Source organism: Xiphias gladius, chromosome 7, assembly GCF_016859285.1.
Source record: "Xiphias gladius isolate SHS-SW01 ecotype Sanya breed wild chromosome 7, ASM1685928v1, whole genome shotgun sequence".
In the NCBI taxonomy this organism is placed as follows: Eukaryota; Metazoa; Chordata; class Actinopteri; order Istiophoriformes; family Xiphiidae; genus Xiphias; species Xiphias gladius.
The window spans coordinates 18,833,913-18,943,567 of NC_053406.1; the positions used below are offsets into that span (position 1 = coordinate 18,833,913).

The window sequence follows — 109,655 nt, forward strand, 5'->3', positions numbered from 1 at the left end:
TTCTCTATAAAGTGGCCGTGCCAGTGTCCTTTTGATGGGTTTTATAAACAGTCCGCTTTTCCCTTTTTTTTTTTCATTAAACACGGATTGTTGAATTCTCGGGGTACGTGTGCGCCCTTCCATATCATACACCTCTTCAACAATGTTCAGCCACTGCCTCAGTTCCCCTTCTGTCAGGTTACCTGGATACAGCACAACACGCGTCTCAAGTATTCCATAACCAAAACATGACCACGATAGTTTCCCTTCGACACGGCACTAATATCCCCGCATCTTCCACACAGTCCGCGGCACGACTCTTGAGTTACATGTGTAAATGTAGATGTACAGTCATGGTACAAAATAGACAAGAAGTTACAGAGCAAAGAAAAAATGACTTGTCTGTGTGATCAGCTTGTAATTTAACAAATTAATTGCTTTTTTTTTTCTGTCCAAGGAAGATTTTCCTTCTCAGGATCGACAACCTAATGTTCAAGGACTGCGAAGCCTTCACAGACATATTTGTGACTTTGTGCTGCGTAATTAAACTTGCCTTGACACTCCAATTCTGACGATCGCCATTGTTTATTAATAATCGCACTGAGAAGCAATATCGACACCTCGACTCAGTCATTACTTTCTCAGTTTCATCATCACCGTCATCATCGTCTCTGCTGCTGCTGCTGCTTCTGCTGACGATGGAGAGCGGTAACTGTGCGTGCTAGCGGTGGCCCTGGGTCCTCACCACTCCAGATCGTTGCAGTCCTACTATTTAGCATCCACTTTCTGATTCTGTGGGTGATTTATTAAGCAACCGTTGTTTCCCACCCACTCCTCCACAATCTGGCCCTGCTGGAGCCTCTGGTGCCCGGCCCGGTCTTCCTTTTGAGGAGTTGTGGAGTTGTGGACACGCACAGCTCCCAGGGGGGGACACGAGCTCTATTTCACTGAGCCCCCCTCCTCCAACACACACACCAGACCGGTTCCTCTGCGCTGTTGCTTCCTCTCCCCGCACTTCTTTGTCTCCATGTCAGGCTTTGAGAGCCCGACATGACGGAGAGTGACTTCTGGACGGTCAAACGCCTGCTCTCCTTTGTCCCTCTTGAATAGGACTGGAAATTGGGCAAGAGAAGAGTCCAGATGTCTGCAGCAAGGCATGACACAAAGAGGGGCCCACACCGGCTTCAATCTTACCTTCGTTGGAAGTGTGGACATTATTAAGGGCCACAAAGGCTGAACCGGCATAAAATAGAGGCATCTCTACGGGAGAGTGGCTGGAGCCTCGGAGGTGTCAGATGGGACTGGTGCTCGTACTTTCAACTAAAAACCTCAGAGAACATTAGTAGATTTACTCCAAAACCTCTTAATGGGGCTCTGCTTCGATGCACGTAGAGTCATGTCTAGGTTGTCAGTCAGTCATCTTCTAGTACTGTGCCTTCTGTGCTTAGAGAGGCCTAGTCTTTAGATTAGTTGGGTAAAAACCATTTTAAAAGGCGTAGTTTGACATTAGCCAGGTTTCCATCCAAATGTAGAAACTGAAACGAATTTCCAAAACGTGGGTTTCCATCAACTACTATTATGCAAATGTCAGGGGTTCATTGAGATAAGTATTATCTCATTATCAAGCATTATCGGTTCAGGTGTTAATGCTCCAGTCGGGTGCTATTAAACCATTGAAGAAGAAGAGGGTGCAGCAAGTGTGCAGTCTAACCTCAACCAGTGGAAACCCATATAGAAAACGTGATGGAAATACGACATTTACGTTTGTTTCATGTACTAATTTGAGGAACAGTTACAGTCTCCTCAGCGCTCCACACAGATCTGATGTTTTTTGTCGGCCACTGTTTTTGGTCTCCGTGAAGAGGAAGACATTTATATTGAGTCGCATGTTTCACGTACGAAGTGATTTGTTCACCGAGTCTGTTTCGACTTCAATTCGTTGCATTTTGCTAATACTTCTTGGCTGGGAGCAGTGACCCCCTGAAGTCTGAGAGTGGTATCGATATTCCCTTCTAACTCTCGGAAAGACACAAATGCGCATATTTCCCAAAATGTCAAACTATTCCTTGTATTTGCAAATCTAATGAACAACAAATCATGAAAAAAAATTGCGGCTCTCAACAAATATTGCAACTGAATTATTTTATCCTTTAACAGGATTTAAGGTGACACTTGGTCTTTTTTCCTACTTGCTGTAGGTAGGTTAGTGTGTGTGTGTGTGTGCGTGTGTGTGTGTGTGTGTGTGTGTGTGTGTGTGTAAGCGTGTGTGACGACAGTACAGGGAGGTACAGATGGTGGGATGTGGCAGTCTGTCTGGCTGCGGTGAAGAATGTGAGATTCAGCTGTTAGCCTCTCACCCCCCTGGCTCTGACCTTATGTGTCTCTGATCACCGTCTGGCTCCATCTCATTATGACAAACTCCATATTGCTACATTCTCACATTATAGCTGCAACAATTACTAAACAAAACACTCCCAAGTGTTTCCAAAAAAAAAAAAAAAAAAAGGGGGACTCGTGGCACTGATAAAAGCTGAGATTCCTCACGGGTCCTGTCTGCCGTCACTAATTCAGCTCCTGTTGTCTCTCTTCATATGGTCGCGGGTCTTGGCTGTTGAGCTGCTACGATACCTTGTCAGCAGATTTCATTAGTCACATGAGCGGGGCTTTTGTTTCCCCTGTGGTGACTGTGTGCACGTGTGTTATAAGCAAGTGCAAAGGACCTTCAGATAGCCAGGAGGACTCAGGCAGAGTTTATTTATAGGCCGCGTGTAAAGGCAGCGCAGGGCCAACAGCAGCAAGTCATTTACATCCAATGCGCCAGAATGCACAGGTAAGCAGCTACTGCCGCTGCAACATTTGGCTTAAAGGCTCAGCTTTTTGTTTTTGGTTTTGTTTTATGTTTTGGGACCTTTGCCAGCAGGGGGAGCAATACATGGCAACGCGGCTCCTCTTCTGTCATGCTCTTAAATGGCGGTGTCACATTGTCTTAAGAGTTGTTTATATTGAGCTGTACGCAGAGCTGGAAGAGCCCCGGAGGAGCCCTGAGTCCTGCTGCATCTGATAAACCGATGTAATGAGCCTGTATGAGGCTGCACACAGTACTATACACTGTGATAAATATTACAGTTCCTCTCTACTCATTTGACATGTACTTTTCTCCCAAACGATGGTTCATGGTTCAAGTCTAAGTCATATTGAGTCAAAATTATGACATAAAAAGTCAAAGGTTTGTGCTCCGAGACAGTTTCCACTGTGGAAGAAAAGGGATTTCCTAAGTGCTGCTTTTGTTTGAATGTTTCCTTCTGCAATATTCACATCGCCACGATTCAGGAAATGGCATGACATGTGTATTGCACTCTACAGTTGTAAAGTATGGAGGCCAAATTCTGCCAGGAAAAGAAAAAAAAACTAATGAAAAGTTAGTCATGATAACAAATAAAATCGCTCAATGAACGTAAAAAATTATGAGCTAGTAAGCAGTAAATATAAGATATTATGGGATATATAGTCCAAATTTTAATAAAGTCCAAATCATAATAAGTCAAAATTATGAGATAAAAAGAAGTTATTTTAACTTACTAAGTCAAAATTATGAGAAAGTAAGTCAAAATTTAAATTTTTTTTTCTTTTCTTCTGCCAGAAAAAGATTAATCTTAATTTTGACTGTTCATCTCATAATTATGTCAAGATTAAAAAACCTGCTCATGGTAAGTCAAAATGATGAGATCCTTATTTCCCTTTTTTTTTTTTGCCTTTTTAGCAGAAATGGGGTTCCACAGTTAAGTTTAGTAATGTCATATAAAACCTTTTTTAAATGCTTGTCTTTTATGAAGCAGTAACTAAAGGAAGTGATATCGAACACAATAAATCATCATTTTCTACATGTACCCATGCATATTTACCTCTTTAAATTACTAAATTCATCATCAACCGTTCCTTTTCGCCAAGACTTGGTGATCTGTCAACATTCCACTGCGGTATGTGGCTTTGTGATTTATATAATGATAATGTATGTATTTTCAAGCAGCTGTGTTTGCTCTTTTAAGAGCGTATGGAACTTCATTTGGCGAGTTGCGCGTGTTGTCTGGGGAAAATTTGCATTTTTATGGGACAGCAATTAAAACGTAACTTGTTTAGTGGGACTGTGACACGCAGGGTTTCGATGAGATGAGCTCCACTGAACAACGACATCCAGTAATTCTGATATCTGCTGAAGCGAAGAAGAAAAAAAAAAAATGACTTCTCAGTTTTCACATCTTTAGCCACTGACTGCTCGGCACAATTAGATCTCCCATGTAATTGCCACTCATGCTTGAGAGCCCATTTATCCATTCTACAACATAACGTCACAGGCCCCAAGTCGTGCCTCTCCTCCATGTTTCTGTGATGAAAATATCAAACATGTTCGGCGGCCACAGCCAAAACAGAGGTGAAACAGAGCTGAGGTTGTGCGTGTGCAAAGGGACGTTCTGTGTTCTTTTAGTACTTTGATTGTGTGCAGTCTTATCTGTGCAGCACGTAGCGTACCTTATCCATCGAGGTAGGAGTATTGAAAAGAGTGGATAACAGAGGGAAGAAGGGGATCATTTCAGATTGAACACTGGTCAGAGCAACAGCTGATTCCATCAGAGGCCCAGGGGAGCCCTCTGCTGGCCTGAAGCCATAACTACACATCTTTCCTGGAAGACATCAACACCGTAAAGGTCAGCAGAAGTGCCAGCACAGATACAGGTTTTGAATTGAGTTTTTAGCTTGTAGGTTGGCCACCGTGCTCGCACCAGACGTCGAATGTCTTATCCACGAAACGCATCCAACAGTAGGAAATACACATTGTCTCTGAAGCACAACAGGTTCGGGAAAAAACCGTAACAAAATACAACATCTACAAAATCTAATAAAACCTAATAAAGTCCTAGCAAAAAATCAACCCATAGGTATTCAGCTTCAAACCTCATTGACCTGCCAGCAGGAGACAAACAAGACAAAGGAAACCAGCACAACAAAACATCAGATTTTGTAAAAAGTACAATATTTCCCTCAGAAATGTAGTGGAGTCGAAGGACAAAGTGGCATGGAAAGAAAATACTCAGGTAAAGTACAAGTGCCTCAAATTTGTTCTTAAGTATTTTGCGTAAATGTATTTAGTTGCCTTCCACCACCACCACCGAGGACACAGACATTTAAAACGACTAACTCCCTAATGGCTGCATTGAGAAAAAAGCAGACAAGTTAATTGATAATGAAAGTGGTGGTTAGTTGCAGCCCCATGTATCTCTCCACTCACTATTAATCAGTCTAATGATAAAACACTGAAATAGCAGCTCAAGTAAATCTCCACTGTGTTTCCGCCAAAGAACAAATGACCATTTGGACTTTATGGCTCTGTCGTCCTGTCGCTGGCGCAACATCTGTGCTTCATCATTGTTTAGTATTATCCAGGATTATATCAACGTAAACAGCAAAAATCTTTTTGTACATATGCACCAATTTTTTTTTTTTTTCATTATCTCTCTCAGCTTGTTGTCACCCTCTTTTGAAAGAAAATTCATCGTGAGAGTGCGAGTCAGAGCACCCTCTCCAGGTTTCTCTTATTAATGGAAAAAAAAAAAAAAAAAAGCAAGTCTCATTTGAGGTATACAATGACATCGGCGAGGCTCAGCTGCGATTTCTCCTGTATTCTGATCATCTTTTCACGCTCCTTATTGTTGTCTGTAAATCCTACTCCCGTTCATCTGTCCGCAGGAGAAAACATTTTGCTGCCACACAGACTCAGTTTTTCAGATGGTACATCTTCAGAAAACAGCTGTGTTTTGTTTCAGGCTCTCTGTTGTGCCGAGCTACAAATTAGTCGTCGTGTACAGTACGATTCGGGAGGGGGGCCATAAAACAGATGCAATGCTTGCGTGAAGCAAATTGGCAATTAAGATTAAACCAGGATCGCGACTGTTTTAATGCTTTGGAGAGAAACAGAACGAGGATGGGGCAGATTCACAGCATGATCTTGCTGAGTCACATTAGAGCAGCCTGTGAAGACTGATGCGTACTTCTGACTAAAAAGGGAATTTCATAATGTAAAAATGCAGATTCAAACTACCAGGCAGTGGCTGAGAATAGGTGTTATTGTGAGGCACAAGCAGAGTCGTATTATCTCTTCCTGAAAAAAGAAATCTTTGATGCATGTCTCGGGGCTCAGACAAGGTCATCTTCCTATCCCTCATGCTCGTCCAAATCTAATCTCCTCTCTAATGATGGTAAATACTGAGAGATGACAGAGGGTTTGTATCGCCAAACATGTGGCAGACATCCAGCCTAACACACACAAACAGCCTCTGAGATTACTCACCGGCCCAACTGTCACAGCGCTCTGCTGTTCAATATGACCGTGTCAGTGTGACTCCTACATTTTTAATGGAAATGTACGGAAGGCAGCAGTCAGTGTCCAGAGGAAAGTAATAGCTCCGGTTTCACAGTGGGAATTCTTCAAACTCCCGTCACCTTTAAACTCAGCACATTCTTCGCGAGAAAAAGGAGGCTTTTATAACAGAGAGAAGAATTCATTTAAAAAGAATTAAATAACAAGACATGCAGGTAAAATTTCAGGTCTCTGAAGTAACTGTTGTCCATGTTTGCTGAGATTTGGTGGATGTTAATGTCATTCATCTAAATTTCAACCTTTGAAATCATTCACATCCTTCAGAAAAAAATAAAAAGCACCCTTACTTACGCTTTTTCCTATGAAATGGCAGCGTGGTGCGGTGAGTTTTGTCAGAAAGGCACTTATCAGTGAAAACCAGCTTCTCTAAACTTAAACTCGGCTAAAACTGATTCACAGAAATGTAAAAAAAAAATAAAATAAAATAACTGTACATGCTCTGAAAATGTTACAGTATTCGGTAATACAACCACACATTAGTGCATGAAGAATATGGCACAGCCTAACAGAGCAGGTCAACAACATTGCAGATGGTGAAAGAGAAAAGATGATAAATTCTAGTGACCTTGTTGATCTCTTAACTTTTCATCCGGCACCATCGTCGGGTCAACATTACAGTTTGCCCAGTACTTTGATCTATGACTAAATACTTGCAGCACGGTGGTTATTTGGCAGATGTAGTTACTAGTTACTTTTGAGTTTAAGATTTTACATAAATGATAACATAAATTATGGTGAATTATAAAATAGAGCACATTGCTATTAAACAAGTGCCTTCCTGGCTTGAGACTCCTTACAAACTCCTTACAGTATAGTATCTAGTATCGGTTTTTCCTCGTAACATTTCAGATGCAGTGTTGCAGCGTTGCAGTGTTAACATGTTTATCCTTAGGTCAACTAACACAAGTATTAACACCTTGTGTTAAGGTCGTAAGGGCTTGTTGGGGCTTGGTACCCATCCCGGAGTGTGCGAAGGGTGATGATAGCATGTTCATTGTACCTCATCAATCTCTAGTTGTGATAGTTGTATGCGGATGTTGGAACACTGAACCCGCACGCGGACCTTGTTGATCCGGATGACGTCCGAGCCGGTATGACTCTCGAATTTGCAGCTGGTAGGATCTGCTGGTTGGGTCCGCACTGATTATGTGTTACCCCGCCCTGGCCGGGATTGGAACCCCCAACCTGTTGCGCCAAAGTCAGCTATCCAGCTGTGTTTACATATACACATATAAATACATATACATACACATATACCTACATATATATACATATAGGTATATAAATACATATACATATATATATATAGATATATACACATATAAATACATATATATACACATATATACATACATACACATATACATATACATACATACATATACATATACCTACATATATACATATAGGTATATATATAGATATATATACATACATATACATACACATATATATATATATACATATACATACATATATATATATATACATACATATATATATATACATATACATACATATATATATACATATACATATACATACATATATGTATATATATATACACATACATACATGATACATGACATACGTGATTACTTTTACTATCGATACTTTTACATTTTGCTCTGAGCACTTCTGCACTTTTACTTAACTTAGGTTTTGAATGCAGGACTTTTACTTGCAATGGCGTTTTTCTATATCGTGGTATTGACACTTCCTTAACCACTGTTAACCTGCACAATATAACAACAAAGTTCTTCTTTATAATAGAAGTTTGCTGACCTTTTACGTCTTCAGTGTTTTGTAGAAAAATTGGAATCACCATTATCATTTAAAGCTTTGTTGGTTTCAAGGCTCTATGGCTACATCATGGATTTGTAAAGAAGCAGCCACCAGAGCTGCCAAAAATATATAATATATAATAATATATATATAATAATGTCAAATAACGAGCTTTTTAGTGGAGATAAGGGATCTAGTCACCTGAGTATGTAATAAAAATTTGATGTTTCAACCACGACACAAGGCCTGTCCAGTTTAAAGTAATATCAACAGCTCCATCCTCAACCATCATAGTTTTCCATAGATGTGTAGGTTGGAAAAATGTTGATTGTGACATTGTAAGATCCTCTGTGTGAGTAAGACTATGATTACTTAGTGTTACTTTGCATTTTAAACATAAGTATCCCCTGGAATAAAGTTTTTTTTTTAACTGGTCCAGCAGGGACAAATCAGTGCTATCAGCTATCAGTGCCTTATAACACAACTTTTCCATGGAAATAAAAGATCAAAACAGCTCAGTATGTAATAACCATTTGAATTAAGAGCATTAAACAACGCCTATCCAGTTTAAATGAACATAATCAATTCCACTCTCTGCTTACTGATTTTACATTAAGGTTTAGGTTGGTAAAAATGTACACAGACTGACATTTTGTGACATTAAGATCCACGGGTTTGATTCCCTCGCCGTGGCCTTTTCAAAGAGGACAGCGCATACTCTCACCATGTTCTCCTGGGTGTTTCCTCCCTCCGTCCAGAGACACAGAGGTCAGGAGCTGAGACTAAAAGCCTGCCAGCAGGTACAAGCATGAGTGTGAATGATTGTCTGCCAGTCTGTATTTGCCCTGTGAGGGACTGCTGACCTGTCCACAGTTTTTCTCCTGCAGCCAACCAACTGCTGCACCCCCACCAACTCCTAAAAGTAAATAAGTAAATTTTAAAAAAAAGAAAAAGAAAAAAAAGCAGGTAGAGGTGATGAGTCAAGGGACAAAGACTGCTCCAATGCTTCAGGGTTACACCACTGGGTGGCACAAAAGAATACACAAATCTGAACTCTGAGCTTTGCAGAAATACCAGCATCCATCGTTCTTCTCTTCGGACACTGTAAAATACACAGTGTGGATGAGTAACTAAGTACATTTACTCACTATTTTCTGCTACTTTATACTTGTACTTCACTACATGTCAGAGGAAGAAATGCTTTTTACTCCACTACGTTTATTTGACAGCTTTAGTTGCCAGTTACTTCCCGATCAAGATCTCAGAAGGTTTTCTCTCATTTTCTACCTCTTTAATCATCTAACGACCCCTAAATTAGGAACCACTGGACTAAAACAGTAGTTGTTAAAAACAGCTCCACTTGCTTGAGTAACTACAACGGCAAAAAAAGTTACTTACACACTGCTGCATCAGTATCAATAATCAGTAATGTCATGTATAATATCAGTAATACATCAGTCACAAGCGCCTTTTTTTTATTTTTTTTGCAGAAAGGAGCATTTTTACATGAATGAATTGGTAACAACGTGCAACAAGGGGAAATGGTCTCCACAAAGAAGTCCTGTCGTGCTATCTAGGAGTAGACTGTCAAGGCTAAGCTCATCTTCCACCATCTGGCCGCAAGATAACCGCATCTCCGTCAACTTTAACAATGGATGTATTCAGGAGGACAGCGGGGAGTGCTTTTCCTCGTACAGATAGCTGCTGAATCCGACACAAATCAGAGCGACAGTGGAGAAATCTAGGCTACCACCGAAACACTTTTCCAACTAAATGCCAGTGAAGATTAGATTCTGGCATTTCAGTGTTTTTTTTGTGCAGCAATTTATCATGTGTGCACTGCCTGAAAGCACAGGTAGTCTTTAATGTTTTTGATGGAATCATTTCTGAAATCTACCTGACCTACAGAAAACGTAGCTTGTTGAAGGGGGACGGCGTTGGAAAGGCCCCAACATGCAAGCCGTGCAGTTTCATATCGGTGCTGCTTTCACGCTGAAGCGATCAATTATTCAAACATACGTAGCAGTGACATCAAATTTCTCATGTTCAAGCGTCCGAGATTTACACATTTTCACACACAAATATGGGCATAAAAGCTACATTTTGATAGGAAACATTTTAGATTACACAAATTTGCATTCCCAGGGGGGTAGAAATACCACTTACACCGTAAGTACTTTTTTACTTACCCAGTACATATTAAATAATTACAGGGTACAGACTGGCATAATAATCCAGGCCCATAATTTAGATCAGGTCAATCTCCACACGTTCACTTCAGCAACATATCTTTTAGTTTTATTAATATCTGTAAAAACTTCTTCAAAAAACAAAATCAACCAAGTATCTTCAGTTTCAAAAGTTAGTCATTGGCACCTCCATATTTGAAGCTACAGGAATAAACATTCATATTATTTTTATGCACTTTTGGAGTGTTTGCTTTGCGCCTGGCATTTCCTCAGAGCTCTGACTGGTCCGATCATTGTGAGGCTCGGAGTAACTGGAGGTACTTACAACTGAAAGAGAGGAGCACACAGGTCATTATTTTCAATGTAAATTTCCATGTATATACATTTCCTGCTTTCCTACATAGCATGATGACACGTTGAGGCCGTAAATTTGAAAACCGCAACTCACTTTATTGGGACCACCCAGCTAAAACTAATGCAGTCTAATACAACAGCCCAACAATAAATCTTACCATCATGAAGGTTACAATATTCAGTTCGTGTTGAAAACTGTTTTAGAGAGGTGTATCGCATTATACAGAGAGGTGTGTCTGATTCCCCTCTTTGATATAAATTGGATGGACAAAATAATAGATACACCTGTCAGTGTAACTCAATAAAATTCAACAGCACTACAAATTGTATCCTCCAAAACGATCATAAAGTTGGTTCAATACCTCTCTGAAACAGTTTCAACAAAACCCAAAACCTTATAACCCTTAAAAAAGGGGGGCTTGTTGAGGGCTGTTGTATTAGACTGTGTTAGTTTTAGATGGGTGTACCGAATAAACTGGCAACTGAGTAAATAATAAGTTATTATTCTGCAAACACATACACACATGCAAAGAAAACAAAAAAAAAACAAAGAACTAAATAAAACTCCCCTTGCCAATGATTAACTCTAAGCTTTCATTACGTCTTGTCTTCTTCCCTTGCACTTACACATTTGTGTTTATTGATGCAGCGTTACCAAAAATGCGTAGTTTGCCCTCACAAATGGGCTGGTGAATTGATTCGAGGGCGGTATGATTCATAAAAGGTTTCCTGACTCATTAGACTGAATAAAACTGAGTCCTGTTTTCCCTCCTGTCTGGATAAAACCAACACTTACACAGCATTTTCAGTAAAAAAAACTTTACCAGGCCTAACCTTAAAAATCAGACGACAACAGAAGAAGACGGGTGACAGCACGTTCCACAATATGAGAACAACATAAATAAGTCAGGAGTGTAACTGCCTGTCAGACACTAACGCTAGTGAGGCAGAAAAAAACAAAAAAACAACAACAAAACAACACACACAGAGACTTAAATATCTGTCTTCATGTGTCTGAATGATGTTTGGTGGCTTCATGCGTGTTTAATTGTGAACCTCGGTGCACAGAGAGGTGCAGGAGATGCTTGCAGAAAACGTGAAGCTTAATATCATGTAATAAATCCATTATATTGCATTAAAAATAAAACACATTGCCCCACCTACATCAATATTTCATCCGACGACCCATTTATTGTGAGCTGAGCCAGGACCTCAGACTTACATTACAATGTAAAAATCCCACAGCAGCTCCTGTTCTCTTGTATAAGTGGCTGCACTGTTTTCCTGAGACTTTTACCTGCGACACTTGTTTCTGCTCTGAATTAGACTATGTAATACATCAGGTAACTCATGGTAATTGAGTTGGCATTACATTTATTTGGATCTGAGTATATTTGACTGTTGTCACTGGAGAGTTTTTGACCATTTTAATGTTTCAAGCTGAAATAGTGTGTAATATTTGCCTGTAAAATTCTCAGATGAAAGCCACCATTGAGTCTGAGTGTTAGTCTTATGCTCTGATTTATTTGTTTGTGCTTACAAAAAAAAATTACTTGGTTGACTTCAGAGTAACAGAGTGAGCAGGCTATTAATTATTTATTATTTTTTTTACAGAAATTTTTCAAGCAAACATGGTGTGAGGCCTTTAAGGGACCCAAAAAAGTAAAAAATAAATGTGACGTCCTCTGTTTATTCTTTGTTGTAAAGTAATAACTTATTTAAAGCTGCTCAAGTCAATATTTTAATTTTAACAATGGGTCAAATGACTTTGTTTATGTGAAAAGGGTCACTTGTAGTGACAAACCCATGAAGCATTATCACCCAACTCCGCAGTTTCTAGCATCTTTCAGCTCTTTAAAAAGAATTTTTTTTAATGCTTTTGTGGGCCAGGACTTTACTGTTTTTGTTCATTCCCGCCACAGCAGGCAGCTGTTTTCATGGTGGAACATGGTGGAGCATGTAGCAGCTGAAGAGACAAGCGTTTCCCTCAGGAGTTGGTGGAGACCAAAGCTGAGCTAAATGGAGAGTGAATATTGAACTTATATTCATCAGGTGGCTGGAGACACAACTCCAAACGAATGATGTTAGCGACTAAACATGTATCTTAAGTCATGTTTGTAGTTGTTTATTGTAGGTTTATAGAACTCCTTATTTTAGTTGAACAATAAGCGTATTACCCGATTCCCACATCTACTGGCAGGCTAAAATAATACACCTTATGGGCTACAAGAGCAATTGGGCTCAACGGTTGGAGTGGGGCTGCTTTAGCAAACAAATCCAAACAAATGGTGTTGTGTGTTTTTGACTTACTGTGAGTGGTTTCCAGTTTATTCTTCTTTGGGGATGGCATGTATGTAGAACATTTTCTGTTTTTACCCTGACTAGATATGGCGCTTTGCAAATATGGTAATTATCATGCCACATGTTAGTTTGCTGCTTTATTGTCTTTGTTTTTGCACATTGATATTTACTTTTACATACTAGATGCTCAAGTTAAACTGTTTTTAGGATGGCTAAAGCATCCAAATGCTTTGTCTAGCTCACCCTTCATCATTCATTTTCATTAATTGAGTGTTACTAATTAAATCCTGCGTCATCCGTGCACGTTTACCCATGTATGGTTAAAGCCACCACTGATGTTGTCTCTGTCGGTTTCTGAGGTTAATTCACCCTGTACTTAGCTTTGTGGTGAGAGGCTCCGTGTCTGCTGGATGTGTGAATTGTGAAATGTGTGAAATGTGGGAAACTGTAACCGCACAATGAGTAAATGCTCCCACAAAAAAAAAAGGTGATTTATTGAAGTACAATCACAACATTTCAGCTTTACATTGTAATTTGATACAATATGTTAATATAAAAACTTAAAACCTAAAATATTCTCAGCTGACAGCACGTAAGCAGACAAGCTTTTTGCACAGAACTACCTTATGCAAAGCAAAAGCAAACAGGACAATAGTCAACACAGTTCAAAAATGCAAAAACAGATAGACAGAGAGACTGATAGATACCTTTACTCAAGCACCGTTATTAAGTAGAAATATACTTGTACTTGAGTATTTCCTTTTAATGCCACTTAATGCTTCTACCCAACTACATTTCAGAGGGAAATATGGTACTTTTTACTTTGCTATGATTATCTGACAGCTTTAGGTACCACTGTACTTTACAGATTAAGATATTCGTATAGAAAACATATGAAGAGTTTATAAATGTGACGCTTTGCTATGAGTTAAACTACAGTATATAAAAGTAGAGGTGAAACCATTAGTCGATTAGATTAGTTCGAGTCATTTTTTCATGCAAAACTGCCAAACATTTCATGGCTACAGTGTCTCAGTATTTTTTTAGCACTTAGAAAAAAGAAAAGAAAAAAGGTGATTTATTGAAGTACAATCACAACATTTCAGCTTTACGTTGTAATTTGATACAATATGTTAATATAAAAACTTAAAACCTAAAATATTCTCAGCTGACAGCACATAAGCAGACAAGCTTTTTGCACAGAACTACCTTATGCAAAGCAAAAGCAAACAGGACAATAGTCAACACAGTTCAAAAATGCAAAAACAGATAGACAGAGAGACTGATAGATACCTTTACTCAAGCACCGTTATTAAGTAGAAATATACTTGTACTTTGCTTGAGTATTTCCTTTTAATGCCACTTAATGCTTCTACCCAACTACATTTCAGAGGGAAATATGGTACTTTTTACTTCGCTATGATTATCTGACAGCTTTAGGTACCACTGTACTTTACAGATTAAGATATTCGTATAGAAAACATATGAAGAGTTTATAAATGTGAAGCTTTGCTATGAGTTAAACTACAGTATATAAAAGTAGAGGTGAAACCATTAGTCGATTAGATTAGTTCGAGTCATTTTTTCATGCAAAACTGCCAAACATTTCATGGCTACAGTGTCTCCGTATTTTTTTAGCACTTAAAAAAAAGAATTACTATAAGCACTGTGAAGGGACCACCTCGGGTTCTAGGATGAAATACAGAGCCCAAATAAACTACAACAGTAAGATTCTGCTCACAGATGACTGTAAGCAGCATAATGATAATAATGATCTGATAATGATTTTTTTTATGCACTGAGTACTCTAAGTACTAGAGTACTCATAATTTCCCTGAGTATACTTACATAATTTCACTCAAGTAACACTTTCAGCGCAGTACTTTTACTCTTAATGGAGTATTAGTAGGATCTGAATACTTCCTCCGCCACCGGCCTTCGAACAGCTACGGGCCGCGATTGCAGGACTCTCAAAAGAGAACCCGTTAACCTGCTTGACGAAGCGACAGACGCCCAGTTCACTGACGAGCCGCAGTAGGGCTTCCGCAGCCAGGGGGCGTCACCGAGCGGCTCCGGCAGGTGTACAAACTCGCGCAGTTTCACTGCGTGACGGGGACGCGAGGGAGCCACACGCGGTCTGCGCGCGGCGGGAGTAAAAGCCGAGCGGACTCAAGGGGAGAGATGAAAGGAAAAGAAAACCCTTAAAGCTTTTCTTTTTTTCTTTTTTACACCTGCCTCCGGTGTGCGGAGTGAAGGCGAGCGGAGCGATGTCAGCCGCGGTTCGCACGCGGGATGGGAAGACGAGAGGAAGCTTTACTCGCGGACGGCGCCTCCCTGGTTTCCGTACCTGAAGACAATTAAGCAGCAGGTTGCGAGGCGAAGCGAGGCGAGGCGAAGCGCTCGGTGTCCGGTGTGAAGAAGCTCCCGTCGGCTGCGGGCGGGCGGGCGGGGGGGGGATCCGGTGGATGTCTCGCCATGGAGTTAAAGACAAGACTCCGGGCTGTGCTGATGTTACTGTGGATTTTTCCAGGTAAGCTAATTACTTCGCCCGTTGAGCCGCGAGCTGCCGCAGGTGGCAGCCCCACGAGCGAAAAACCGGCGGCAGCCTGTCGGCGTCGTAGAAAGTGAGACGCGTGTATTTCAGCCGACGTGCGTGAGGACAAGACGTCACGGTTTCCTCCTGAAAGTTAAGGCATTGCTCCGAAAAACAGCTTTTCCCGTCGTCGAACTTCACTTTTAGAGCCAATCTCGACCCCACAGAGTCCCCCCCCCCCCCACGCAGCGCAGTGGGGTTTTCGGGGCCTAACCGTGATGAGTTCGGTCGGCAAAGTCCAAAGACAACACCGCGAGGGGAGCAATGCACGGTCCTGCACCTGTATAAACCCCCCCCACACACACGGGCTGCGTCAACGCCAGATTCTGATCCACTTTTGCTTCAAATCCTGAGCGAGTGTAAACGCATTCGAACGCCTCACTCAAGATTCAGATTCAGATTCATGCCCAGAAGATATATTGGCAGTTATAAGCTATTAGTTTGCTCAGGATGTGTCTTGAACAATCTGGGGGAGGATAAAAGCCCCATCCCTCCTCCTATTTTTTTTTTTTTTTTTCCCCCAATCCTCTAACAAAATTTTAAATTCAGAGACAGGAACAAGCACGCTGACAATTCATGAAATATGTAATTTTTATTGCTGTGAATTCCACAGAGGCTGCCGCTACTCGTGTTTTTACCAGTGGTCCCCTTTTAAGCACACAGCAGACTACTCTTCATCTTAAGAGGGCATAATGTTGTTGCATGGTTGAGAGCTCTGCATTGAATTTTAAGGAAGTCAGATGTTTTTTGTTTGTGTTTTTTGGGGTTTTTTTTTTTTTTTTTTTTGTTGCTTTGATGGTTATTGTCCCTTGTGAGGTTAAAAATAACATAAAAGCAAGAGCCTACCTGAAAGAGCAGGATGTCATTTTAAAGATCCTGGACAAGAAATCCCACCTGTCACATTTAGGATTACGGTAGCTTAAGTAACACAATGGTCATGGAGTTTGAAAGTCCTGGATCCAGTATTGGGCATTTTACTGGGCTGGCTTGTATACATTTAGTTAGCAATGAATGCAGTGATAATGGGATTAAATTTCAAATAAATTGCCAGAATAACTCATGAATTATGCCACAAATATTCACACAAGCACTTGGAAACCTCAGCTCACTTTATTAGGAACACCCAGCTAAAACTGGGTGTTGTTATAAAATATATATATATATAAATAATTATACCTCTCTGTATATTACAATGTCAGTGTTTTTTCCATAGCTTGTAGCTGAACAGTAATTGGATATAAAAAGAGTTGTTTTTTTTTTTTTGTGATATTTTTTTTTTATTATAAGTTTGGACTGTAAATATTTTATTTGGAGCCAAAACTGAGAGCTGTTTTCCAGATGGATGCTATTACTTTACATAATAACAAACAAAAGCAAAAAAAAAAAAAAAAAATTGACATTATGTCTTAAATGCACTCAGTTTTCCTCTTTTTAAAAAAACACATATTCTGCATAATTCCGGCTCTACCCCAAAAAGCCCCTTAGTCTCTTCTGACTTGGCCGATCTTGTTGCTGTCAACTCTGCTGCCGCATCATTTCTTACCAGATGTTGGCTTTCCTCCAGTGTGGAAGTCGGAGATTGTTAGAGCTCGTGTCTTTTATGTCAGGATTTGTTTGTTTCAAACTCAGGTTTTACTGAGGAGCAGCTTTGGAAAAGACAAAAAAAAGGGGGACATTGTATCCATCCACAACTTACTTTTGGATGCGGATGCTGTTTCTTCAACACCTGACTTAAAATCTGTGTTTTGTTTTATGGAGTTCTGCAGGGAAACTGCTGTGACGTTACATTGCATCTGCCTTCCTTTGAGTCGGTGCAAAACGCTAAATGGAATGAAACAAATGAATGAACCCAGTTTGCGGCTCACTGACAGCCGCTTCCTGATCTGATGATGAAATGGATTTCCTAATTTGCATGATGGATTTCTTTTTATGTTCCTGACAGCAGCTAAGCAGCCTGTCAAAAGCCAATCCTGCCTGTGAGAAACTTCAGAATTAGTGATTCAATAAAAACCGCAGCACTAAACTGTAGTGCCCGTCTGTCCAATGTGACTTCAAATGAGCCAAGGAGACTCAGCTTGTATTAATGAAACAAAGCAGCTCATTGGCTTTACACGAGAAGACCCATACTGTTGCTAATTGGCTACTAAACGTTATAATAAATCTCTTAATACCCAGCTGCCTCCAGGATCCTTTCATTTCTGCTGCTCTGAGACGGGTGTTGGAACATTTTTAAAAGTTTTATTTTCGCTAACAGAAATGAATCACATTGTAGTTAGACGGTACCATTAAGTATGTCCATGCTGTGACACATTACCGCCGCCCATCAGATCGCTCAAATGGGTCTGAGGACAGTGACAAGGTGACTTGGCACCCAGTAGTCTAAATGTAGTTAGGTTAGCGAGCCAACCCCACCCCCCCCTCATGTAAATATGCCTTTCTCTAAGGCCCGGCTATTAAAATATTGTCATCAATATTAAATATTGTCCTCAGCTGATTGTGTTCAGTAATGACTGGTTCATAATGAGACGGGAGCTGCTTGGCTGCGGTGCAAACTGATGTTTGCGAGCCAGCTATATCCCTTTTCACAGAATAACTCCCAGAGCTTGGGGTAATTCTGATTATGTATCGCATGATTAACTAAACAAGAAATTAAGCGTTCTTGGTCCAGCGATGGAACAAACAGCGTTCCCGGTGGGCTGCTGCATGAGAATTAACTATCTGTGCAAAGCCGGAGCACGGCAACACAGAGTCTCAGATCTCGGCGGTATCTGGAAGTCAAAGTCAAAGTACTTTTAGATACCAAAGTATTTGTGTAACAGTGGGGTTTATAAAATAGCAGAATGCCTATTGTGTTTTTTCTTTCTGGCATTTTTCCTTTGTTATGACAGCGATAGTGAGGAGAGACAGGAAAGGCAGGGGGGGGGGGCAATAGGGGAAGACGTTCACCAAAGGGCCCGGGCTGGATTTGAACCCGTTCGGCTGCAGTGAGGACTCAGACTTAACACGTGGCACATGCTTACTCAGGTGAACTACCAGTGCGCCCCAGAGGGGCTCACTGTTAAAGCGAGGCTTGGACACAAACCATCTTGGCTATCTCGCTGTCAATCAACACACCAGTAATCCTACTCATTGGAAGGAAAATGAGCTGTTGCACATCAGTTTGGTTGTTTGCCGTTGTCCTTGAGGGGGAAGAGGCTGTAAAGATTTCACCGAATAGTTGCCTTGGTTATGGAGTCATGGGTACTGAGGAACGCGCTGAAATTGGTGCCAGATCCTGATTGGTCAGAAGTCAGTGTTAATGATAAGTTTCAGGGACATTTGCTTCTGCTACTTCGTTTGAACGTCATTCATTTGTTTAACATTAAGCGATTTTTTTTTTTTTTTTTTTTTGTTTGTATTCTGTTGAATTGACTTTTTTTCCCTGCGTCGAACCTTTTGATAATCACGATGACCTCAGTCGGTGTTGCACTACTACGTCGTCATCGCGTTTACGTTCTGTGGGCTATAGTTACACCGAACAAATTAAAATGCACGGGGGGTTTAAAGAAAAAACAAACCCCCATAGCTAACGCTATGTGAATACTTACATGTGAGAGTGGAAAGGCTGGCAGTCTAATGGGACACAAAGCCGTACTGTACCTCTCTCCACCAGCTCTGCAGCCAGTCTACGACCCCTGGCTCCAGTTGGGCCGGTTAAAAATGACTTCACTGGTTAATCGTTCATCAAAAAAGGTTATTTTTCTGTTGTTTGACTAATCGATTAAGTGACTAATCATTTTTGCTACATATTATTAACCAGGATCGCTTAGAAAAAGTGATTCAGTTTTCTTTCTTCCCGCTGCCTCATAACCTAAAAAAACTTTAAAAGCAAATGTGTTAGTCATCATTCTTCCTCATCACCAGAACAGTCTGCCGCTGAGAAAACGTCCTGATGATATACATCTTCTGAGTCACTTCATTGAGCTGAATTTATCTTCTCTGGCTCCAGCTGGTAAATTGCCACCAGTTTCACGTACGGTTGCATTTGTTAGCCTGACACATACCTTGGTGTGGGTGTTCCTAATTGACCACAGGTCCCCTTCTGTGTTGCATGAAAGCTCTGAGGACCCCCGTAGAGGGTACAGCCACTGATTGGAGGCAGAAAGAGCCAAAGCTACCCAAAGGATTCTCCCATGTAAAACTAGGTCGAATTAATTGGCTCACGCTCGCCACACAATAAAGAGAACAGTGATGCACAGATTTTGATGTTCCAACACACAACAGCTGCTGCGTGTCCACCTCATACTGACACCGACGCGTCGAAACATCGAGTTCGCTGTTTTGATTTTTCCAGTGACAGTTACAGTAGTGGAGGTTGACAGGTGTTGATTTGAGCTCGGCATGCCGGCTCACTGAGCGATTGTGACTTTGAAGCAGGTGATCAAAACAGCCTGAATGTGCTGATCTAGCGTTGATGGATGGCGAAGTACGTTAACAGTGACACACCAGAGATTTTTACATTCTAGTTACATAAACTCTTTAAGATTTTACTGTGAATTTAGCTGCAATTGAGCGGACAGTTTTTCTCATCCTCCTGCATTTTCCATCGCCATGATAGTAACCAAATAGGTCATCAGGCTGTCTGCAGGTCTTGAAAAGTCTTAAAAGGAACTGAATTCTGTTCCCTTTAATTCAAAAACTTAAGTATCTTTTATAAAGGCCTTGAATATTTATTTTTTCTTCCCCGCCGTAGACAGTAACATTAGCTATAACTTTTGGCTGTGAGGAGACAGCTGCTGGGAATTGCCGATTTTTAAAACCTAAAGTTTTTTTTATATTTTAATGAGTTAATCTATCCATCAATTTTCTTCCAATTATCTGGGTCCTGGCATGGATGGATTATGAGGTACTGGGCCCCTGGGCAGAGGGTTGTAAAAGGACCTAAGGGTGTGATCACTTTTTGCACCTTTTTGGTCATTTTGAGTCTCTTTGGGGTCGTTTTGCCTGCCTTTGTAGTCTGAGCCCTGGGATTTTCAAATAAGAAATATTAACAGTAACTTCATATAGAGGCTCTGGCCCCGGGGCCGGAGGGACAGGAATCCACACATGGCTCCAGGGCACATTGATTATATTACGAGGAATTGACAAAAAAAATGTGATGTAAATGTCCATAAACTAATGTACTTAAAAAATAATTGTAGGTCTTATTGTTTGTTTTCCGTCATTCTTCAACACATCACTTGACAGTGAAAAAGGTATTGAATTGCACTCTATGTGATTTTTAAAAAAGTCTTAGATGCAGTTTGGTGAACACTGCAGAAACCTTGTTTTTATATGTTGCATGCTACCATTGCACTTGCAAATTCTTCCAGTGGTTTGTTAAAGTTTAAAAATTTTGTGTTTGCTTTTGCTGTTTTATAAAGGGAATATCATGAAATTGTAGCCACGCTCATTTTAGCTGATGCACATTAAACGAACAGTCCATGTTTCCCCTGCATCAGAAGGAAAAAAAAAAATATGGCACACAATGTTAACCATTATGCGCACAAACTAATCAGCTTTTTGCTTGCTGGATGGCTTACTTTGATGATAGGTACACTGAGTGCATTAGTGATTTGCTATCCACAGCACACTTTTAACAGTCTAATAACAGTCGTCATTATGCTGCTCAGTGAGGAATGATTCGGATCCATTTTAGCCATAACTTAAACTCTGACTGAAGAAAATGTTTATATACTGTATAGAAGAAGAAGGCATCGTGTGTAAACATCACCAGCTCGCTTCTCCAACAATGGTTATAAAAGCTCTTTGGTTTATTCATGTTTTATGTCTAAACTGAAAGGCAGCAGTGCTCTACAAGAGGGTAGGGGAGTAAGCGATTTAGTCAGAAACCCAGTCCCAAACCGATGGCGTGTGATATGTTTATCAATACGAGAAGAGTGAGTTTAATAGTCTGGGAAACAAGTCATTGGGCTTTTATTTGAAATTAGTTGGCCGAAAGCGATGCACCGTATACCATTCAGTCACCCTCTGTATGCAGACGCCTGCCGTAGCATAAACAAAACAGTGTGTGCATCCGCTTTAAGGGTATATCTAGGTATTCAGGCTTACAAACTACAAATTTATGGGAAAAGGTAAGCTTATCGCATGAACATCTGGAACTTTTCTCGTTTTTGAATTTTAATGCGTCCATGCACAGCAGTGATAACTCCTGTAGCTTGGAGAGCACTGCAGCCTTTGAGTGGCCAGGCAAGACTCTGACATACTGATCTTGAGAATGAGAGAAGGAAAAAAAAAACAAGCGCCTGTCTCCTAATGACGTGCTGGCAGTGGTTGTTTAACTACACTAAAGGAAAATGACACCACACACTAAAAGATGCTCAAAATACGGCTGAATCGAGAAAATTGAGGGTAAAATCTGGAGACTGTCTGGTTTTTGGGGACTGGAGGTGAAAGACCACAGTTGCTTTTTCACGATTCTCACGAGAGCTTCTGATGCAGCGTGAAAAAGAAGAGTCAATCCGCCCAGCGCAGCTAAATCCCCAAATAAAACATGATGGTCACAAAATGAGCAACTTAAGGTTTTGCCCCAGTTCCCACCCTAAACCCTACTCCCCAGTTTGGGTGAGCGGCCCTCTCAGAAAAAACAGCGAGGAGGCGTCATGTTATGCTGTCTTAGTGGGGAAACATCACTACAGGATGCCAGTCACGACCTGTGCATGTCATCAGAGGCCAGTGGCAGAACTGAAATCATGTAGAAAGTTATTTAAAATTAGGTTTCTATACTTACCTGTATTGTACTGTTCCAGCCCCCATATCGTGCACTTGAATTATTTAAATTACTTGAAGAAAGGACTGCTCTCACTCTTATATATGCTACGGTGTTTTCTCTTCTTTGCCCCTCAGCTACTTAAAATTCGCCACCGCTGCTTTAAGAAACCTGTAAAATCACATTAATCTGGCCATGTTCCTTACTAACAGCGTGTTTATAAGAGGCACGGTATCATTAGTTTACACTGCATCTGTAGTAACCGATCTAGAGAGATTTTCAAATCACACATGACAAGGACAGTGATACTGTAAATATGACCAAAAGAAAATTAGGCCTGACAAGCCAAAGCTCATCTACCTGGCGGGCATATTTACGTTTGTAGCAAAACCCTAGAGGATGAATTTTCCTAACGTGATCCGATATTAATAATTTTATGCAGCAGGTACAGATAACAGATGCCAAACGGTGGTTGCTGATACTGTGTAACATTTAAAACAGCTGAAATTAGCTTCTCTTGTCAAATACAACCACTGACGTGGCAGGTTGCAAAAAAGACAGAAGCCTGTATCGTATGCCAAATGAGGAAAGCAGGCAGTTACAGACACAGTAAGGTACAGTATATGGTAGATACCCAAGTTGAAAGGACAAACAGTTTACTGTATGGTCTGCTCACTTTTATTTTAGATTCAGATTTTACTTAGATTTTATTTTAGATTTCCCACGGCGTCGATCATATATACTGTACTACACTGTACCCGTATAAACAGTCAGGTAAACTAAATCTCTGTAACTTTGACACCGTTCTTCCAAAAGATATTCCATCATTTAATGTTTTGATGATGATTGTGGTGTGAAGCACTGACTTAACACGTTGGTTCAGAATCTCAGTTCAGTTCACTTGGGTTCAGATCTGCTGACATATGTCACAGGGTGTGTGTGTTAGGATGTTAAAGGCTAGGGCTGGATTGCTCAGCACTGATCTCCCAATTCAGTTTCAATTCACAAAGTCCAGGATTGAATCATTTCAACTCTGTTCGATTCTTGATGATTCCATTACATCAGATAAATACTAATGGTGCTTCCCAGAATTTGTCCTGGGAACTTCCTTGCGTGAAGTGCGCATTATCGGCTAAACTGTGCACTGAAGATTTTTCTTTGGCAACAACTAAAACATGACACATCTTTTTATATATAAGAAAAAACCTGAACCACATTCAAAGGGCATCATCATTATGCCTATCTAAAAAATAAATCATATCCCATACAGTTTCGCATGGACTGTCACGATACACATGTCCACTTTAAGGATAGCACGGACAAGACAGAAACTGAGCGTGTGCTCACTCATTCATCTGCACTGTTTGTGTAGACAAGACATCATCCTGATATCTGCAGAGAGTCGGCTACCCATCCTGAGTTACAACAGTCCCGTAAACTGATGCAGGTCCACATAGGCTGGAATTATTCATGTCATAGTACAATGTACATGTTGAGAGAGAAAAGGTGCAAATGCAAAGATCGATCTTGGGATTTTAAGAAATCAATATTGGATCATTAAAATAAAAATCATGATGAATAGGAAATTCGATTATCCATCCCTATGAAAGGCCTTGTTTTTTATCATTCGTATCATTCATTACACTTGTGTGGAAATATCTGCATTTGTCTTGTTTATTTTTCCTTTAATTTGTCAGCCTAATATATGCAGTATCTTTTTAGTTTGTTTTTTTTTTTTTTTCAATATATATACTGCATATATTAGGCTGACTAATTTAATATGACATAACACATAGAAATTTTAAAGACACAGCACAGATGATTTTGCTGTTGGAAATTAAACACAGTAAATCTCCTGCTGATTTCTTTTTTTTAAGAGCATTTTATATCCAACAAGACTGAAAATAAAAGTTATTGTGTTTTTAATTTAAAGATGTGTCGTCACAGAGATGGCTCCTCTTAGCATGAATCATTTTATAATGGCTGATGCACGCTTAGCTGCAACCACATCTCCCCCAATAACCGTCAGCATGTCACCTCATTAACTCCCACTGCTCACTAAGATGTATTGGACTACCGCAAAGGCTTTGGTTAAATGCAGTCCTGTATATTCTGTTTGGTCAGTTAATTAAATCCATCTGTAAACCTACCTACAGGTTGTGAGTCAAATACAGGTTGTAGTATAATTACTTAACTTAAATATTCAGTGTAGTGATTCATAATGAATCCCAGGCTGATTGAGCGAGTGGTGGTGCAGCCTGACAGGTGTAACCCCCCCCCCCATCACCTCTCCATCCATGTTCCATCTTCACGAGACTAATGATGTGGCCAGTGGTGACCACTCCGGTTTGACCACTTGAGAGATGAGTCTAGCAGGACTCTTTGGTCCACCTTAGTCTCCCCCTTCTGCCAGTCAGATGGTCACTTTGCTCGGTACCTTCTGAGCGTCTGAATCGTAGACGTTCTGCAAAGGAAAAAGCATCCAAATGAGGTGTGTTGGGTTTGCTGTGGCTGCTGGTTTCCCTGCTTATTGTAGCCCATAAATGATGCATCTCTGAGGAGTGCGTCATTTAAAACCCAGGCGTAGGCGAGGGTCGCGATGATCTCGACCAGGTGCACCCTGAGAAAATGGCACACACTAATGAGGTACATTTCCTCTTTCAGCAAGCCCTTTGGTCTGGGTAGAAACCAGTGTGTGAACCTCAGAGACCAGGCATACAGACACACACATACGTATGTATATATGTTGAGGTTTGAGACAACGCAATGCTGGTGTTCATGGTTGGAGAGCCTGTTATCCTGCTGAAATGAATTTTCAGGCAATTTCTGCAGTTCATCACAAATACTCAGTTCCTCTTACTGAAAAGCAGAGTCAAAACTGTAATTGCAAGATGTTGCTCTAAGACCAAGGCCCTTTTTTTTTTTTGAAAGCAAAAAAACCTGTTTCATCAACGTTTTAAAATGCTTGCTTTTTTCCAGAGTAAAATTGATTTTCAGGGGTAAAAGCCTTAAACTGCTCATCTGTAAAGAAAGAAAAACACCTTTATACTTTTGACTTTGTAGTGCAGGTAGGAAATGGGCTGTCTGGTGGCAGCAGATGAGTTCTGCACTAAGATTACAGCCCTGTTTGGTGGTTCTAGTAAAGCAAAAGTTGATGAGATTTTTTTACTGTGGTGTCATAGGGCTTGATGGGTTTTTCTGTGCAGCTGTATTGGTGATAGGTTAGTTTTTAAATGGTAGACGATAGGTCTGTGAAACTGTCTATTTATTTTTTTTCTAAATGTGCTACAGGACAGAAATGGAGCGTTTGGAAGCAGGATGACTTCTGTCTGTGCAGAGATAACAGATTGGTATTCATTGAGGAGTAAGAGGCCTGCTTGCTCCTTTCTCCTGTTGCTCGACTGCCTTGGCAGATGGAGGGGAGGGTTGTCGTGGCCAGATTACTGCTGTCATCTGGTTTGAAGTGTAACCTGGCCTCACAGGCTTCAGGCATGGTTATGTGAGACTAAAGAAGGTCCTTCAGGTCAATCCTGCAGTGGCGAGGCAACGCGGCCGCACAGGCTGCAGTTATTTCTCCTCACAGATTAAAACTGCATTACACTGTGACTCTGTAAAGTTACTCCGTCTCATGTAATGCACTCTTCAAGGAAAGCTAGCCTTTTTATTTTTCTTTACTGGAAACTGTCGTTAATATTTACTTATAGTGGAATTATAAGGTTTTATCTGCAATCAGCATGGTTTTTAGATATGTTAAAGGTTTACACATTTTATATAGCAGATCTCATATACAGTATAGTTCTCCTTTTATTGGTCAAACTAACAGGCATCCTAAAGGCACTCTAAATATATATTATCAGATCCTATCATGTTTTTATCCATGCTAGTGGCTTGGCTCCACAGGCAGTGTTGGTTGCTCCACTGCTGTGGTCCCGACGGAAATATATATCACCACTGGATGAATCCTAGTAACTTTGGTGATCCCCTCACTTTCTTTAGAGCCATCATCTAGAGTTGTTATGAGCATGTCAGCATTCTGACATTAACATTTACATCATCTTACAAGCAGGCCAGTGCCTAAGTATAGCCTCACAGAACTGATAGCATGGATGTAGACTCTTAGTCTTGTTTACGTTTGCTTTTTGTCCATTGTTGTAGTAGCCACAGCAACTTCAGTTACTGATAGTAAAATCAGTTCTTGGTAACAAACAGTAAATGAGCTGTGTAATTAACATTAGAAAGCTAGCTGTCTAGCATGGTAGCTAATGGTTCAGACAAGATGAAAGAAATATTTTTTGGCCACTTGGGGGCAGTTGAATTTGATAGCAAAAGAGCTGTAAAGCTTATTTACACATCCAGTAGTTATGGAGCAACATTATCATTCACCTTGCTAATATAAATCCAATATTTGCTCTCCTTTTTAGCTCTGTTTTTGGTCTCTACCAACTCCTGAAGGAAATATCTGGCTACTGGGCTTGTTTTTTTTATTTTTATTTTTTTCGATGGACATCTGCTTCTGTGGCTGAAAAAACGCTATGAGAGCAGTGAGAGTGAACCAAAACTGATTAATTAGCTGAAAGACACGATAAGCCTCTGCAGATTCAGGTGGTAATTCTCTGAATACGAGCGATAACTGTCTCACTACAAGTGACCCCTTTCGCGTTGTTTTCACATCACAACATTTCATATTGTTTTCACTTTGTGGTATGATAGATTGTTTTGTAAAATATCGATTTTTTTTTTTTCTTCAGCTCCTTTAACTGCAGTCACAATGCAATGAGGTGACACGGTAAAGAGGTGGAATTTTTATTCTGAGCACCATTTGGTTCTTTGCAGGTAGAACCTTATAGAACCAAGTCAGAGAACTGACTTTGGAGATAAAACCATTTTCCTGTTTTAAATTTTAGGGCCATTAATGCTTACAACAAACGAAAAAAACCCTAAACAAAATAATTAGTCAAAGAAATATTGCCAACTAGTTTTTGGCAAAAAAGTCAGATTATAATTCTTAGGTCATGATTTTCTGTGTTTTACCTCATCTTCTCACCATATGTGTTACAACAAATCCTCCTGAAATGGCCTTTGTTGTTTCCATCAATCCCCTTGCTTAGTTTTCCAGCCCTCAAGTGTTTATTGCAGCTGTAACATCAATTTAGTTTGTGGATCAAATTTTCATTCTGTTTGGTCCCTCTGGTGGTAGTGAGGCAATTGCCATTAGAATTAATACCTCGGGGCGCTGACGTTCAAAATAGAAACAACCTACCCAGCAGAATACGAGGCCAAACAGTATTTTATAATCTCAGTGATCTGTCAAACCCGGGAATAATTGGCTCTTTTGAACGACTGAGAATTCAGCCAGGCAGAGTAACGACCTTACCCTCACTTGAATTGACACTCCTGTCTGTAAGCTTCTCCAGATGTCATTAGTATGAGCAGGGAGGTTTGATAAGAGAAATTTCTCCCCAGTATCATCGCTAATGTTAGCCTTTCTGCAGAGACTGTATGCCTGTCCAGGTGAGATTCATATTACAGGACAACGTTAGTATTTTTGTTTTCCTCTGCACACCAGCAAGTTCAAGGGGAAAATTCTTGTATCTTAATTCTCCATTTAGTGAGGAACAGAACGATATTAAAGACTGTTTCTGTCATCACCTTTTCTACACAGAAAATATGATCAAAACACACAAATGGCACGGAGGCTGCCGTGCAAGAGTTAGATCAAATAAAAAAAGATTTGCTTTTTGCATCAAACTGTGTTTTTCTACATGGAAGTTTAGAGTTGATGTTTAAGTTCATGGAAATGGTAGCACGTAAGGTTCCCCTAATTAGCATTTGGAAGCAGTGTATAAACATTTAATAGCTGGCTTTTAATAAACTGTGATAGGGCTGCAGCTAATGATTCATTTTTGTGATCAATTGATCTATAATGAACACTATAATGTAGCTGTAAGCAGATGTAAGTGTTAATGTATTTGTTTACAACTACAGCTCCTGTTGTATTGTAATAATATAAATAAGAATATAATTATATAATATAAAATATGTCTTCATAGGTGAAGACTTAAAATGTGCTTGTGGCTTTTTCACAACTACATTATAATATGCTATAAACCATTTATTAAATGTTTATATCTGCGTATAAATGCTCAATAAGAGGACTTGAAGTAAACTGTTACCACTATTTACCCTGCAGCTGTTACTCGTGTTGTCACTGACACTGAAATATTACTTTGCCAGGACTTTTCTTCCATTTAGGGCCAGTGTTGGTGGTTTTCCCGGAATGCCTAGGTCAAGATTGAACCCATTCGAATGGGATTAGTTCTTCCTGGGTAGGAATAGTATTTTAATTATCACTTCAGCCATTTTCAAAAATTCACAACTTGCCCGGAGCAGCCATATCAGAGATTTTTCCGTCTTGACCACACAGTATTAATTTTCTGCCTCAACTATCTCCTGTTTTTCGGTTGATTAGTGTTCTGCTTGTTCTGTAGCTGCTGTGGGGACACACTGTGTTTCGGCTCATTTACAAAAAAAAATTATAATTGTGGATCAGTTTTTGATCACTTACATCAACTAGACAGCCAGAACACAGTACATTTACACTACAACACAGTTTTTTTTCTTAAGGCTTCATGACATACAGTAACTTGTAAATCAGAGCGTTTATCCAAATATAATGCATGACATTACAAAATATCACACGTTCATCATAGGAACTAGAGCTGCCACGATTAGTCAGTTAATCAAATGGTTGATCAACAGAAAATTAATCAGCAGCTATTTTGATAATTTAATAATCATTTATGTCATTTTCCAAGGAAAATTGCAAAACTTTTGCTGGTTTCGAGGCTCTCAAACGTGAGAATTGATTGTTTTTTCTTCGTGTTGTATTAATCTAAATTTTATATTTTGGACAGTTGGTTGGAGAAAACGAGGTATTTGAGGACATCCAGGATGTCGTGACCGGTGTTTTTCACCAATTTCTGATGTTCTGCTGACCAGATTATTAATCATTTCATTGTGATTGATCATTAGTAGCAGCTGTTATATGTACAGCTCCGATTTATGACCGAGGTACTTACTCACCTCATTACTGTTGGTTTCAATGAGAGGTTTCGTAGCAGCTAATGTTCACATGTTTACTGAAAAGGGCTGTTTTGTATCTGTTGGACATAGTTATTCAAGTATGCGTCTTCTCTAACCTTTGATTTATGGTTGAATCTTATCCATTAAGTACTGGATATCAGATACAGACTTGTAAAATCTAATGTTTTGAGCTTTATTAACAATCACATTTCGGTGATAAACACACTACATTCAATGCATATGAACATAGCTTTGATAATAAGGAATAACAATACAATAATTTATGAAACTCCTCAAAAGTGCTGTGAAATTCCTGTAAGAAAGTATTTCATATCAAACATTTTGATATCAGCCAAGTAGGTTCAAGAACTTTTCTCTAACCTACTGGGTTTTTCAAGTTGTCTATATGTGGAGGAAAAAAAAAGTTTAAGCTGAAACATTATAAATAACTAAGGACTGGTTTAGTATCCATTAGGATACAGCAGACATGGATTATATTGAATATAAACCTGTCAAGATGTTTTAACAAACACATGTCCATTTTAACTCCACTCTACTTTCTCTGGCACAGTGTGTGCATGAAATTCTGACAAAATCATTTGAAACTGTATGAACAGACAATTTGCTTACACAGTAACTGGGTGGCAAAGCTTTTTGAATCATCAGTTTTATGGCCACTCTTAAAATAGTCATGCGAGTGTTGAAAATAGCTTTTTTTTTTTTAAGATGATACAATAAATATTGTATCTTTCAATAATATATATTTCAACTCAACTGAAATTATATTAGCCTAACATTTATCAAAAAACATGACCCGCTTTGTTGAGCCCTCTCCTTTATCCCTGTCTGCAAAGTGGCAGCAGTCAGTTGTACATTAAGTTACATATTAGTTTCCATAAAATTAGGTTATTTTTTAATTCTTTATTAATTTTTTTTTTCGAGGAGGGGAATTTTTCTCAATTCTGTTTCGAACAAATAGTTTGGTTGGTCCTCTAAATTGATCTGGCGAAAACAGCTGCTTCTAAGAAACCTGCTCAGACCTGATAAGCACAGCAGCCATGGCACCTTTACCGGCAAAGTACAGACATCAAATACGCTTCATTTCAGGTATCAGGTCCTCCACTAAATCAGAATTTATCTTGAAACGGTTGGGACATAGGAGAAAGGGTGAGCCCTGAAAATCTGCACCTCGCTGTGTACAGTAGCTACAGTATGACGTTCTCTAGAATGTTATATTCATCCTGTCGCTGCTCCAGATTTCAGATGTGTTGGCCTGCACACGAGATAGTTAGAGTACTTTCCTTTTCCTAACATGTCACTCCTCTTAGCACACATGTCTATTTTCAACATTTTTGGGAGAAAATAATATTGTCTGTTAAACCTAAGCTACCTCGAAACATCTCCCACTACATTCAGAGAAAAATTAGATCAATTAAATCCAATTCTTTCTCGACAAACTAAAATTTCATACCTTGTACATTGTGGGTGAGAGTAGTCTGTTTTTGGGACAGCTCAGTGAGGTTCACAAAGAAAATATGTGTAAAACAGCCTTTTGCGAAGTTGAATTGCTTGTTGAGGAGGTCTCTTAGTGGCAGAAAAAGTGACTATAAAAAACCAACAGGCTCAACTCACAGTACAATGAGCCGGGAGGTTTACTGATTAATATTGCCAAGTTAGGTCCTGAGCATGTACTCTGTCTTTGCTGAAAGCCTTCAGTCATCCAGGATAAAATCTCCACGAAATAAAGTGAGATACTAGGGGGAGGGACTCACCCTGATGACTGCAACGTGTACCTGCAAACAGAATGTGTCTTAAAGTGTGTAGAGATGTAACTTTACAAGACATGAGCCCCCCCCCCCCAAGAAAAAGAAAAAGCAATGTCCAAAATACTTCTGAGATCTGTGTAGTGCTGTTGAAACAATAAATCTAGAGTTGAAGCGATTAGTTGAGTAATCTATTATTCGATTAGCAGAAAAATAATCTGCAATATTTGAATGTTTTATCAATCGTCAGTCATTTCCAAAGCAAAAATGTGAGATGTGTGGATTTTCTTGTTTTATTTATCTCATGTCATAGTAAACTGAATATTTTCCACTAAACCTTACTTTATTCCAACAAAGGTAAGAGGGCAGCATGCTGTATATAGACTCTGGTTAAGGTGAAGTGATTACACCTGAGGGGGCGTTGACTTTCCAGGCAGGAGCGCTTGTGTTATTCCTCTTCTGTCGGAGGTATTGTCAGGTGACCCCCCCCCCCAGTGGGGACTTCTGCACATCGACAGTGTTGACGTCAGCTGACAGTCAGTAAATTCATCTACATGAAATAATTTGCCAACAATTTGGGTAATCTGTTCATTTCTTTGGTCATTTATCCGGCAAGAGTAAAGGGTGTGCAGCCCCATGCCAGCAGCTCTTTGAGGCTGATCTTTGGCAGAGTGGTGCTTTGAGCTAGATGCTAACGTCAACGTGCTAACACGCTCACGGTTACAATGTTAACAAGCTGATGTTTAGCAGGTATGATGTTTATCATGTCAATAGCTTTGTTTAGTGTGTTAGCATTGTAACTTTTGCTAGTTATCACTAAACACAAAGTGCACCTGAGGCTGATGGGAATGTCTTTAGTTCTACTTGGTCATAAACCAGTAGCCTCACTGGAGATGAGCCACGCCTGCACAGACTCGATAGCCATCGATCGCCGCCCACTGCATCCTGGATAGTTTTCTGTCTGACTTGATCGCACCTTGCTCCGATGTCACGCAAACGCAGGCAACGACAAACCTCACAAGATCGAGGTGCCGGCGGTTTTTCGAGCCAGGCGCCGCAGTCGCGCTCCACCCACTGCAAACCTCAGGGCAAGATGAGAAACACCTGGCTCTCACCTGATCTAAGAGCTGATTGGTTTAGATGTTGGATCGAACACATGAAGTTGAACAGAAATGAAGTATTTAACTATTATAATTTTTCTCCCGATGATGGTTCTAAAGGAAGAGTCTGGGGCAAGTGATTACAATTCATCCTGAGGGGGACAGGAATGTCTGTGAAGAATTTCTTGACTATCCATCCCATAGTTGTTAAGCTATTTCAGTCTGGACCAAAGTGTTGGACCAACCAACTGACTGACCAACATTGCCGTCTCAAGAGCCGTGCCGCTAGCTTGGCTTAAAATGAGAAAAATTCATTGGTTCCAGCTTCTCAAACAGGACATTTTGCTGCTTTCCTTCGTTTTATGTCTGTGAAAGTGCAAACTGAGTATCTTTTGGATTTTGAACTGTTGACTAAGCAACTTGAAGACATGACGTTGGGACTGTCAGAAATGAGAATTTTTTTTATATTTAGCAAATTTAGCAACTGTGTAATTTTTACTCTTTTGTGACATTTTATAGATTAAAGAATTATTTGATTCAACAGATAACTGATGATAATCGATACTGATATTAATCATTAGTTACAGCCCTACTGTAAAGGCTATAAGGTAAAGCAGTATTTTGTTACATCTGATCAGGACTGTTTGAACCTTTCTGTTCTTGTATTTAGTTTTTTAAACCTTTGTTCTTGATTTGGTTTGTTTGTTTATTGCACTGTTTTTTTTTTGTTTTGTTTGTTTGTTTGTTTGTTTTTTATTTATTTTTTTATTATTTTTGGGGAATTTCTATGCCTTTTGATAGATATTGAAAGTGGAGATAGGAAACACGGCCGGGGGACTCACTGCTCAGGGCATTTGCGTCCATGTGTTATGCGCTCTAACCTTAACCATTGTAATGTTACAGTGTGAAATATGTTTGATTTTTTTCTACACCACAGCTGTGAAAATAATCTTAAAACCTGGTATTTTTGTAAATACAGATGACTTGATTGTTGCTATTCTAACTGTTTATTAAAAACAAGCCCGCAGACTAAGGAAGATAAAAGTGTAACATTTTTTCAGCTTCTGTTTTTAGCTCTTTGGCTTTGAGCAATTACAGAGGTGTCACCTTCAGATTTCTTTTCTCCATCATTTAGAGTCACAAAATTGACTGAAAACAAAGCAGAGATTAACAGCTGCTTTTAAGAGCTTGTAAGAATAAAAGTTAATAGTCAGTTGCTGCAAATAAACTTTATCACAGAGATGTTCACTGCACTTTATATCCTTAAAAATACCAGTGCTCCGTTTTAATACTGTAATGAGTCATATGCAGTTTGTGAGTAATCCGTGATTCTGACTAAAGCATTCCCTGGATTTGTAGCATTTAAGGCTTTATTTTATTATTCATCTGTTCTCCTCCTCACTGAAACTAATTACCCGAAAGAACAAAAAAGTATTGACAGAGATCCAGCAGGAGTTTTCAGTAAATCCTGAAGTGGAGATGACCATCATGCATTTAGATCTTTTAATCAGCTCACTTGTGTGTCCTTACTGACTTGGAATGAGAAAATTAGTGTAATTGCTGCAGTCACAGAAATAGAGTTGCAAAATTAAAGCACATGCAACTTTCCCTGCCATACCAGAAGACACTTTTATTTTTTTAATTACTATTTTAGTCTTAGTTTTCTTCATACAGTCACTTTTCACTCCCAAAGTGTGGCAGGATTTTTTTAATTGCGCAGTTGAAGCACTCTTTTCCAGTGTGATCTCAGTCTCAGTCCATTTTCTGAACCTTTCATCCAGTGGAAGCTGTATGCCAGACTGTGTACTGCAAACTCACCGGCTCACTCACTAAAATAACTCACTTAATAATTCCTCTTTTTGTCCGTCAGCAGATCCTGTGTTTGTTGTTTTTTCACGTGGACCAATTATTTGCAGTTTGCAGTGTCCCCTTTATAATACTGCAGATTAGTAAGGAGGTGAAGGTGAAAAATCATCGACATCATGCATCTATTTTTACAGCCATGCACAAGCTTGCATGACACAACTAATACTAAACTCTCTTTAGTGTTAGTTGTGTTACTGTTCTGTATCTAACCTGATATAATAAACATAGTTACATTTTTTTGTTTTGCAACCCTACAGTACAGTATGAGTATAAAAGTGTTTAGGGTTTAACTGATTATTTTCATTATTAATTAATCTGTCAGTTGTTTTTCTGATTAATCGATTAATCATTCTGTCTATAAAATGCCAGACGATAGTAAAACATGGCTGTTATAATTTCCAGACCAAAGGTGACATCTTAGGATGTCTTGTTTTGTCTGACCAACGGGATTCAGTTTACGGTCATGTATGACAAAGACAAAAAGCATCACATCCTCTCACTCGAGAAGCTAGAATCAGCAAAAAAATGGCTAAAATGATTATTCAATTATCACAATAGATGTCAGCAGCAAAATAGATGAGGGGACAGCAACAGTTTACCAACGCTTAGACCTAAATAGTTTAGGCAGAGGCTTCAAAACCAAGGTTAGGAAGGTTTCTGTTTGTTTTTTGTTTTTTAACCAGGTTATTGTTTCATGACACAAAGCCTAAGAATGACATCTGCTTCATGTCTCACATCTAAATTGGCCCCAAAGTGTTTGTGGTCAGGAAAACATAATCATGTCTAGAATTAATGTGTTGTTGGCTGTTTTTTAAATTTTGAATCATAGATGATACTGAGTTGGATAAATTCCACCTTTTTCGACGACTCGATAAACTACAAATTTACTTAAACCCTACGATAACGACGATTACCTTAAAAAGTAGAAATTGCGCAAGAGCAGTAAAATATGAAATGGAGCAGTTGTAATAAGTAAAGTGAATGAATTACTGCTTTTTATAGACGAAACTATGCTCAGACAGTTTTAAACAGTCAGTTTTTTTTGTTGAACATTTATTACTCATGATACTATGATGCAGTATTATAGTGGAAAATACTGTGATATTATACAGTATGGATTTTTCTTTTTCTTTTGAAGAAGATTCTGTGTATTGCATAGTCTCAGTGAAATGGTTATTGAAAAACTTTATTCACCAGCCTCACCTCCATACACAGCCTCTCCATGCTCACTACCAGGTTTGTCTTTCTACCATAATGCGATTGTCTCCCGAGTCAAAGCACAGTGGTCATGTTGTGATGTCGTCTTGTGTGCGACTTGTCTATCCCGTCTCTCTCCCCACTAAAGCCAACTTGGGCCGATAATAAGATTAGAGCGTAGAGAGGCAGCTTAGCGACCTGGCCTGAGAAACGGCGATCGCTTCACTGTGAGGCTGCTGCAGATGGACGTGACTGGGGAAAGGGGTCTCGGAGCAGAGAGTGGGCGAGAGGCTGCAGAGGTTAAAGGGCAACGGGCGGCATTCAGTCTATAAAATCACTGTGTGCCTGGCTTTAATTGCCAGAGCAGAGGACACTCGGAGCGCCTACATTCACATCCAGAAACACCCCACAGCACGCACACACACGTAACATGGAAAGATGCACAAAAATAAAATCGACAGCTTTATCTTATTTGCTCTGTTTACCATCTGTAATCACCTCCTCCCCCGCAAACACAACTTCAGCCTCCATCAGTGGCCCCATCCGAACTAATCAATGCTCTGTTGAACTGTGGCAGAATTAAAAGCTTAACCCCTTTGCTGCCAACTGTCTACAAAGATCTTAACAGAACCGGAGATTTACAGAAAGAACTCTATTGTGGAGCATAAGCCGCACATAACGACATGAAATTTATGCGATCACTGAGCTGCCAAAGTTTAACCTCTGAATCTGTTATGTAATAGGTTTTTGTTTTGATTTTGAAAAGCTGCTCTGATACAAAAGTTTTTTTTTTTTTTTCTCAACGTGTATTCAGAGGCGTAGTAGTGGGGGGGAATAGTGGAAGTTACTACCAAAGGTCCCACATAGGAGGGGGCCTGGAATTAAAAGTTTGTTTTTATATGCAATTTTGAAATTTTACTTCATTAGCATTATAAATAAACTAGTACTGTTGGGTTAGATAACTAGTTGATTTGATTGACTATTTATTGTTTCTAAAAAAAAAATATTAGAGCCTCTCAGGGGGCTTTCGCATCAGGGACCCGGGCCCGGAAACAAGTACACTTGACCCCAACACTGTGAACCCTGAACACTGTGTTACCATACCCAGGCACGGATGTGAAAGATGGCTGGCGAGGGAGTGCATAGGGGGTGCAATCGTACCCCGCCACGGCACAAACCAGATAACACACTCAGACTGTTTGATTTAATTTGTGTGATCAGAGTAGATTGAATTCTGGCCTTGTATAATATTTGTATAGTGTAATTCTTAATGTTATTTTGACATTTGTGTGCTACAGCAAACCAGAGAAGGACACTTGCAAAGTAGAGGCTAATACATTTACTTTTCACATCTGTTTCATGTAAGATTGTTTTTAGAGGGTAGCATTCAGATGCCTGTAATACTGATGTTGTTTTTTTTTTTTTTCAAACAAATCAAAAACAATGTGCAATTGGTCATCTTGTTCCCTTTTATTAATACCTGCATCTACTCGTATTATCCTGGGACAGTTTTTGATGTGAACACTGAGCCGTTAATTCCTCCATCCATCTTTAAAACTCCGGTGACAGTTCAAAGTACGATTCATTAATCCAAATACAGTGCTGACACAACAAATGAGTGTGTCAGTATATGAATATATGAATGAGTATACCTCTCCAATGTTGAATGTTGTCAAAACACAGGCAGCTGTACGTGACCTGCGCCTAAATAAAATACACTGTAAATCTCTCAAAAACGTGATAAAAATCAGAAACTGATCAACGAATGAGTAGGGAAGATAACATCTGAGCACAGGAGCGTCTCAGTGGTCCGGTGATTAAGACAAATACCATGTAACTGTAATGTCACTGGTTCAATTCCAGCTGGGGACCGTTGTTCAACACACCCCTCTCTTCTCCCTCATTAACCCCCCCCCCATCAATTCATCTTTGAATATTGTGGGCATATTTTATTCACTGTACATGAACAAAACTTTATATGTCATGTCGAGACAAGCTGAGAAAACCAGTGTGTACAGTGCTAATGTGGCGCTTTGCCACAGTATCTCATGTATGTCTGTAAACCATAAAACATTTTATTGAAAGTTTTGGAAAGTTTATAAAAAGTTTCACCGATTTGCAGGCATATGTAGACTTCGTATGAAAAAGGCACAAAAACAAGTTGTTATAAAATCACTTTACATGTAAGTAGACTACGATTATAGTATGATTTCTTACACGTTTCTGTGGTGTTTGTGTGTATAAATAGTGAAAAAATATTTTTTACAACCATGAACTGTTCTATAGTAATATTTTGAGTGATTATCACCCAGGACTTGTACATTTTAAAGGCGCCTGTGTTATTTTTCTTGTATTTCGGGTTCCTTGCAGCTTTATACTTCGTTGAATTGACGAAAATGATAAACTAGACCCACAGCTTAGAAGAAGGATACTAAGGATGCCACATGCTCATTTCATCCATTTCACCCATTTCCTTGTGACCCACATCTCAGAGTAAATACCAATTGGCGAGTCTGATGTCATTAAGGCACCAGCTTTTAATCTATCAATTTATTGTAGAAGACAAAAGTAAAGTAGCTCAGGAGGATTACACAAACACCAGAACTGTCTTTGACCATTACAGAGACACCACACGGCCAGTCTCAAAGGAGCAACTGTTCTCCATCTAATCCCAACGCTGAAGGGAGCACTTTGACAAAAGCACATTTTATAATGCATTCACAAGCGGACCATCAAGAGGTCTTAAAAGCCTCTCTCGCATAATCTGTCATGTCAGGGTTCGGGAGCCATGGAATCCTTTTACACTCTGATTTAATCCATGTTGATTATAGTCCTCTCACCTCTCTTATACTACCAGTGCTCTTAATTGTGTAGGATGCAAGCGCACATCGACTTACTCGCTCTGTCGTGCACCATCTCTTTTTCTCATTGATTTGTGTGTATATTGTGAACCATTTTATTTAATTTTCCTTGAAATAGAAAGTGCAAGATTAGGGGTACAATTGCTGAATTACATGATCCATCATGGTGCAACAGTTTCTCTCTGTTATGTGTTTATTAATCTATTTGTTATTTACAACGAGTGGTAAAATAAAGCCTTTCTCAGCTTTTTCAACTTAATCACTCGGTCCTTCCTTCCCTCACTCACCGCTAATCATTCTGTGAGAGCAATCTGCTCTTCAGTTTACTGTGAATTTAAAGGAAAAGTTCAGGTTTTTTTAATTTTATTTTTTTTAATTTTATTTTTTTTATAATTTTGGTTTTGATAACATTTTACCTGCAGTCTTAGTTTCCAAGACCTGTGAACATGGTGACATCAACAACAGAGTCCGACAGTCATCAGAAAAATTCGCTACCATGCTTCAACTAGGGCTTCAAATAATGATTATTTTCATTATCAATTAGTCTGAGTATTTTCTCAATCGATTCATCGTTTGGTCAGCAAAATGTCAGAAAGCAGTGAAACGTTCAAATTCCTAAAGCCCATGGTGACATCTTCAAACTGCTAGTTTTGTCTGGCCCACAGTCCAAAACCAAAAGAAATAAAGACATTCACAGAAGACAAAGAAAACCAGTTAAGTTAATCAACTTATTGTTTCATTTATGGAGTCAATAAAAATGCTGATTTATATGACTTTATAGGCTATTGTGGGGAAATTACTGCACAAATTTATCATAGCCAAACCTGACGTGATCCGTCTCAGCTGCAAGTTTCTTTATTGCTGAAGTAAACAAGGTCATAAGTATGTGAGGTAAGTCGTCATCAACCTAAACTATACCTATAAGGTAATACCTATTAAGGGAGAATTCTCAAAAAAGGAAGGGGAGATAAAAGGCCTGAACGTGTGTGCCGTAACATCCAAATGGCTAGGCTGGATAATCCTGATCTAAAGCACTTATTTTGAAGTGAAACCAAAACCAATTACAATTTGTGGCCTACTCTGTGGTCCGAACAGTACAGTACATCAAAACTTTGTTTTAGCGTGATATAAGTATAATACGAAGTGGGGGTTTGTTTACAACTCGTTTGACAGCTTGTGATCCTCGTCCTGTTGGACATTTTAGTGATGTACTTTTAATTTAACATTTAGTTTTAACTGTACTTTTACTGGTGCTTTACTGACGCTGCTGCATCTCCAGATCATAACTGAGAGGAATGATGGCCGAAGTATGAAAATAAGGTTGTGTAAAAAATTGGAATTCATTCTTTAATTGAATGTAGCTCAGATTTTGATATGTGTATTTCATAGAATGTATGTTTACTTTTAGATAAATCCAGAAGTCAGTCTGGCAATTAAAGTGCATTTACAAAGCAGTAAAATTACTATACTGTACCTCTGCTTTTACTTATAGGGAAATATGCTGAAATAGTAACAAAAGGCAGCTTTTGGCAGTATACTGAGTTTGATGACCGCACTTCGACCACACCCCGCAAGTTTAAGCCCCCATGGCGGCAAACGTCCATCAACCCGACACTGAATCTTTACCAGCTGCAGGGCTGCTCTCCTGCTACGGACCCCGCACGTAGACCTTGCTGTGAAAAGAAAATTTCACTACAGGGATCAATAAATTGTCACATTACCACAGTAATGCACAGCAGGGAAGCAAAGCAAGAGCGAAATTAACCTTACAAATCACCGCGCCACAATAATCATGCCTGTGATTTACGAACGTGTCAAACGGACGACTGCAAGCCACTTCACTCAGCAGTAAAATGTCACACGCCAACAGTGCTGGCTGTAACCGCTGCAGAGGCACAGAGCTGCACTGGACGGTAATAACTGCCACTTGAATCTGCAGGGCTGATGGACTAAGCAGCTGGTTTTATACAGGTGCAGTGTAATAGTATCTCCTGTGTTGCGGTTCAACCAAACCATAATGAATTGCACGTTTTTATGTGCGTTTAAACAAGTTAACCATCTAGCACATGTTATGCTTTATGGATACAGACTTGACAGGAGCAGGTCATGCAGTTTTAATGTTATTAACAGAAAAACACTGAAAGGACAAATTTATTTGTAATACCCACATTTGCTCAGTTACTGAGGTGTACCATACAAGCCAAAATGGCAGCTCTTCAACAGAGGGAAGACACGCCAGCCTAAATATTTTACAATAAGACAGACCTGTTCTAACCTGGTTGGACATTAATCTCTTAATGTCCCTTGTTTTCATTATGTAACAATACAGCTGCAATTTCAGCTAAAGTTTGTTGTCCATCACCTTTTTTTTTTTTTGATAAACTCTTCAGACAAGCTCAGGACTCTCAAGATGAACTTCGCTTACCGTTATAGAAAGAAAACTACAAAACGTGACGACTGTGGATTATTCGGAGGAATTGGGAACTTTTCTATAAAAGGACACGTTGCTGTCAAGGAAGAAGTCTCATAGCAAACCAACAGCACTGTGTGAAGTGGTGGTGCTGATGAAGAAGACTGTCGGAGTTAAAAACAAACAAAAAAACGCAAGGTCGTCCGACAAAAAAGTTGAACCTGGCTCATCTTTTGCTGCAACACAGCGAGACATCATCTGGAAAGGTGCTGCACTGCGTGTGTAAAGGCACATTTCCTGGTAATTACTTCATAATGTGAACGCACATTTCTGACGTTTAGCATAGTCACATCAAGAGATCAAATGGTTGTCAACCTGGTAACTTTCCAGAGTAGTAAAATCCTGTACCATAAGTATCAGACAGTATTAGCATTAGACCCATAGCTATACTATGTGCTGAACATACTGTACAGTAGTGGTACTATAATATACTATAATGCACTGTACATTAGTGCAAGCTTGGTGGCTGTATATAAAGGGCCTCACAATCCTTGAAAGATCGATCTGATATATAAATATGTGATAGATTGGATAGATTATAAAACACTGTGTGCCGTTCAGGCATCTGATAAGTTTTCTCTGTTGGATCGTCAATCGCACCAGCGCAGTCCTTTGCATTTTTTTTTAATTGCAGAGCTTGTTTCGGACTAAGCACCTGCTAAGAGGGAAATCATCTTTCTGTGGTTTGGATGTACTGACCTTTTAATGTGTCGTCGCACTAAATAGGCTACTGTAGGAGAGCGGAGCAGCAGTCAGGGCTCAGTTGGGAGACATGGCAGGCCAAGTTATTTCCCATGGTCTCTATAGGCTCTAAGCTGTCACTCTGACCTTTGGTCAGACCCCTTAGCTGTGACATAGGTGGACATGACATGTGGGTGCGTGGATGATAAGGTCAGCTGGGGTTGTCTGCGTGTAAACACACTGTTTTGATATAACGTACAGTGGAGATGAGGGCCAGCGGGGCCCTGATCAACACTAATGACCATCTGAGCCCGACTCTTCTGCATGTCTGTCTCTCTGAACATTTTATATACTCACTTTAACCGAGAGAAATTAACTGCAGCATTTCTAACTTTACAAGAGGTAGTGTGTTTTACAAGGCTAGCGTCTCCCTAAAGATGTCTTATGTCGAAAAGACTTCTCACACTAAATGTTACTTTTTTTTTTTTTTCAGTCTTTACCCATACCTGTTTCTGCCCTATGAGGATAAGTGCAGTGAATTATGCCTTCCGTGTCCTATATACATGTCAAAATGGGCATGCTATTATTAGGATTGTTTTGAAATATTGATTTAGCCTATGTAATAGCTTGTGCGCCAGGTGATGTTAATTATTAATCACCTCATTTCTGTGCTTATGGTAAAGATGGAGATTGAGATGTAAGGTGAGGTGAGCATGTGCTTCACTGTTTAAATTTGACCTCCCATATTATATTAAATTATTCAATTAAATTAAATTCCGTTCCATTTTCCATTCATATTCTGTCTGTCATATAACATATTTTTAAGTTTTACCAGATCGGAAAGCTAATTATTTCTGAAGCTTTTCAGTTTGATGTTTTGGGTGATTTTTCTTTAGAAAGATTAATTTTCTTTGTTTAAACTGTTTGGGATTTGTAAATGAAACTGAATAAAAAGTACAGTGAGTTTAAAAATATACATAAACAAAGGTCTTAGTCACAGGTCTTTGTCTTGGTCAAAGATCAAAGTCCACAAACTCAGCATCAAAAGTACTGTATTGTGGAATATCTCTTCAAACAGACTCTTAAATCACGTGACACATTCATTTTTGGTTCGCAGGATATCAGATTAATAGAGTTAAAGTTGCACTAATCTTTATTTTCATATTAAAGATGGATCAAATGACTGTGTGTAATGTAAAACGTGTTGTTTGTAGTGACAGATATTTAGCAGCTTAAGAGCCAGATGTTTCACTCAGGAGTTGGTGAAGACCAAAAACGGAGCTAAGAGAGATTGAATATTGAACTTAATTCATCAGGGGGACAGAAACATCACTCCAAATGGAAGAGAGTGTTGCTTTTAAGTTCTGGATGTCTAAATAGGCAACAATTTGCTAACAAGTTCGCTGTACAAAGTTTTTAAGATGATATTATGTCAGTGTTGTTCATGCTTGTTTCTGCTGCCCTCAAGTGGCCAAAAATCAGTTATTGCAGGTTTAAGTTTTTTAAATATTTTGGGTATGTTTTGTTAAAGTAGTAAAATAGCACTTGTAGTCTTGTTTTAAAAGTGATTTTTTTTCCACAAAATAAATGGTTCAATCCATGAAAACCTCAAAATCAGTTCTATGGATTGGATTTCACTTTACAAAATCTATACGTGGGCTTTGGGAATAGCTCTGGCTGTGGAGACTGAGGATTCTCGCAGTGCTTTGATTTTACACAGGGACACATGGACCAAGATTTAACCTTCTGAGTGCCTGGTGACCTCCTCTTTTCCTGTTAATGGCATGGTCTTCTGAGCCTAAAATCAAAAGTTTGACCACTTTGGAAATATGCTCATTCGCTTTCTGTGGCGAGTTAGATGAGAAGATTGATACCACACATGACTGTATGGTAAATATGAAGCTACAGCCAGGAGATGGTTAGCTTAACTAAGCATTAAGACCGGAGAGAGGGGCAAACGGCTAGTTTGGCTCTTTGCAAAGGTAACAAAATCTGCCAACCAGCACCTTTTAAAGCTCATTAATTAAAAGGTTATATCTCATTAGGACAATTTCTTGGCTCTGAGCAGTTGGCAGGCAACCGGCAGAGACTCCAGGAAGTTACTGTGCTTGATGAAGAAATAATTCATGTATAAGCCATTGTAAAACAGCAATTTGACGTTTTAACACTTTGGTTTTCCTTTGGACTAAAGTTAGACCAATAAAACGGCCAGGCTGATATGACATTTCGGTATTGGTGTACTGTACATTTTAACCAGTAAGTACCAAGAAATTGCCATACTTATATCCAAAATTATTTTTGAGGTCTTTTGGAAACAGTGTCTATGTTCTGATCATCATACGTTAGAATTTACTGTTACTATTGGCTGGTAAATTGTTTTCAGACTCTTAAAACTAACATATATTGTTTTTGGCATTGGGCTGAAAAGTCCATTGTCGGTTGGGCAATGATTTTGACCTGTTTCCAGGCTTTTGGCTAAACTAGGCTGTCTAATGGCTGTATCCTTACATTTAACATACAGGCAATAAACATGTTTCCGAAAGCTATTCCTTTTTAAGAACAGACAGTAAGGGGACATTTTAGAAAGGGAACAGTTTCACTCTCCAAATGTTCAAACATCTGTCCAAATTCTCACCCTACACCTCTCATGATGAACTTGGGAGACATTTGAGTATCTGATGTATACAGATTATAAACCTCATCCTGTAATTCCCTTTGATGAGAGCTCAGTTGAAGTCTGAAATCAGATCACTCAACTTAATTACGGTCTCACTGCATGAAACCCTCCCTATTCCCCACAGGCAGTGAAGTGGTGGGGCGGAGGGGATGGGGGTTCAGCCGCCGCGTTCGATCCTGGACTAGTGCGGCATTGGCCCTATCAATCCTCACTCTGTCACTTTGTCAGCACAGCTTGCCTGGTGCATGGTAACACATGACAGATATGGGAGATAAAACAGCCAACCCTCGCGCCGCCGCCACACTAATGGTTTATAAATATCTTCTTCAAAGACCCGAGATGGTGTGAGGGGTGGCAGGGCGGTTATGGGCTCTGTTGTGGTGTAACATTGCAGACCCATTTAAGCTCCCAGCTTGCCTTCATTCCCTGCCACTAGGACCCAAGAGCTGGCTGGGGGTGGGGGGGGTCTGGGGTTAGGAAGGGCACTGTGGGACTTGTGATGGACAGCTGGGATGAAAAAGGCCACTGGCATCCACTACTCCGAGTCTGACTGAACAACATACCACAAACACAAGAAAACATCAACTACTGTGCAGACCGTGTCTTGGGTTTTAAATATTCATGCGGCTCATACATTTATACTCACACACAAACAGATGTAAACCTTTTCCCCAACTTGCATAATTCACCAAAGTTGGTCTAGAATAGGAGTCTTTGTTTTCATATGTAAACACCTATATCCCCTGTGTGTGGTATTTGCATGTGATCAAAGCCACAGCCCCTTGCTCCCTCCTTCCCCGGCTGATTATAGAAACCGTTTTTTTCTCTGTTTCCCATTTGTCTGTCCCGTGTTGTGCTCAGCTCTGACGGCATTGTGTTTAAGTGTGTTGGATGACAGAGCTGTAAGAAGTGAAGAAAGGCGTTCAGCATAAACATACAAGCTGCATGCCTCTGTGGCCGTAAATGCATAATCATGCATGTAAATACATGTTGTAAGGAGAGTCGGAAGACAAACGGCAAGTGAAAACGTTAAAAAGGTCGTTGAACTGTAGCGAGGTCTTAGACAGGAGGGAACGCACGCGTGACACACATACACACAACTACGCAATGAATAAACATGAAGTCTCCTTTTGTTTTTCAGTGGTGTGAGTGTTCTGAAAAGATGATTATCAGAGGTTGTGATGGCAGTAATTGTGCTTCTGATGATTTAATGTTCCCAAATTAAAGGTTATAAATAGTTTCAGCAGTGAGAAATTACAAGATAGCTTCTTAATAAAAACTGATTGGGCCTCACAAAATACCATGCGACTCAGGGAGTTTGTGTCACCCGAGCTTCATCCTTTCACCTTTGCGTGGGTAGCAGGGACAATGGCTTGGTGAATGATGTAGCTGCACAAAGGAAATGAAGAGTCAGTGGGATTTTTTGTTGTTTCTTTGCATAGTGTTTTTTTGTTTAATTCTTACGCGTGAGGCCACACCGGTCTTGGCTATTGCAGAACAAGTGTAACAACTGCTATGATCATTATTTTTATATTAACAATGGATCACGTCACCAGTTGTGGTCAATATGAGAGGGGTTGCTCTTAGTGAGGAACCCATAAGACAACTGAAGTTCCCCTCAGCTTTAGAGTGTTTTTTATAGCGAACTTCATCTCATTGTTTCGGTTTTACGGCCCGCATCTGCACTGTTTTGGTTCACCTTTGACGATCAGTGTCATCTCCAGATGTAGCAGGTAGCTGCTTTGTCCTGCACCATATGACAGACAAAGTTAGGAACGGTTTGGAGAATTTGGCCATGAAAGAGCCAAACACACAGGAGTGTGTGGTTGGACTTACGTTAACCACGTGGCCAGAACAGTAACTGGTTCCACTTCCGATTTAAGCTGCCGCTTTTCTGCCATGAGTGGGCTGGTACATCAGCAATGAACTCAAGGTGATACTGTCAGAACAAACAATATTTAGGTATGTATTAAGTTGTGTTGCGTGTAAGTGTGAATAGTTTTATGCATGTGCGGTGAAAATGAGCGAGTTTACAGTGAGAACCAGAGGGCAGTTGTGGGAGTTTGGAGCCGTGTGTGCGAGGAGAATCAATTTAAACACAATCAAAAGTTAAGAGGGATTAAAGCTACTGTGATGAGATAGCACACTCAAAATGGTTTAAAATAGCTGCAGAGATTACACTAATGTAATCCAATTTAAAGGAGCCTTCCCCAAATATTTATTATTAAAGCACCATCTGTTTGAAGCCTGTAGGGTCAGTCCAATGTGCAGTTTTACACCAACAAGGCTATTTTGTTGTCCTACATTCCTCCCTGTGCTGTCTGTCAAAAAACCAGAGAATACCCCCATTTTGCTGGCTCAGTTATTACCTTTGTTCATGTTTGTCTTTGTTGGACATCAGCAAATTTGGAAAATCAGTTAGCAGTCAGTTTTTCACTCGATAAATTGCTTACTAAAAGTAAGGTTCAAGGTGAACCACATTTCGTAATCCGCCAGATTAATGGAAAATATTAATGAGGAAAAGAAATCAGATGCTTAAATAATTTATTACATTGTCTGTTCTTGCATGGCTAGACGTTTATTGGGTCATTTGAAGACTTTGTTATCACTGCTCTGACACAGATCCCAGCTCAGCATAGACAAAACATGTTGTAGAGCTCAGGCAAGCACGGTTTCATCCGCAGTGCTTGTCTGAGCGGAAAACTGATCTCCTCTTCAATTAATGATGTAGCATATGGTTGGATGATACCACTATATATTCTGTGAGATTATTGGAATTTGTCTGCTGCCAGAGTTTTTTTTTTTTTTCCATGTTCTTTATATTGAGATATCTTGAACTTGCAATTATATTATTTCTCAATTAAGTTTCTAGAAATTTAAATATATCATGATAAATATCTGTAAAACAACATATAGTTACATATACCATTAAAGAAAGACCGACAGAATATTTCCCACTCCTCATGTAGCACCAGTTGTAAGATAAGGTTTTACCATATTAAACAGTGATTCTACTCCTATTAGATTTGGCCATGCTGGCGGCATGGTGGTGTTGGTCGGTTGGTCCACCGCCTTGGTTCAGACTGAATTATCTCAGAAAAACCATGAGATGGATTGCTGCCAAACTGTATACAAACATTCATGGTCCCCAGAGGATGAATCCTACTGACTGTGTTGATCCCATGATTTTTCCTTTACTGCCAACATGAGGTTGCGTTTTTTTTGCTGCTGGTGAAATGTCTTGACAGCTATTGGATGTGTTGCTACGAAATTGTGATGAATCTGATTTAATATCTACTTTTTTGATCTGACTTTTCATCTAGTGCCATCATTAGGTAAAAATTTCAGTTTGTCCAGTACTTTTGGTTTATGACTAGATACCTGCAAAGCTAATGACGTTCTCGTCAGCCTCAGCTGTACTTTGTACTTAAGCACTAATTAGCAAACGTTAGCATGCTACCATGCTAAACTAAGATGATGAACATGGTAAACATTATATATATGCTGCATTCACATATGTGGGGGAAGGTAGTGATGGGAAAGATTCCTATGTTTACATTTACTTGTGAGCTTTCACGTCATCGGTAAACTCAAGATGGCAGCTGTCAGTCTTCTTGTGCAGTTGCTTCTCATTACTGGAGATTCCAGCTTTCTTAATCAATAAACACTAAAAAAACAAAGATAGAAAGACAAAAACGTTAGTTACATTACTTCAAAGAACGTCATACTACCTAGCAAGCAAATTGAGTCTCAGTTTCACTTTAGCAAATCTAAAACCTTTTTAAAATGAAAAAAAAAAGACCTAAAAGTCTGTCAGCAAAAATTCTGCAAATATTTTTTATCGAATTTATTCATCACGCAATGATGTTTTTCAAATGTGAGTTACTGTTGCTTTTCTTTGTTTTTATATTGTTGCAAATTAATTTATTTTGGCTATTTTATAAAAGTTTAAAAAACCTTTGGCTCTAGAAAAGTGTGTGATTTTTCACTATGTTCAAATTTTTTATTTTATAGAATAAATGACCTGTAAATTAAATTACAGTCAACAGATTCATCTGCATTCACAAGGAAAATAAGCAACAGTTGCAGCTCCAATTTGCTTACAAGTGGCCTCTGCCTTTCACAGATGCAGCATGTAGATTTGGAGATATACCTGTATTATGAGAGGTATTATAAATATGAAGCATTTTCTGTAACTTCAGAGTTGTGGACAGAAAGTGTTTGACCTTTGACAGCACAGCATTTTAAAAGGTAATATAAAATTACTCTCGCTCTCCCTTGTTAAGGCCTTTAACCTTTGTTGCTTTCACTTGCTTCAGATTAACAGTTCATTTTTTTTTAGGCTGCAGTCCCGCCCCCGTTGTATTGATATGGGAAAAAGGGAGGGAGAGGTGTAAATGGAGAGCCTCAGCTAAAGATTTAGCTCAAAAGAGGGACTCACTTGAGAGAAATGGGTGGAAGCAGAGATTACTCGGGGAGATAGAGCAGGGCTGGTTAAAGAGGATCAGTTTATCTTCACAAAGGCCTACACGGCTTGCCGAGGGCTTCGAGAGAGGGACTGACTTTTTTATTTATTTATTTTTTAAATCCTTCACTTGATCACAACAACACACAGCAGAATTAGGTTGGGATGCCTTGTTAGACATGCAAATTACATGTATTTCACGAATAAATGAGACACCTATTTGTGTATTTTTAAACCCACCTGCTCACCCTGGTTTTCAAAAACTGTGTGGCTTCAGTTTACACTCATTTATTCATTTGCTGACTTTAATATTTAGAGATTTATCTGTTCTGGTCATATGATTTCCACTGTGGTTTTATCTCATAATCAGATGAGCTATTTTTTTATTTTATTTTATTTTTTTTTTGAATGTGCTGCCCCCTATGGATGGTTCAAGATACTACAGCAGGTGCACATTTGATCTCTTAATCATGCCCCAGCGCAGACATTCACCACACGGTTGACTTTTCTTTGATTATTCTGTGCAGGTGTGCGAGTTCAGCGTCCCTGCCATCTTAAATGCTGTTGCGGCTGAGACACTGCCAATATCTCGTAGCCAGGATGCCCTGCAGGAAAACAAAAGACATTGTTTATTCTAAAGAGACGAATCCAATTAGCAGATATAAAGCGTGGCCAGGCTGAGCGATAGCCTTTGGCAAAATATAATTAGGACAGGGTTTAGTGAGACTACATAGTATCATATCTGTATCCCCTTTATTGGCAGCATTTCCAGATTTTTTTTTTTTTTTTTTTTTCCCCTCCTGTGAAGGATTTAAGTTGACTTCATACCCATACCCACATCTTGAACTGTCTCTATCTGTCTGTGTTTGTAGCCATACAAACACACATCCCAGATGGAGATGGCCACGGATTAGTGCAGATTTTCCTACATTTAATAAACAATTGAATGACACAGTTCTGAGGTTAAACCTGCTCAAAGAAGCACACGAATAGTCTGGAGTGAGGAGACGACTGGGCATTATCCGACTTCATCATTGAATATCTGTATATCATTCAGAATTACTGTCTGCATCCGACACTGCATGCTCCCTACAGCTGGCGCTCATTCACATCAAGAATCGGCATAGTCTCATCAACCTACAGAAAACCTGATCCTTTCTGATTGTTTGGTCTCTGGTACACAATCTATATTAATGAAAATGCAACGCCTTCGTAGAACTTTATAGCATTACACGAGGCAAGAGATTCCAGGCATTCATTGTCCATGAAGACACAATCGAATCCCAGAAAAGACTTTTTTTTTTTTTTGCTGCATAATTGTTTATAGCACATACACATCGGTTTATTGGACGACGAGACAGCAAAGACTAGTATAGCTGGTGGAAAGGAAATCAGATTTGTGAGGGGAAAAACAATTCCTCTGTAGTCTGGGCTGCTGTACATTATGAATCAAAAACGGGCAGATAGGATGACAGCGGGAGGAGTGACGATGACGACGATGATGATGATGATGATAAAGATGTTAATCTCATGCATGCATTTCCAATAGGTGGCTTTCCTGCTCAGCACCACTGACAGGAGCAAAGGATGGATATGGAGACATGCTTCATGATTAGATGGAGGAAGATTTTTGCATTTATGTCTCACAGTATACATCAGGGTTACGCCATCTTTTCGCGTGTTGATAAAAAGCACTGTCATGGACTCGGCTGCAGGTAGATGTACCGTCAGTAGGTTTTTAGCTTTAGCAGCATGGCTCCATGGATGGTAATCTCGGTCTGTCACTTTTCTCTCAGCACCATCATTGTGTAAAAGTTTTAATTAGTCCAATGCTTTTTATGACTAAATGCCTCCAAACCTACTAACATTACCACCATCCTCAGGCCTAATTTGCATTGACTGCTAAATAGCAAATAGAAGCATGCTAACATGCTAAACTAATATTAAACATTAAACTTATTAAAAAAACAAGTAGGTCAACATTGTAATTGTGAGCATGCTAGCATGCTACTGACCAAAAATGTGTTTTCTGTTTCAGTGTGACCTCCATAGAGGTTACAGTTCAGCTTTGTTCAAATTAGCTACGGTACTCTGCTGTGTTTGTAAAGGGAGAAGCCATGCTATGCTAGTCTTAACTTAACAAATTTAACTAATCTTAACATCCCACCCTTTAGGACAGTTTTGTTGGAGAGAAGAAAAATTTGACTGTACTTTAATGAAAAGTCAAGTTTATCATTCAGTATCTATAATTTTGTGAAAACATCATAATTAAAAGTTGCAATTTTCTATTTAGATTTGTGCCACCAAAATGCTCCTAAGCACATCTTTTTCTGACACGCTGGGTGCCTCATGTCAAACTCCCAACATGTGGAATCCACAAACAGGCTCAGCAGAGATTGCATGACAGGAATGATTAAATGTAAAGCAAAGTGATCTGCTAATCGTAATTTAGAGAATATACGTGCTGTTGCAGCGATAATGATGGCAGTGACAGCAGCGTTGGTGGTAGAAGTGACCATGTGTTACATCATATCCATGTACAGCTGAGCTCTATTGCTCACGTGAGGTGAAAGGATTGAGCCTGGGATTGTTTAGGGATTAGTCAACAGGACTTACCAGATTCAGAGATTCAGAAATTAAGGGACCGGAGCGCCACAGCGGCGGGGTCACATTGTTCCAGGGAGGATAAGAAAGCACCGAGTCACTGCAGCAAAACTACAAGTCGAAAACAAGTTCTATCTTTTTTCCCCTTCTGCTTTCTGCCTCTTTCTCACACACACAATCTCCTTTTCTCAATCTCCCTCTCACACACACACACACATTTTTCCTCCTCTTCATCTGTACACCCCACTGCCCAGCCCCACCACCACCACCGCCACCACTGCCACCATTCGCCTAATTCTCCTGCCTCTACGTGCTTTCAGTCTGGAAAAGAAGGAAGGCGTGCCTGGCTAAACAGATTTGGAGATTTCAGCAGCCTGTCTGTGGATCATAACACTCCTCTCTGTGTATTCATCTCTATCTAGCTACCCTGTCTGGCCATTTGAGTATATGAGGGACACTTTTCAGTTTCAGTGTTTTCTGCAGTCAAAGGATTTAGTTGCAAAACTACTGTTTTTTTTTTTTTTGTTTGTTTTTTTTGTTTTTTTCCTTTGCCTGAATATATATATAATATATATATATATTTTTTTTTTTAACCAATCTTCAAACTGGAGACACAGGCGGACAACGACTGCTGGGATCAGTTGTTCCAGCTTCAGCTCTCTGGTTCGGGTGACTGGGCGCCCTGTGAGTTGGACATCCTCCTCTTTTATTTAAAAAAAAAAAAAAAAAAAAACTTCATATTTTCCCTTTCTTTGTCATTGGTTCTTATGACCATGCTTCCTTCACATCATCATTGTCTAGTCATTGCTCCTTCTCTTTGGCAACTTTTAATCTTAATCTTTAATCTTTCCTTAACAGCTTTGTATCTGTTTGGTTTACACACATTTTTGAGCTTCAGTGTCTTTTATTAGTAAGTCAACAGTAGAGCGATGACAGGAAACGAGGGGAGAGAGACGAGAAGACCAGGGAGCCCCAGTTGCTCTGTATTTTCTTGAGACATGTGACCAAGACTCTTGTCTTCATGTCATAGAAAACAAACAAAGTCCTTGAACTGAGTGATTGAAATTGATGTCATTCAGATAATCCTTGCAATTTATTTGCTTTGAACTAAATTGTTTTGAGATTTTTTCTTTGCCTTTGAAATTCTTAAGATTAGCTTTTTTTTTTCTTCTTTTTTTCTGGGATACAACAAAAAAATGAGATACGCTTGCTGTATGTCGTGGGCTTTGCTCTCATTTGCCATTAAATCCACCTTATTTTACATGCAGGCCAGTATAGTGTAATGGAAAAGGAATATAGGAACACTGAACGGTAACCCTCAGTATTAAGTCACCATAAAGAGTTCTTAGATACAGTACTGCACGTGGAAGTTAATCAGATCTGTACATCATTGCTGTCCAGTGAAAACCATGTATTTCCCAGTTTGGTGATTTTTAATTTTTCATATAAATAGGATTTACATGTTCCTTCATGAGTTAAGAAAACTTCTGCTATGCACTTTATAATGTGATCATTAATTTAACTCAAATGCAGCAGAGATTTTTATCGTTATATATATTGTATGTTATATATGTTATTCAACTTTGCATTAATTAGTACAGTTTCTAGTCTGCTTGTAATTATTGAGTTTTCTCCTGCTCCCATATGATGTGATAGCTTTTTTTTGTTTATTTGTTTGTTTGAGTTAGCTTCAATAGCTGAATGTGAAGAAGACAAAAGGGACACAGCATACACTTCAAGATGTCAGGGGGAAGTCTGCGCCTGTTTGAGATTGAATGGTCATTGGTGATTATCAAGGAGTAAACAGATCAGATGAGCTGATATCACATTTATGAAACGCAACTTGATGACAGACTCCTTTTGGAAATGTTTTCTGAGTTATGGTTTTTCCCCACTTCATAATATTCCCACATCAACCTGTTTCTCACTTTTCATGCTACTACATTCTGAGCAGCTCTTTTCATATTGTGCATCGGACCATTCCCAGCAACAAAGACGTTTACAGCCAATACGGTCAGCTTACTTTTAAAAGATTCTTCATGTGTAGACTTAGACAATATTTCATATGACTTGATTTCATGCTGTCATACAGAACATAAAAATAAAACACTTCAAAAATGCACAAAACAAATAAAAGACAAGAAGTTAAAAACAGAATAAAAAACGAGCTGAATCAATCAAAGTAATTAAGTCATTCTTCTGCTTTCCTCTGTTCTAGGTCACTGTAACTAATTATCTTTGGTTTTTATAATGTTGATCAGACAAAAGAAAATGGATTTAGGAAAGTGTAAACGGTGTTTTGTTTTTTTTTTTTTTGTTTTTTTTTAAACTATTTTAATCAAGAAAATAATTGGCTGATTAATCAATGAAAAAAAATAAATAGATGAAGCCCTATAAAGCACACAGATTCAATCCAACATGGGACCTGGACATGCAAAGACAAAAAAAAAAAATCTAAAATGAAATTAAATAAAACAAACTAGAAATATCATATAACACAAGCAACTATTTTTATGGATAAATTTATATATCACGGGATAAAAAACAATAAAAGTTAACTGGCTTACCCCAAATCATGATAACAGTGAAAAATGCTGTGCCTCTGCTACATTACAGATGTGATTAACCATTTCCGTACCGGTCTATGTTGTTGTTCCAGGTGACACCCAGAGGGTGGAGATCCCCAGAGGAGAGATGGAGGTGGTGAAAGGCCAGATGGTGATGTTGCACGCCTGGTACAGCCCCAACTCAGACATTTACAAAAACTCTGTCATTTGGCATTTCGTGGGAAACAAGTCCAAGCAGGTGAGAAGGTCAAAACATAAATCTGCAATGATCTGCCGTATAGTTGACCATGCTCCGACCTCTAGTGCAGCGGAGAAAGGAGATCCTCTTTAAAGGGATTAAAAAACAGTACAGTGTTATTGCTGATCCTCATGCTACTGTAGTGGAAGTGTTAAATCTACAAATCCAAATATTAGGGTTCAAACAATGAGTAGGCAATTCTTATCACAGTTAATTAATATTCTACGTTGTTTTCTAGCAAAATTGCCAAAACTCTCTGGTTCTAGCTTTTGCTGCATTTCTTTGTTCTATATCATTTTAGTTTGAAATATATTTTAGTTTAAACAGTTTTTTTTTTTTTTTTTTTTTTTTTTCAGTTGACATGTGAATGAGTGAAGACATTAACATGGACTTCAGGAAACTGAACAACATTTTCTGCCATTTTATAGATCGATTACTTGGGAAAATAAACAGAAAAAACAATAATGACAGTAATTGTTAGATGCAGATACAAAATATAGAAAACAAATGAATATTCATTTTCGGGAAATCTTATTGGAGAACCAGCTCAGTCTAGACCTGTCTCACCTCTGAGGAAAAGAGCCCTTTTTTGTATTGCATGACAGTTATATCCTGAGAAACCCATCTAGTGATGTGTAAAGTGAAAAAAGATTATCTGTAAAGATTAGGATTTTTGCCAACACCACTGCTGATGTCTAATACACAGCAGAAGGAAGGATGGATAAATGTTATTAATGAAAGGATGCCACTAATGACATTTCATCTCTACTTTTTACTCCACCTCCATGTAGCACGAACTGCTGGTGAAACTGTACATAAATGCTCATACTGTGTGTGTGTGTGTGTGTGTGTGTGTGTTTGTGTCACAGTGTGAAGGGTCTTTGCATGATTAATATAATCTAAACAGTTTCAGTGTCTGATGCCTGTGAGCTTAGCTCAAACGGAAAATCAGCCTAAAATTCAACATCCACCATCTGTCCATGTCAGGATTATCTTAATGAAAGATGTTGATTTTTGTTATATTAGTAATCTGCATATTTTAATATGCCTGCAGCAAATAAAACTTAAAAACTATTTATTTGAATGAAATAATGCCTTCATTTCAAAATGTGTCGTATTTGATAAAAAGGACTTAATTATTACTGATTAACAGTACAATTTGTTTCTATGAATGTATTTTCTATGTGCAGGTGATAAACTTTAGCTCAGGTGAAGTTGGGCACGGCCAGAACGAGTTCACCAAAAGAGTGGGCTTCAGTGTGGCCATGCCCTCGGCCAACCTCTCCATCTACATCAACAACACCCAGGAGTCTGACTCTGGACGCTACGTCTGCAATGTCATCATCCCCGGAGATACTGGCATTTCCGGAGAGATACGCCTTAATGTCAAAGGTAAAGGTGACGGAGGTATTTCAAAGGTCAGATTTAATCAGAAACAGTCTGCAGTGCAGCTCACACATTTCCTTGGATTTGGAAATCTAGGCAGAGTAAAGTCGAACCAGTCTGCACAAAATCATATATTTATGTGAGTAAGCACCGGACAAATAAAACTCATCTGCTGTTTAGGGATTCGCTGGGCTCCGAGGTCATTATGTCATCCTCCAGCAGCAGATGGAACGGGAGGGGGGGTGGTCTGAAATTTTTTTTTTTTCTCCAATATAGCTATTGCTCTGAGAAATCTCCATGTCGCTGGCAGTGGATTAAAACTAACGTACAAGTTCAAAATCAGGTCATTGATCGTGTATTCTTATCTTACATGTATTTTAACTTCATGACACTTATTCTGTCTGTCTCTCTCCCCAGTCCCTCCCTCTCCCCCAGTATGCACCATGACAGGAAACCCAGTGGTGAAGGGCAACGTCACTCTGAGCTGCAAGTCCAGTCATGGAAAACCCGTCCCTCAGTACAAATGGACCAAGGCTGCACCCATGTCTGAGGTCTTCTTCTCGCCAATGCAGAGTAGGTATTTCCTGAGCACATAACGAGGATGTAACTCTTATACTTAAATGGTCAGTTCATCCAAATGACCCAAAAAAAAACAAATTTTCTCATTGCTGTAGCTTGATTCATATCCATCCATGTAGCTGATTTTTGATTAATTTGCCCAGGCTTTGAGATTCCTGTTGTCATCAGCACTGAAAAAATGTAATTTAACACATTTTCTCACTATTACATCTGTTACTACAGCATGTTCTGTGGATTACCCAGAGTAATAGGGGCACTGTTTCTTTTACCGATGACGGGAGACATGATTCACATTACTTTCCCAGAAACAGGTATCATACTGTACACAAAACCAAGGATGCAATTTTCACTGGAGATGAGGGAAACATATCCCACCCACCAAGTTTTACAGTTTCAGTTTGATTTTCTTGCCAAAAATCTCTCAGAATAGTGTACTCTTACTGTCCAGGTGTCAAAATCCAGATGAGAGAAGTGAGGAGTTGATTAAAAAAAAATGTTGATTGGCAATGAAGCACTGAACACTGGCTCATCATGCCACATTCAGGCATTACGTGATATTATTTTATCATTGTGAGAATAAAGAGAGGTCATTTTCAGCTAGCCTAACTGTCTGGTGAAAGGCAGACATGTATCAAGCAGAAGCAAAAGTAGTAGAGAAATGATCTTTAAAGCCTGTTTACGTGCAGGTCTAAATGTCAGGCACTTTGCTGCTGACCCTCACACCTTACATGCAGATGGAGCCGAGTTCATGTCCTCAGGTCACCTACGTGATCATAAGTCCCAGATGCAGCATACAGGCTTTACTTTGCTGATAGCTGTTCCAAATGCACCTCAGAGGAAGATCCTCGATCATGCCATAACATGTAGGGTGAAATCCTCTTTACAGATTGAGAGAGACAGCGTACTTCTCTCACAGCACTGCCAATGTAATAGAGAAGAATATGCGTTATTTGCAAGCTGTGCATGTGACTCTATTGTTGCATTATTTTGTAGATGTTTGTTTCCAGATGATGCTGCGGAGAAAACACCATCTGTTTCTGAACAATAGGATTTAGGCTGATTGATTGAGTATTGACTTAACTGCTTTGATCTCTGGCCTTCATCTCTTTTATAGCAGAAAAATCCTCAAACTCATAAAATGAAAACTACTCCCTCTGATTGTGCATTGACCCAGGGTTTGGAAGTGCAGTATGAACACTCACGCCTGCATCACATGTGTATCCGCACCCTCTTAAATGCCACCGACACTCAGGTTCAAGCCCTTTGCTCATCTTTTTATCTGCGCTGATGTATTCGCTCTCTATGACACTTGAACTTTACTTTGCCATTGCTGCTTATCTCTTTCAGCAATCTCTCTCTTTCTTTTTTCTCTCCCTGCTGATCCTCTCTCAGCACTCCTCATTTCCTGTTGACCTTGATGCCTAATCTAACAAGCCCCATGTCATTACTTGATCAGCCCCTCTAAGAGGCATAAGTTGGATTTGGGACTGAGTGCAGCGCATCTCACTCTTCCACCCCCTCCACATCAGACTATACCGCTCCTTCCCTGCCTCTCATTCATTCTCCCTCTTTCTCTGCCATCTTTCCTTCCGCACAAAAAAAAAAAAAAAAAAAAACCCAAAAAAAACAAAACAGAATGGAGAGCCTGCGCCCAGCCCATGCTTGTGCTTGGGTTCATGGGTAAGGGTTTTCACTCATACATTTTTCATTTGTGTCCCCAGCTCCATCCACCTTCACCTGCAAACCGTGAACTCCTGAGGAGTCACGGTTTCCGGGGTCGACATGTCACTCCTCGAATCAAAACCATAACCTGTAGAGAAGCTTTAAAGGCAAAAAAAAAAATCAACCCGATGTACAAGTATGATTTATAGGATTATGCTTCAGAAATTATTAAAGTCTACTGTAAATTTAGAATAGATGTCAAGACAGGTGATAATCCCATTCAACCTTAAAGGTTCACATTCTCCGTGCACATTCATAGATTTAATCATCAAAAAAAAAAAAAAAGCATGTTAAACTCTCGAGGAATAGCAGAATAAGCAGGATTTTCAGACCTGCATGTGTTAATCTTCTGTGATAAAGGGTTGAATTTGTCCTTTAAATCTTTATAGTAAGTGTGTTGTGTTAGATTTAGCTGTCATCCTACTGTGTTCATTCATCTTTTCACTGTGTGCTATATTTAGACTCACACTAAGGCTGGTGAGTCTTTTTGAACCAAAAGGCATACTTACTATTTATTTATTTTCCATAGGGCTGAAATGATTAGTTGATCAGTCATACGTTTTTTACAGGTTTGAATTGGAATTTGAATATCTTAATGTTTTGGCCTGTTGATTGGACAATCAACAGCATGTAAATGGAGGCGATGAATGAATTGACACGTGAATGTGTGTACTCTTTTACATACATTTTTTAAAACTGCCATGTGACGTGGCAAACTGTACCATGACCTTCATGTAGAGAATCTGCTCATTTCCCTTAATCACGTGTCGAGTGTCAGGGCTGTAACAAATGCTGCTCATTGACCTTGCAGTGACGCCGTCGCAATATGAATAATGCTCCTGTCTTGATATGAAGCAGCACTTGAGAGTAACGTCAGATCCCCTCCACCTCTGGCGCCGCTGGAATCTGATCACTGTGCGGGCTTGAACTCGTTCCAGCCTCAGAGTCAGTCGATGTTCTGTTAATCTGTCGCGACCGGGTCTGGTTCCTCGCAGCTAGTTTTCAAGCCCGGGGGTTAAATAATCAGACAGGGACAGGTGCGTGTCACACTCATCTGCGTTTGTTTTGATATCTCAGGCAGGATTTTTGTATCGGGTCAAAAAGGTTGACGATAAAATATTCCAGCTCTGATCTGTTAATATATACCAGCTATTCTATCTTATTGTGTTTTCACACGTACTCCCACCGAGTGAAAACCTGTCAACAGCAGGTTACAACAGACAATTTCTGACTTTTTCAAAGAGTTACACTTGCTTTAGTTTTATAACTAAAACAGATTTACTGTGGTTTCATTGTTGACTGGTTTGTGCGTTAACCTCGCTCCTGGTGACGCCGCAGCAGATGGTGCAGACAAAACACAAAGCTCGGTCCACCCTTCACTCACCTAAACTTTGGGATGAAGGCAGCTGTTTGGATACAAAGATTGTTAAGGATTTTCTGGTCTCCTGCATTAATAGGTTGCTTGCTGGCGTAATGTGAACCTTGACTTTTCTTCAGGGATGATTTTTGGATGAGCCCCTAGGTTGCATTACTTTTCAGTCTTTTGGGAATTGACTCGGTGCAGAGCGCGTCAGGCGCGCATGAGTGAGAATCAGACACCAACCCGTCTGAACGACACTTTCACGTGGGCGATTCCACATAACGGACGCACACCCAACCTCATTTGCCTTCCGTCCCCACGAAAGCAAAAACACGTCAGATGAAGACACGCTGCAATGGGACGTCTAAGATTGGATTTGAGAGGATTTGTTGTGATAATTCCCACATAAAGCTTGTTTATTTTTTTTACAGCCTATGTTTGCAACAACACAACATTTTAAAGCCAGATGTACCAAGAGCAGATTGTGTTGAATGGAAATACCCAGTCGTGAAAGCAAACCACACTTACTGCTGTGTCATGAAAATATTAAACCGAAATTTGCTGACTAACGTCTTTATGTTACAAGACTGCAGAATCATCCGCAGAGTTACTTGCTGCGGGATGGCACCCATGCCAAACTACATACAGAAGGCATGGGAAATGGGCCAATAGCGGATTAAATTCTGGATTAAGGATGAGAATCAGTAACTAATGATACAAAACTGCCTTGATATGTTGCACACACTATTGGTATCATGATACAGAATGTGTCATGATACCTGTGTAAAGAGGAAATCATGCCTCTAAAATTACAAACAAGAATTATCAGGAATTATTGTACTTATTTGCTGCTTTTTTGAAATTCTGCCACTTTTTTTTTTTTTACAAAATGCATAAGCTTTTTTTTAAAAATTACAGCAACAAAGAGAAATAATACAAATTCAAGTGTAAAAAAGGCCAAAAACTGGCTCAACTGCAGCAGAAGTGAAGAGTGAAATAATGAAATAAGGATCTGTGAGATATTTGTTTAAAAAAAAAAAAAAATCTAAATTTCTGTACAGTCCATTGCAATATTATCTTATGTGCAGTAAATTTGTGTTAGTTAATAGTTCCCTAACGTGTACTTTTGTGGTTTAATAATTTACTGTCAACCTGTATAGTTTCCTTTTGGCTAGTTTTACTAAGCCCTCTTGCACAGTTCACATAAATATGTGATTGCGAAGTGTGCTTAACTGTGTGGTTGTTTTTGCAGATGAGAGACACGGCACCCTCAGGCTGAGCAACCTCACTAAAAGCATGTCAGGGAAGTACGTGTGCCGAGCCAGCAACACTGCCGGCTCCGACAGCTGCTCCATTAACCTGGAGGTTATCACTTGTGCGTACAAAGTAAAAACTCTATTTTTACTCCACCAAACACGAGTGTATTCAGCAGTGTATGTTTTAAATAGCACAGCTGCGCCTCTCGTTGAGCGTGAACGCTGACCGCGATCTGTTTTCCAGCTTCCAATGCAGGCGTGATTGCGGCAGCTACGCTGGGATCAGTAGTGGGATTCATGGCCATGGTGCTGTTCCTCATGCTCATACTGAGGAGGAGACGGGACACTGAGGAGGAGATAGCCAATGAGATCAAGTGAGAGTTTCACTACACACTCAGTGGTCACCACATTAGATATCACTGTACAACTTAATGCAATTCAGAACAACAGCTCTGTCATAAGTCCTACTGCTGTGGAATTCTTGCTGAAAATCAGCTCACTAGTCTGGTGAAACACAATAACTCTTGGTTCCCAGAGTGTTTATTGCAATCAAGTTAACACATACATGTGGATCTCGGTGTGTAGAAACAGAGTGAGATGCAATTCAAAGAGAGCACACAGTTTTTAAAACTTCGAGCCACGCCTGAGTCACCCACGAGCCCTGTCCTTGGGTGAGGAGACCGCAGTATACCTGATTTTTGGTCAGCGGCTCTCCTCGCTGGCGATGCTGGTGAGTGTCTGTAAAACAGGATATGGCCTTTTCCATATGTGGACTTGTTTTTTTTCAGCGGAGTCACTATTTAATGTAGCTATTATCTCCATGTTACTTTACGCCTCAGGCATGGGTGTTTACAGCAGGTCACTCATGAAGATAGCACTCTCATAGAACCATCAGGCGTAAGGCCTTTAATAATGCATTTTACCCTTCAAGTAGGTCAGCATTGTTTATGCTAACCCTTAAATCACGATATAATTGTTTAAGGATAAAACGTCAATTCCTTCTTAGCATGATGTTATAAACGGACACCGATCAGCCACAACGTTAAAACCAGTTACCAGTTTTAATGTTGTGAAGTCACACAGTAAATATGAAAATTTCCCTCACGCTGCCTTCATGAAGTTGATCATTTTCAGTCTTCGATGACACTGTCAGAAATGTGTAAATTCAATGATCAATTTATACTGAGGTCACAGTTGGAGTCGGTGTTTTGCTGAACTTCATTGTATTTAGAGGTGTTTCTAATTTTCTTCCTACATGAGTTGGAGCAGAATATTAAACAAGTGTCAATATAATGCAGTCCAATATAGTTTAAAACATTAAAATGAGGATTACATGGTAATGCTTCAGTAATATTATTTCCATAATATAGGTTTATTATTATATTACAGTCTGAAAGGGGACACTTTTTTCTAAGTAGTACTTTTACTTTTGATAAAGTACATTTTGCTCACAAGACTTCAACGTGCCAGACTTTTACTTGTAAGTATTTTTACATTGTGGTATTACTACTTGTTTAAAGTATCTGAATATTTTGTTCACTCTTGCGTGTTTGTAATAAACTACTGCATAGGATGATATTGGTCATTCAAAAATCTATAATGCACAAGTGCTTTATTGTTAAGTTCAAAGTCGGTGAAAAACTCTGAAGCTGAATGTGTGTCAAAGGTGTTGCCCAATCCAAGGGCAAAATGTGCATTTTCACTTAATGGAAGCAAGAAACAATTCCACTCAGTTCTTTTTTGTGTCATTTTTCATTTTAGTCAGTTTAATAAATGATGACTTCTTGCTTCCTCTGCTGCCTCTCACTCTCCTTTGTCTCTCTGCAACAGGGAGGATGCTCAGGCACCGAAGCGAGTGTCGTGGGCAAAGAGTAACACCGGCTCCGACATCGTGTCCAAGAATGGCACACTGTCCTCCATAGCCACCAGTCCTCGACCGCAGGACCCCCATCAGCCCAACTTCCACTACCCATACTCCCCCACCTCAGCTTCAGACACGGGCTCGGTGATCAACGCCTACCAGCTGCGACCTGGAGAAGCCAACACCTTACAGGGACTTCCTGGTTACAACATCGGAGGCACTCCTTCACGTAAACACAAGCGGCCTCCCAGTGCGAACGGGGCGCCTCCGCAGGTTCTCAGGAGCCCTGTAGTCGTCATCCCTAGCAGGACTAAGGGGGCTCAGCCTCAGGTGCCGCCGCCACTGACCGTGTCCCCACAAATCGGCTCCTCCTCCACTCTGACGCGCATGGGAGCTGTTGCTGTCATGGTGCCTGCTCAAAGCCAAGCCGGCTCGCTGGTGTAGCCAGCAGCAGCATATCTGATGGGAAATAAAAGGACAGCGTTTGAGGACCAAGAGAAAGTATGCCTTGAAACGGAACGCACTTTCTCCACGAAGACCTGAACGGTCGTGTAGTGACACAAGTGTCTCGCAGGTGGTTTGTGCTTCATTGGCAAAAACTCTCCCTTCAGTTTGTTAATAAAAGTGAGTGCAGTGTTGCTCATTCCAGTTTCTTTTCGTATGCTATGTTTCCGGCTCATTAAAGACAAAGATATTTTCATTAACACCCTTAGAAAGAGATCTTCAAAATGGTATCCAATAGCATTAACATGCCAATTATTGCAAGAGAGTTTTGTTAATTTAATGGAGTCTGTGGATATTGTGAACCATAACGAACCATTGCGTGTGCTTAGAATTTTGCAGTTCTTGCAAAATATATAATGTTTTTGGTTACATTTGTATAATGTATGAATAAACTAAATATGGACAAATTTTTATAATTTAATTTCTATTTCACTGTACCTGGCTATGTAAGGGTCACTTTCAGTCACTTTTCTCAGGCCAACTGCACTAGTTCGAAACAAGAACCCAGCAAAACCACAATTCAGGTACTACAAAGTGTTCTCTTTCAAATCTCTTGCTTTCTTTGACCCACATTTACTTGTCTTCACTTGAGGGTTGTTTATTTAACCTACTGTAACAATGTCAGTACGGTTTCATAGACATTGATGTCTACTGAGAGAACATCCGGTTTGAGTTTATTGCCTGTTTTGGTAGATGGAATGTGACCAAGCTAGTGAGTATAACATTGTTGAAGTTGAAGGATTCTGACTATTTTGTTCAACGGTGCTTAGTATAACTTGATATAATTACGGTTAACATACGAGGCCATTAGTTGAGACGAGTGGTTGAGAATATTCGACCAGTCCTCCTGCTGATGCTCGTTTGTTTTTCTTGTAATTATACTTAACTCTGGAAATAATGTTGCAGTGATTTATTGATGTTGACAGGCGACATGTAGCAGTTCTGATTGTTGACGTTTTTTCAATAAAGTGTTCTGGAGTGTTTTGATTGTAGCGTAGCTAAATTGTAATCACCTCACTTATAAACACATTCGTAACACAACTCATACAAAATGAAAATTTAAATAATTCCTGGTTATGTGTGATTCAGGATGCCAATGTAAAGGCCGATTCCTTTAATGAAAGTTGAGGTCATTTTATTTGGAGTGATCTGCAAATTGCAAAGTAACATTTTAATACACAACCCATATAATAGTATCTGTAGTAATACACATACAGCATGTTTTTCTGAAGGCATTTTACACTACAGTACACATCATGGGGTAAAATACAGTAACACTACAGTAACCATGGACAAGATTTAAAAAGCCACTTGAACAGAGATATTGAGACTGTATGTGATGCAGTAGATATGTAATATAAAACCATATAATTTTATTAGCACTTAAGTTGGTGTAAAATTGTTTAACAATTGGAAAAAAATAATCACAACTTCTGTTTTCACTCCACAAATTGAGTGAAACTTCTGAATATATGTAATAGAATATCAAGACTAAACCTCTATATTCACACTAGCAGCTCAACAGGAAACACATTTTTTGGATGGAAAACAAAATAAGATAATACCAAAATGACCACTGCTGGAGTTGGTGCCAGAGTAAATGCTAATGCTGTTACTAAAATCAAGAGTTTTTCTCCCTCATGTTCAGTGGCCGTGAAATGACATCTCTGACTCACTTCTCGGGCTCAGCTTAACACTGTCAGACGTTGACAATGTTCACCGGCTGCATTCTGCACTTGAATAAAATATGCTTTGTCTACTTGAGTTGTACCTTGAACTGTGTGCTAATGCGAGCATGCTGGTGTAAAATGCTAATTTTTTAAATCATTTCTACATGCTATATTAGTGTTCATCTTAAAGTATAGCTGGAAATTCAATCATTACTTTTAAAAGAAGTGTCAGCCATGTAGAAATTTTGACCTGTAGGTGGCGCTGCATGTAAAGTCATTTGGATTCATCCTCTGTGAACCATTAATCTACCAATATTATATTCGAATAAAACCTATGCTGTTTTTACCCCAAATTCTCCGATGAGTTTTGCCAACTTTGGAAAAACTACGATGCAGAGAGCAATTCGGGAAACCAGTCACACAGTACCAAACCAGAGATGAAGACCATAATAATATGGTCACTACTGAAGTCACTTCAAGATCCAGGCGAGGAGTTTTATCAAGACTCTGTCAGTAGGTTTCGGGAAATGATCATCCTCATCACCTCGTTTGTTCCTTGAGGGGAAACAAAAAATAAAAAGTCACACAAACTGTAGTCGTTACAAAATCATAGTCTGACAGCTTTTTAAAATGTACGAAAATCAAATTCTGAAAGTCAGAACAAAAACAGATGCTCATTCTTATAAATGCTCACCCTCTAGGATCTGATGTACTCGGATGTCACGGACAAACTGCTGCACTGCGTAGTCTTTGAGGTAACCGTACCCACCGTGCATCTGAAGAGCCTGGTTGCAGATCTGTTCAGAGAGCATGGATACAAAAAAAAAAAAATCAGACAGTTTTCTTCAGTGTCATTTGCTACTACTATTATCACTCAGTACTACTCACATTAAAGCACTCATCTGTTGCAAAGAGCTTGGCCATGGAGCAGAGGGAAACAGCATCGGGCCGGTTCTCCTGCAGCGCTGTCGCAGCCTCACGCACCAGAAGGCGAGACGCAACCAACTTGGTGGCCATTTCTGCCAGTTTGAACTGGAGAAACTACACACATAACACAGACAGAGGGAAAGATGACTTATGGATAACTTTTTTTTTTTTTTTTTTTAAATCACTGGCCGGGCCGGCGGCTTAAATACTTTGAGTTTTGATTTCTGTGGGTCTGTGTGTGAAGAGACCGTAAAAACGTGAGCGTCTTACCTGGTTGTTGGAAAGTGTCTCTCCAAACTGTTTGCGTACCAACAGGTGATCCCTCGCTAGCTGTACGCAGGCATGTGCCGCCCCGAGAGAACAGGAAGCTGTCGGCAGAGTATTTTTTAGGAAAACTGCTGACTGAGAGGCTGCTTATGGTTGACGATGTAAAAAGGGACAGCATGTAACTTTTTCTGAACACCGACAACAGGTGGAATATGGAATAATGGTAAATGTTTTAACGGTAGTAAAGTATAACAGCAGCACCACTAGAGAAGAGTCATACAGTCAGCAAACTGACTCTAATGTCAGTTACACAGCAGCACTACATATCTGAAGTTTTACAACGTTAGCTTTAAGCTGCTGGCTTTACCAGACTGAGTGAGTCGGAGTGTATTGAGCCCAGGACGGTTCCGTTTTACTTAAAGTTTTCATTTAGAACGGGAAGAATATTTTATTACCTCTTTAAAAAAAAGGTACATAGTCATAGTCTTACTTTAATGTCCTGTAGTCTTCAGGTTTTGACCACCTTAAGCCTCTATTTTTTTATGAATATGCACATATTTTATGCACAACAGGTTCATTGACAGCTGCTTAGGAGACTGACTTGCTACCTTTTTTTAAAACTTAACTTAGTTAAATTACATATATATATTAGACTGACATATATGGGTATCACAAACTGCTGTGCAATAGAGGGGTGACCTCTTGGACAGCGGTTTCCTCCTCACCGATGTTAATCCTGCCCCCGTTCAGGCCTTTCATGGCGATGCTGAAGCCTTGCCCCTCCGCACCAAGCCGGTTGGCCACTGGAACCGCACAGTCCTCAAATATCACCGCCCTGGTCGGCTGAGAGTTCCAGCCCACCTGAGCAAGAGATTGGATAACAGCTGGAGTGACTACGACTTAATTCTGCCACCTAGTGGTTTCCTGTAAACACTTCAAGATAGTAAAATAAGATTAAAGTGTGTAGACACAAAGCAAAAACTGTGCATTCCCTTCAAAATGGTGTCAGCTCAACACCAGTGAGCTCTACCTTCTTTTCTTTTTTGCCAAAACTGAGGCCTGGGGCTCCCTTCTCCACCACCAAACAGGAAATGCCTTTAGGCCCTTTGCCCCCTGTTCTGCACATCACAACGTAGACGTCAGTGTCTCCTCCTCCACTGATGAAGGCCTGGAAAGTCGCCAAAGAGACGAGACACGTTTCAGGGCTCACCGTTTTCCTTCTGAAGCGACAAGTTATGGTCAAACGGGCACCAAGCCACGCCTGAGCGTAAACATGGTTGAAGGTAGTACCTTAGAGCCATTCAAGATGTAGTGGTCACCCGTCCGCTGTGCAGAGGTCAGAAGTGAAGCCGCATCACTGCCGCTGCCTAAAGTCAAAGATCAGTCCTTTAATGACGTACACATTTAGACGACCACCTCTGGATACTAGTACACTGACTAAATACGACTTCTGGGGATATTTTTTCGAGCGGATTTTTCCTAGAAGTGTTTATAAACTGACCCGGTTCAGTGAGACAATAGGAAGCAAACTTTTCCATCGAACAGAGGTCAGGACAGAACTTCTCCCTCTGCTCATTATTGCCAAAGGTGTCGATCATCCAGGCACACATGCTGCAAAGGAAGGAGCATACCGCAAACCGTCAGGCAAAGAAAATATACGTCATAGCTATCACTACAGTGCCCATAACAGTGGTCATAAGGCCATTAATTTAACTACTTTCACAACTTGATAGCTTGAGGAAAATCATGTTTCAGTATAAATGAATTGACAAACACATTACTGTTTTTTTCTAAGTTGTTTGGACTTATTGGAGATGTAACTATATGTACTCTTACACCTGCACAAAATGGTGCTGTAACAAATCCTTTCGGTCACAAAACTGGCAAATTTGTTATTTGGGCCGTTTCATGAATTTCATGAAGATATCTGAACCACACCACCAGCCTCATCTGGTGGTGTGCATCTAAGAATGCCATCCTTTTGACCTAAAAACTACAAAACAATTCATCTTTTCATCGAATTTTAATTGCAGGTATTTGTCTTTATCGCCCGATGAGGGATTCGTACTTGTGGATACTGATGTAGGCTGTGGTGCTGACACATCCTGTGGATAAAGCCTCGAAGATGACCGATGTGTCCAGCCGAGAAAGACCCGATCCTCCAACATCTGGCTGAACATAGATCCCTCCAAACCCCAACTGGGCCGCTTTCCGCATTGTCTCTACTGGAAAGATTTCCTTGAAAAGAAAATGAAAAATTAACCGATACTGCATTTGTGAGGTAGATCTTAATATTTGATATATGATGACACTATATCAATTGATAGGAATTTTTCTTTAACATAAAAACACAACATAAACAATCTAACAATCTTGATATGGATTCTTTAAATCTGTTCTTTTAAAGATCTGTAAGCGGATACAGATACATCTGCAATAAGCTCATATTGGCCAATATATATCGGCCTGGCCAATTTATCAGTGTAGCTCTAACAATTATACCAATAACTGATGATGATGATGATGACGTGACTTAGATGACTTAGGCATAAGCTAAGCCTGACCAAAAAAAAAAAAAAAAATTGCTATCAGACACAGGCAAAGACATGCAGCTCAGGAAGGGATGATGTAGGTCCACAGGAGCGCCTTCCCCCATGCCAATAAATTCAAAATGACGGTAATAATAGTTCAGTTTTAGGTTGGGTGATTTTAGTCATCTCCACAGGGACACTGGATCTTCTACAGCTGCTTACTCATGCTCACTTTGTTACAAAGAACGCTTGCATTTATAGAATCATAACGTAGCCAAAGAACAGTCTCTCTAACCAGGTGATTAATTAACAAAACACAACTGTTTATGAAGCCCTGAGTCTGTTGCCTGAACAGTTTCTCAGTAACACAAAACACTCGCAGCAAAATACCTTTTGGTCCCACTCTGCCATGTGCGGAGCCATTTCATTGGCCGCAAAGTCAAAGGCCACTTTCTGGAACTCCTTCTGTTCCTCTGCGAGTCCATGAGCAGCTGTCGACAGAGAGCAGAGACCGCAAAAAGGACATAGAGAGGCAGTAATGTTCAATCGGCACGGTGGCCCGGAATGTAGTCTCAAGAATTCATACATAAAGGTATGGCAAATGTAATTGCAATGGTCAGGCTGCTTTTGAATGTCTTTGGATGGCAGTAGTCTCAAGGTTGCAGGTGCAGGCCAGTGTGACTGGTACATCATGCCTTTGAAATGATTTTGGGTGCCGCACGACACACTCTTCTACTACTACTACTACTACTACTACTACTACTACTACTACTAAAATCACAGCTTTCTTTCTTTCAGCTTCTTGCTTGTGAGCGAGGAAATCAGCCACAGTTGCTGCCGCCAGTGAGCAGCTTCCCAGACACAGTTTGTAGTAGTCAACGACAGCACTTGAAGGACTACTGAAGATTACTTCAGGCTTCGTACCTGTTACCATTATCATCCTGACGGGTCGAGATTACTGTCAACTTTCTGGAAACCACTGCATCTCTCTCTAACCCTCCGCTTGTCTGATGTCCCTCAAGCACATGAGCATTTAAACTTATGTGCCAGTCTCTCGCTCTCTGTTTCTTCTCCCTGACCTCTCTTTTCAGCCAGCCTCGCTGTGCCTTTTTCCCTCCTCTTAAGGGTTGTTTTGTTTGTTTGTTGTTGTTGTTTTTTTGGGTGAGCCTAATCAAGGGTCTACGGATAGAGAAATGGAGAATAAAGCCCCCTTGAGGCAAATGTGTGTTATTGGTCTGTCTAAATTGACTTGACTAGGAAAGTAGGAAACAGCGAAGAAAGCCTCCGGACTCAGAAAAAAACCCAAAAACAAAACAAAGCAAAACAATAAAGTATTAAAAGATGACATCCAGGTTTGGTAAGAGCCCTTCGCTCATCAGCACAACCTGAGGAGACTGCCCCTCTGAGGAGAGGGGCGGTGTTAAGGAGGGGTGTGTCTCCGCCTCATGACGGGAGGACCAAAACTAACCAATGACGGCTGTGTACATTTAATCTTAAAGAACTGACTGTGAATACTTCACTAATTCTCGTGTTATTAACGCTCAAAACATTGGGTTCGGATGCTGGAAAGCTGAGTTACATTCGTGCGTTACGTTCACCCGGTGCCGTCCAGGTTTTCTTTCGCATAAACACACAGCTGTCATGTGGACTAACTAGCAGTTCGCGTTTTCCGGGACTTACGGTCGATGCATGAAGCTATCCCTCGTCTCTGTGAGCTTCTGTTCAGTGTTAAACGGTGGTTCCTGCAGATGCCGGAGCCCAGCCTGGCGACTCTTGCTAGGGGTCCGACAGCCGCCATGTTTACCTCCACACTGCTGAGTTATGTCACCGAGCCGGCTCCGCCCCCGCTGCTGCTGCTGCTGCCGGGAAATGCAGTTTTATCGACGGGGAGGCTTAACGTGCCGGTTATGGTAAAATTAAGGGAAATTAATTGTCAGTGACAATACTGAGCGACAATTTCTTCTCGTTTTTTGCATTACTCGTTGTTCTGAACGGATGTTAGCCATCCAAACTGAAGCCTTAACGCAGTTTAAAACACACTTTAAGATGTATGACACCTTTAAATGGCGATTTTATTGTGTTTTCTCCATCCACAGACAACAATAGGGCAGATGTTTTAAAACCCCCCACATTTGATTAACAAGTAGACACCAGTAACTGTTTAAAACGAAATTTCAGGTTTGTGAAGCCTTTATTCCACTTTTACCCCCCCCCACACACACACAAAAAAAAACAAACGACAATTGTTTGACAAGTGTAAATTGGGGGGGTCTAGACCTGGGACTTGCTCTTCAAATGTGGCTTAACTAATACAGGCTAACATGCTGTTATCAGGCTAACATAATCCTGTTAACTCCCATCCAGCTAACGTGCTTCTTTGAAGGCAGTTTGGCTGTATTTGCTGAACCTCTGTGGAAGTCATCTTGTGCTCACGCTTTAAATAAGAGACAAAAAACGGGTAGAGTTGAAACCACGATCAGGGACATAAGTTTGATTTTCTGCATCTTCCCGCATTTTACTGTCGCTATTTGGTTCTACATCGCGATCCACCGTCTGCTGTGTACGTTAAACTTTACTAAAATCTCTCTCTCTCTCTTTTTTTTTTTAAATAAAGCACGTTTAATTACATGGACAGTTATCAAGCCAACTTCAGCATGATGCCGTGATGCAGACGAGATTCAACCAAACTGAAATGCGCTTTTACGTTCAACGCCCTGAAAAAAAAACGAGAATAGCTTCACCGACGGGAAGTAGCTGGTGAATAAATCAAGTGCACCGTCAACTTCGTCGAGATCACGTGTCGTGAGTTTTTTTGGGGGGTTTATTTTTTCTCGGCGGGTTTTTATGGCTGACTGCTCACCTAAAACCCCGCTTGACTAAAGGTACGATTTTATCAGTCTTTTTAGAGGTTATCTGTGGCTATTTTACGATGTGTGTTACCGTCAAACCTTGTGGGGAACGTCCAGTTTACGCTATGCGCCGCTCTGGTTTGTGTACAGCCGTTAAAGCTCGAGCTAACCTCCGCCAGGTCCGATGGTACTCGAAAAGGGCTGGATGCAGGTGTGCAAACCCAGGAAGGAAGAAAAAAAAAACCTAGCAGAGTAACATTTATTTCTCATGTCATGTATTTCAGCTTCCAAGGTAATTACACAAAGTTATCGAAACACGGTTAAATGTTAGCATTCCTATGGAAGCCAAGGCATTCACGTCAAATGGTGTTTGACCCGTCACAGTTTGACCCAGCCTTGTATCTGCCTAGGCCAAGCCGCTGTGGCTTGACGGGCAGGTTCATCTTAATGCCAGGGCCCACCTGGCAGTCCAGTTACCCGGTTACCCGGTTATCCCTGCAGTCCTAGCCGTAGTTACCAGTTAGACCAGCGGCACCAGTTATAACTGTTTATGTCTTCGAAACCCTGCAGAGCTCGTGCATGTCCACGGTGTCATTGTAAGGGTAATACTCCGGAGTTTAGTTTTTGCATTTTTTCCTTATTCCGGGTCTTATCACGGTTGAGACACACACAAACAAAAGACTTGTTCTCGCTCTATTTTTATTTTATATTTTTCGTTTTTACAATTTCATATTTCAAATACAGAAAGACAGTCATAACACGGGCTACAGGACAGACATTCACATTATCTCTCCTTCAACATGTCCATAATGCGTGTACCAAATTTTTAGGTTGATGGGAAAGAAGTGACTTCAGAGCGCAGTGGGTGAGCATCACTAGCAGGTTGCCAAAGTGCGCACACTGAAAGTTTACCCAGATGTTATATTGCCCATGAAAAAATGGTGCACTTTCACTATAGGCTAATTTCATTGAACTGCCCAAACTCCATTGGTCAAAGGGAGGTGCTGCTTAGTTTGTTTTGCTCCTGGGAGTGTACAGATGTAAGCAGAACTAAACCTTATATCCGTCTGGACCAGCTGTGTTAGTTTAACCACACAAAAAGGAAACTATGGAATTAAACAAGCTATATTGAACACAAATCGAACATTCAGGGGTTAAAGCGTTCTTGAATCCCGTCCTCACCCAAGCAAAGAGCAGGCACCTTGACTTAAATCTGCATTGTATCTGCTCAGGTTAAGCTAGGGTGGCTGGCTCATCTGGCTTGTTAGGCGGCTGGAAGCCTGACAGCCAGGTCTTGCTCACCTGTCCAACCACTATCACCGTATAATTCCACTAATCTCAATAGCCACTACTTAGTAACCACTGTCAATAAATAATGGCCCCTTGACCTGTCTTACCAAATAAAACAACATGGTGTCAGAACAAATCTGTGTGTGAGTGTGAGAGTGCAGTCGGGTCTACAGGTTCATGAGGTGGACACCCTCTCAATAACTGGTTTGGACCGGTGGCTCGAACAACAAACGGCATGTTTAAGCCAACTAGCACGTGGGAAGCTATAGTGAACCTTTAGTTACTTTGCCTGTATTAACCAATCAGTTGCCAGTTTAACCATGTAGAGCACCTATAGCTAAAACTAATGCAGTCTCATGCAACAGCCTTGCAACAAATCCTCCACTCATTCAGGTCATCCTCCAAAATATCCATTAAGTCGAATCAACGCCTCTGTATAAAAGTGTCAACAGAAAAACTGAACATTATAACCATTTTTCGTTTATTGCAGGGCTGTTGTATTGGACTGCATTAGTTTTAGTCACATTTAACTGATAAACTGACAACTGAGTGTACACAATCTCTCACATCTGTGCATAGTAGAATATATAGTGCTTTCATACCTATACTTTTTGTTGAGTGTCAAGTAGAGCTGCAACAAGTAGTCGATTGACAGAAACATAATCGGCAACTATTGGCTGGCTTTTTTTTTTTTTTTAAAGAAGAACAGGACATTTTATAGATAATTGAGAAAATAATCGTCAGATTATAAACGCAGATAGTAAAAATAATGGTTAGTTGTAGGCCTAGTGGCAAGTGTTGAAAAAGATTTTGATCAGTTAATGGATTATGGGTTGCCAATATGGATCAAATGCTCTATCACACTGTTTAATATCATATTACAGCATCAATATATATATTGTGATATAGCACATTTTTAAAGAAAGTTAATTGATAAATTGTTATTGGATAAAATGACAAGACAGGAATGTCTGTTTTTGGCTAATTCAGCAAAAGAAGCACCTGATGAATCAAGTAACTTATGTACATTGTTGCAAAAATTACATGAAAAGACAATATTGCCACAAAGCGGACCTATTCATTGTTTGCTTCATTGTGTAAAACACCAAGAGATGTCAGATGGAGAGCTACTATGGCATAAACAGTTTGAAAAATTATCTGATGGTTGACAGTTTGATATATATTGCCATGTCACTCAAACCGATAATGCACGATGCATCATGTCTGAAACAAAGAAACATGTCTCATTACAGACTTTGAGAGATGCCACCAGAGAAGAAGGCCAGAGTGGGTAAAAGAACAGCAAATTCAGGTAAGCAGACGAAATCAGAGTAAAACTTATTGTCTGAAAAGTTATTTTCTAATGAGTGACGCTTATTGCCTCAACAACACAGACAAAGGTGACGGTGGTGATGCAGCCTCTTCTGCAAAAGAAAGAGTTGGTGGTAAGAGGAAAGCTGCGGCTTCTGTTGAGTCTGGAGGAAGTAAGCAGAGCTCAGAGTCCCCTGGTTCTCCACAGCCCTGTCACTGGCTGATGAAGTCTGAGCCTGAGAGCCGCTTTGAGAACGGGATCGATGTGAAGGTACGGAGCAGTGACTGCCTCATCAGCAAAGTCTGTTGTTGTTGAAAACCTGTGAGTGGTCTGCACTCGTCTGATGCTTCTGGTTCATTCGGCAGTTTGGGATCGAGGATCTGAAGGCTTTGCCTAATCAGACCAGCTGCTGGGATGGGGTCCGCAATTATCAGGTAGAGCTAGAAAAAGTGACTCCTTTGATGAAAAGATGTTTACTTGAAATAAGGGACCAGCACAAAACCATCTTATTCTCACCAGTCGTGCGCATATTCTTTTGTCAAGAAAAGAATGAATGCGTTTATTTTTCCTTTTCTCTGTGGGAATGGCCCTTGCAATCATCTATCATCTGCAGGCGCGCAATTTTATGAGGCAGATGAAAGAAGGGCAGTTGGCCTTCTTTTACCACAGCAACTGCAAGGAACCGGGGATAGCAGGAATCATGAAAGTAAGTCACTCTCCCTCCCCTGCTGGGAATATTTTAATGATTTAAACAAAGCTGCAGACAGGCATGATATTCAGCTGTATTTCCTTTTCTAGATTATGAAGGAAGCTTATGTGGACCACACACAGTTTGACAAGAAAGACGTCCATTATGATGCAACCAGCAAACCAGACAACCCAAAGTGGAGCATGGTAAAATATTTAAGGAATAACAGCGAATGCCGACACACAAAAATGTTCTTCAAGGACAATTAACTGATGATAATCAAACATGAAGGTTGATCTTGTCTTCTAATCTCTCAGGTAGATGTCCAGTATCAGAGAATGGTGAAGCGTTTTCTTCCTCTGTCCGAGCTTAAGAAATACCACCTCCAGCATCGCACTAAGGGAGGGCCCCTAAAGGACATGGCGCTTTTTACAAGGGCCAGGCTCTCTGTGCAACCCCTCACCGCTGGTACGTAAAGAAGTACGCTGTGCAATCCTATTTCACTTTTATTTTATTACATAGTCACGGACCAGTTATGAACTCTCAGTCTGTTTTTTTCCTTCTGCAGAGGAGTTTGACTTTGTCCTGAGTTTGGAGGAAAAAGATCCACTGTGAGGATGTGAAATCATGAAACTGCAACCTAGTGTAACATCAGCCGAGTGTTTATGCAAAGTGTAGTCAGTATGAAATACTGTATTGTTTTGTCTTGTTCATAAATACTATTAAATGTGTTTTTGTAAAATTGTGACTCCCATTAAGGTCTTATCTCCCTCTGATTGATGATGATCTTAAAAACACTTTACATTTAGCATTTATAAGCAATATATGAACACTGAAGAAATGGTTTATAACACCCTGTACTGTAGTGATTAGCAGATGTAGGTGTATATTAATGTATTTGTCAACAACTCTAACATCCCTTGAAGCATTCAAAAGCGGAGGCTGGTGTATAAAAAGATATTGAATGACATATAGTAAAATACAGTTGTAATAATATAAAATGTTTGTCGGAGAAGTTAGAATTGTTGACGAAATACTGTATATTAGTTAACACTTACAAATACACCTATATCTGCATACAGCTGCATTATAGTTTTATAATCCACTTAAAGTGTTACCATAAAATCCTGACATTGCAGAGGTTTGGATACAAAACAGCAACAATATATCATGTTGATTAAGGTTTCCCCTTTGGCCTCAGAATAGCTTTCGGGCCTTGGTTTATTCCCGCTATACAACTCGGATTTTGTGCAGCATTAGAGTCAATTGTTCACAATGTCCTCACGTGTTTAACACCAATTTCCACAGATAAAAAGGACCTCACATTCTGCACTTCATAATTTTCCATAGTCAGGTCCACTGCTGTCCAGTGACACTGAAGTGAGTGGAAAGATAATAGAACTCTTACCTTGGTGAGCGCTGTGTATGGGAGTATTATTATCTGTTAATAAAGGGCAATCGTGTTACAGCCCCACAATACACCGTGTCCTATAAAATAGCCTCACATGCTTTGGCCATTATGGATAGCAAGGATTAGCACTGACAACGATGATGATCTGTGACTGTTTAACCAGGGGTACCCAACATTGTTTTAATTGCTGACTGTTGCAGACTTGCTGACAATTTTTTGTTTGCTCCGTATTCACTGTGGTTAATTATTAAAATTAAACAAATGCAGATAAAGACTAGAAGATGTGATCAGGGAAAGTACAGTACAGACTGCACCAAGATCAGGATAATTACTGCAAAAAAACCAAACAAACAAAAAAAAAGCTGAAAAGAATTCAGCTTTTTGACATTTGTAATTAAGTTTAGTGTAACAGGTTTGTTATTGAGATAGTTCAGTATGTGGTATTGAACAGTTCTTGGTCTTTCCTTGTACTTTAGACTGCTGCTCTTATGGCGAATGCAGTTTTGAGTTGGACTGGCTGCATGTTGTCATTTCTGTATTCCGTGGATTCCAGGGATGCGGCTAACGATTATTTTTATTAGTGCTTAATCAGATGATTATTTTCTTGAACGTTTGGTCTTTGAAAATTTGAAAAACAAATTCCTCAAGACCAAGCTGTCATCTTCAAACAATCCAAAACCAAAAGATACTCAAATTTAAATCATAGGGAATTAGGAAAACCATAACTATAAGTCAGAACCATTGAATTTTTTTGGCATTTTGGTTTAAAAAAAATAAATAAATAAAAAAAAACCTACTGAAATTATTGATTATAAAATAACTGCAAATACATTTTCTGCAAGATTTGCAATTCTTTAATTGATGCATGAGCAATTCAGGGACCAAGCACTTGGCAATCTTTGGGATTCTGAGGAGCCATATGTATTTGAAAAATATGAAAAAAATACAGTCAAAGTGTCGTAAGGCTCTCAATGACCACACAACTCACCCCCTGTGCACTGTATTGTAGCATTGTTAGTACGATGTGGTCATCCTGATATGCAACTTCTTTTTTGCATGATGCATGAGTTTTGCACAACTTTGTCCACCCCGTCTATACAGGTTTATCATGTCAACACACTCAGTCATTTCTGCAATACAACCAATACAAAGTCTGAGGTTTTTTCCATTTGGCATTAATTTATTTGACTTTTGGGGACAAGGAGCAAGTGATTAGCATTTTGCAAAAGATAGATAGTTCTACTGTAACTTTTCTCTGGTTAAAAGACTAAAATTATGTTAGAGGCAGGAGGATTTCATTTGCTTGATACACTTAGGCACAACTTTCAAGTCTCTAATAAAGAGGATACAGAAGACTTCATACTATCAGACCTTAATACAAACACTTTGACGCTCTTTCCTAACACCTCTGGAATGCTGAGGTAAAGCATGAACATTAAAGGTCATTTTGTGGGACTGTGTACTATATACTCAATGTACACAAGCTGGAACAGGATAACAGGATTTAGCTGTTCTTATTTACATTTTTTTTTTTTTTTAAATGTGTGGGATAATACTTGGGTCCAAAAGGAAAGAGATTCCAGTTTCCACTTCCACCATTTTTTTTTTTTTTTTGTGCAAACACACACAAACACAAAGAGAAAAATGTTCAGCAAGATATAGCAGTGCAAAAGTTATCTCAGATTTCTTGACCATCTAACAATGTTAGGAATGCATTCATTAAACGTGGAATGTTGGATACATTTTCTTGAAAACTCATGACAATTCAGTTGCATTAATTAAGCGCTTAGAAATAAATTTATCCCCAAAAGTGTGAGAATGTAACAAACAGAAGGATTAAAAAAAATCCAAGAATTGCACATGAAGGATTTTACACAGCGGATATCGCGACAGGTGATTAGTTAGTTTGATTCCCATAAAGAGAAAAAAAAAAAAGAGAAAAAAAAAAAGCATTAATGAGGAAGGTCGAGACCAGCAGCCTGACGCCGTTTTGAATGCCTAATGCAAACTGTGTCATTGTTCACATACTGTATAACTGTATGTTGGTCTCCGTTCTTCCTCCCTTTACCAGCAAAAAATACAGCTGTTTGACCAGATGTACAGTTGACAGGTACCTCCACCACTCCAACACACACGCTAATGAGTGTTGTGCGAGGAGATCGGAGGGCAGCGCCTCTACCCGCTCTCCTCCCTTGCAGCTTGTTCCAGTGCGCTCTCTGACGCCGCCGAGCCCTCGAACCTCTGGGAGGCGATGGCGGCCTGGTGAGACATGCTCTTCCTCACCACGTCGCCCTTCCTCCACAGTGTGATTTCCTGTCGAAGGAGAGAAGGAAGCGTATGGAGGTTTTCAGACTTCATAAGAAACAGGTACATCAAAAGAGAAAAATTAAATAGATAAAAAATAAAAAGTTAAGCGATATATAAGAGGGAAACAGATCAACAGTTTTAGTTGCTTTTGAAATGGATGAGGTCCTAATATAATCTATGCATTAGAGCTGCAAAGAAAAGTCAATTAACTGATAAATCGATCAACAGAAAAATACTCTGCAACCGTTTTGATAATAATCGTTTTGAGTAATTTCTTAAACTAGAGCGACATTTTCTGCAGTCAGCTTCTCAAATGTGAACATTTTCTCGTTTCGTTAGTCTTCTATGACAGTAAACTTAGTATGTTTGGATTTTGGACTGTTTATTGAACAAAACAAGACATCTGAAGACGTCACACCTGGTTTTTAGGAAGTTGGGATGGACATTTTTCACAATTTTCTGACATTCTATTGAACAAATAACTGATTAATTGGGAAAATAATAGAACAATCAGTAATAAAAATAATTAGTTGCACCCCTACTATGTATCAATTATTATTGAAATACAAAAAGTAGGTTTTGTTTTTGTGAATTTATGTAAAAGAAAAAAGATTTATAATTAAAAATAAATAACCAAAAGTATATCTTTAAAAGAAAACAGTAAATCAGTGTAGATGTAATGACAAATAAACTTGTTAATATCAGACTACATTTCTGTGTGTGGATGCAGAACTGAAATTAGTGTCTCTGATCCTTCATCACAAAAGGAACAGTGTGTAGTGGTCTATTTTTTTTTTTTTTTTTTTTTATAGGCTTTGGAGGCAGCACTTTGCTGGCTAGAATTTGTGCAGACACTTGAAAGAAATGTCCCTCGTCCTATTTGTTAACAGATACAGCATTCAAGGTGAGGTCCACACTTCCAATACGACATCGCACATGGCAGAGTAACAATATCTTCCTGATAACATGCTCTCTATTTTTCCGTTATTCTTCTTTTGATCAGAGGAAAAACACACTTGACCTACGTAATATTTACAGAGATCTGTCGAAGGGATACACTGGGACAGAGAGTTATCCTTAAAAAGCCTAAGAACACCTGCAGGGATGGCTTCCAGTACAACTGCAGACAGTAATGTTTCCTATCAGCTTTCTATCACCTGCAAACAATCCCCAGGGTTTGCAAAATGCTCCCACTAACAACTAGAAACTCCGACTTTTTTTCAGCTAAAGTGGATTACTTTCATCCTTCGTCCAGTTAATACAGGAACACTGTTGCACGTTTACAACAACTTGTAATTTATACTGTGAAGCACTTCATCAACTTTGTCATTTTCTACACAAATAAATAAAACAAAGCTTTTATTTTTGGCAAAATGCAATGTTATACTCTATATCCCAAGAGTGGCAATGACTAGGATCATATGTAAACAAACAACAAGGAACTAGCAATTATTTGCATTATTTATTAATCTGTTAATTATGGTTTTGGAAAATTGATTACTTGTTAGGTCTATAAAATGTGAGAAGATAGTAACCAACCCATGTTCCCAGAGCCAAACCGGTATCTTCTGATTTATTATTTTGTCCAATCCCAGACTCAAAGATATTTAATTTACGAAGATACAATACAGAAAAAAGGCAGCAAATAATTACATTTGAGAAGCAGGAACTGGAAAATATTTAATCAATAATTCGAATAATCCAGTAATTGTTTTAGGACTAATGCTATTTTTGCAGTTTCACAGAAAAAATTAACATACTGCATTTCACCATTTTGTAGCAAAAGGAAATGATAAAGTATTTTCACAGACAGCCACTAATCAAACTGTACCCTCCGAATGCCGCTGCCAATTAAATTTCACAAAGAGAGAACTAAGTGGGTTTCCAAAGATTGACAATATTGTAAATTAAGAGCACATTCAAAAATCCTGCATTTTTTTAGTAAGAAAAAAAAGAAAAGGAAAAAAAAGGTTGAACACTGTTTCCCTTTTTGCTTTGAGAACTGTCTTTTATCGTTATTTTACCTGCTGTTTGAAGTAGCGTCTCTCTTCCTCGTCGATGAGCACCAGGTTCAAGTAGTAGCGCACAGAGAACTTCTTGTTGATGTCTCGCATGGTGGGAGTCAGATCATAGCCAGCCAGAAATAACCGGATGGGAATGGATTCTCCTGAAATATGAAATACATTGTAACAGGCTGGATAATATCTATCTGAACTTAATAAGAAGATATTTTATGCTTGAAATAACTTAAATTATGAATAAGTGTTGTTTACCTCTGACGGGAGCGCCGTCCATTATCTCGTACTTGGCAATAGTGTCATTTTCATGGTATACGCTTGGGCCAGTGCCCGTTGTCTCACGTTTGATTATGTCAATCTCCATGTGCTTTATCTTAATCCTCACCAGCAGGAAATAGATTTTTCCCACAATTACATCTTTCAGATGGTACCTGTCAAAAAACAAACAAGTAAAGACATAAACATAAAATGAGAATGAGAGCTATAAACAACAAATAGTTTAGTAACTGAACCGTCTCTTTTTTTCCAGTCAGTATACTATTAGATTGAGTGTGTGGATACTTTACATTGCTGTTGGTAGATTCATCTATAAATCAGTCGAGAGAACATTAATCTGCAATTCTTCTTATAATTAATATTTATTTAGGCATAAAAAATATAATAATAATCAGTGGTTGCAGCTTCTTAGATGTGCATATTTCCTGGTTTTCTTTGTCTTCTATGCAAAGTAGATTACAGGACGGGCCAGGCTGGGCCGGGGCTAGTTGGTTAGCATGCTAACTTTAGTAGAAGATGAGAAGTGACAGAAATAGAAGCAAAACAAGAGTTAACATTAGCGTTGGTTTCCACTGCTGGAGACAGCTCTCGGTGAGTAAAGGAATGAAGTTTGATGCTGAACTTGCAACGTTTCTTCTAGACTGATAAGTAAACGGCTGTTAGTGCTAATGTTGGCTGCTGGCTATGTAGCGATAGCAAAAACTTCCAGTTGGCACCTTTTCAGACAGCAACTTGAGCTCAGGGAACTTGATATTTTTGCTGACACTTTATACACTGTACAATTAATTAATCAAATAATTAATCGATAATAGTATTATTAGTATTTCCAAATGGCTTTTAAGGATGTTGTGCTTATTTTAATTGATTGATTGATTGATTGGTACTTTGTTTTTGTAACTGAGCTGGTTACCATTTAAATCCTTTGACTTATGGATTTTTCTGTCCAGAAAGGCACTGCGTAAATTCACTTTTGAAAGGTACCATAAAAACAACTTTGATAGTTGATTTGATAAATTGAAAAAAAAATGTCTACAAATTAATTGATGAAGGAAAATAATTGTTAGTCCCAGCGCCACAAATCTTACTTGGATTTGTTATACTCAAACTCGATGTGGAGACAATCCTCAATTCCAACTTCCATTTTAATGGAGGAATTCAGTTCGGGGTAAGTGCTCAACGTGTGGACCACGATGTCCATCTCTTTACTGATGTCATTTAGTCTTCTGATCACTGTAGCACGAAGAAAATATCTGCAAAAAGGAAAAAACAGAGACTGTAAGCAGTACTGTCCCCACATTATCACATCTAACCCATAAAATATACTGTGTGCTGCGAGGTAAATGTAAATTAAAATGAGCAGTTTGAGTGTTACCACATGACAGGCTGAATAAAGGTGACACCGTCACTCATTTCACTGCCTCTGAAGTAGTATGAATGATCAAACTTACCTTAGCTTGACATTCTGGCCTGTGTAGGACTCGTAAGGTTTCTCAACATGAGTGAACTCAAAGTCGAAGGTCTGTGACTGAGTTATTTCACCAGGTCTTGCAAGATCTTTCACCAGGGAAACAAACTCATGATGGTTTCCTCTGTCATAATACAGCTCTAGAAAAGACGAGGGTTACCAACAAAAGCAAAATAAGAGAAATCCATTGTAAGATTTTTACACAATAAGACCATTTTAAAATTTGCTGATTTTTTAATATGGAGCCAGAATCAGTTATGCATTTATTTTGTGATTGCTCCTCATCAAGTAAAGTCGTGGACAGATATACAGAGATTTATTTTCATTTATTGTTACAACTATGATGTAATGCATTATTTTATTTGTATTTTTTTGTAACATTAATTCGTTGTGTTCATGTAAATCTCTTACTCTTGATAGGTAAATTTAATTGACACAAAAGAACATTTCCAAAGTTGTCCCTAAAGAAACTGAAAATTATTAGGGGCGTAGGGGATCAAGAAAAGGGATCGTGTTTTTACTGAAGGGAGGGGTTTGTTTGTTTTTCAGTTTCAGTGCATCTTAAGAGAAAGCAGAACTAAAAAATTCAAGTTAAAAATGTCAAAGATATCAGAAAGCAGAACATTTCTGAAACATAACAGAAAGCAGAACTATAGTAAAGTAAAAAATGTCAGCTCTTGGTTCAAAAATAAAGAATGGCTGAAATATTCAGTAAACGGGACTCATCACATTATGTTTTCCACAATATGCTAAGTCCCCGACGATTGTGCAAATCGGTGCTCATGTGGAAATTAATATGCCACTGATAGATTAAGGTTTAAACTGAGGTAACAACCTTAAATTTTTTGTGCACTTTTAGTTAGTGATATAAAAAAATTACTGCACCAGTAAACAGTGTTATATTACTTTATGGTATTGTGGGCGGACGGTGTTGCAATTTTCATCTTAATCAAGGCAAGTGTCACAATAAAGTATTGATAATGCTGGAGAGGGCCTTGCCCCAGTTTGTGCTGTGATACAAAGCCATGGGCCAAGGAAAAACCCATTAAATTTTGGGGCAGACCTGGATCATTTACTATTAATTTGAATTCTGGTGTATGTTGTTTACAATGGCCTTTGCGGGGGTCTGCGCTCTCTGAGTGCCCTTCTAGTTTCTTATAAAATGACTCAAAAGGATTAACTGATTATCAAAATAGTTGCCAAATATTTTTCTGTTGATCAATCGAATAATCGTCCCAGTTCTAATACATAGATTGTATCAGGACCTCCTCCAATTCAAATGCAACTCAAAGTGTGCATCTATTTTTCTCATTTATTCCTTAACTTCTTTTCTTTATTTAAGTTTTCTCTTTTAATGTACCTATTTGAAATGTTTATGCTTTCTCATTTATGTTGTTGTCTACTCCTGGCTCTAAATGTTCTTGGTGTTGACGCTGCTAAATAAAGTTGACTTTATTAGAAAAACGTTACTAATATGAAGACTAAGGAAACCAAGAAAACATTCATATTTGAGGCCCTGACATATTCGACATATTATCTTAAAAAAAAAAAAAAGACTCAAAAGACTAATCGATAGCTGATTGTTTTTCTGACGATCGACTAATGGTTGCGGCTCTGAAAGTGTAGTATTGCCACTCTTTCTTAAGTAATACACTTCAGTAATTCCTACATCACTTGACAGTGTTAAATAAAAAAAAAAAAAAACTTTATTAAACAGAAGCTAAACTGTGTAGTATATATGTAAACATGTCTGAATTGTATTAGGTTTTTTTTTATTTTCATACCTATTTGGCCAACAAATTCAATTTTGATCCCTTGGTGCTCCAGCCTCTTCCCGGGGTTCTTCAGCGTGACATTCACCTTCCCACTCACGGTTTCGCCATCGTAGAAAAGAAAGTATTTGTCTTTCTTCCCATCTTCCGTCTTGTGTTCAGCCTTCTTCCTCGTTTCTGCATCATTCAGGACCACATCAATTTCTGCAGTTTGTCCAAAACTAAAGAAACTCATTGTAACGTTACGTCTGCGCTGCGGTGACTCTTATCTGACTTGTAACTAACTGAACCAAAAAACAGAACGAAAAAAAAAAAAAAATCTCTGCTAATGTTTCAAAGTAGAAAACAAAAAGCACGACAAAGGCCCGCAGTTCCCTCTTGGAGAGCGCACACACAATTAACACCCGGAGAGGTCGAAGATATTTCACAGAAAACTCCACATTAGCTACATGTCCACACTCATTACCACCGATGAAGCTAAATAGCAAAACGATAATACGTCCATCAGCAAATTGGCCCTTTCTTTTCCCCTTTCTCTTGACCTCAGTGTCACCAATACGCGGTATGCAGCGGCAACCAATCGGCCTTAAACGCACACAATCCTCGCAGTGTGGATAAATATTACATGTTTATTTTCTGCAAGAGAAAACGTTGGAAGTTGTCAAACGATCAGGATGTACGCAACCTGCGTCGGCACGACTACTTCCGGGTGGCGTTTTTCACAATAAAACCGAGAAGCCTGGCGCTCGAAACCGGAAATCGGGGCTTTTACTATATTCAAATAAGAACATCAGTATTATTTATTGCTTCATACTTTTCTGTCTGAATTTGTAAGTTACTAAGTAATATCCGTCGTGGAAAGTAGGCTACGGTACTTAAGTGCAATGTTTAGACATGAGTGTTGCCAGATTCACTCGGTAGCGTTACCACAAAAATACCCCATTACAAGTAAAAGTCCTGCATTCAAAGTTTTGTTTAGGTAAAAGTACCTAATAATCATAATAATAATAATAATAATAATAATAATAACCACCAAATATACTATCAAATAGTATCAAAAGTAAAATGTACTCATTAAACAGGAGAATGGTCCCTGTCACTTTAGTATTACTATAGACTGTAACATTGGGTTGTAATTGCTGATTTATTAATATGTAAGTAGCATTTTGCTATTGGAGCTGGCTGAAGTGGAGCTTATTTATACTTCTTTATATACTGATATGAATTTTATTCTAAGATAGTGCATGATACCTCATCACGGGTTCTATATGTAAACGTGCAAACTAACCATGGCGGTCAAAAAATGTAGTGGAGTACAGTAGTAGAATAGTTCCCTCTGAAATATAGTGGAGTAGAAGTTTACAGTGGCATGAAACTGAGGTATTCCAGTACATCAAAATGGTACTTAAGTACAGTACTTTAGTAAATATACTCACCACTGTTAGATACCTTTTATTTTACTCGAGTGTTTCCATCTTATTCTATTATCCACTTCTACTCAAAAGCTTCTCAGAGGGAAATATTGTACTTTTTACTCATCTGACTCTCATAGTTATACTGGTTACTTTGCAGATGAGGGTTTTTACAGGCAAAAATACAATGAATTAATTTGATACAAATCGTTGTTATAAATTACCCCACAACATATTAAGTAGTTACACCTCAACCAGTTGCAAAATTGAATTGCTGCTTTAATGTATCAGTAATATTAATCCAACAATACTGTTATGTGCATCTTCCTGAGTGAGTATGTACTCTAGTACATTTTTTTAAGGCAGAACTTTAATTGTAATGGAGTATTTTTACATGGTACTTTTACTCGAGTAAAGGATGTAAATTATTTCTGTCATTAGAAGTCATCCATCAGCTGAATAAGACACATTAATAACAAAATGCTAATGCTGCAATTACTGTGTGCATAAATGTGTTTAAATTGACAGGATTAAGACTCTAAATTTACATACTACCTCATTTTTACAGTAGCATCTCAAGCAATTACAAGTTTAATTAAATACTATAGTATCTGCGTATTTTTTTCTCTACTGCATACAACCCTCAATGTGACACATACAGTAAATGCTTTTTCTTTCCACTGTAACTTCTCTCTGCATAATTATTATTTAATCCTTTCTTATAATCCAATTGCACAGATGAAGTTCGACAATACCTTTCCACAAAAAAACACATGAAACATTTGAGTATCCAAACCTTTGCAGTTCAATTAAATTTAATAGTAACAAAATAACATGACCATATAGAATTAATATCAAATTAACAGTGGACATTTTACAACAGTTCCTGAGTTGTTACACAAATCATTGACACTGATGTTTGAAATGATATACTGTTATTACTGACAGGCTCAACGTTACAGATACACACTGAACAATAAATACAGTAAATTTATTTCCAACAAACAGTTTTATTGCCGTATTTACAATAAGGTATGGAGTGCAATGTATGAAAATTAAAAGATCAAAAAATTTATATATTTATGTACATTAACTACTGAGTCAAAACTGGACAATATGTCCAATACTCACAAAATAATTAGTAAAGTACAGAAGGTCACTTATACACAGAAACAGCACTCTAAAAATCATACTTCACCAACTTTTAGTACATATTGATTTGCAGCATAGTGGGATATATGGTCTTCAAATTTATGGGCTAATCTGTACTTGTACATACTCGTTATTGTCTGTAAATATAATAAAGGCTAATAAATTGTGCCATATTAATCTGAGCTAGTCAGCGTTTTGCAGTCTACCACTTATTGCCTGTATAACTACAGTATATACAAATCAAGTTTCAACTCTTCCCCACGTGAAACAAACTAAGCACATGTTTATCTTATGAACAAAGACAATGTAAAGGAGTTTTGTAAAACAATTTCAGTGTACACAGTAAAAAGTTTAAGAGTTATAAAAGAGGATTTGTCCAAAAAACAAGGAGGAGGGAATGTAGCTTCCAGCATCTTTTGCAATGACACTGTGGGCCAAATATCAAATTTCACAGCTTTCAAATGTTTTTTTTGTATGATAAAAATACATTGGAAAATTAGTTAAAAAACAAAAAACAAAATCAGGTGTAAAAACCGAATGTTTCAAATGGAAATTAATACTAACAGAAGAGAATAAAAAATGCAGTTATGTTAAAAAAAACCTTGAAATGGTGACATAAAATGATATTATAATTACTTTGGCAAGATTTGGTTGATTCGATTTAATGTGCATCAGAGAATAGTGTGCCATGTTACACCTCAAACATTTTGATGTGTTGCAAGTTAACCTCAATAGTTGTCTTTGTCTTGGTTCCATCCTGTCCTCTGTCTCAGCTGTCAAATGATGAATGAAGACTTGTGGCGAAAATGGCCCTGTAATGAAATAGGAATTAGAAAATTAGCATGTACAGAACTCTACCTTTAACCATTTCCTTTGCTCATAGTAAAGAAGAGATGCAATAAATTTTGTTTACCTCATCTGCATCGCCATAGTCAACACCATCAGTCTGTGCTGGCCAGTTGTAGCTGAAATAAAGAAAGAGATACATAATAAAATAAAACAATTTTTGACGTAGTGTAGAATTAAATACAGAATAACATACAGTATTGCCTCTTTCCTTTATTCAGAGATTTAGTTTATACTCACTTATTTTCATTGTGACCTTTTTTGTCGAAGCATCCACGTCTAAGGTAATGACAAATGGAAACAGCCAAACAGAAGAATGCAATCACTGCACCAAAGGACTTGAGGAAAATCCCAAGTATGTCAACATCATCTGCAACAGAACAAAGAGATGATATCTTAACAGCTTTAGGTGGCCCTGTAATTTTGACTTACCAATCGAGTATTATGATTTGTGTTTCTGTATGTTTTGTTTCTATTTTTTTTAAGTTGCTGAAATCATCACTTGATAAATGGTTTAGCTGACCAGTAGAAGAATATGATAATCGATCAGATTCAGCCAACTATCAAATAAAGACATCAAACATTTGCTGCTGACAGCTTGAAAACTTGATATCATTATGAAGCAAATACCTTTTGGCACATTAAATAACACAACTTTAGATAAATCTATTGGATCTGTCTTGTGATGAATTGAAAACAGTTTATAATTTTAACATTCTATATACTATATGATTAATCAAAGAACAAGCAATAATCAGTAGTGAAAACAATGTATAGTATATCTGCAGCCCTAGTTTAACAAAAATAAAATTTAACACAATATATGAAGGAATTTCTGACTATAAAAGTTAAAAGACTTGCTGAAATGTATACGGTTTACTATGAATACTTACTGCAGTTTCGTTCAATATATTAGCAGCAAAAAACAACCTTTCAAATCAACAAATTTCAACTATATTGCAATAAAAAACTTGAAACTGTGCGGACAGCTGCTCCATTCTTCTCTCCTTCCTCTCCTGCCTAAGTTCCCCCCCTTCTACTTACCGTCAAGTACATATTGGCATTATCCTGGGTTCAAAACTGGCCTGGCTAGCTGGGACTGCAAACTTACTGTTTGGACTTCACTTGCTAAGGCATGCTGGTTAAATGAATTAGTGCTCTCTCTGCTGCCTTTCAATTGGAAGTTATTTTTGACGTTGGAAGATGAGTCAACGATAAGCTTGGCCTTCAAGTGATTCAATTCATGCGAACACTATTGCTTATGGACTAACTACAAAAATGGATTTTGCCTTGTTTGCCTTTTAAAAATGTTGAGTGGTTTTGTGTGTTTTTTTCTTAAATTTCAAAGTCATGTTTAGGAATGAGAAATAATAAATGTCAGGAGGATGTCACAACACCTCAACTCTGAGCTACCAAAAACTTTCCACCTATGGAGTCGAAAATAATTAGTGAGACGTTCGGATGAATTCTTCTCATTGTAACATGATAAACACGACGCCACTTGAAGCCACCATTAACCCTGTGACAGACTAACAACCTGTCCGGGGTCTGCCCCTGCCTCAGTGCATGCTGGGAAATGCTCCCGCTTGCCACAACCATGAACAGAACAAGCTTCATGCAGAAAGGATGGATTGGATCTCCTATAATTTTTTTTTTTTAAAAAACGTTTTACCTTCATTCTGTTTTTGATTACCTGCTTCCCCGTTTAGACTTGTCAGATCTACCTGCCAAACTTTCAAGTCTCTATTCTTCATGTACATTTCACCCTTCTTTGTTTGAGATTGCTTTGGGTTCAAGTGCTGTCCACAAACATTACAGAAACCAACAGGGCATATCTTTTCTCAGAAAGTCTCAGAAATTGCCTCAAAACTTCCAAGTAAGTTTCAAATCTGTCCATATGTACACATGTCACTCACAGACTTCCATCATTTGTGTGGGACACTGTGCGTGTCCCGCATCATTCTTTGCCTGGCAGTAGTACTCCCCTGCGTCCTCCTTCCTCACCCTTCGAAATTTCTGAGGAGACATTTTAAGAAGAAATTTCAGCGCACTGACACAAAGCTGCATTATCAATAAAATGTTAAAGATGTCTCCCAGTGGATTAGATCTTACATCACTGTTTGTCTTTAACTGTTCTGTAACATTTTATGATACAGACATGAAATGTATTTAGTAACTTTTGAATTTCTGCCACATCTAAGACTTTTCCCCCTTTAACCCTTTAATTTGTTTTTGAAGTGAACGGTAAACACATCGCCTTGGATGCAACATTATCCTCCTTTTTTCCAATTTTAGGTTTAGCCTCTTCACTGGCTATCTTTGCACACATGGATTACCCCTGCTATTAATCATACAATGGTTAAGGGTTTATTCAGATTAAGCTGTTCACATTTACACTACGTTAGATAAACTGTCATTGAGTACTCTTGATGCTAAAGAGTCCCATCCACAAACAGAACAGTCAACCAGCTACTTCCTCCTATTTGACTGAGATAGATTCTAATACATGGAGAAGAAGTTAATTTTTCTAATAGTTTAGTAATAATAATGTTGCTGATTGCCATGCTTTTACTGATACTTCGTACAGACAATGAAAACTAAAATAAACAATTCATAATGGCAAGGCTATTTTCCAGTCTTTCTTACCAGGCCTCCAGTGTCAGGGTTGATGCTGTATGAAGAGTTGACAAACTTGGGGCTGTTTTTGGGGTCCTGAGGAAGCTCCTCGTTGTTGTGGAACCAGCGGTACTGAGGAGCAGGGAAGCCCTCGTTCTCCAGACATCGCAGTTCTGTCGATGTTCCCACTGTGACTGCCTCTGGCACACTGCACCGTGGTACAACAGGCTTCACTGCACACAGACACAGACACACAACAATCAACAACAAGTTTTGTAACAATTTACAAGGCAAGGCAACTATTGACTGTGTTTTTTTATTGATTAATCACTTGATGCAGAAAATATTCAAATATGTCCCATTAGGAGTTAACAGAGACTGAAGTAATGACATAAAAAAGGAAAAGTCTGACATTTTAGGAAATATACTTACTTGTTTTCTTGCTGAGAGTTACATGATAAAGCTATTGCCAGAAGACGTTTAGCTAAGCTTGGCATAAAGACTGGAAACACTGGAAGTAAGAATATAGCACTTTTCAAAACAAATTGACAAAGTGCTTCACAAAAAAAGTAATTATATAACACACAGGATAGGAGCAAAGAAAAAAGCAACAACATTGAATTTATAAAACAGAAATAACATCAACAAAAAAAGCGATATATCAGTTGCCACCAACCTCACAGAGATAGCAAGACTTAAGAAAGTTATTGCACCTGCCCAAGAAATAGTCTGGCACATAACTCCTTGTAAAACAACAAATTTTTGTTTTCAGACTTTTGTACAGGTTTAACAAATTAGATATAACATGTTAATTTTTGAGCCTTAGCTGAACAGGTAGGCAGATTTCATTACCTTCGGACAGAACCAGGCTAGTTGCTAGTATGCTAAGCTAAGCTAATCGGCTGCTGGCTGTAGTTTCATATTTAAGGGACAGCTAAAAGATTGGTATTAATTTTCGAAGTCTTGTCAAGACAGCAAACAAACAAATTTCCCAAAATGTCAAACTATTGCTTTAAATTTTGATTTAGATGTGATATAGCCAGTCATCAGTGGTGTGGTATCCGAACAAAGCACCCGCCCAGCATACCTCTTACTGCAAGACTAATAAGTATCTCATCAAAGTCCCTTTGATCATCGATGGCGGCCACCTCGCAGCGGTACTTTGCAGTGTCTGACCGAGTGGTGTTGAAGATCAGAATGTTGGCTGGTTCTCTGAGCTGAGCTCTGTGCTCCAAGTCCCCTTTAAGAGAGAAAAAAACACTTTACAATTGCTCATTCAAATACGCAGCATGACTTCACAGTTCAAAAACAGAATTCAGTGCCAAGTTCTTTCAAAGTACTATTCATTCAGCTAAGCTTTGATTCCTGAGAATTTGCTTTGGTCTACTGGCCGATAAGGTTTTCAAAAAGAGTTTCCAAGCGGTTTACCTGCTATCTTGTTTTGAAAGTACACATAACTGGGGACACCATTTTTAATCTTTTTCCATTCAATCCTCGGGTTGTTTGTTGAGATGGACTCTATTAAACAGGTCAGTTCGATGGCTGTGAGGGAAACACAATGAATGAGAGCAGGAGAAAGGGAACCCAATCAGGAAAAGAAAAGCTACTTTGGCTAAACTGGTTAGAGTGATTTTCCAGCAACTTACGTTCAAACTCATTTGCCCACACAATCTTGTCCGTGGTTCGGAGGGTTACCCCGACTGATGATGGAATGTGGCCTGTGGAAAAAAAAGGAAGACAGACACTGAACGCTGAGTAACCCTGATGGCACACACAAGCATTTGTATTAGCAGACATTATCTTCTGGGCATGTTGCCTAATAAACAGTGGATTAGAGAGATAAATATAGAAACTAAGAGTGTGAGAGACTAGGGATTTGATTTAGGGTAAACATATCTTATTAATTAATTCCCATTTCTGTTTAAGAAGATTAACACCTGGGGCCAAAATGTGTAAGTTGTACATTTTAATGAACATGTGTGTTGCACATTATAGCCTTTCCATATTAATTGACTCCTGGTACAAATATTCTGGGTTCAATATTTAATTTTGGTTCCTTCTTAGTGGTTAACTGGTAACTAATTTGGCTGGTGATAAATCACTATAAGAGACAGCAGGTTTAAAAAATTAAATTGCTGCAATAAGAATACTAATACAGTGGTGTCTGTAAATATTTGGACAGTGATAAATTTGTATTGCTTTGGCGTTGCTCCAGCACACTGCATTTGGATTGAAACCCTGAGTAAGGTTAAAGTGCTGACTTTCAGGTTTTCTGCCTTTTGGTTTGAGGGTGTTTCCATGCATACTGAACAGTCAGTATAGGAAGCTTTTTATACATCGTCCCTCCAGTTTTAGGACACTGCAGCAGGACAATAACAATAAACATACAAACAGGGCAAACAAGGAGTTTTTTAGGGCCAAAGTTTCAATTACGGAAGACCAAGACTGAAGGCAAAAGCTCCTGAAACAAGTCAAATATCAAGAAAGGACTCCAGTCTTTGTGGTAAGCTAAACTCACCAACTGCTGGCAATAGCTTTATATTTAAGGGACAGATATATGAGTGTTATGGATCTTCTCATCTATTTCTTAGCAAGAGAGTGAATAAGTGTATTTCTGAAAATGTCAATGTTGCATCCAACATCCTCCAAATCCTAAAATATGTATTCTACAAAAAATATCATGGCAAAGAGAACAGAATCTTAGATTTCTGAAGTGCAGTGTAAGTTTCTGTTCTTCTGTTAACTCCCAAGAATGTAAACTTACATGCAAGTCTCGGCCAATCATGGACTGGTCAGTGATCCCAACAGTATAACAATAAGCATATAGACAAGGCAACAAAGGATTTTTTTTTTAGAGCCAACATCAATTATTTTTCACTTACTGAAGACCAAGACAGTGGAAGATTTTAAATTCCTATATGCTAACAAATTAAACACAAAAATATAGTGAAATACAATACATATTATTATTTGTATTTGTTTTTTATGTATGCATTTACTGTCATAATTAAATGAAAAAAAAAATGTTATGTGACAGACATTTTGCCTTCTGTTTTTAATAACGCTGACTGCCGCTAAGCTCTGCCCATGGTTCCGCCCTCAAAGATGTGATTGGACAATTGGTTGTTTTTCTTTTTGGCATCAATGATGTATCTTCCTCTTAAAAAGAAAAAGCTCCCTCTCACCTCATGAAAGCCGATGACAGCTTAGTTTTGGCAGGTCCATGCTGCCCTCTGCTGGACTACAGTGATTGTTTTCTGTGTTCTTACTTTATTTTAGTGTGGCGTGGAAAATTCATATCACAATGAAAAACAATTCATTGAGTTATTTTGTTGTAATTTAACATATGTTTTTCATTTAATTACAACAACATAAATGCAGACATAAAAAGCAAATACAAATAATCACTGTATTGTATTTAATTTTATTTCTGTTTGAATTGTTTCCATTTAGGAATTTAACATCTACCATACAAGATAAGACTGCAGTCTCTGTACTAAGTACTGCAGAAAGTAAATTTATAAACAAGGGATTTGCTAATTATTTATGATGTTTTCATTTTAATTACATTGGCTATTTTTGTTCAGAATAACCTGATATGATGCACATACACAGGAGTTTTCAGTTTTCTTTAACCATGGCTTTTATGCTGAAACGCAGAAGTCTTTTGGTAACAAAAGCCACCAAAAAAGAAAAGATAGAGCCAATGCTCATTAGATTATGAGCATCTGCATCAGTAGTTCACTAGATCTCACTAGTGTCTGGATGATGATAGGCCTCAGAGCAATAGCTGGAATTGGTCAATGATGTGTCACCCATTAGAGCAAAGTGCTCCCATTTCTTTTCTCTAACAAATCATTTCAGTATTTTGTCCAATGGGTTATTAAATTATTTATTCATTGGTGAAGGTTTTTGCAATTTATACATTTAGTTATAACAAATTTTTAACCCAACTTTTGTTTAAAAGCCACATGCCCTAACACATTAGTCTCTTCGCTAAATTGTGACACTAATATAAACTGAGGTTCACAGAATAAATATTTATCAAAACCCTAAACAAAACAAATTCAGGGAAAACAAAAATAACTTAACAGTGGGAACGTGCTTAAATTTGAAAGATATTTAATCAAAATCATTGTCTTCTTTTCCCTCTGGCATAAACAACTCATGAGATATACTTACTTTAAGTTCCTTGCTTGAGTGAACTCCTTAAAGCAATCAGTGTTATTTTGTAAATGTCAGACTGTAATGGCAAGAGGCATAATTCACAAGTTTTGTAAAAACTGGGCCAGCAGAATGCCAATTTAAGCAGAAAATGAATGAGTATGGAGGGGGGGGGTATACAACAACAAATTAGGAGAATGTGATAATTACAATTTCAAATGTACACATAATTCAACAATCTGTTGAAAAGATTTACAATGCGGAGGATAAATAAGCATGTTTCCACCTTCCACTGGTACTCTGCACTCAACCTATTGTGTCTGTGCCACTTCCAAGTGTTGTAATTTCTGGATACACATGCAACTATAAGCACCTATGCTGAGTAATGAGGGCATTCCAGCTCCCTGTGGGGGCCCTAAGAAGGGTTTCAAATAAAGGCTGAAAGTAGACAATAATAGTAATCGCAGGAGGCCTCTTTGCCCGACGCGTTCTGACTTACTCCAAGCTATTTATTTGAAGCAGCCTTGTTAGCAGACGAGTGACCCTGGGATGTACAGTATGACTTGGGGCCAGAGGGAGCTAGCATATAGCTGATGTTCAGCCTGAAAGTGATGAAAACATGGGTCCTGCCAAAGCATCCAGTCATATAAGCGCAGCTGCAGTGACTGATGAGATCTGACTCCCAGGTCTCCGCTTCCGTCTTTGTTGCTGACTTTCCCACCCTGTGCATCAAGAGCTATTTTTACCCCAGCTGTGACTGGACATCCTGAGAGACACAAGGCGACCTCTTCAAAAAAACGCTCCCTCAACATATGCACGTACTGCGTCCTCAGCCTTAAAACTAAGCTTTGAACTGCTTCTTCTATTGCTAAGACAGCATGGAGTTGAGGACTAAAGCGAAAGGACTCATTTTCAGGAACAAAATAAAACCAACGGCTATTTCCAATATTAGCCATTTAATAAAACCTGCTACAATCACACTGCAAAGTATTACGTTACCAAAAAAAAAGCCAATACGTGTTAGAAACTCATTATTTACAGCATCACAGTATTTAATGTGTTAGAGGCCATTTGTTTTTGTAAAGAACTCTGAAACACTAATAATAGGTCCTTGGAGGCAACCCTGCATGTCACCCTCCCCCCGTGTTCCTTTGGCCAAAAATCTCCAAAACATAAACAAAAAAAACTTCTTTGTCTTTATTTTTTGCAGTACATAATAACTGATACTGTGGTTTCACGGTACAGAAGGCTGAGTAGATACTGGGGTAACCAAAATCCAAAAAAAGTGTACCAACTGCACAACCAGGCACATTGTTAACATGATTTTGTTTGAGGTTCTTCTCATCTCTACCCAAACAAAACAAAAACTAGGCCGTGAGAACGAATAACTACAGCCAATTAACAAGACAATGTGTAACTAATTACTAATATGATCTTATAATAAAAGCATTCATACAACAGTGCTTGGTCCCCCAGTGACACAATGTAGGCCGGGGAGAAGACAATGTCTTTGAATTATGAAAATAATCTCAGTGCTTGCTGGAAAGCAAACAGGGGCTCATTTTTAATCCCTCTGTTATTGTAATGCATAGTCAAAGTAGGTCTATAGCCTGTTCCGAAATATTATTATTAAATAGCTACGTCCTGCAATCGTCTCATGCGCAGAATGTGAAAACAACCACCCATCCCCATCCCTGCAACAAAAAGTTGTTGATCCAGTGCATCTATAAAAAGCCTTTTTCCCAGACATTCCAGTGCAGTCGCTGCAAATATGCTGAAGGCAGGGTTAGCTGCGAGCAACATGGAGCGGACTGAGGACCAAGGACCACAGGGATTAACAGCATACTGGAGTGACTGTAATAACAATTAATCACTCCAGTAGATTAGATGGAGACAGTTATGTTGTCATAAATACTTCAGGGAAATGTAAGAAAGGGACACGTGAACTGTACTTTGCCCTTGTGTTTTGTCATGATGTTGGTGCAGAGGATGTCCCTACACTGCGGGATCCCAGGGTGAATAAAGACTGAGATATAATGTAGCTCCAGTAAATTTAACCTCTTCAGTCCCACTGTCCCGCTAATGCACTAGACTGCACAAAGTAGTGATAAAAGATACAGAATATATCCGGCTGTATTTTGGGGGAATGTGCACAAAACATCAACAATACTTTCATTTGATGGTACGGTGTAGCCATAAAAAACATGTTGATGGTTTGAATATTTCACTCAGTGTAAACTGGAGCTGCAACAATTAGTCAACAATTAGAAAATGAATCGGCAGTGATAACTGATTAATCATTTTAGTCATTTTTAAAACTAAAATACTGATTTGCCTTCTTTGTCATATTATATGCGACTTTAAACTGAATATCGTGGGACTGTGGGCCGAATAAAACAAGCAATTTTAATACATTTCTTTGCTCTGAGGGAAATTATAACAGACATTTTTCACTATATTCTAACATTAATCAATCAATAACAAAAATAATCACTAGTTGCAGCTCCAATGTAAATACTAGAATAATAAATAACTCAGAATTTTTCAATTAAGAGCAGGAACAAGCTTATAAAGTATATACAGTATTTGATACTGTGGGTGTGGAATAACATAGAGGGGAAATTTAATGAAACTGGGTGTTAAGGGATTAACACCATCGTACTCCAAAATCAGAACTAGAGGAAGAAGGCAAAAAATCTTCATTTTGTCTTAATTTAAATCAAAATATTCAACTTTATGCACAGATGTGTCCCAATTACATGTCTATGAAGCATGAATAAAACAATGCTAATTCTGATTCATATTCATTATTCAAACCTAAAGGCATTCTAAATCTTAAGGGCAGAATTTTAGACTATTAAACAGTCTAAAAACATGAATGCTTCTATACTTGTGAGCTGTAAGGTCAGACCCGTTTCAGAACCACAGGAGTGTCAACAATCAAACAAATGTAAGCATAGCCTGTCAGCCACTTAGTCATTTGATTCACGCTTGCAGAAAACCAGGGTCAAAAGTTCAACACTTACTGGTGCAATCTGCCATTTGGAACCGACCCACTCCACAACCAAATTTCGCTCAGCAGCAGGGGGGTGACCTCACATCAAATGTGCACCAGGGTGGATACAACATGTCGCTCAGCATCAGCTACACTGATCAATCCAAAGCTCTAGCTGTTTTTGGGGCAGGAACGATTAGGCATGTCCTCTCCAACACGCAACCTCACCATGACTGACTCTACATTTTTGGCTGATGCCCTCGACCTACCGCACTGATAACACAACACCCATCGTCATCAATCACCACGTGATCAGCACAGGTCAATAAACACACTGTTTTATCAAACCCACTACTTGGCCAGGGCTCAAGCTGGTTATTAAGACGGCATTTGAATTTTGGATTTGACTAGTTACGACCGACAGATTAATTGATTAGTCGAATGAATAATAGTTGATATAAAACATGAGGATTCTGTTTTATATCAACGTACTCTGAATATGTTTGGGTTTTAGACTGTGAATCGAACAAAACAAGACGTGTGAAGATATCTCCTTAGACTAATCTTAGACTATTACGCTATACTCTGACATTTATAAACCAAGCAAGTCAATGATCGATCAACATAATAGGTGGCAGATTAATCTAAAATGTAAATAATCCTTAGTTTCAACCCAAACCGGAGGGTACTCACAAAGTGATACCACTTTCTTATAGGCACCAGTCATAAAGGGTTCATATGCGGTAATGGCTCTATTGCTGGTTATTTAATCATTTACTAATGCTTGATAGAGCAGTTATAGACCATTAATAAGAACAACTATTGGGTTTGCAGATTATAATCCTCCTCTAGCGCGACACTTTTTTTTTAGCTGGCTCTTTAATGCATTAGTGAGACTGCTCCAATGAAATGTTTTACCACTCATCCTCTGGAAAAGGGCTGCAGGACATCTGGACCAAAATCCATGAATAAACTGCGTATTAACATTTATAACTAAGTGTTGTAGAACCACTTATTAATTGTTTATGAACATTTACAGGTGACTGACTAACTTTTGCTAATTAAATAACATTTTTATAATGCTTATTACAAAATGAGAAACCCATTACCCTTTATTAATGGGTTACTAACATTTAGACTTATAACTGGCTCTGAGGGGTCTGGATGATGAATTTAAGTGCTAGGAAAATGTCGTGCTGGATTTTGGATTTTGCACAACCTGTCAACCAAACCTGGATCACAAAAGCCCTTGTATTATGCTCATGTGAATCTTTTACTAAATAAGGTGTGTTTTATTAAAGTAACTGGCACAGTTTTGCCTGTCTATCAGTTAGTCTGACAATTAATTTATAACTAATGAATCATTTAGAAATTTGATAAAGTTTTTACAAAATAGCAACAACAAAAAAATGCCTGTCACAATTTTCCAATGTTCAAGTTGTTCAATGCCAAATCATCTCTGATTCCAGCCTTCGATTCTGTGTCATATATCATGGGCATTTTTGACATTTCACAGTCAGTCAAAAGTAGGATTAACTGACAATAAAAGTAATCGCTAGTTGCAGCGCTTTAGTCCAAATTTCAAGGAGATTCATTTTGCTATCACAGATGACAGAAAATTAGCAAAAAAAATCGCCAATGAGAAGGTGGAACCCGTGGCTTTTAACCACTCTTACTCTTTAAAAAAGAGACTAAAATGATGGGTGGTTTTCTAGGTGCCCATGTACTGTATAGAGGGGGGTCAGTAGGGGCCCAACAACAAATGTTTGCCGGCAACCCAAAAGTTGTTTTTATTAATGGCTTGTAACCGACCTGTAAAGCGTCAGATTCATTAACCGCCATTACTTAGGGCTTATAAAGCCTCGAAAACTGGTGCCTAGGCAGAAAGTGGTAACACGCTATACTGGACAGTATGGGCCCGTCTTTGCTGCATGCACAGACATAGAGTGGACGCATTTGTATCGGAGATGCTCTTGCAGGCCCGTGATTTCGTTGCCCCTTCATGTCGGGGGCGACAGGACAGGTCTCCTCACCATGTGTTGTGGTCGCCTTTTTCTTTCGCCCAAAGTAACGTTCGCTTTGTTTTCATTCTGGAAATTTCCTCTGAATTACCCGCCGGGTGACAAGTCAACGCGTAACCGTGTCGAGGCTCCGTCAAAAGGTCCCCACGGTAAAGAGATAAAGCGAGGTCTAACGCCTGCACCGTTTTCCGTGCGGTTGTGAACGGCTCTTGGCGAACGTTAACGTGAATTAAAACGTTAAAACGCGAGGGATGCTCTAACAACTAACTAACGCCATTTATCCGGTTTGATTCGCACAACAGCAACGCAACGATAGCCTTAATGGAAAAAAAACATACGTATATCTCACTGACATTAAAACTGCCAAATACAACAAAGCAATACATAACGAGAAAAGCTTTCTTGACAGTCGCCAGCCTGTTAACATCAAGCTAACGTCTGCTCTTACGTTAGCGCTGACAGCTCCGGTACAGCTTTGATTAACTAACTTAACGGCAGCCGCACCTCCTCAAGTGCAGAAACGATCCCGCAACAGCGTTGTGCCAAGGGAAAAATAAACTTACCTAGGCTGCTGCAAAGAACAAAACAAGCCACGAGTCGCCCAATCGCCATCTTGCAGCGTCTCATTTATCGGTTACAGTTGCACACACTCTGCACCTCCGAGAGGTATGAGGATGGGGGCAGAACAGAACAGAGCAGACTGGTGGATGTTGCCATCGACGAGTTTCCATAGCTACAAGGGCTGGGGGGGGGAGAGCCCTCAACGCTGTCTGACAGGCGCAAGGTGGCGCCAAATATGTGCCCCTCCTCCTACAAACACACACACACACACACACACACACACACACACACACACAAAACCCTGGGCGTAAGGTTGTCGTGGGAAAGTGTCGACCTAAACCCTGTAGTGGTTATATTTTTTTCTGTGGGAGGATAGCTAGCTAGATAGCTAGCTAGATAGAAAGATAGATAGATGATAGATAATAAAAACAAAAAATAAATATAAATAGAAGAAAAAGTAGAGACTAAAAATAGAACCACTGTTGCACTGTGTCCCGAATATACACTTTACAATGGTGGTAATATAAAACCAACCTTGAAAGATTAGAATAATTAATTGATATATAACAAATGACAAGAAAACAAGACAAGAAAGGCTAATTTTTAATGGGTGTTTACTGCAGAGGTTGTTTCACTTCTTTTCACTTCACAGGTCTTCAAACAGTCTTCTCAGTTTCAGTGATACTGGTAAATGCATTTACATGGTTCAGGCAAAAGCAAGAGACAATCTGTGCACAAATAAACCACTCAAACATGGCCCCAAATACACTTGAAATGTATAAAATATGCAAAAAACAATTATGTTAAAGCAGATGTTGTGAGAAAATAATTCTAAAAATAGCTCATAAAGGAGCTAAAGAGACTGAATATTGTGCTGTGATGCTCAGAACCATTGTGACATATTTTGATTACATTTTACAATTTTCAGTTTTGTTTCTGGTGCCTTTTAAACGAGGTGTAACCAGATAAATTGGTTTGAATCAAAGACAGACTTTGTGTTTCTGAGACATAACTAAAGATTACGGAAAGCGTTCTATACTGTGCTAAGGTAAAAAGGCAAAATGTTGTTGCCTGTAAGACAACGCGGAGGGTTTAAGAGACATTAAAACAGCCACAAGGGCATCAGGGCGGAAGATGCACCGTACACTGACAGGAAATGCCTGTACATCATTGTGTCAATGTGCTTTCTGATCTGTGCAGTCAACACCAGTTTCTCCACTGGACCAATACTCATTCCCAATCCTACAGCGAAACAAATATTACCAAGGCATCACGAAATCACTGATCGTACAAAATGTAAAACAAAGCAGAACATTTTGCAATATCTGAATTCTGCACGAAAACAGCAGTATCCTACATAAGTAGGTCTGCCCTGCTGGCAACAAAGGGACCCCTCTAAGATTAAATTAATGTAATTTATTTACGAGTTGTGTTTATTTTCATTGCTTAAATATACTACATGCAGTTGCTTGGATTCCTGCAAATAAACAGAAGGTGGCAGTGTAAAACCAGACATTATTGCAGCTGTCAAAACATCACACCATTTTATGTTAATGTATAGACTATAATGATATTCATATTTTATATAGTTGATTTTGTGATTCTTCAGTAAAGCTTTTATGTTACAGGGAGTATTTATATACAATTTCCATTCTTAGTCATAGAAAACATAAGCTACATTTTAAAACTATGTTACAGTCACATAAACTCCCAGATTGTTGTTGCAAAAATGGATGTGTGTGTGCCCTCTGATCCGCCCACTAAAATAAAAATTAAAAAAAGACAAAAAGGGGAAAATAAATGAACTTGTTGCCATCTTTGCATATCCCTGCACCATCAGACCGTCCTGTTTGCCTTACTCTGTTGCTGTGTTTGTACCATATGTTGCTAGGCAATCATTCCTCTGTTGCAAGGTCCCTTCTGGATGCCTTTTGTTGCATTTTTTGGAAAACTGTACATTTCCATTGTTTCACAGATGCAGTGACGCAAGAGAGAAATATACTGGTATGTAACATGTCTTGTCTTAGAAAGGAGCTTGTTTTTGTAATCGTAATTTCCCTGCAAGGATGTCTCTTATGTATGCATCACAACTGAATAAGGCAAGAGGAAAAAAGTCGGGGCAGGCCTGGAAGGATTACTGAACAGCCCGACTGGGCATAGGCCCAGGGGCAACAAGAGGTCAAAGAGCCTTCGTCTGGAGTGTCCGTTAAAATTTCTTGCTGGAAGAGATGAGAGAGATGCAAAACAATGACAAAAAGACATAAAATGACCACAGAAACATGCAAAATGACAACAAAGAGACACAAACCCAGCCAAAGAGATGCAAAAAGACTACACAACGAAGCAATTTGAGCATAAAAACAATCAAAAAGATACACAAGACAACCACAAAGACTCAAAATGACAACTCAAAGTGATGCAAAGTGACTATACACAGGCATTTGTAGTTGTTTTGTGTCTCTCAGTTCGGGGGTCTTGCTTCTCTGTAGAAGGGGTGGGAGGCTCTTACATGTCTGTGCCCAGGGGCCCATTGTCTCATAATCCCTCCATGGGTGCAGGAAATAATGATATTCAGATTGCTCATACTTCAGTCAGCTGAGGTAAATGCCATTCTGAGCCAAATTAGTGACACCATCACTGAATCACAGTGGGTCATATTACAGGTGTTGCTTATTGGCACTTTAATTTCCTGTAGAATGTATTTTTTGTGCAAGGTACTGTTTGTTTGTTTGTTTGTTTGTCTGTTTTTTGCCTCTTTCCGGATATGAATAATGCACTATAGTGTTGCTTTTTCATCCTGCAAGCTTGACAGACGGGTCTAACACCAACCAAGCTCTTTAGGTTGTTGAAATAAGCCCAGGATATTAAAGCATATCAGCCTGCAGTATTATGAAAAAAAAAAAAATCTACATTGAAATGAAACTGCAAATTTCTTCTTAATAAAAGAAGATTATAACAGGTTGAATAAACAAAAGAAGTTTATGTTTTATATCAATCTGTATGAGCGTTGACATCTACAGTATATCAAGAAACATAATACATAGATTGCCAAGTATTGCAGTATCAATAAAACAACTATTGTTTGGCTTTATTAGTGCAAAATGTGGACAAAAGCCTCATAAACAAGTTAGAATATTTATACAGATGATTATTTTCATGTAAAATTTGTATTCAACTCTACACATCTACACACAGTACTTACTGTATTTAATACACACGTTTTGTCTTTGATTTTTACTTTACTTATTCAAGACATATGTAAAAACTTTTAGATTTTTTTCCTTCAAATTTAGTAAAATAAAATACATCATTTCCTCAGAAGTAAATAAATAGGTAGGCCTTTAATGCTCAAATACATTTCCTCATCTCAGCACACACTTGACTCATGTGAGGCCTACATCCTCTTAACTGCTGGATTGTTATAAGGAGTTATAGCAGGATACAGAGCAAGCAGTTCACAGTAGTAAATTGGTGACTTTGTTTTTATTTTTGCAGAGAGTTCTGCAATGCAATAACTATTTCTTGTTTATCTCAACGCAAATGTCAGGGCGAGACGTTTAAGAACATACAATGCGGCAAACTGTCATTGCAGACGTATAGTGCGTCATTATCAACCTTTTCAGGGACAGTGGACCAAGTAGAGACAGCACAAATTCCATAAATACAGCCAGCTCTTAACTGTTTACTCTTATTGACATTTTCAATTATTATTTAATATATGTGATTGAGGGCAGAGTATTATGCAAAACAATAAATCTGACCCATATTTTAGTGCATGTTGATGTGAGCTCTTGTAACACACTCTACGGTTACTACTCAAGATAAGTGATACACAGATTGGATTGATAATAGAACTCGGAGTCTTAAGTGATTCAAAGAAATGCTAATTTAAACTGTATATATATGGCTGTATATTGGTCATAACTGTCACAGTTGCTTTGATGGATATTCTTATCTTTAAGTAACCTTTTGTGAGTGTCAAAAACCTGCTCTTTGAAGATTCCCATAGAGCTCCCAACCCCCTTCCTGCAGCTAATATTAGTGTGCTTGTGAAGCGAGACATTTCTTCTCCTTCTAATATAACTGCTACTTATTGTTCTTCCACTAACTCTGTAATTTAAGTAAATTCAATCTATAGACTGCATTTTAACCTAAAACTTTAAAGATTCCTGGGGACCTGTGTGCTATTTTTTGCTCTCGGCTCTCAGAGTTTTATTTTACATACCGAAGACCGCAGCTGACACACATTCGGCTTTGGATTTCGTTATAAAGCTGCAGCCAAAAGTGTCAGGGGGGCTCCTCAGAACAGGAGTGGGACTTTAAAAAGCAGCCCGAGTTTCAGATAGGGAGGCGGCTTAAATTCCCAGACATGACGATCAGAAGGAAAAGGCAAACGAACAAAGCAGGAGAGGACTAAGTTTCACATCCCGGTGGATGAGTGACTTAAATGTGTCCATTAAGGGATTTGTATCTCAGCAGGACTCACAGTCTCTTTGGCTTTACAGTATGGCTTATTTAGTTACTTTAGAACAGTAATGTCAATATACATGATTTCTAGTGTATTCCAATGTAGAATATTCATTACTCACACAGTAATAATGTGTAGTTTAGATGCAGCTAATTTTTAAAAGTTGCATATAAGGCTGCAACTAATGATTATAATCAATATGGATTCGTCTGCTGATTGTTTTCTCAATTAATCGATCTATTGCTTGATTTATAAAACCGCTGAAAATAGTGAGAAATGCACATTACAATTACCCAAAACCCACCGTAACACCTTCACAAAGTTTGTTTTGTCCAACCGATAGGCTTGTCAAAACCCCTATTATGAGAAAATACTTAAAGAAGAGAAGCAAATCCTCACATTTGACAAGCTGTAACCATGAAATATTTGACATTTTTACATGAAAAATTACTGAAACAATTAATCTGTTATTAAAATAGTTTCACTAATCAAGTAATTGCCTAATCATTTCAGCTCCAATTTTATATACCTGTGGGTGATATTGACTGTACCGTATTGTACTATTGAGTTTGATCTTTTCATATGTTTTGTATGTAAAATCTTAACTGGTGGAGTAACTAAAGCTGTCAGAGAAATGTAGGGCAGTAAAAATGTAGTGGAGTACTTAAGCACAGTACTTGAGTAAATGTATGCAGTTACTTTCCACCACTGTTAGTGAGAAAAAGTCTAACCCTCTCAGCTACAGTCGTATTAATCATTTGGGAATAGACTGTGCTGATCAGCTGGCTGGCAGGCGGGTTCAGTTTGCGTTGCCAAGCACTGCAGAAAGTTTCTATATTGGTCACAATGGGATTAACTTTCTGAAAGTCATCACAAGTCGAAAAACAACAACCGACTCTGTCTTTCTTTCACAGACACTCGTACAGATTCTCCCCTCGGCCGCGGCAGCTTGAATCCGCGTTCTCTCTCGCCGGAGAGATGCTGTCAACAGAGTCTGGCCCGCGGTGAAGTTCATCACATTCAGAGAGGCTAAACGCTGTATGAAGCTATACAGTGCATATCAGGAGTCGAAGGAATTAGCAGCTCGGCTCAATTAACACTGTGGTATTTATAGATTTCACAAGTGAGCTGAAGGGCAGCATGATGCACAGGAGAAAAAAGAAAGGTTTAGACTCGATGGTTTCAGTGTGATAAAGGAAGCAGGCAGCTTTAAATTAAGATTTCGGCTTAACTTTCACACTGTGGCCGTCTTTTTGCCTAGACTGTTAATGACCGGGGTGTACTTTAGTGACACTAACCAATAAGGAGCACTATTTCTGGTGTAAACATGGACCTGTAGAGAGATATGTGAAACCATGGCAACCATATGTTACCTCCAGCTGAAATGGGTTCAACAGCGTGTTTTAATGCATTGCAGTGGTGATAATGAAAGCTAAGTGCTGCGCTTATAGAGTAATGGTGGTGCAGATATTGTGTGAGAATAGTCTGAGTGTAAAGCCGGAGTAGAATCACTCCATGTGAAGACTTAATGGATGGACATTAGATTACTTAAATTATCTAACTCCCCGAGGCAACACAGTGTGCGGACATGCAGGATGCTGTTGCGATTCAGCACACTAAAAAAGGCGAAGGGTGGCACTTCACTCACTCGCATATATCCCCCCGCAGATCCACCATTCGGGCGTGTTGTGCACAGACTCGACTGATGACCAACTGAACATGACAAGTGATTCTCATCTGAGCAGCAGTGCGGAGAACAAAAGTGACTTTGAGGCCCCAGGTCCTCCTGCCGATGCAACGCATGTGTCACTCACATCTGCTGCTTCATAGCCGGAGAGAGAAAAAAAGACGGTGAATTCAGTGAATTTGACTTGTTCCAGCCCTGGTATTAGAGGTCTTGTTTAACATTTAATGCCCTGTTTCAAACACAGTGTTATATGCAATCACGTCTCTGAACGCTGCACTGTCTACATCAACACTTAAAACGCAGATTTACACTTTAGGCAGCAAAAAAAGGGACTGATACAGTAAAGTAGGTGTGAAGAAAAGTTCAATGCATTCAATAATTCACTGCAGAACCTGTTTAAAGTGTTATACTGTAATTTGAATGCAATTCTAACTAAATGAGACCTGATTACACAGTTGAAATCATATGCTCAAGTTTTGACAGCTGGCAACATTGTGCTCAGATCAAGTTAGGCTGTTGACTAACTCAATTTGAGTTAGTCAACTGCTAACTCATGTACACATACAGAGTAAGGACAGTGGAGCAACGAGGTAAAATATTTGGTGGATATCACAGTTGTCAAGACATTTCACGTTGCAGAGTCGCAGTTACAAACAAAGTGAAACACGTAACTCTTTGTTAAAGTTTAGTGTGGCGTCAGATTCCGCCAGGACACCGGGCAATTTTGTCAAGATCTCCCGAATCCCTGCGCCTCACATCAAAAGCAACCAGAACCATCATAATATGAATAACTAGAAAAATCTCATTTGGCCAAATAATAACAAATGCTTGCATACTGCTATATTGCATAGTTTGTCCGCAATAGCATTTTAATAAAAAATTAAACCCACTAATAGATACATTAACTGAAAAGCAAGGATAATCTCCTGTGTAAATCATTGCTGACCATTACTGGTCAAACACACGAATTATAATGCCAGGGAGTGTGATACTATAAGGACATGCAGAGCTTATAAAACACCATAAACAGACATAGAGCAGAACATCTGTTCAGCAGACGGCGTGCGCGACATCTTGTTTGGTGCAGGCAGGTTAGTCAGCTGCAGGCTGACTGACTGATGCTGGATGGGGCCCTCAGTGTACACATCCATATGTCTCTGTCACTAAAGCATGCGAGTCTGGAAGCTTTTGGGTCCGTGCTTAGTCACACCACTGTGTGGATTTACGTTACGTGGGAAAACAATGCAAGAATTTTCTGTGGTTTTGGTTGAACATTGTGGATTAGGAGTGCCATACTGTCATTTTACTTTGAGCCTGTTCCTCTGCCTTAGAGGACGTAAAAATAAAACCCTCGCCGCTGCCAACATCATAAAGCTCCTTGCTCTCAGTGGTGACAGACTGAGAAGATCCCACTGGACAATGACCCTAAAAATAAACGAGTGTGCTGCACTCGAAGACAAATATCTATTAATTTTTCATTCCATTATTTTTGGCAGAGCACCTGAAAGACAGCAGCTACAGAGATTCTGGGTTTACCTTATCAGAAAAGAAAAATATTGTATCGTTACCTTCACTGATTCCAGCTCAAAACAAGAATCATTGGTGGAATTTCTTTGGTCTCAGATCCATGCTGCTTTTTAACGGTTCATCTCTGTAAAAGCTTTAAATGTCAAAATAGTGGAGTGGACACAGTGACCATTAATGGGAAAATCCTTTTTCTGATCACTGCGAGGCTGCTTCCAGTTCAAACATCCACATGAAACTCAATAAAATCTGATGAACCATATATTTAACAAGGGATATGAGTATTTTCTGCAAAAAATAATCCTCAAGTTGTTTTTCTGGGCTGAACCACTCGTCCCTGCTGCATTTAAAATTTAGAAACATTTCATGTTCCCTCCCTGCCCTTTGGATAACAGCAATCCCCAGTCTCCCCTAACGGAGCTGTAAAACCAATAGTGGTGTTGCATAAGAGATTATCTTAACTGTTCTTATCTTTTCTCTGCCATATCTTGTAGGAAATCAAATTCTATCATGGAAGAAAAAAAAAAAGAAAAGAAAAACAATCTCTCCTGTGGCTTCAAGAGGCTGAGGCCAATATGTAAAGTGCATGTCACTGTGGAAACAGACTTAGGTCGTGCCACTGAACGTATAGGCATACATTATGGGATGGTGTTGTGTCAGGACTTCTGTGACTTTGGGTGAGGGTTCGGAGGGAGGTGTGCAGGTAACGTGACCTTGTTTTGCCACGGAGCCGTCACACCACACTATCGCACAGCTCCGCTGACAGTAATCGTGAGAATCTGTGAGTCTGACGGATGCTCCACCTTCAAAATGTCCCGGCGTCAACAGCTCCCCCGTGCAGCCCTCTCTGCGGAGAAGAGATTTTAAATCATGAAACCCTCCGTTTCTCCCCTTTGGTCGAACAGACATATGACTCCCTGCTGCGCAGCTATTGATAATTATGACTCAAAACTCATGACTCATAGCTTCAGTTGTACAGTTTATGCCACTGAGTCTTCTGGAAAACAGAGCTTTCCCTCTAGCAGTAGCCATGCTGCTCTCTTCAAGGCACTAAATTGACTAGAGGAGGTCTTTTACGACCAAGTTCTCCTTAGCCTCAAACACTGGTTCTAGCATCTGTACCTGTTTACACTGAAAGATGTGCAGTACTTTATGTACGTGTGCTGTTTTTAGAGTGGATGTTGTTGAAATGTCATTAGTTTTTAGCGGCCTTTCAGAATGAAATTAGGGAAAGATTTCAAAGAAAAGTCAGAAAAAACATAAACAGAAATGGGGAACAGAAATAAGATCTTCTGTTGTTGTTCAGTCTCGTTAATCATCCGGCAACCAGTCAGATCAACCCCCCTGAGGGAGTCCGACCAGGTTAGGAACCACAGAAAAACCTGAATAAATAAGTGGAGCAACAAAACAACGTGAATCATACACTATGGCCTTCACAGTCACCATTCACAACCTTTTGAACACCTTTTGGAGCATGTTAGACAACGCCTGGTGCCGCCACCATCAAAACAGCCACTGAGAGAAATGTGTCTTTTGAAAGAATGGTAGGGTTCAGGGACTTGGGGAATCTATGCCAAGGAGAACCGAGGCTGCTCTGGAGGCTCATGACAGCGACGCTGTTTGTTTTCGTTTGTTTAATTTTCCAGCCCATCTGTGCGTAACATGCGTAGACCTGATGTGATGCCTTGATAGGAGCGCGCATGAAGGGTGAACGGTCGAGGGACCAGCCTGTGTTCAACTCTTCTCGGGTAGAGGTGTGATGTCCATTGACAAGGTGGTCAAAACTGAACCCCCGAGCCGGTAGAAAAATAATGATTAAAAACGTCCAGATGTGGTACGAAACTATTACTCAGCAGGATTTTACTGCAGGACTCAAACGGTCTGCAGGGCGGAAAAAATGTCGAATGTCTTTGATTTGTAGTCGCCTTTTAGATTTTCTTTGATTTTAGACAGGATTATGACAGTCTCCTAAAAAGATGGAGGGGGGGCAGACAGACATGAATGCCGAGAAAAAAAATGGGACAAATTCTGCCGAAAAGACCAAGATTTACAAAGTATGGCCCTGAGACTATAGTTCTCCCCGAATTCCTCTCCCCTACGATAGATCACCTATGTATTTATCTGGCGCACAGCAGCAGCAGCAGCCGCCGCTTGTGAGCGGCGTTATTTGGGTGAGATCTGATGCCGATGCCGAGCAGCCATAGGCGCACGGGCTTTATGAATCCTCCGTGGTCACGCATGTAGAAAAAACCGAGGGAGTGGATCCGAGGCAGCCTTATCAGTGGTGACCATGTGGGCGCAGTGGCCGGCGCGCTGCGGCTGCATCCCTGCGTTCGCGGCCGTCGAGGAAAAAAAAAAAAAACAGGCGAACGGTATTGTATCTGTCGCCACGCCACACCCATCACATAAAGCCAGACACGGCGCGGTAGCGGGGGGGTTGGGTTGGGGGTGGGGTGGGGGGGGGTAATGTCGGTGACAGCGACATGACAGCTGCCGAGGGCTATGGGTGAGCGACAGATGAGTCACACACATCCACCAGCTTTCCCCCCTTTCCCACCACAGACACGGCAAACCTGCAGCATAAATAACGGGATGCTGCCCGTACTGATATGACGAATAGTGCGAAAGGCTGAGCGGATGAATGGATGACGGGCGGCGGTGGTGCACGTGGGGCCAGTTGAGGAGAGGTATTTAAAGACGTGGACGCGGCTCTCTTGTCAATGCGCATGATACTGCGGTTCCACTACTACGGCACGCTCCAACTCACCTTGAATCGGCGCACGGCCGCGCTCTCCTGTCATTCG

The 109,655-nt window shown here is 39.3% G+C and overlaps 5 protein-coding genes across 6 annotated transcripts; 2 read left to right on the plus strand and 3 right to left on the minus strand.

Moving 5' to 3' along the window:
- The first annotated feature begins 15,485 nt into the window (after positions 1 to 15,485).
- esamb (endothelial cell adhesion molecule b) lies at positions 15,486 to 63,606 on the plus strand. The gene is made up of 7 exons (XM_040130130.1): positions 15,486 to 15,571; positions 53,809 to 53,954; positions 55,145 to 55,346; positions 55,758 to 55,913; positions 60,254 to 60,376; positions 60,502 to 60,631; positions 62,088 to 63,606. The coding sequence occupies exons 1-7, from the start codon at positions 15,517 to 15,519 to the stop codon at positions 62,560 to 62,562; spliced, it is 1,287 nt and encodes a 428-aa protein (XP_039986064.1). The 5' UTR covers positions 15,486 to 15,516; the 3' UTR covers positions 62,563 to 63,606.
- A 367-nt stretch (positions 63,607 to 63,973) lies between these two features.
- On the minus strand, positions 63,974 to 69,855 carry acad8 (acyl-CoA dehydrogenase family, member 8). Its single transcript, XM_040130137.1, has 11 exons — positions 69,698 to 69,855; positions 68,408 to 68,508; positions 67,555 to 67,724; positions 66,988 to 67,097; positions 66,777 to 66,853; positions 66,517 to 66,654; positions 66,212 to 66,347; positions 65,490 to 65,587; positions 65,181 to 65,333; positions 64,987 to 65,089; positions 63,974 to 64,847 (listed from the first exon to the last, which is right to left on the minus strand). The coding sequence occupies exons 1-11, from the start codon at positions 69,813 to 69,815 to the stop codon at positions 64,792 to 64,794; spliced, it is 1,260 nt and encodes a 419-aa protein (XP_039986071.1). The 5' UTR covers positions 69,816 to 69,855; the 3' UTR covers positions 63,974 to 64,791.
- Positions 69,856 to 70,788: 933 nt separating this feature from the next.
- Positions 70,789 to 74,927, plus strand: thyn1 (thymocyte nuclear protein 1). Of its 2 annotated transcripts, none has more exons than XM_040130145.1 (8): positions 70,789 to 70,899; positions 73,410 to 73,468; positions 73,551 to 73,738; positions 73,834 to 73,902; positions 74,082 to 74,174; positions 74,267 to 74,362; positions 74,474 to 74,624; positions 74,725 to 74,925. In XM_040130145.1, exons 2-8 carry the CDS (start codon positions 73,420 to 73,422, stop codon positions 74,769 to 74,771), a joined length of 693 nt encoding a protein of 230 aa, XP_039986079.1. In that variant the 5' UTR covers positions 70,789 to 70,899; positions 73,410 to 73,419; the 3' UTR covers positions 74,772 to 74,925. The 2 variants fall into 2 exon arrangements, with proteins under 2 accessions (XP_039986079.1, XP_039986080.1); XM_040130146.1 differs by lacking the exon at positions 70,789 to 70,899 and adding an exon at positions 71,033 to 71,158 and having other exon boundaries at positions 74,725 to 74,927.
- A 2,163-nt stretch (positions 74,928 to 77,090) lies between these two features.
- On the minus strand, positions 77,091 to 84,089 carry vps26b (VPS26, retromer complex component B). The gene is made up of 6 exons (XM_040130140.1): positions 83,418 to 84,089; positions 81,617 to 81,773; positions 81,254 to 81,418; positions 80,148 to 80,323; positions 79,899 to 80,041; positions 77,091 to 77,880 (listed from the first exon to the last, which is right to left on the minus strand). Exons 1-6 carry the CDS (start codon positions 83,638 to 83,640, stop codon positions 77,743 to 77,745), a joined length of 1,002 nt encoding a protein of 333 aa, XP_039986074.1. The 5' UTR covers positions 83,641 to 84,089; the 3' UTR covers positions 77,091 to 77,742.
- Positions 84,090 to 85,654: 1,565 nt separating this feature from the next.
- jam3a (junctional adhesion molecule 3a) lies at positions 85,655 to 99,292 on the minus strand. The gene is made up of 9 exons (XM_040130141.1): positions 99,175 to 99,292; positions 91,078 to 91,149; positions 90,860 to 90,973; positions 90,519 to 90,671; positions 89,462 to 89,664; positions 88,732 to 88,831; positions 87,056 to 87,185; positions 86,883 to 86,934; positions 85,655 to 86,781 (listed from the first exon to the last, which is right to left on the minus strand). The coding sequence occupies exons 1-9, from the start codon at positions 99,236 to 99,238 to the stop codon at positions 86,746 to 86,748; spliced, it is 924 nt and encodes a 307-aa protein (XP_039986075.1). The 5' UTR covers positions 99,239 to 99,292; the 3' UTR covers positions 85,655 to 86,745.
- Between the last annotated feature and the right edge of the window lie 10,363 nt (positions 99,293 to 109,655).

Coding starts and splice junctions, on each gene's coding strand:
- esamb (XM_040130130.1), top strand. CDS start 15,517: ATGGAGTTAAAGACAAGACTCCGGGCTGTGCTGATGTTACTGTGGATT. Junction 55,914..60,253: donor CTTCTTCTCGCCAATGCAGA/GTAGGTATTTCC, acceptor TTGTTTTTGCAG/ATGAGAGACACGGCACCCTC. Junction 60,632..62,087: donor GAGATAGCCAATGAGATCAA/GTGAGAGTTTCA, acceptor TCTCTGCAACAG/GGAGGATGCTCAGGCACCGA.
- acad8 (XM_040130137.1), bottom strand. CDS start 69,815: ATGGCGGCTGTCGGACCCCTAGCAAGAGTCGCCAGGCTGGGCTCCGGC. Junction 67,725..68,407: donor TGGCAGAGTGGGACCAAAAG/GTATTTTGCTGC, acceptor TTTCTTTTCAAG/GAAATCTTTCCAGTAGAGAC. Junction 65,090..65,180: donor CAACAGATGAGTGCTTTAAT/GTGAGTAGTACT, acceptor CTCTCTGAACAG/ATCTGCAACCAGGCTCTTCA.
- thyn1 (XM_040130145.1), top strand. CDS start 73,420: ATGCCACCAGAGAAGAAGGCCAGAGTGGGTAAAAGAACAGCAAATTCA. Junction 73,469..73,550: donor TAAAAGAACAGCAAATTCAG/GTAAGCAGACGA, acceptor TCAACAACACAG/ACAAAGGTGACGGTGGTGAT. Junction 73,739..73,833: donor AGAACGGGATCGATGTGAAG/GTACGGAGCAGT, acceptor TTCATTCGGCAG/TTTGGGATCGAGGATCTGAA.
- vps26b (XM_040130140.1), bottom strand. CDS start 83,640: ATGAGTTTCTTTAGTTTTGGACAAACTGCAGAAATTGATGTGGTCCTG. Junction 81,774..83,417: donor TGAATTTGTTGGCCAAATAG/GTATGAAAATAA, acceptor CGTCTTTTCTAG/AGCTGTATTATGACAGAGGA. Junction 81,419..81,616: donor GGCCAGAATGTCAAGCTAAG/GTAAGTTTGATC, acceptor TCCTTTTTGCAG/ATATTTTCTTCGTGCTACAG.
- jam3a (XM_040130141.1), bottom strand. CDS start 99,238: ATGAGACGCTGCAAGATGGCGATTGGGCGACTCGTGGCTTGTTTTGTT. Junction 90,672..90,859: donor CTTTCAAAACAAGATAGCAG/GTAAACCGCTTG, acceptor TCTCTCTTAAAG/GGGACTTGGAGCACAGAGCT. Junction 89,665..90,518: donor TATTAGTCTTGCAGTAAGAG/GTATGCTGGGCG, acceptor GTCTGTGTGCAG/TGAAGCCTGTTGTACCACGG.